The following is a 104,926-nucleotide window of genomic DNA, read 5'->3' as shown; positions in this document are numbered from 1 at the left end:
CCTTTATTCCACTCTGGATTCTCATCAGTCTTTGTTCACTTTACAATAAAAAAAAAAAAGAAAAAAAAAACAAATCAAAAGAAATAGTTGTGAAAACTTCGGCATTTATTCTTTGGCTGATTGTTGTGTCAACTGTCATGGTTGAAAGCCGGAGAAGGATGGACCTGCTTGAATTCACAGCCAAAACTTTATCTTCTCCTTATTTTCACAGACCTCCATGGACCCGGTCAGGATAGACCGGGTCCATGGAGGTCTGTGAAAATAAGGAGAAAATAAAGTCTATCTGGAGCGGGTCCCTGGAGGAGGCAGCCTCTGAAATCGAACACACCATGTGTTTTAAAATCCTCCCATCTGAAGGCCTATCAGGGCCATTTTCTACTGCTCTTCTAGACCTGCAGCTCTATGGACCTTCAGCAGTGGCTCTTTTATAACTGTAGCTTAAAATTATAAAGAACCAGTCATTGTTTCTGAATATAAATATAATGAACGCTGCAGGTTACAAAGTGTGTTGAATTATTGTATGAAAATGACACTAAACGTCTTAGTTTTTAGATCTATTTCTCTAAGGTTGTAAATTCTGTAGATAAACTGAAAGCCGCTTTTCATAAAGAAAATGGTGCTCCCTTAGAAGGGACCTTTTTAAGTTAATTTTTATCCCAAACAGTTCATTTTTCCAATAATATTTGTAACCTTTGACGCTCTAAAGATGTTTTGTTTAGCTGGACTGAAGTTAATAAGGCTGCAGACACCTGTTCTAGGTTTTACACGTTGGTTTATTGTAGAGGAAACAAGCTCCCACAGATGGATGGAAAGCATCTGTCAGGACTTTGACTGGACCACTCTGACATATGGATCCCTGATGCTAGAAAGTAAACCTCTGCCTCTTTATTATAGGACCATGATGAAAATACGATTCTTAATTGTTGATGGAATCTGAAGGTACTTTAGATGCAGTGACAGTGGGGAGGAAAAACTCCCTTTGAACAGGAAGACTTTAAGTAGACAGAAGATATGAACTCAGAAACTCTGATCCCAGTCAGGGGCAGATTTAGGAAATTTGGGGCCCTAGACAAAGACAGGCAGGGGGCCCTCTGAACTGAGAAGACAACACATAAACAGCCCCATTCTCCAGATAGAGAAATGTTAATAGAATAGACATCCATTATCCGTTCTAGGTTGTGTCCCTCTCTTCTTGTCCCTTTTCTTCTTGTTTTCCTCTCTATGTTTTGTACTCAGCTGACTTTTCATGCTGTCTCTAAAGGAATGAAAGATTTTTTCCAAGCACTAAGCTCACTTAGCTGATTGCTCCTTCCTGTGTTTCCAAAAAGGCCAAAGTAAATAACCCAGTCCTTCTTTTCACTGTAGACAAGCCATGATCTGCTTATCTGTTCTCCATTTTTCATTTGGATGAAATAATAGCTGCATGAATCATGACAGCAGACAAGATAGAGGAGAGCAGGAGGCGGGGTTACCAATCTACTCGCTCTGGAGAGCAGAGTTCGCTGCTTTTAGATGTTGTCTCCAAAGTCTCCAGTAGCAGAAAAAAGTCTCTAGATTTGGCGCTAGGAGCTTTTTAGAAATCAAAGTGCTAGAGGGGTCTGAAAAGTGGCTAAATATAGCGACTAAAGCGCTAAGTTGGCAACACTGCTCTTTGCATGGTTTGTTTTCAAATGGTTTGCTGCTGTCTGTTTGGACCTTTCTGAACATGTGCAGCAAATGGACTGATCCAATATGGTGGACACTGAAGGGGGGGGCTGAGACACACTTAATATTATGATGGCATTTTAGCAAAAGGATTTTAATCAAAAACATAATTAATGTACAAAAAAAAGGCATTGTTGTATTAACCATACATGTAAAAAGACATTTATGGGCCCCCAGGAACTTTGGGCCCTAGGCATCTGCCTAGTATTGCCTAATGGTAAACCCCCCCCCCCCCCCCCCCCCCCCCCCGATCCCAGTGAACCTTTTCTGTGGTTAGCTGCAGCAGTAGCTCCTGTGATGGTTTCAGAGGAGAAGCAGGTCAGCTCTGCTCCAGTGTGTTCAGGGTTATTATCGGTCACATTTAGCATTTCGGCAAGAAGGTTTAAAATATAATTTTACTTTCACTCAAATTTCTTCTTTGTAAAAATAGACCACAAGTGTGAAAGCAAATATAAACCCCCTTCATTGACGTCCTATTTCCTCCTCCTCCTCCTCCTCCCATGGCCGTGTTCCTGCAGCACAGACGTCTGGGAGCGCCACCCTCCGCTGCTCTTTATTTATCTTTGTACATGATGAGTTGGCATAGGATCTCTGACATCACACCGTGCCTCGAGGTCAGGGTGGAGAGGGTTGCCATGGCAACGCCGAGGAATGAAAAGCACCCATCTCTGGCAGACTGTGTGTGATTCATCAGCAGGCCTTGATGCAGAGCTGCTCCTCTTCCTGAAGATTTTCTGACCAACTCCCCTTTGCTTCATCACCACATCGTGAGGTTTGCAAAGAAAAACGGCAAAGAGCACAAGCACTGTCCTGTGCACATATAAAACATTTAAAAATGCACCATCCCAGTCAGTGGGGCCTCATCTGAAAAGCTATAAAAGCTACACTAAGATATTTTATGCAGATTTGGGGCCATAGCTGGTTTCCAAAGTTATTCTCCAGTTTGACGGTCCATGTGATGCAATAAAGCAGGTATCAAAGGTAATAAAATAGAAATTATAACTCTGGTAAAAGTCAACATCACTTTGTGGCAATCAGTAGCAGCCATTCAAAATTTCCCCACCTTCCTTGGCTGTTCCTTTTCCTTTCCTTTTTAAACATCAATATTTCTACTAAAATATTATTTCTATCATGATTTGTGGACATTTAGATCTAAGGAGAAGCGCCATCTCCTGGTCAGACCCTGTAATTCAGTGAAAGGATGGAGTCAGAGTAAGAAAATATGAATGAGAAAACCAGTGGCTGGAAGTTGGAGGGGATTCTGGGAGTTGCAGGGAAGTGGGCTGCCATTCGGCTGGCGTTTGACTGGGAAGGGCCATTTTGAAAAGCTGCTACTGTAGAAGCATCTTGATAAGTTTGATAAGGAGAAATTTGGTTCAATCTACATTTGGTATGTTGGTGGGTCGGGCTCTGGTTTCCATGGCTGCATAACATCCAGTGGTACGTCTGCCATAGTTTGGGAATTATAGCAAATGTTAATATCTCAGTCTAAAACTGAGTTGGTTTGATTGTGAAGCAGCAGTAGATAATGAATACACAGATTCATCTAAACACAAAAAATTCACTGTTGGGTTTTAACTCTTACTAATCGAGTCTCTTTATTTCAGCCTACTAGCCCTCTCATGCATGAATTATGATAAACTCAGTCAGGAAGTGTTTTCAAGTTTCAAGTTTTCAAGTTGTAATATGACATTCTGTTGAAATGGTGGTTCCTCTACCTGTAGAAACGGAAATAGCCGAAGTGTTTGGTCTTTTTCTCTGTATGTCAGCCATCTTGGTTTCATTTTTTTTTTTTCCATTGCAATGATCAAGAAATAAGATTTTTTTCTTTATGGGTTGATGCAATACCTTCCACTATATTGTACTATATATATATATTTATATATATATATATATATATATTTATATATATATATATATATATTTATATATATATCTATATATATATATATATATATATATATATATATATATATATATATATAGAACACAGGAAAAAGAACACTTTCAAACATCTTTACACTGTAGTGATCACTTTGCATGAAACAGTTAGTTAAAATCTGCATGGCTGCCTATAAGTTATCTGACTTTTCAGATCTTTACCAAATAATTACATGATGTATAAACCTGTTTATGTGCTTCCTAATCTGCAGCTTTCATTGTCTGTAGAAATATAATTCTCAGCTATTAAACTATCTGTCAGGAAATAATCCTATTCTTAGGTTTTTAAAGGAGGAAAAGTCAAACTTTAACCAACAGATTTATCACATTTGATAAGAAGCAAAATAGAAAAAAATAAAGAAGATAAAGCAGCAATGTGGGGCTGAGGAAAATATTTGATTAACCCATCATCATTCTATTCAGTTTATTTCTATAGCTCCAATTCACATCATGTCATCTCAGGTCACTTTCCAGTTCACCAGATCATCCAGTCAGATTGATTCAAAGTTTTCTATCTAAGGAAAACCAGCTGATTGCATCGACTCATTGACTCTTCAGCAATCCCTCACACTAAGCATGCTTGTAGCGACAGTGGAGAGGAAAAACTCCCTTTGAACAGGAAGAAACCTCCAGCAGAACCAGGCTCAGTGTGAGCGGCCATCTGCTGAGGCCCACTGGGGTTCAAGGAGACAGAGATCATGAGTTTGTCGCTTTTTTAAAAGAAGTCCAGGATTTTATTGTTTGTTGTTTCTGAGCATAAAGATGTGAGTTCAAGTAAGGCAAAGCAAGAAGAAAAGACAACAGCAGGTATATAAGACAAACAAAGGCTAACCCCAATTCTTCTGGGCAAAAAAGTCCAGTCAGACATGTTTAGGGGAATAAATGTAAAAGTTTGTTGCAGAAAAATAGGTTTAAATTCTTTGAAAGGGAAGGGAAAAGCTCCCAGCAAAGAGAACAACATTCAGTAAACTTAAAAAAAAAAAAAAAACTTGACATCACTGGAAGATGAAAAAAAAATACCTTCCACAAATATTACTGATCACAGCTCTTAAATGTGTCACAGTTAAATGGTTGAAGGCCGACCCGCCAGCGTAGAAAATGTGGATTGAAAAGGTCTGAGAAATCTACCATATGGAACAAATAACTTATTGCCTGAGGCTTCAAAAAAGATGTTAATAGTTGGAAACTGACCATGACCATACTAATGCAGTAATTTCTCTTTTCTCTTGTATATATCTTATAGTTCTCCCTTATCTTTATTTATGTATATATATTTATTAATTCTTATTTCACTCATTTATATCCATTTGTGCTGCTTATTAATTTACAAACTATATATAAATATATATATATATATATATATATATATATATATATATATATATATATATATATATATATATGTTACTCATGTTTAATCATGTAACCTGCTTGACTCGTAAGTTTAACCTGATGTTTATACTTTCAAAATTGTTTCAAGAATATTGTAAGTGAAAATTAGTTTTTTATTCCAGAGTTTATGGATTTTAGTGTGATAGATATTTCTCAGTTAGATGAAGAGCTTTGCTGTGAAGGATGAAGCTGTGACCATTATGAGAGTTTTCCATCACTGCTGTTAGTTCTGATACACAGCTTACTGCTGCCATCTAGTGTCAACAGCAATAAGGCTGTGGGGAAGCATCAGACGCAGACAGAAACACATCAGCATGAAGTAGTGAAGGTTTGAGAATAACTCCTGTCAGTGCATCTTCACACCCAGCAGTACTTTACAGGCAGCAAAGAACGAACGGATACCCAGAAGAGACCCAACTAAGAATGAATCTCTCTTTTGGATAGAAAATTACTTTCCATCTAAACTGATGGACTGTCTCAATCTTTAAGGTTTTTATACATCTTTCAGAAAAAACTAACCTGACTGTAGCTGAATTTTACCAGCAAAATGCATTAATTAATTATAAAGTGGGAGGAGGTTCTTTTTATATAATCTTTAAAAATCTAGACCTAGAAACTTCAGTATTGGGGTCTGATTTGTTACTTTGACACAAAGCGGAGCAATGAGGAGCTTTTCTCACAGGCTCTATCCAGGCCGGTCGCTTCAGCTGCAGAGCCGTGTTTAACTAACGTGTTGTCGGAAAATTTAGATTTCTCTTATTTCATATATAGATCTATGCTATTTACTCACTATAAAAGTTTTTTACTCAGTCTGTTTCACTTGCAAGGCCACAACATTCCCCTGCGTGAGGGTGTTTGTAGACAATGCATACTTATTCCCACAACAAGCCAGATTCTTTTTCAAGGTTTATTCATAACATGTTACTGTTTAACCAAAGTTTCTGTATTTTGTTTCGACTCTGACTACTTTCCATCATTGTAAGTAAGGAGGAACGAACGCTGCCCAGATCAGAACGGGGCTCATTACCCTGCAGTAAGGGCACGGTATGAAAGAACCCTTTGTACAGCAAGAACAGCATATTTCTCCTCATTAATAGGGCAGAATAAAAATAATCCTAGATTTCTTTTTAATCCAGTTGCCAAACTCACCCAGAGCCATAGCTCTGTTGAACCGTCCAGGGGCGTTGCTAGGCACAAAGCTTTACTGGGGCACTGGCCCCCTACCGCATATGCCCCTCCTGCCATACAGAAATATAGACAAGCACACTGCCCCACCCTGATAAATTCCTACCAAAATTACCAGTTGAGATATTAATGAGTGTAAGAGCATATTTGTTTTAACAAACATGAAAATTTTCAACATTGCAGCTATAAAAAATAAAACATAACCAACTTTAAAAATAAAAAATTTCCTTATACACTTTCTGAAGTAATCATTAATTTCTAGGTTTCAGAGTTTTAGCTCAGGGGAAAGTTTAACTCAACCTGAACTAAGTTTTTCTTTTATTTTTTGAGCATTAAAGTGTACCTCCTATTTTTCATTTTTGCAAAGCGGTCAATCACTAGACTGTGACTCAGCTAAGAAAGTTCTTCCTTTTCAACTGATAAAATAGCAAGATGATGGAGCCTGTCTTGTCCCATTGTGCACCTCAGCCAAGTGTGGATCCTTCTCAACACACTGAATGACCTTTCACAACTCCAGCTGATGATTGTGATTGGGAGGGAGATCTGGATGACCTGCGTTAGTGTGGGGAACATGGTATTATCAAGCAAGTTGAAAACACACTGCATATCCTTGATGACAATTCTTTCTTTTTTAACCATAAAAAGCTTTCGAACCATTTTTAATTAAATGAACGTTTTTTACTCCAAATTTGTCCTGGGGATGGTGGGACAACTTCACTTGTTTAGGACCACCATGCTTTCCCCCTAAGTCACTAATGTCCCCTTCTTGTTTGTGGAAGCTGGTTGTTGCTCCCTCATCACCTTCATGGTCCTGTCTCTCCTGTCTCTCACCTGTCTCTTGCCTGTCAGTCTCACCTCCTCCTCCCTTTCCTAATCCAGCACCTTCATTCTCATTCTCTACAGCAAACATTAAAAAACGTAAATTTATAATTATGTAAATATCTATCATATTGCTTATAACGTTTTAATGTAACTAGTTTGCTTAAAGCTACAGTGTGTAATTTTCAGCGACATCTAGCGGTCAGACTACAGACCGCAGCAACATGAACATCTCCCCCCCACCGCTTCTCCCCCCCAACAGTACGGCGAGCGTTACGGGACAAAATTTCTTCTACGACGTCCACATCACCTACCCTCTCAAGTGATGAGGTTTGTTTACATAGATAATTTTACAGATAGTATTTCATTAGTCTGTGTAGGGTATAGATTTCATGTAGACTTAAGATAATAAATATACCCGTTATTTTTTCTACATCGTTGTGACGTTTTGGTGAGCTGCTTTGCATGGTGATATAAACAGACGAAGTAATTGTAGTCATTAGTTTAACAGCGAGATTGTGTTCGCTGGAAGAATATATATTCCCCGTTTACAGAGTCCAAGTCATTTTGGTGGCACGGGGGTTACAACGCGAGGAAGAGGGAGAGGAAGAGGGCAGAGAGGCCGGGGTGAGCGTGCAGCTGGGGCCAGGCGAGAGAGGGGAGCCAGCGGGGTGAGAGCAGAGGAGGAAAGGCTTGAAGATCTCCAAAGGAGCCGGAGAGAAGTAACCGAGGTATATATCCAGAAAATTATTTTACAGAAAATTACTGTATCATTACCTGTGAAACGTCAGGGACGTTGCTGAATAAGTATACTGGAGAGTAACAGCATCATCACGCAGCATGTTATTGTTTTAGACAGGTCTGAGCATCCTGTACTCCAAAAACTGCAGTGATATTAGACAATTGTGTGTGTAGGATTAATTACCTGTCCAACAGAAAACTGGCAACTTGAGCGTCACTTTGAAAACCTTTTTCCTCCATCAGTGACTTCCATCGTGTAAATGCCGTGCCAATGTTGATCCGTGTTTTTTGTCGTTTCTTGTCACGCTTGCTTTTATTCTCGTCGTGTTTCCGCTTCTTAGATGACGGGGGTTTGGTGTCCGCCGCTTTTCGTTGTGATACAGAGTAGGCATGATCCTCCATTCGTCTGATGTTTGGCCACACAGTGCCAAACAGTTTGCAAAGTCACTCACGCCTGCCGCCTTGTTCACCTTTCTTGTTACTGAGGCGCAGTATACCTGCTTCTTCTTCTTCTTTGGTTTCAGGCAGACTAAACGCTTCTCAGGCATAATACTGCCATCTACTGTTCAGTACCGTCTCAGTTAATCTCTCTCAACTTGCCGTAGTTATTTTTGAGCGTCATGGGAGATCTCGCAATCGCTAGTTTGTTGCCTCTGCGCTGCCGTAGCGCAAAGATGTCAGCCTCCATGGCTGCGAGACCCGCTCCTATGTAATTATAAATAACGAATTCTAAGGCAACGCAAATATTATGGTTAAAAGGCTGAGCTCATAGGTGATGATAAATAACATAGTTATGTATAATATATTAAATTTCTGACTTTATATGCCTGTAATTATTACACACTGTAGCTTTAAATCACTAATTCATCACGGGACCTTACCTCCCTCTCTCTCATCTTGTTTTACTGCTTCCCTGTCTCTGCTTCGTGTGAGGAATTTCCTGATATCCATCTACAAACCAATGCAGTCATTTTCAGTTAGTAGCCTATAAATCATGTGGTTTCACTGGGAAAGTAATAAAATTGACAGGTAAGAAACGTCCCCAGAACTAAAAATACATCGCGGCGGCACAGTGTCCCATCCGACTCAGTTGAGAGCAGCGCATTAATTTACCGGCAGTTCATGCAGTGACATGCGCTGACGTGGGGGCGCTAATACATCCTCAATTTGGAGTTAACAGCACACTTGCTACGCATTTGAGTAGAAATATACGTCTCCTCCCGTTGGAATTATCTAAATTGATGCATTAAAAAATGTATCACTGTTGCATGAGATTTATACTGGGGCACAGCTCATTTATACTGGGGCACGTGCCCCAGTATAAATGGGGTCTGGCGACGCCGATGGAACCGTCCATTCCACCTGCTCTTAGCAGGAATGATTTTATGGGAATCTTTATAAATTAGATTGACCTCATTAAAAATAAGATAATTAGCGATCCTCTATCTACGATTGGTTTGTCTCTGGAGGGTGGGGCAGCATCTGAGGTAGTCATGGAATCTGAACCGGGTTTAGACTGCTTTGATCTGTTGGGAGCTGGAGAAAATCCCATCTTTCTCCAGCAGAGTCCGCCGTGGATCCTCTGAGGGAGCCTCCTGCACAGCTGCAGCTCATCTAGATCATCAGAGGATCCACTATATAAGCTGTCTTCAGACCTTGCCTCAACGCCGCAGTGTTGTTCCAGTTGGTCAGCGCTAAAGCCTAGATCCTTGTGTAAATCTCTATGACTCTGAATCCTGGTTGGATCTTAACCACTGTCTCTGTGTTTCCAGGAAACTCGTGTCTCCTCCGAGAAAGCTCAAGAAGAGCTAACCTGCCGAGCCGACCCTCTGAGCCAAACCCTGAAGATTCTCTGAGAACCACCAAACAGCTCTGGACTAGAGCTGGGAAACCAAAGCCAAGGTCTGTTCAAGCTAGACGTGAGACGCTGAAGCAGCTAACGGACTCTGCTACTAAATCCTTCTCCAGAACCAACAGTGACTCTCCCAAAGAGAACCTCCAGAACCCTCAAGGTACAATCAGAGCTCCTTTGGAAATCAAATCCTGTCTTCAGTCCATAACTGCTCTGTCTCTCACGCAGACTCCGGTGAAACCAGAACCCAGGCCCGAACCAGTCATCTGTACATTCTGTGTGTGTGCAAATAAACTTGTTAAACTTTTCATCCTCGTGTCCGTCAGTGGTGTTCTGCATACTTGGGTCTCCATTTGAGAACCCATCATGACAGAACACTGCGGCCAAACTCAAGGCCCAGCAGATCACCTCACCCGTCGTTTGGAGGAACAGGATGTTCAACTACAAGGACAAACCCAAACGCTTCGTGAGTTATACCATCTAGTTGAAACTCATAACCAAATGCTACAGAGTTGTGCTAACTTCCTGAATAGCGCTAATGCTGCATCTGTACAGCAACCATTTCCGGGTCCAGTCCCTCCCCCGAGGTCACAACCCGTGACGTCATCAGAATTCCGTCCGTGTCTCCCTGAAAGATTCTCCGGTAACATGAAAGATTGCAAAGGATTTTTATTTCAGTGCCGGTTGATCTTTCAGAATGCTCCTGGCAGTTTTTCCTCAGATCACAAGAAGATAACGCTCATTCTTTCTCAGTTAACAGGAAGAGCTTTGGAATGGGCTCAGGCAAGATTTGCTACTGACGACAGTTTAGATTGCCGTTTTTCTGACTTCATTGCTGAATTTACCCAGGTTTTCAACCAGGAAACTGACCAAACTATTGATTCCAGAATTCTTTTCGGTCTTAAACAGGGAAATTCTTCGGTGGCAGATTTTTCTATTAACTTCCGGGTTAAAGCAGCAGCTTCCGGATGGAACCAAAGCGCCTTGAAGGGAGCATTCTTCATGGCATTAAACGAACAGATTAAAGATGAACTCGCAACCCTCGACGAACCAGCCTCCCTCGAGGATTTAATCCGCCTCTCCATCAGACTAGATAACAGAATTCGAGCCAGAAACAGTTCTAAGAAGCAGAGTAATTTTTCTCCTGCCTCACCTAATGTGACTGTTTGTTCTCCCTCTACAGAGCAGATGCCCACTCAAAGGTCTAAGTCCCTGTCTCTACCATTGCCTGTGCAGGCTTCACATTCGGGGGAGGGGAATTTTGAACCAATGCAGGTGGGACACACTAGGCTCTCTCCTGAGGAGAGACAGAGGCGCTTCCTAGGTAAATTATGTATCTACTGTGGCGAGAGTGGACACTTCATCGCCACCTGCCCGGCAAAATCAAAAGCTGGGGCCCGCCAGAGGATCTGAGGAGTCTGGCGGGCCAAATAAACACAACAAAATCTCCTCGATTGTTGCTGCCTGCTACACTCTTCTATGACAACCAAAGTCTCTCTTTCTCCGCCTTCATCGACTCAGGCTGTGAGTGTAACCTAATCGACTCTAACCTCGTCCAGCAACTCCAGATCAAGACCGTTCCTCTCTCTCAGCCTCTCAGTGTGTCCGCCATAGACGGGAAAAGACTCCACCGGGTTACCCACCAAACCCAGCCCCTCGAGCTACTCCTGTCAGGTAACCACCGAGAGACAATAACTTTCTTTGTGTTTCCCTCTGCATGTTCCCCGCTGTTCCTCGGCTTCGAGTGGTTGGAGAAGCATAACCCTCACATTAACTGGACTAAGCGTCTCCTGGAATCATGGTCTACTACGTGCCACGAAACATGCCTTCGTTCAGCTGCCCCCATGGTGGGGTCTCCTAGAGGTGGGGGGGAGATGGACTCTCCTGACCTTTCTTCAGTTCCCTCTGAGTACCATGATTTAGCCCCTGTCTTCAGTAAGGTCAGTGCGACGTCCCTACCTCCACACAGACCATACGATTGCGCCATTGAACTGTTACCTGGAGCTCCTCTTCCTAGCAGCAGATTGTATAACATTTCCAAGCCTGAAAGAGAAACTATGGAAAAATACATCAACGAATCATTAGCTGCTGGAATAATCCGTCCTTCATCATCTCCTTTGGGCGCCGGTTTCTTCTTCGTGGGCAAAAAAGATGGTTCCCTGAGACCTTGTATTGATTATCGAGGTTTGAACTAGATCACTATTAAAAATAAATACCCACTGCCTCTTCTCGCCTCTGCTTTTGAACCTGTACAGGGTGCAACAGTGTTTTCCAAGCTGGACTTAAGAAACGCCTATCCTCTCCTTAGGATACGAGAGGGCGATGAATGGAAAACTGCTTTTAAGACTCCCTTGGGTCAATTCGAATACCTGGTGATGCCCTTCGGTTTAACAAACGCTCCTGTCTGTTTTCAAGCCCTAGTCAATGATGTTCTCAGAGATTTCCTCAACGTGTTTGTTTTTGTGTACATCGATGACATTCTCATTTATTCCAAGGACCTCCAAGAACACAAGAGACATGTCCGTCTTGTCTTACAGAGACTTCTGGAGAATAAGCTGTTCGTGAAAGCCGAGAAGTGTGAATTCCATCAATCTTCAGTCACCTTTTTGGGGTTTGTGCTCGAGGGCGGCCAGGTAAGACCTTCCGAAGACAAGATCAAAGCAGTCTTAGACTGGCCAGTTCCTGAGAACCGAAAACAACTACAGAGGTTTTTAGGGTTCGCTAACTTCTATCGTCGTTTCATAAGAAACTACAGTCAGACAGCCCTTCCATTAACCTCGCTTACTTCCACTAAACGAACTTTTCTGTGGACTCCCGAGGCCCAGGCAGCGTTTGAAAAACTAAAATCCTTGTTTTCCAGAGCACCTGTCCTAATTCAACCAGATCCAGCTAAACAGTTCATCCTAGAGGTGGATGCTTCAGATTCCGGGGTTGGAGCGGTTCTCTCCCAAAGGCTCGACTCAGATCAAAAAATACACCCATGTGCTTTCTTCTCCCGTAGACTTTCTTCAGCTGAACAAAACTATGATGTGGGTGACCGTGAGCTCCTGGCTATAAAACTGGCGTTGGAAGAATGGAGGCATTGGCTGGAGGGAGCTGAGCATCCGGTTCTTGTGTGGACAGACCACAAAAACCTGGCTTACATCCAGTCAACAAAGCAGGCAAACCCTCGCCAATCCAGGTGGTCAATCTTCTTCTCTCGATTCAACCTAATCATTTCCTACAGACCCGGATCCAAGAACGTGAAGCCCGATTCTCTCTCTCGTCTCTACTCCGTCGAACATCCAGAGACACCTGAACCAGTCCTCCCTGCTTCATGTACCATAGGAGTGGTCAACTGGGAGATAACTGACCTCATCAATTCCGCCCTAGCCACTGAACCAGATCCAGGTACCGGTCCGCCTAACCGTACATATGTCCCATCTTCTGTCAGGTCCCGTCTTATCCAGTGGATGCATGCCGCCAAATTCACCGATCATCCAGGTGTGAGTAGGACAGTTGCTCTCATCTCCAGGCGTTTCTGGTGGCCCACACTCCACAGAGACGTAAAGGAGTATGTGTTGGCTTGCCCCACATGTGCCCGCAACAAGGCCTCACACCAACCTCCCTCAGGCCTGCTTCAACCACTTCCTGTTCCATCGCGCCCATGGTCCCATATAGCCATTGATTTCGTCACCGGTCTCCCTGTCTCCCGAGGTATGTCCACCATACTAACCATTGTTGATCGTTTCTCGAAGTCCTGTCATCTAATTCCCCTCAGGAAACTTCCCACGGCCTTTCAGACAGCCCAGTTGCTAATTAAACATGTTTTCCGGCTTCATGGCATCCCTCAGGAAATCCTCTCGGACAGAGGTCCACAATTCATCTCACAGGTATGGAAGGCTTTCTGTTCTGCTCTCGGCTGCCAACCTTCTCTCACTTCAGGTTACCACCCGCAATCTAACGGCCAGACAGAACGAATGAACCAGCAACTGGAATCCACCCTCCGCTGTCTCACTTCCAATAACCCCGTGGATTGGAGTCAATACCTCCCGTGGATAGAATATGCTCACAACTCCCTCCGTTCTGCATCCAGTGGACAGTCCCCATTCCAGGTCAGTCTCGGATACCAACCACCTCTTTTTCCTGCAGATGAGAGAGAGATATCGGTGCTGTCCGTAAATCAACACATCCGTCGCTGCCAGAGGATTTGGAGGGAGACCATCGCCACACTCAACCAGTCATCCGAATCAGTCAAACGTTTCGCCGACGCCAAGAGACGACCTGCCCCCGAGTATTCTGTGGGCCAGGAGGTGTGGCTCTCCACTCGAGACATCCCCCTCAAGGGGATGTCTCGAAAACTCTCCCCGAGATTCATAGGACCCTTCAAGATCTCACGCATCATCAATCCTTCTGCTGTCCGTCTACAACTTCCCCAGTCCCTACGAATCCACCCTACTTTCCACGTCTCCCAGATCAAGCCTGTTTCCTCGAGCCCTCTGTGCCCACCGTCCGACTCCCCACCACCCACCCTGGAGGTCGATGGCCATCCGGCCTTCACAGTGCGCCGCATCCTAGACTCCCGTCGACGAGGTCGCGGATGGCAGTACCTCGTCGACTGGGAGGGCTACGGACCGGAGGATCGTCAGTGGGTCCCTGGCTCGTACATCCTCGACCCTGCGCTCATCGAGGAGTACGAGCGTTCCTGCCCATCTACCTCTTCCGGACCGCCAAGGGGCGGTCGTTGAGGGGGGGGTACTGTTGGGAGCTGGAGAAAATCCCATCTTTCTCCTGCAGAGTCCGCCGTGGATCCTCTGAGGGAGCCTCCTGCACAGCTGCAGCTCATCTAGATCATCAGAGGATCCACTATATAAGCTGTCTTCAGACCTTGCCTCAACGCCGCAGTGTTGTTCCAGTTGGTCAGCGCTAAAGCCTAGATCTTTGTGTAAATCCCTATGACTCTGAATCCTGGTTGGATGTTAATCACTGTCTCTGTGTTTCCAGGAAACTCGTGTCTCCTCCGTGAAAGCTCAAGAAGAGCTAACCTGCCGAGCCGACCCTCTGAGCCAAACCCTGAAGATTCTCTGAGAACCACCAAGCAGCTCAGGACTAGAGCTGGGAAACCAAAGCCAAGGTCTGTTCAAGCTAGACGTGAGACGCTGAAGCAGCAAACGGACTCTGCTGAAAAACCCTTCTCCAGAACCAACAGTGACTCTCCCAAAGAGAACCTCCAGAACCCTCAAGGTACAATCAGAGCTCCTTTGGAAATCAAATCCTGTCTGCAGTCCATAACTGATCTGTCTCTCACGCAGACTCCGGTGAAACCAGAACCCAGGCCCGAACCAGTCATCTGTACATTCTGTGTGTGTGCAAATAAACTTGTTAAACTTTTCATCCTCGTGTCCGTCAGTGGTGTTCTGCATACTTGGGTCTCCATTTGAGAACCCATCATGACATGATCCAGTTGAACTTTCAGAGTTAGCAAAACTATTGTCTTCATCTAAGCCTTCAACTTGGATGTTAGATCCAAGAATAGAATTTAAAATCCTCCTTCTCACATATAAAGCCTTAAATGGCCAAGCTCCATCTGATATCAGAGATCTGATTGTTCCTTATGTTCCTAACAGAGCACTTCGCTCTCAATCTGAAGGTTTACTAGTGGTTCCTAGAATTTCTAAAAGTAGAATGGGAGGCAGATCTTTTAGTTCTCAGGCTCCTCTCCTGTGGAACCAACTACCAGTTTTAGTCCGTGAGGCAGACACCCTGTCTACTTTTAAGGCTAGGCTTAAAACTTTCCTTTTTGATAAAGCTTCTAGTTAGAGTGGCTCAGGTTATCCTGAGCTATCTCTATAGTTCTGCTGCTATAGGCTTAGACTGCTGGAGGACATAGGGACCCCTTTTTCATCATTCTGCTTCATTCTATCTCTATTCTCCCACTCTGCAGAATCTGTTAGTTCAATCTCTAACGTTCTGCTCTCTCTGCTTTTTCTCATAGTAGCTTCATCTGGTCTGTTCCTGTTTGGCTGTGACTCCATCCTGGAGAGAAATATCAGCTGTGCTGCTGCCATCAACACCTTTGTTTCTAGATGTTGGAGCTTGGCCTGTTTTCCAGTGTAGTCCTGTTTCTCTGACTGTGACTAACTGGATGTGCTCTCTTCATCCTCTGACATGGGAGCTGGCTCGGAGCTCGTCTGCCTGGCTGTGTGTTTCCTGGACGGGGCCGCCTGTGGAGCTGGTTGACAGTTGCCTTTTGTATCTATGCTTCTTTTTCTATGTCTGCTTCTGTCTCCTTGAACCCCAGTGGGCCTCAGCAGATGGCGGCTCACACTGAGCCTGGTTCTGCTGGAGGTTTCTTCCTGTTCAAAGGGAGTTTTTCCTCTCCACTGTCGCTACAAGCATGCTTAGTGTGAGGGATTGCTGAAGAGTCAATGAGTCGATGCAATCAGCTGGTTTTCCTTAGATAGAAAACTTTGAATCAATCTGACTGGATGATCTGGTGAACTGGAAAGTGACCTGAGATGACATGATGTGAATTGGAGCTATAGAAATAAACTGAATAGAATTGTATGATGAACTGTTCTTTCTTTGAAAGATACAGGTGCTGGTCATAAAATTAGAATATCATGAAAAAGTAGATTGATTTCAGTAATTCCATTTAAAAAGTGAAACTTGTATATTATATTCATACATTACATACAAACTCATATATTTCAGATGTTTATTTTGTTTAATTTTGATGATTACAAATGACAACAAATGAAAATCTCAAATTCATCATATCAGAAAATTAGAATATTGTGAAAAGGTTCAAAATTGATGGCCCCTGGTGCCACACTCTAATCAGCTAATTAACTCAAACCACCTGCAAAAGCCTTTAAATGGTCTTTCAGTCTAGTTCTATAGGCTACACAATCATGGGGAAGACTGCTGACTTGACAGTTGTCCAAAAGACGACCATCGACACCTTGCACAAGGAGGGCAAGACACAAAAGGTCATCGCTAAAGAGGCTGGCTGTTCACAGAGCTCAGTGTCCAAGCACATTAATAGAGAGGCGAAGGGAAGGAAAAGATGTGGTCGAAAAAAGTGTACAAGCAAGAGAGATAACCGCACCCTGGAGAGGATTGTGAAACAAAACCCATTCAAAAATGTGGGGGAGATTCACAAAGAGTGGACTGCAGCTGGAGTGAGTGCTTCAAGAACCACCACACACAGACGTATGAAAGACATGGGTTTCTGCTGTCGCATTCCTTGTGTCAAGCCACTCTTGAACCACAGACAGCGTCAGAAGCGTCTTGCCTGGGCTAAAGAGAAACAGGACTGGACTGCTGGTGAGTGGTCCAAAGTCATGTTCTCTGATGAAAGTAAATTTTGCATTTCCTTTGGAAATCAAGGTCCCAGAGTCTGGAGGAAAAGAAGAGAGGCACTTCATCCACGTTGCTTGAAGTCCAGTGTAAAGTTTCCACAGTCAGTGATGGTTTGGGGTGCCATGTCATCTGCTGGTGTTGGTCCATTGTGTTTTCTGAGGTCCAGGGTCAACGCAGCCACATACCAGGAAGTTTTAGAGCACTTCATGCTTCCTGCAGCTGACCAACTTTTTGGAGATGCAGATTTCATTTTCCAACAGGACTTGGCACCTGCACACAGTGCCAAAGCTACCAGTACCTGGTTGAAGGACCATGGTATCCCTGTTCTTAATTGGCCAGCAAACTCTCCTGACCTTAACCCCATAGAAAATCTATGGGGTATTGTGAAGAAGAAGATGCAATACACCAGACCCAACAATTCAGAAGAGCTAAAAGCCACTATTAAAGCAACCTGGGCTATCATAACAACTGAGCAGTGCCACAGACTGATCGACTCCATGCCACGCCGCATTGCTGCAGTAATACAGGCCAAAGGAGGCCCAACTAAATACTGAGTGCTGTACATGCTCATACTTTTCATGTTCATACTTTTCAGTTGGCCAACATTTCTATAAATCCTTTGTTTTTATTGGTCTTCAGTAATATTCTAATTTTCTGATATGATGAATTTGAGATTTTCATTTGTTGTCATTTGTAATCATCAAAATTAAACAAAATAAACATCTGAAATATATGAGTTTGTATGTAATGTATGAATATAATATACAAGTTTCACTTTTTAAATGGAATTACTGAAATCAATCTACTTTTTCATGATATTCTAATTTTATGACCAGCACCTGTAAACTAAAGTGCCCACTGAGTGAAATCCATCGATATCCGCTTATTTAACTGGGGTGAATAGTTGAATACTTTTTTCCATGACAAACCCCAATGGAAATTCACTGTAAGCAATAACAGTCATTAAGTACTGAGCAGGTTTGGAAGTTGAAAATACTGTTGATTGTTTTTAATGTGATCCTCATTTTATTCTTATATCTTATTTTAAACTGTTTATATGGGAGGGGTGTAATTTAATATTTTTTTTTTCTATATTATTATATGTAATTTTTCTTACAATTTTTCCCCTTCTGTAAAGGGGAAAAAAATAATTTCAAGAAAAAAATAATCCCTTGCAAGAAAATAATTTCCTGCAAGGGATTAATAAAATGATTCCGGTACGTGGGCTGCTCAGTGTCTCAGTGGGAAGCACTGCTGCCTTGCAGGAAGAAGGTTCTGGGTTCAATTCCCGGCATGGGGTCTTTCTGCATGGAGTTAGCATGTGTGGGTTCTCTCTGGGTACTCCGACTTCCTCCTGCAGTCCAAAAACATGACTGTCAGGTTAATTGGCTTCTAAATGGTTGTTTGTCTCTGTGTTGCCCTGTGATGGAATGGGGACCTGTCCAGGGTTGACCCTGCCTCTCACCCACTGACCCCAGTAGGGATAAATATTCCAGAAAAATAGATGGATGGATCTGATACTGGAGTTACACCCAACAAAGGTGGAGCCATCACTCTACTGTGTATAAATATAGTGTAATTATTTTTATTTGAATGTTTCATTCTATTTCATTAACCTAAAATCTGTAGTCTAGCAAACATTAATTCTATATTTTTAAACAAGTTTTGAGGACTTATACTTGTTTTTATTTCTTTTTATATTCTTCACTGTAAAATTCTCATCGTTGTGTTTTTAGGTTTGGACAATTTAATATCTGTCCAGGACAACAGATGAAAAATAGCCTTTTGGTTAATTCTGGTGCATTTGCAGGAAAATGTATTAATGTGCACTGTCCCTGTCAAAGAAATAAATTCATTAAATTAAACTTATGCAGGGCTCAGACCTCACAGACTTAGGTTATAGAAAAAAGAAGAAGATAAAAGCACATCAAGATTATTTTCTCATTTTCACTCAGATCTTTATTTGTAAAACAAATGTCAACTTCACAATTATAATCAGCTTTTTGTTTGTCACGTAAAATCCAACAAAATTCACTAAAGGTGATGATTGTAATGTGACCAAATAGAAATATTAGTTTTTTCCATTATAGGATGTTAAACATTAAGTACAGAGAGTCTCTGCAGACGGATGATATGTTTTCCAATCCAAACTTCTAGTTTTGGAACAAAACATACAATGAATGGTTTATTTAAAAGGTTATTTTTCCTGAAAATAAAGAGCATCCAGTGATGGAGATAATTTTATTGAGCAAAAACCTCAAACACAAATCAAAAGTTAGACCAAGAGTTTTTAATCCCCACTCCTTACAGATCCTAGTGTAGAATCGCTGCAGCGTTTTTCTTTTGTTGGAAATAGTTTGTTTGTGAGACGCTGCTGTGCAGCTGGTCTAGTTGTAGAAGCCTCTCCAGTACCAGCAGGTGCAGTTAAGGCCGGAGGCTATGAGCAGGATGACCAGCAGGGTGATCAGCAGGCCGGCGCCCAGGATGGTGGCAATGATGGCCCAGACCAGCGTCCGCTTGGACGTGTCGATCAGGGGAGACCGGAGGGCCATGTGGGCCCGCCTCGCCCGCCGGCGGTCCTGAGGAGGATAGCGTGCCAGGTTGACGCTCTCCATGTTCAGCGAGCGGATCAGGCAAGCTCTCTGGTGACTCAGCTGGTCAAAGGTGTGTTTGCCATGGTAACGACCCATGCCGCTCTGACCTGGAGGGGTCACAAGCAAGACTCTGTTCACATCAATAATGCAGTTCTAGGCAGAAACCGGGGGGGGGGGGGGGGGGGGGGGGGGGATTTACCATCAGGCAATACTAGGCAGGTGCCCAGGGCCCCAAGTTCCTGGGGGCCCCATAAGACTCTGCTTACATGTATGGTTAATGCCAATCATTTTTCCAGCCAATATTGTTACTGGAATCAGGACAAGACCTTATTACCTTTGTAACATTTAAAAATTATGGATATTTTGATGGTTAAAAATTTATGTCAATGTAATAACAAGAAACGCCAACTAGCCTGAATGTATTAAGAAAAATAACAAATGTGCTTCTAGAAGAAATTCATGAAAAAAACTCTGAGAGTGAATGAAACACATTTTTTTGGTCTAACATAATCTTAGAGGCATTAATGCTGATACTGGAACTGACATTCTGCTCCGTTTGTAAGGGGTATGCAGGTGATCAAGAAGGCTAACTTGCCCTATAAAGGGTTAACAAGCTTTATAAATAAAGCTCAGTGACTCTTTTCTACTTTTTTACTCTAACTTGAGACTTTGAACGTCTCTTTTTTTATCAGGTTATGATTACTATTCTCACCGACGCCCCCAAATGGCAGCGAGTTGAGCGTGTAGTGCATCATGACATCGTTAACCGTCACTCCTCCGCTGGTGGTCTCCTCAATCATCCGTTTTATTGCCTTGGTCAGAGAGGGAGGGAGGAGAAAACATTAGAAGGAGAAAACGCTGAAGATCTGCTCCCTGCTGGCTGAGCCCCACCTTCTTATCTGAGCAGAAGATGTAGAGAGCCAAGGGTTTGTCCCTCTCATTGATGAAGCTGATGGCATCATCCATGTCACTCACTGTGACTATCGGCAGGACGGGACCGAAGATCTCCTCCTGCATCAGCCTGGAGTGGGGGGGCACGTCCTTCAGCACCGTGGGGGCTGTGAACGTCAGGCCGCAGCTCAACAAACCAGGATGAAACAATAAAACATCAACAGCGTGTTAAAATGCCTCCGCTCACAGATGTAGCACTGGGAGGAGTCGCTCTGACCCCCCACTACAGGCGTGTATCCCTCCATCAGACTCATGACTCTGTGGAAGTGCCGCTGGTTGATGATTCGGCCGTAATCAGGCGAGCATTTGGGATCAGCGCCATAGAATTCCTGTTAGAGGTTAAATAAGCAGCCATGTTAAAGCAGGTCCTCCTTAAAGGAGCAGCAGGTCCCGGCGGAGGCCTTACTGACCAGCAGAGTCTGCCGGATGCATTCAACCACGCGGCCCTGGATGCAGGGCTCACACAGGATGTAGTCTGGAGCGATGCACGTCTGGCCGCAGTTCACAAACTTTCCCCAAGTGATGCGGCTGCAGACGAAACAGACATGACAACCATCCTCAGTGAGCGTTTCAGAGTAAACCAGCAGAACCTGAAGAATGTCAGAGCGGTTACAGAAACTTCATTTCCTCATTGGCTGAAGCTGCTGTGTTCGGAAAACAGCTAATTTATGTTCAAACGTCTGCCTGGCTGTGTGTTTCCTGGACGGGGCCGCCTGTGGAGCTGGTTGACAGTTGCCTTTTGTATCTATGCTTCTTTTTCTATGTCTGCTTCTGTCTCCTTGAACCCCAGTGGGCCTCAGCAGATGGCCGCTCACACTGAGCCTGGTTCTCCTGGAGGTTTCTTCCTGTTCAAAGGGAGTTTTTCCTCTCCACTGTCGCTACAGGCATGCTTAGTGTGAGGGATTGCTGAAGAGTCAATGAGTCGATGCAATCAGCTGGTTTTCCTTAGATAGAAAACTTTGAATCAATCTGACTGGATGATCTGGTGAACTGAGATGACGTGTTGTGAGTTGAAGCTATAGAAATAAACTGAATTGAAAATTGAATTAAAAAGGTTTACCGCTTAAATGTTTATTCCTAAAGTGGCTGCAGAGGCTGATCTGCTGCACTTTTTATCTAATCAGCCATTTTCTGCCAATAATAGTACAGTATTTCTTGACACCTTGTCTGAGCCAGTGCAGCTCATCGTTTGCGTATAAGCAGGGGCGCCGCCAGGAATATGGGACCCAATGAAAGACATTCATATTCAAATTATCGTAACACAAAAAGTTAAATATGCAACAACTTTGTGTCAGGGCTCCTGTCTGTGTGTTTGTTTTTGTCTTTGTCTCCCTTCCACCAGCAGGAGGCGCCTGGTTCTGGTCCGCCTCCTCACACACCTGCTGACGGTTACCTCAGTAACGGATCGCTCTTACGCTGCTGACTGCCACTACCTCGACGCCAGAGTGTTTGCTAGTTTTGGGTACTCTAGCCAGGCTGAGTTTGGCTGAGTATGACTGAGTTCTTGTCAACCTGAGTTTTAACTTTGTTTTTGTCTTTGCCTCTCGACAGGAAGTCATCCTGCAAACTGGATCTTTCGGACCCTAACTCCCTGGAGGGATCAACTGAGCCTCAAACTGAGCTGGGGATTCAAACTGGAGGTTTGGGTAAACCCTGTACCGCCCTCCACCGAATCAGACTAACACTGGAAAACAGCACACAGATTGGAGTCAAGGATTCTACTACTTCTCTGGAGACGTGAGTCAACAACCAGATCCTCTTCTCCTAATCCATGAATAAAATTTCCCACTGAGCCTGAACTAATCGTTTTGTCTTCCCCTCACCTTCCAGTTCCGGCTGATCAGAGTACTGAGCAACTCTGCACAGTACTTTATCTCTTCATTAAAACCTGTTAAACCTTTCCCCTGGTCTCTCTGAATTGGTTTGCCTACGTTTGGGTCTCATCTTTAGAAAATTATGACACTTTGAAACTCTAAATTAAAAATCACCTTCTCAAAAAAAAAACAGCTTTAAGCAAAAAACAGAAGTGTATCTATGTACAATGAAAATAAAATAGGTTTAGGATGTTGAAAATATTGTCCTGTAAGTTTTCACTATAACTTTAGACATTAATTCAATTTTTAACAGATTTATTTTTAAGACAAAGCTAAAGTAAAGTACCGCCTTCGTTCTTCTTCTGAGATTCAGTTCTTACATTTTTATATTATTGCATTTTATTTTGGATGACGATTCCAAAAAGGAGTTACCCTGTGGGATCAGCTAATAGGGCTGCTCAGTGTTGCAGTGGGTAACTTTGCTGCCTTGCAGTAATAAGGTTCCGGGTTTGATTCCCCGCCTAGGATCTTTCTGCATGGAGTTTGCATGTTCTCCCTGAGCATGTGTGGGTTCTCTCCGGGTACTCCATCTTCCTTCCACAGTCCAAAAACATGACTGTTAGGTTAATTGGCTTCTCTAAATTCTCCTTAGGTGTGAGTGAATGGTTGTTTGTCTCTGTGTCTCCCTGCGATGGACTGGAGACCTGTCCAGGGTGGACTCCTCCTCTCACACATTGACAGCTGGGTGAGAGGCTGTGCTGAGGCTCATGCATACTGAGATGCTCTGTGATTATTTATTTTTTAGATAACTTGTGTTTTAAATCTTAGATTTTCTGTAAAATTCCAAGTATTTTAAATTAAATAGGTTTAATTCATTGGTGTAAAAGTGCCCCTCCCCCACTGGAAGGTAGGTCTCCACCAGGCCCCAGTAACTCAGAGGTTAAAGGTGTGGAAAATGACTGGCGGACTGATAAGACGAAGCAGCAGTCCTCTGAAAGCTGCTCCCAATGCTCCCATTATAAACCACAGCCTTCTGGTTACCAACCATCCACCGGCCTCAGAGGTTCTGAGTTTTTCCCCCTCAGAGGATCTTCTAGTGATGGGAGCGTTACCGGCAGGCCGTCCTGACATCACAGTCCTTGTCAATGTAGCAGGGGCTCTTCCCCCCCAGCTCCAGGGTCACAGGGGTGAGGTGGCGGGCCGCGGCCTCCATCACCAGTTTGCCAGCTGTGCTGCTGCCGGTGTAGAAGATGTGGTCGAACCTGAGCCTCAGCAGCTGCTGGGTCTCTGCCGCTCCGCCCGTCACCACCGGGTAGAGATCCTGCAGGCAAACCAGCAGAAACTATGAATCTGAGTGAGCAGCTGTGCCACGTGGAAGTTAAACAGCCTCTTTGTCCTCAGATAGCTTATCAACAACAGTGGTGGGTGTTCAGACCTTGTCCAGATAGCGCGGCAGCAGCGCGCGGAGCAGGAGGGACGAGCATTCGCTCAGCTCTGACGGTTTCACCACGGCTGCATTGCCTGTGAATGGGATGACATCACTGAGTGACGCAGAGCAGGAGGAGGAGGAGGAGGATGGGGATGAAAGGGATTTATATGTCATGACCTTTATCTTCATCAAGTGACGGAACATGTAGGGTCTACAGCATCTCTACAAATAAGAACTGAAGGTTTAACATTAGTCTGACGTCACCAAAAGATCCTTCAGCAGACTCCTCAGATCAGGCAAGCGGGTCCCTGAGGGCCGCTGTCCTGAGGGCCGCTGTCCCTGAGGGCCGCTGTCCTGAGGGCCGCTGTCCCTGAGGGCCGCTGTCCTGCAGCTTTTGGAGGTTTGCTGCTTCTGTACGGCTGATTTTAATTGAAAGCTGATTAACAGGCTTTTGCTGAGCTGTAATCATCAGAATCAGCTGAGCTAAAGCTGAGAATCCTCTAAAACTTGCAGGACAGCGGCCCCCCAGGACCGACTTTGGGGATGCCTGGCTTAGAGAGTCAGCCTGAGGGTAACATTCTGTCTGGGAGGTTTGCTAGAGAGCATCATGGAAGAAACAGAAGCATGAAGACCGAGAAACACAGCAGACAGATCTGGGAGAAAGATGGTGAGAAGTGAATAAGGCTCTATTCAGACAGACCTACTAGGACAAAGACATCCACCTAGACTGAAGGCGGACGCCCATGTACCGCGGTTGCTCCTAGACTGACTAAATAATGAGTAAATGGATCAAAGAAGAAGCCAAAAGTTTGATTATCTTTCTAAGAAAAACTGCAGAAATCTTCAGCTCAGGAGAGTTTCTGAACTCTATAAAATCTAACTCTGATGGAACTGCTGCAAAGAAAAAAGTGTTGAAAGACAACCAGCAGAACCCTGCTTGCAGTCCGCCATGAGTGATGAAGACGATGCAAGAAAGATGAGGAAGAAGGAGATTCTACGGTTTAGCAGACATGCTAAAGGCTAAACGAAGCTAAGCCCTGGAGCGGTTACAATGACTCCGCCCACATCCGTTAGAGGATCAACGATCCAACCACTTCCAAGAGAAATTTAAACTTCAGTGACATCATCGTCTTTTAGACGTTCCTTTATTTTGAAATTCTTTAAGGAACAAGACCATAGTGAAAAGGTGAACTTTTATTCATTGAAGGATGCTGTTTACGGTGATGATGCCTGTCATCCAGGTCAGTCATTCCAAAAAAGTTCAAATCAATCCACTGGACTTTGTTTCAAAGTTTGAAGAAGTTTCTCTTCCATCCAGGCTAGAGGCTGAGGTCATATATCTGATCTGTTTTTTAGTTGATATCAATTTTAAGTATTGTGTTAGATTAGCTCATCAGATCCCATCATCTTGATGCCAGACTGGTCAAACAAAATGAAAGGAAATCTCATCCTGATGGACTCTGTGACATCATCATCCAAACACGTGGATGTAACCTTGCATCGCAATAAAGCTAATGGTAGCATGTCGCTCTAATGCTACCATCATCTCCACTCTAAAGCACGGAAGTGGCATTATCATTCTGCAGGGAGGCTTTTCTTCTGGTCGGAAGTGATGGGATGGAGCAAAATGCAGGGCTATGCTGGAAGACTACGGAGGGATTGTCGTATTAATGTTTACATTTTGAAAAAATTAGAAATTGAGTAACGTTGAAAAAAAGATTGCTGTTGTTTTCTTACTTCCATTTTTGTCTCAAATTTATTTTCATAATTTCCTTTTTTATTGCATTCTTTTAATTACTTTTTTCATACTTTATACATTTTTTTAAATCAAATTACTCTTTTCAGTTTGAGTTTTACGACCTGCATTCTTTTAAAACAGCCTTGATGACGAGCAATAAAATGTTATTCCTGCATGTCGTCCATGCAGACCAATAGGATCGCATCTCTGCGCCTCACTCTAGAGTAAGGCCCGCCCCCAAAGTGAAGAGAACATGATCTCGAAAACACAATTACAAAAGAATGTAATTTATAAAATTCAATTTGAAAATCATAAAAAGACATTAAAATTTGTAAAAAAAAAAATAAAATAAAGAAAATTATACATTTAAAAATATCAACTTTAAAAATGTAAAATGGATAAGAAAATGTAGAAATAAATTAAATAATCAAATTTGAAAATATCCAATTTGAGGAAAAAAATAATATTGAAAAAACAAGATGCTAGAAAAGGTTTAAGTTATTCTTCAAACCTTTTTTGTTTAGAATTTTTTAAAGTTTCATTTCTGGATTGCTTCTTCTTTCAAATTTCAATTGATAAAAATACGTTTCCTCAGTTTTCCATTTTTTAAAGGTGTATTTTTCTTGCACCAAACATTCCCTCCATAAAGACCTCCTGCACAGCAGCAGAGCAAACCTAAACATGCAACCAGAGCTGCATTTAGAGCAAAGAACGCTCCAGTCGAGGACCAGACCTCCATCCATTGAGGGGGGACGGGTCTCTGCTGCTCTACGGTTCAGCAGATGTTTGCTTCCTGACCTCTGAACAACAACAAGAACCTAAAGGACCTCCTACCAGCAGCAATGGCCCCAATCAGGGGGAGAAGGGTGAGGGCCCAGGGGTAATTCCAGGCTCCGATGATGAGAACCACTCCCAGAGGCTCCGGCTGAATGTAGACCTCATCAGAGATGGTGAGGAGGTTCTTCTCCACGGGCCGAGGAGCCGCCCACTGCGCTAGCTTCTTTATGGCCAGCTTCACTTCGTTCTCGATGCCGATCAGCTCTAAGAGCGGAGTGTCATACTGGCTCTGTGGAATAAAACCAAACAGGTGAGCAATCAGGATTAAAAAGGACATTTCGCTGTGTTTCCTCCCATCCTGACCCCACCCACCCTGTTAATGTCCTGCTTGAGAGCAGTGGCGATCTCTGCTTCCTTTTCTGTGATCATCCCCTGCAGGGCGTGGAGCTGTTGGAGTCTGAACTCCAGCGGTCGAGCCCTGCCACTGAGGAAGGCCTCCCTGGCCCGCTGCACCGACTGCCTCTCCATCAGCGACCTGCTCAACCACAACACAGGCTCCATCAGCCCCTTTACTGCACCAACATGAGCAGCGCGGTCCTCCACTGCTCCCATATGCTCAGCAGTTTATGGACCAGCAGGAAAACACAGAGCCTGCATCAGCAGAAGGTTTATATGGATGCGAAGCAAAGACACAATAAGCAGCAGGCAGGCTGCAGGCAGGGAATTTAAACAAAAACATTCTTCTGCAATGCATCAGTCCCACCAGAGCACAGCCTCATTAAACAGTTCATTCAATAATCTCACATTTAAATTTTACAAGTAAACAGGAACATTTTAAATAGTTCAAACCAAAACAGAATTAAATTGCATTGGTGCACCACCATCCATCTTCTGTCACGTTTATTCCTGCTGGGGTGGTGAGGGGTGCCTATCTCCAGCTGTCAGTGGGTGAGAGGAGGGGTCCACCCTGGACAGAGAGGGGGGGTCTCAGGTCCATCACAGGGCAACACAGAGACAAACAACCATTCACACTCACACCTAAGGAGGATTTAGAGAAGCCAATTAACCTAACAGTCATGTTTTAGGACTGTGGGAGGAAGATGGAGTACCTGGAGAGAACCCACACATGAACAGGGAGAACATACAAACTCCATGCAGAAAGACCCTGGGCCAGGAATTGAACCTGGAACCTTCTGGCTGCAAGGCAGCAGTGCTACCCACTGCGTCACTGAGTTGCTGGTGCAGCACCAGTTTCATAAAAAAAAAAAAGAAAAGAACAAGAGCTTTCTGAAAAAAAAATGATATACAGGAATAAACAAAATAAAATAACTTTAACCTCTCAACATCCACCTCATTTCTGGGATATTGGCCTATTCTGCATACCCAAATGAAAAAGCAAATAACTGAGGAACTATAAGCCCAGATTACATGTGTGATGCATTATTTAAAAGGTAACACCTTCTAGTTTCTGAATATATACATGAAAGTTAGGTGAGTAAAACACCAAAGCTGCATCAGTTCAAACAAGACTCAAAGATGTTTTGTTTTTTTTATTATCAAAAATATAAGCCTTTTTTGAACAGCAGTAATGAAGACATGCTTGCTTGTTGTGGCTGCTTTGTCAGGCTACATTTCGACATGCTGCTTTAAGTGTTTGAATTGTGGAGAATCTAAGCTTCCCAACGACGTTTAACATCTATAATGGTAAACATTTTACCAGTGTAATGTTCATTCTGAGTTATTATTCCTAAACGCTTTAAAACGGAGGGTTTTGAGAGGCTGAACAATGTTTTCAAAATACTGTCAGTAAATCTAAGAAAAGAGAAAAATATACTTCAAATTAACAGACTCTAATGGAGTTGATTTAGTCATAGATATTATTCCCTGATTTAAAGGGATCTAACTCTATGCAGTTAGAATAAGTAGGTCTCTGAATTTGCAAATTTAGGTAAATAAACTTAAAAATTAGTTCCTTGTTTTCAACTTCCCCGTTTCACATCCTGCAAGCTAAAGACTGAGGTCCTACTTTTAGGAGTTTACAGGATTCCTACCTGAGCTGCAGCTTTTTGGTGTCATTTAGGCCACTGAGGGTTTAGTGGAACATCAGCAGATCTCTCCTTCTGTAAACTTTGTGGAAATAATCAAGGAAGCTTCTGTTTGAGGAGAACTCAGACACCAGCAGGTTGGCTTTAGGACAGACAGCTGTAAACATCAGAGTTTTCCTATTTCCTAACCTAACACACCAATCATTGTCCTTTCATGCTTCACAGCATCAGTCCTTCATCCTAATCACACTCTTCCTCTTTTCTAGTTCCTTCTGTTCTGGAAACACTAAGATCATCTCAGCATGCTTCACTAACTATGGCTCTCTTAGAAATCACTTTCTAATTATGTCAATTAAGTGGGGGGATTTACCATAGGCAGCTGCCTAGGGCCCAAAGTTCATGGGGGCCCCATAAAACTCTTTTTAAATGTATGGTTAATACAACTATTCCTTATTTCTGCACATTAATTATGTCTTAATTAAAATGCCATCAGAACGCTGATAATATTAAGTGTGTCTCAGCCCCCCCCTTCAGTGTCCACCATATTGGATCAGTCCATTTGCTGCACATGTTCAGAAAGGTCCAAACAGACAGCAGCAAACCATTTGAAAACAAACCATGCAAAGAGCAGTGTTGCCAACTTAGCGCTTTAGTCGCTATATTTAGCCACTTTTCAGACCCCTCTAGCACTTTGATTTCTAAAAAGCTCCTAGCGCCAAATCTAGAGACTTTTTTCTGCTACTGGAGACTTTGGAGACAACATCTAAAAGCAGCGAACTCTGCTCTCCAGAGCGAGTAGATTGGTAGCCCCGCCTCCTGCTCTCCTCTATCTTGTCTGCTGTCATGATTCATGCAGCTATTATTTCATCCAAATGAAAAATGGAGAACAGATAAGCAGATCATGGCTTGTCTACAGTGAAAAGAAGGACTGGGTTATTTACTTTGGCCTTTTTGGAAACACAGGAAGGAGCAATCAGCTAAGTGAGCTTAGTGTTATGGTTCCTATTTGTTGTTTCTCTGAGTTTTCTGGTATCAGTTGTTTTGTTTTTATTTTCCATTATCTTCAAGCATTCTTTAGTTACTCTCTGTTGCCCCCTTGTGATTGTTTTCTTTTCCCTTGGATTCCCTCTTGCCAGTTCCACCCACACCTGCTCCCCATTCAGCTCGTTAGTCCATCCTTTGTTTGGTTGTCCTTAAATACTCCACCTCTGCAGTCACTCAGTGCTGGTTCCTTCTTGTTGCTGTGTTGTCTACTGGGCTCGTCTCTACCCTGATGTCTCCATGATTTGCTGCTTTTTGTTCTTCAATTAAACCTTTCAGAACACATCCCTGCTTCTCTTGTCTCTGCATCTGGGTCCTCAAGCAACCTCACCACCCACTGTTGACAGAAGGAACCAGCCAACATGGACCCAGCAGAGTCAAATTTGGCAGGAAGCATGACACACTTCCTGGAGAACTGTCGGTTCACTCTGGACAGGATTGCCACTCTCAGCCCTCCCTGGAGACGGGTATGTGCTGCAGCCGACCTAAAAAAGATTTTAACCCCCCAAACAAATCTCCTGTCATCCCTAGGATTTCTGGACATTTTAGAAGAGGTGGAGTGGAACCACAAGGCGGCTTTAGCCCAGCTATTAAATAAACCTCCTCAACCACAATCACCTGCAGCAGCTGCCTGTTCAACCTCTGTTTCTCCCCTGCCAACTGCTCCCTCCAGGCGTAAGCGTCGCCGGGGGAAGAAGTCCACTCCCTCTCCGGCGGGTCAGCCTGACGCCTCCTCTCCCTCTCCGGCGGGTCAGCCTGACGCCTCCACTCCCTCTCCGGCGGGTCAGCCTGACGCCTCCACTCCCTCTCCGGCGGGTCAGCCTGACGCCTCCACTCCCTTTGGTCAGCCAGCTGCTAGCCTTAGCTTCCCCCATAACCAGGTCAGTGTCTCCCATAGTCTCAGTCGTCACCTCTATGACAAACAGCTAGTCCCATCTTCTAAAAAACTCAAACCAGGTCCACGTATTACACCCCCTGCAGTTAGAGCTCCCCATATTGAAGAGTCTCAGTTAAGGCACTACTTTTATGGGGAGAGGGAAGATCTTTTTCCTTTCCTGCCACCTCCATCAGCTCCTAGCCAGCCAGATCCCCTAGCTCCAGAACCCATTAGCGGTCCAGTTTTCCTAGCTCCAGAACCCATTAGCGGTCCGGTTTCCCTAGCTCCAGAACCCATTAGCGGTCCGGTTTCCCTAGCTCCAGAACCCATTAGCGGTCCAGTTTTCCTAGCTCCAGAACCCATTAGCGGTCCGGTTTCCCTAGCTCCAGAACCCATTAGCGGACCGGTTTCCCTAGCTCCAGAACCCATTAGCGGTCCAGTTTTCCTAGCTCCAGAACCCATTAGCGGTCCGGTTTCCCTAGCTCCAGAACCCATTAGCGGACCGGTTTCCCTAGCTCCAGAACCCATTAGCGGTCCAGTTTTCCTAGCTCCAGAACCCATTAGCGGTCCAGTTTCCCTAGCTCCAGAACCCATTAGCGGACCGGTTTCCCTAGCTCCAGAACCCATTAGCGGTCCGGTTTCCCTAGCTCCAGAACCCATTAGCGGACCGGTTTCCCTAGCTCCAGAACCCATTAGCGGACCGGTTTCCCTAGCTCCAAAAACCCATTAGCGGTCCGGTTTCCCTAGCTCCAGAACCCATTAGCGGACCGGTTTCCCTAGCTCCAGAACCCATTAGCGGTCCAGTTTTCCTAGCTCCAGAACCCATTAGCGGTCCGGTTTCCATAGCTCCAGAACCCATTAGCGGTCCGGTTTCCCTAGCTCCAGAACCCATTAGCGGACCGGTTTCCCTAGCTCCAGAACCCATTAGCAGTCCAGTTTTCCTAGCTCCAGAACCCATTAGCGGTCCGGTTTCCCTAGCTCCAAAAACCCATTAGCGGACCGGTTTCCCTAGCTCCAGAACCCATTAGCGGTCCTGTTTCCCTAGCTCCAGTCCCCATTAGCGGTCCTGTTTCCCTAGCTCCAGTCCCCATTAGCGGACCGGTTTCCCTAGCTCCAGAACCCATTAGTGGTCCGGTTTCCCTAGCTCCAGTCCCCATTAGCGGTCCGGTTTCCCTAGCTCCAGTCCTCCTTAGTGGGGCAGCTCCCCCAGTGCCTGAGCCCATTAGCGGGGCAGCTCCCCCAGTGCCTGAGCCCATTAGCGGGGCAGCTCCCCCAGTGCCTGAGCCCATTAGCGGGGCAGCTCCCCCAGTGCCTGAGCCCATTAGCGGGGCAGCTCCCCCAGTGCCTGAGCCCATTAGCGGGCCGTTAGGCCTAGCGCCAGAGACTCCTGAGCCCATTAGCGGGCCGTTAGGCCTAGCGCCAGAGACTCCTGAGCCCATTAGCGGGCCGTTAGGCCTAGCGCCAGAGACTCCTGAGCCCATTAGCGGGCCGTTTAGCTTAGCGCCTGGCACCCCTGAGCCCGCTCAGAGTCATCCTGATATCCCTGAGCTCACTATTAAAAGGCTCTCTAAAGTAAGGCTCAGCGGACACTCCAAGCCTCCACGGCCCCTCAGCGGGCGCTCCAAGCCTCCACGGCCCCTCAGCGGGCGCTCCAAGCCTCCACGGCCCCTCAGCGGGCGCTCCAAGCCTCCTCTGAGGCTGTTCCTGTGCCGCAGTCGGCGGCCCCCTCTGAGGCTGTTCCTGTGCCGCAGTCGGCGGCCCCCTCTGAGGCTGTTCCTGTGCCGCAGTCGGCGGCCCCCTCTGAGGCTGTTCCTGTGCCGCAGTCGGCGGCCCCCTCTGAGGCTGTTCCTGTGCCGCAGACGGCGTCCCCCAAGGTTCCTGCAGAGTCTGCGTCTGAGACGGCGTTCCACAAGGTTCCTGCAGAGTCTGCGTCTGAGACGGCGTCCCCCAAGGTTCCTGCAGAGTCTGAGTTTGAGACGGCATCCCTCTCCAAAGGTTCCCCTTCTTCAGAGACAGTGTCGCCGGTGTCCTCCAGAGGCCCACCTCCGTCCTCCAGAGGCCCACCTCCGTCCTCCAGAGGCCCACCTCCGTCCTCCAGAGGCCCACCTCCGGCCTCCAGAGACTCTGTCACCTCGCCTCCGGCCCCACGGCCGGCCTCCAGAGGCTCTGTCACCTCTCCTCCGGCCCCACGGCCGGCCTCCAGAGGCTCTGTCACCTCGCCTCCGGCCCCACGGCCGGCCTCCAGAGGCTCTGTCACCTCTCCTCCGGCCCCACGGCCGGCCTCCAGAGGCTCTGTCACCTCTCCTCCGGCCCCACGGCCGGCCTCCAGAGGCTCTGTCACCTCGCCTCCGGCCCCACGGCCGGCCTCCAGAGGCTCTGTCACCTCGCCTCTAGGTTGCCCTCGCCCACCTTTTGTGGGTTGTTTTGTGTTTCTTGCCCTCCTTCCTGGTTTCCCCCTCCGCCCACCCTGGGTGGGTTGTTTTGTGTTTGGGCTCCAAGAGCGTCTGGTATCCGCCCTTGAGGGGGGGGTACTGTTATGGTTCCTATTTGTTGTTACTCTGAGTTTTCTGGTATCAGTTGTTTTGTTTTTATTTTCCATTATCTTCAAGCATTCTTTAGTTACTCTCTGTTGCCCCCTTGTGATTGTTTTCTTTCCCCTTGGATTCCCTCTTGCCAGTTCCACCCACACCTGCTCCCCATTCAGCTCGTTAGTCCATCCTTTGTTTGGTTGTCCTTAAATACTCCACCTCTGCAGTCACTCAGTGCTGGTTCCTTCTTGTTGCTGTGTTGTCTACTCGGCTCGTCTCTACCCTGATGTCTCCATGATTTTGGTTTGTTTCATATTTTGAGTTGGATTTCTGGATTTCTGCCTCGGCTGCTTTTTGGTCTTCAATTAAACCTTTCAGAACACATCCCTGCTTCTCTTGTCTCTGCATCTGGGTCCTCAAAGCAACCTCACCACCCACTGTTGACACTTAGTGCTTGGAAAAAATCTTTTATTCCTTTAGAGACAGCATGAAAAGTCAGCTGAGTACAAAACATAGAGAGGAAAACAAGAAGAAAAGGAACAAGAAGAGAGGGACACAACCTAGAACAGATAATGGATGTCTATTCTATTAACATTTCTCTATCTGGTGAATGGGGCTGTTTGATGTGTTGTCTTCTTCACCTTCATGCTTCCTCAGGGTATCTCCCTCACCTCTCTTCCTCCTTTCTTTCATCTCTTTTCTCTTCCTAAAAAAACTTCCAGCAGCTAATAAATGAGAATCTGGGATCAGAAAATCCTCACAAACTGCTGGATTATTTATTCTGGTTATATCATGAAAACAATCCTTGTTTATTGGGCTAAAGAGACGAGAAGAATTATGTTTTGTTTTTCCCCTGTTCCTTATTATTATTATTATTTTGATCTGTTCCCCAGTTTGACTGGTTAGAGATTGGAACTAGATCCGTCCATCATTCTTTATAGATCCTCTTATTTAAAACTAAAATTAGAGGACCGAGTTTCACAGGATGGATGGAAGAAGAAAAAGTGAAAAAAGGTTTTTTAATGACTTTGCAGAACCTATTTTTTAGCCAGTCCTAATTAAGTTCAAAATCCAGACTTTAACCAAAGTGGTGATAAAGTCAGAGAAGCTGAAATCATTTTTTTAAATTTCTGCACAGGTTTAATCTCCTCCTGTCCTGCTTCAGCTGGAAAGGAACCATCTAGGACTTTCCCAGAGTGTCTGGTAATTTAATCAGATTATCATTGAAGTTGTAATTAAAACAAATCAAGTATGTTTATTGAGCATGAACATAAATTCATCTAAAGTTTATTTTTCTTAATTTCCTGTCTGATTATCCTGAACGTGTTATGATTTAAAATGTCTTTTAATTGAATTAAAGTATGATCTGTTTGGGAACCAGCAGCTCTGGGAGCCTTTAGGTCAGAATTCATCATCGAACCAGAACCGGTTCGGATCAAAACTCTCAGCTTTAGGATCCTTCAGGATATCGAGATGTTTACAGTTTATTCCTCTAAGAAAGTAAATCTAAACATACTTTGCAAAACTTTCACAGTTAAGTATTTTAATCGGTTTTAAGTGAGTTTTTGTCTAGAATTTGTATTGTTTTCTATGCAGAGGCTCTTATTCTAACCGGCAGGTTTGGAAAATAGATTTTATTTTTTTAATCCAGTTAAAGTCAGCAGAACTTACCGCAGCCGGATCCGTCAGACCTGCAGGTTCTGTTGGGGCTGATCTCAGATGACAGTCCTGCTGCTCACCAGCTGACCCCTCTGCGCTGCTCTGGGATCAGTTTACCAACCCACCGCCCCCATCATCATCACCATCATCCTCACTAGAGCTTACTGCATCGTTATGGGGGCTGAACACTGAAGGCAGTCAGCCATAAATAACCACAACATTAGAAGGAACACGAGGAGGAAAACAGAATAAATTAAAGAGAAAACTGGAGAAGGTTTCAATGTTTGCTTTATTAACAGATAGAGAAATGTTACTAGAATAGACATCCATTATCTGTTCTAGGTTGTGTCCCTCTCTTCTTGTCCCTTTTCTTCTTGTTTTCCTCTCTATGTTTTGTACTCAGCTGACTTTTCATGCTGTCTCTAAAGGAATGAAAGATTTTCTCCAAGCACTAAGCTCACTTAGCTGATTGCTCCTTCCTGTGTTTCCAAAAAGGCCAAAGTAAATAACCCAGTCCTTCTTTTCACTGTAGACAAGCCATGATCTGCTTATCTGTTCTCCATTTTTCATTTGGATGAAATAATAGCTGCATGAATCATGACAGCAGACAAGATAGAGGAGAGCAGGAGGCGGGGTTACCAATCTACTCGCTCTGGAGAGCAGAGTTCGCTGCTTTTAGATGTTGTCTCCAAAGTCTCCAGTAGCAGAAAAAAGTCTCTAGATTTGGCGCTAGGAGCTTTTTAGAAATCAAAGTGCTAGAGGGGTCTGAAAAGTGGCTAAATATAGCGACTAAAGCGCTAAGTTGGCAACACTGCTCTTTGCATGGTTTGTTTTCAAATGGTTTGCTGCTGTCTGTTTGGACCTTTCTGAACATGTGCAGCAAATGGACTGATCCAATATGGTGGACACTGAAGGGGGGGGCTGAGACACACTTAATATTATCAACGTTCTGATGGAATATTAGCCAAATGATTACTATTTAATGAGCACAAAGAAGGAATAGTTGTACTAAACATACATTGAAACAGAACTTGGGGCCCTAGGCAGCTGCCTAGTATTGCCTAACAGTAAATCACCCCTGACAGGATTAATATGAATATTGATAAGGATCCACATGTTAACATTATGTTTATGAACAAATCCCAAACTCTGAGAGAGAGAGAGGTTAAAAAAAAAAAAAAATCTTCTTTAATTAAAACAGATCTAGATTTATTCTGAAGAGCCATTTATTCAGTAGATTAGTTTAAAGGTGAAATGCTGCGGACCAGAGTCTCCTCAGTCATCCAGGATGGGGTCCAGAACCAGCAGGAACCGCTGGGATTCAGCGCAGGAACCTCTGCGAAACAAAACAGACAGCTGAGCTGGTTCACATGAACGCAACAAACATGGCATCATTGCTGGGGCTGACCCAAACAAAGGGGCCTTTAACTGGGGGGGGGGGGGGGGGGGGGGGGGCGGCTAATTAAGGGGAGGGTATTTGAGGGGGCATTTTGTGGGTGGGTTTCCTGGACAACAGCTCATTGTCCCGTAGAGACAAAGCCATTGTTGTGTGAGGGGACAGGGCTGTGCGTAACCAAACATGCAGCAGGATTCAAAGCAGTGAAGCACTGAGCAGAAATGATCAGAGCCATAAAATAATGAGGTTATATTAGACAGATGTTTAATAAACGACATCGCTGATGACATCCAGAGGATTCAACAAACAAACTAAAAATACTTTGTTACTTATAAGTAGAAATGTTGTCTATACTTAACTGCAGTAATTATTCTTTAGAAAACGTTTTCCTTCTACTTTTTACATTTTCAAAATAGACTTGTTAGTTTTGTTTAATTGAAGCTAATTTTCATTATGGCCTTTTGGTATTTAAAAAAAATAAAAACAATCAAACTAATTAGTTTCATGCAGACAATTATTTCTTTGTGGTTGGACTCGGTGCTGCCCAACCTGTTGCTCACCACAAACCAAAATAAATCGTTTTTGAAGATGATGCAACCTTTAGTTATATAACTAAGAAAATGAAGTCTAAGGAAGTTATCATCCAGAATGATAGAAAATGTTCCTTTAATAGAGTAGAGCAGTAAAGCTTCTGGCCTTAACAGTTTTACCTTCACTACATTTATTTTTATACTTTAAGTAGTTTTAAAAATTTTACTTTTATACTTTTACTGGAGTAAAAAGCTGAAGTTGATCCTCTAACTTCTATAAAAGTGTTTTTAAACAGCAGGATTTATACTGGAGAAATAAACATGAATACTTTGGACGCCTCTGCTGACATCTAGTGGTTGTTCACCAGTAAGCGATGTTTGTGATGGAAGATCTCACTATTAATTATCACCGAACAAAAAGAGCAAAGATGGAAACCACAGCTGATCACAACTGGCCCATTTTCTAACTGATCTGCTTGATGAAGGAGATCATGGTGGACTTCAGGAAGAAGCGGCCTAACCACGCTCCACTGCTCATCAACAGCTCAGCTGTAGAGGTGGTCAGCAGCACCACATTCATCACAGACACCCTCACCTGGACTGGGAGGAGAGCCTACCTGCCCCCCCCCATCCTCCCCACCTTCTCCAGAAGCACCATAGAGAGCGTTCTGAGCAGCTGTCTCACTGTGTGGTGTGGAGGCTGCAGCGCCTCAGACTGGAAGAAGGTGAGAACAGCAGAGAGGATCATGGGGGCTCCTCTTCCCTCCATTAAAGACATTTCATCCCAGCGCTGCGTGTCCCGAGCCCGTGACATCATCAATGACCCCTCACCCCCCCACCATGGACTGTTCTCCCTGCTGCCCTCTGGGAAGAGGCTTCACAGCATTCAATGCAGGACCAGCAGGTTCTGCAGCAGCTTCTTCCCCATCGCCATCACACTGATGAATGTTATGTTGAATTGTTTTTTTGTTTTTTTTATAAAAAAAAAATGTTAAAATTGTAAATATACAGTCATATGTTTAAATTACTTTTTTATGTATTTATTACTGCTTTAAAGGCTGCACTCAAAAAAATTTAATTGTCTAGAGCTGGTTTAAAACTAAATTTCTTTTAGTTTACTCTTGTGTAGACAAAATGAATGAATCTGTCTAAGTCTAAGACATACGACAGCAAGCTAAATAAAACAATATAAACATTGTAGTTTAAAGACCATTATTCTAAATAAAGATGTAATTCTGCTCTATCTGGTCTTTCATAAGACAAAGCCTAAGCTTAAATCTAAAGTGATTGATGCTTAAATTCAGACCCTTTCTGGAGTTTTTTGGTTCTGTTAAAGTTTTCAGTTACACTTTGAGTTATGCCATTCTGTGTTTTCTGGCTCCCTGCTTTTTTCTCTATTTTGTGTTTTTCTAGTTGTTTTCTAGTTATATTTAAGCAGTGTTGTATTTTTTTTAGTTACACTCTGTCGCCCCCTTGTGCCAGTCTATTTTCCCATAGCTCCCTTCTAGTTGCTTCTATCCATACCTACTCCCTATCAGCTAATTGGCCCATTCTTTGTTCTGTCTCCCATTTATACACCTCCTGTGCAGTTAGTTCCTAATCCCTGGATTCTCTTCATTACTTCGGTTTATTTTCCCCCCAGGCGTCTCTTAGTTTTTGGTTCCTGAGTTTCTTGTTGATCGGTTCTGGATTATGGCTTCTGTGTTTTTATTTCTTCATTAAATTTTGTAAGAAATCATCTCTGCCTCTCCATCAACAAGTATCCACTGATCCTGACAGTTTGACATTTCTCAGGGCATCATTCTCACATCTGGCCAAAGACTATGGACGAAGGTTCTGCCATATTTAACAGTCGTACTGTTGTGTTGAAATGCACTTTACTTCAACAATAAATGACATTAAATAATATTTCTGCAAGCATGTAAGGCCGCATGATCGCTCTTTACAGAAAAAGGTCCTTGTTGTAGAACAGCAGTACCTCAGACGGCTGCTCCAAACGTTGTTTTTCCAACAATGTCTGAAACTAAATGAAACCACAAGATTTCCCGAGGAGCCTTATCCAGAAGTCATTACAAATACCTTTCATGCTGGATAATAATCGGATTTTATAAACAACTGCAATTTACATGGTTTTCACCTAGCACAGCTTCATCGGTTTGATGTTTTATTCTTAAATGTTATATTTTTACTGGCTGTAAACAGAAGATCATCAAAAGACTGGAAGGAACCAATCTGTATAATGTGAATCTATGTAATGTGTTTTAGTTATTGAAAGAAATGAATATTTGAGTAATTTTAACATTAATTAAATATTACTGTACATATAGATCTCGGCTTTAGAGAAAAAAGCTTTTTTTTCCTTGCCTTTTCATCTTAGTAGCTATAAAGCAGTTCAGTAGTTCATCTAAACCAAGTTTAACAAACAGCTGAGAACATTGTGGAGACGATTTCAATATCTTAAGAGCTAAATATACAACTGTATTTTTATCATACGTGGAAAACTTCAGCCAGAAAATAGATATGAAAATTTAACAGTATCTAGAAAAAAGTGGGCCAATAAAGAGGCCCTGAGGAACACCCACATTTATTTAAAGGAACAATCCGCTCATATTCAGAATTCAAACTTCTGAAAGTTCTTTAAATCTGAAATGATTCCATCCTGTTCAATAAATGATCAGTGTTTTTAATTCAGAGTAATTTTCATGTGAATGTGCTTTACTGGAGGCATCCATGTTTGTCAAAGAACACTACTGCCACCTACTGGTTTGTGACGTCACGGTGCGGTATCGGCTGTTGATCAAGTCCCAGTGCTGTATCTGGTGTTTGTCACAACGCGCTATTATCCAAGTCATCTTGAAAACATTCTTCTTCCAAATGTTGGCTACATATTACGGGTTTTTTCTCTGGCCAGAAGTTCGATGGCAAATCCTCCCTCTTCAAGTTGGCGATCCAACGACCAACCCGTCCGTGGAGGATCAGGAATCAGAAAGGTGGAATAACTCTTTTTTTCACTTTTACCCGATGTATTCCAGCATCCAGCTGCCATGCACGTGGGCATTGTCAGTTTCACTATAGCTCTGGTGAATTTCAATGGTGAAGTCCTCTGGAAATCTTCAATAATTGTTGTTGATTGCAGATGTGTCTAGTAGTTCCCATTGATTTAGCTTGGAAAGCGGGGAGAATGGCGCTAGGCTTACCGCACCGTGACGTCACTGCTGGAAGATGGCAGGAGGGAAACGTATTAGTTTTAGGTATAAATATTGATCCATTGATTATTCCTCGCTGACCGGACTTTTCTTTTAAATTCTGACCATCATTTGGAAAATTCCCTTTAAATTCCTGTTTAACTTGTTTTAAATAATCACAATGATAATATAAAAATAGTCATTAACAATATTAATTGACACAGTCTGACTGGTGTAACTGGTGGGTGACAGCAGACAAGCGGCAAACCAGGAATTAAACTAGAACTCCATTTCCTGGTCTGGATTCCAAGTCATGGAAACGGCATTGATGTTGGATTCCCATTAGTATGGAAACGGAAAGCAGCTGTAAGTTGTTCGCTTAAAATAAACAACAGCATTGCATGATGGGAAATATGGTGACATGTTATCTGATTAGGAGAAGCATGGCAGCGTTCCTTTACCTGAACCACAAACGCAGCAAGGCCGGCCAGCATCGCCAGCACCACCAACGCCCCCATACTGCGCAGCCTCTGCACATTAACGTGCGAGAGCACGAAGCGGCGGGCCCAGCCGAGCTTCTTCGCACTGAGGGGGGGGTATCTCATGCTGTTGAGTCCCTCCATCTTCAGCTGCTTGATCATGCAGCTGCGTAGGTTGCTGAGTTGGTCAAAGGTGTGGCGGCCGCGGTAGCGCCCCATACCGCTGTGACCTGAAGAGCCAGAAATTCAAAGCCAGAGTCAGAAGCTCCTCATAGAACCATAAATCTAGATGACCTGCACTCACCAACCCCCCCAAACGGCAGGGCGCTGTCCAGGAAGTGAACAATACAATCGTTGGCCACCAGCGCTCCACTAGATGTCTCAGCTATCACTTTTTTGATCAGCTGTTTCAAATAAAGCACTTTAATGAAAGAAGGGAAAAAAAGGTCGGTCTGGAGCTAAAGCTCTTACCTTATCATCATGGGAAAACACGTAGATGACTAACGGCTTCTCTCTCTTATTCATAAAGTGGATGGCCTCATCCACACCATCCACTGTGATGATGGGCAGCAGTGGTCCAAAGATCTCCTCCTGCATCACTTTGGATTCAGCCGTTACATCCTGTAACACAGTGGGGCCTGAGAAACACAGGGAGCAGTTAGAAGATGTGAAAAAGAGGCATAGTGAATGTGATCAACGTGTGGAGGAACATCACATGATCTCTATCTAACCAACGACCAAAAGCAACTCAACTCGCCTGGTTTCCAGCTTTACTTACACATCTAACAGTGGATGTGAAACATCATTAATGTGCACAAATAAGGAACAGTTGTATTAACCATATATGTAAACCAAGGGCGTAGGTTTGATCTCAACCATGGTAGGGACACTATTGGTCTTAAGTTGGTTTGATGTCATTGGTCCTACGCTTTATGCATACTCCTATTTTTTTTTATGCTTGACGTGAGCATCAGGGCACATTTCGTTTAAAGAAAAAACAGGATTTTTTACTACATTTATACATATTTTATAAGCACTACACACAAGATGCTGTTTAACAACGTTTGAACTTAACACTTTGAAAAGGGTTACATCTGAAGGTAAATACGTGCCTTTTTAGCCAAATATAGTCTAAATATGTCTGTTGTATGTGTATTTATCCGATGTTTTCTTTTGAAGAAATAGAACTGTGCAGACGTAAACAGAGGTAAAACCCACACTTATTATTTTTATCTGATATGCTGATATTCTCGGAATTGTAAAACAAAGCAAAATAACATATTCAAGGGACTGCAAATAGATTTATTGTATTTACATGGGTGCGGGAACTATAAGAGGAACTGACACTGAGCATTTTCAATATTAACTTCAATAGTTGTGAAAAAAGAGGCGACTGCTGCAACCACACTACAGTTTACAGTATTGTAAACTATAAACATGTTATTCAAATAGAATTATTGGTATGGACAAGTAGGTTGGTGCCTAAATGTTGGTAGAGACATGTCCCTATGGTCCCTATGCAAACCTACGCCCATGATGTAAACAGAGTTTTTTGGGGTAACCAGGAACTTGGGGCCCTAGGCACCTGCCTAGTATTTCCTGATGGTAAACCCCCCCTGATCACAGCCCTCTGAGCTGAGCCTTGGAGGAGTAACAGAAACAGCTTCCACATCAAGTCTGTTCCACCAAACCTCAAGAGTTTTTCCACTGGAGCTGATGGAACTGGGTCCATTATCCGCCTCGCTGTATTTCAGAGACATTGGAGGCTGTTTAGGGTCTGCTCTATGTTGATAATAGGGTGCATCAGTTACCTATGTAGCCCTGGGATTCATCAGCATCTCCACCAAACGCAACGGTGCACCCGTCCATGAGACCCATGATCCTCCTGAACTGCCGCTGACTGACAATGCGGCCATAGTCGTCACTGGTCTTTGGGCTGTCGGCGTAAAACTCCTGCAGAGGCCCCCAGGGACCCCACGGAGGAAAGTTAGAGACAAACAGAAGAATCCAAATCATTGTCAAACATTTACAGATTTCATTGTGTTTTTGTTGTAAACAAAGCAACAGAATGGAACCTCCTTACATATTGGTTTGCTAGGACAGTTTTTGATACAGATAGTTTTAAATCAAGGTGTAAAGGTGCGCGCAGTCAAGGCTTCATTTGAACAACAGAGTTCGGTGTGGAATATCTTCTGACCTTTGGACAATTCATTTTACCAGATGTACTTGAATGTATCATAAGAAACACGCTCTCACAGGAATAAAAACTGACCGAGAACATATTTCCCACATGTCTGAAAAAGAAGTGATCCAGAATAGGGCTGAAACAATTAATCAGATTAATCAATTATTTAATTTAGTATTAAATTCATGGTTAACTGGAGTATAGAGACTGTAAAACATGCCTTTAGCTGACAGAGAAACGTTAGCCTCGTGAGACCATCCTGATCTCGCGAGCTTTCAAAGTTTCACTCACAGATCAGTCCGGAGACTCTCCGTTAAAGAAAATTTGGAGCCGTTCACCAAACGAACGTCCAATCAGCGTTGGCTTTGAGGCGGGTTGAGGTGTGACGCAACGAGAAGCGCGACAGTTCAGTCTAAAGAACATGGCGGCTTCAGCCGATGAAACTAGCGTTAGCGTGGCTATCGAGCAAGTTTTATCGGAATTACAGAGTATTTCTTCACTGAAAGAAGAGCAAAACACTGCTCTGGAGGCTTTTCTCAGAGGAAAAGATGTTTTTGCTCTTCTCCCGACTGGTTTCGGCAAGAGTTTGATCTATCAATTGGCTCCTCTTCGTCGTCGCTCTGTTAGTACGTCATATGCTTCGTTGATCTGATTGGTTTATTTGGCCCGTCTATCACCAACATAGGCCAATCAGCTAACCAGTATTTTCGCCCCTTCCCAAAATTACTTCAACGGAAGGTTTCCAGATGGATATGCGGAGCAAATCCATCTGGCGGAGTCAGGTTAAGAGAAACCCAGCAGAAATTACATAAAAATTAAATATAATAACAAATATATATAAACTTTTTGTATTTAAGTTAAAAAACATTTTCATCTGTCAATATTTTAAATCCAGGACTCCTCAGTTGGAACCATTTTAGTTTCACCTGATTTAATTTAGTTAGAAATCTTCTTTAAGGAACATTTGGCTTATTTCCCATTATTCATTGAAAAAATTATTGACAGAACAATTTCTTTACTAAATTAAATTAGTTGCAGCCCTAATCCAGACGCCATCTTGGTAGGTAAGCGCAGCGCTAGGCAGGAATGATCGCCACGGCTTCAAGACAAATACTGCTGACCTAAAAACAACATATTTATAAAATGGCTGCTGTTGGGATCAAAATGCATGAGGCAGAGAACTGAAAAACATGGCAGTCAAACTGCTGCCGTTATCTCACTTATCAACAGATTACATTCACACACAGACATTTTAGTTATTGGTAATATTCAATAATGATAAGAATTAAAGGAAAGTCTTGTATTATTGCCATCTATGTGTAAAAAAATCTATACCAGATGAGTGTGATGCAAGAGATGCAACTTTTCCACCATATTCTAAGATTTTTTTTTCCCAGTACAAACAAACCCAATATATAGACTTCTGGTGTATCTTTTGAATAATTTGCATAATTACTGATGTGGAATATTTGCAAACCTTTTGTGAAGTCCAGGCACTGTTTGGATTATGTAAGAATGCCTGAACCCAACCAGTGTTTTTTCGTAAATGATGAGGAAGATGAAATAATTTCATTTACTCTCCTTTTTTTTCATGACAGTAACAAAAACTGACGAGCTAAACATGGATCTTTGATGACTAAAACATGCCTAGTCATGGGTTTGAGTTTTCGTCAACAAGACTAAATCAAAATGAGCGGGTGGTCGCTCAGATGTTTAAAATGCATCACTGTGCTGTAATCTGCTGAGCAATATAAGCCATGCAGCTGCGTGCTGGTTGATCCACCTGCCCCGCAGCGTTGCACATGCTGCAGGACCGCAGATGGATCATGGCAGCGGTAGCAGGGGAAAAAATAACCCGGAATGATCCGGTACTGCGCGCTGAACTCTGACCAACTCTCCTCTTCCAGCTGTGCTTGTGCAGAAATGCGTCTTTGCGTAGCTTAGCTCAGAGTCTGTACTTCACGCTCCACTGATGGTTCGCTCTCAGCAGTACGGCTCCTCCTGCTCTCGCTACTTAATAAACTAGATGTGGCTGATCATCCTCTGCCAAGCCTAAAAAATCCCTTTGTCTAACTATCAAGATTTTATTTCTTCCAGCTCACAAGATGCTAAACATTCTTTAATTTCTAACAAAAGGAATCCCTAAATTATATCCAAAGCAAATAATTCATTGCATTCTGTTTATTTCTGGATAAAGATCCCGATGAAAAGGTCCATAAATCTTTGAATAGCTCTCACTCATTGTTCTCATTTCTATTTCAATATGTTGTAAATGTTTCCTTAAAAATTTAAACATCTTAGTATCATATTCATTAAATTTAGGTCTTGGTTGCCATGGCGTTAAAAGGCAAGGATGTAGGTTCTCTCTGTATTTTTTTAATAATGTGAATTTAAATCTACTTTGACCCCTGAGCAGCAGGAACCGAGGGGGAAATTCTACGAAATAAAACCAAAATCACCAAAGTAGAAAGAAGAATGTTTTTGTTCTTTGCTTTTTTGGAGTAATGCAGATTTTATTGATCTGTGTTTAATGCAGAATTCATAGTAGATCAGGAAGTGTTTGCTTTGGGATGGAAACCTTGGATGTCTAAAAACATTCCTTTATTGGACATTTTCTTAGCTTGTCTGTCTGCTATATTAACCCAATAGGATGTGTTGAATTAGATCGTCTATTTTCACAGCTTTTGTGAGACACGTTTTTATAAAGTAGGGCATTAATTCATTTAAAACGTTTATTTGAATTTAATAAATCAAAGTTTTCTGTCCAACATCAATGATGATCTGCACGGTAGCAATCTATACCCAGCTATTGCAGCATCTAGGATAGAGCTGTCAGTCTGGGAAAGAATCTGGTTGTTATTCCAAATTTTAAAGGTTAACTTTTTTTGCAACATAAAGCTGACTAAAACCTTTTTAATGCTTTAGTCGACTAAACCGACTAAAACTATCACATATAGCAATGACTAAAATGTGACTAAGACTAGTAATATTTAAATAATGTTTAAATAAATTGTAAACTTGTTTTAATTTTCCTTTTTTTAAATGTAGCACTTAGAGATTTGAAGTCAAATGTAAAGTGTGTTACAAATAAAATTCATTATTATTATCATTATTAATATAATAGTAATAACACTGAACCCAACGAACCTTAATGCACTTCTTGATCGCTTCCACTACTCTGCTTTGGACAGAAGGTTCACACAGAATAAAATCTGGAGCAATGCAGGTCTGACCACAGTTTATGAACTTGGCCCACGTGATGCGGCTGTGGAAAAAAGATCAGAAATAAAAGCAGTGTTAGACATTCAAGTCATAAACGCTCCATTTATTAACCAAAGGGAAACTAAAGGTTTTAAAAGTCTTTTTCATATTTATTCATAGACGTTGATGACTGCAGGCAGGAAGGATGGTCTGTATCTGCTCGTCTTACTGACTCAGGCTTCTATTGAAGCCTCTGACTGAAGACGCTGCTGTTGTTTAACAGCCTGATGAAAGGATTCTCACTGTGGTCCATAATGTTCTTCATTTCATCAGGAATTCTTTTTCACAGCTAAAGCTTCACAGTTGCGTCTCCAGTCCAGTCTGTAGTACAGATGAACTCTGAGGTCTTATTACTCCACCCCCACTTCTTCTGCCATGATGCTAAGAGGGATGAACCACAGAAGGACTCAGCATCTATGCGCTCTAGCGAATCCCAGATGGTCGTTGGCCGCTACGTCATCACCAGCTTTCATTCATCCACACCATTGAGCTACTGTTTCTCATCCTGTCCAGCAGGTGGCAGTAATGCTCCTTTAAGCTGAATGCCAGCTGGTTGAGTCTTCCAAGGACTCGGTCTACCTGGACCGGGTCCTTCCAGGTCTGTGAAAATAAGGAGACTGGAAGAGTTTAGGCCGTGGATTCAAACAGGTCCAGCCTTCTCCGGCTGTTACCGTCCGTACGTTCTGTTGCCTAGCAACTGTTACAGTTGACACCAATAGCAGGCAAAGAATGGATGCTGATCTTCTCACTACTGTTCTGGGTGCTAATAACATTTCTGACCGTCTTCTTCATACCGTCGTGGTATCAGATATCAGATTTATAGTCCCCATTCTGCAGAGATATTGGAATCTGTGCTTCAATGTCAGCCAAACCCATTTACACAGGGTTAGATAAAACCTTTAGATAAATCAAACATTACCGCCACGAATCTAAATCAATAACCATTAAAACAACAATTTTTATTCCTTTTAAGACGGAAATATTCACAGACTTGGATTATATATTAACTGAACTTCCAACATTCACCACTGTTCGGCGCCATTTTTCCTCTAAGCACAGAGCAGCCAGCTAGTTTAGACTCGCAATGAATCATGGGAAACCCAAGGCTACAGAGGGTACAGCGGACCCGTCCTTCATTTGTTGGCCGCATAACGAGGAGTCTTCCAATCCAAAGCGGCCTTGGCACAGCGCTATGACATAATCAGCCAACGAATCTGGCCTTTGGAGGAAGCACCCGCTGGATTAGAACTCAGCAAAAGGTTATCAAAAGGAGTGGAGTGTTTTTTTATTCCTCAGCACCTATCCATGTACTGACTGTTGGGGGACAAAGTCTAAAGTCCTGTTTGGTTCCAATCCATGGTTGAACCTGTTCCTGTTTCTTCTAAAATCTACAGTCACCTCCCTGGTTTCAACATTCAGGATGAGACATAAAGCGCTTCATCTGTCCTCAGCTTCTGCTCCATCTTTGATGCTCCCAATGACTGCAGAGTCATCCCAGTATTCCTGCTGATGACAGGACTCTGTCTGGTCCTGGAAGTCAGAGGTGAACAGAAGAAAAAAGGAATGGAGAGAGTACCGTCCCCTGTGGTGCTCCTGTGCTGCTGGATCAGACAGCTGAGCCTTCAGTCTAACAACCTGTGGTCTGTCTGTCAGGTAGTCGTTGATCCAGGTGGTTGTTGATGCCTCCACCTGGGTCTGCTAGAGTTTCCCTCTAAAGTCAGTCAGACTGAATGGTGTTAAATATTCTAGAGAAATCAAAGATCCTCACAGTCAGTGGCGCCCCCAGAAATGTTTCACAGAGGGGCACAGTATAATTTCAGGGTTTGAATCTATGATGTTAAACCTGCCTGTAGAAATCATAAAGACTTCAGTATTTTGTGATTTTTAATGTTACCAGTGGGTTGGCCAATGGGGTGGCCAATGGGGTGGCCAGTGGGGTGGCCAGTGGGGTGGCCAGTGGGGTGGCCAATGGGGTGGCCAGTGGGGTGGCCAGTGGGGTGGCCAATGGGGTGGCCAGAGGGGGAGCCAGTGGGGTGGCCAATGGGGTGGCCAGTGGGGTGGCCAGAGGGGTGGCCAATGGGGTGGCCAATGGGGTGGCCAGTGGGGTGGCCAGAGGGGTGGCCAATGGGGTGGCCAGAGGGGGAGCCAGTGGGGTGGCCAATGGGGTGGCCAGTGGGGTGGCCAATGGGGTGGCCAGAGGGGGAGCCAGTGGGGTGGCCAATGGGGTGGCCAGTGGGGTGGCCAGAGGGGTGGCCAATGGGGTGGCCAATAGGGTGGCCAATGGGGTGGCCAGTGGGGTGGCCAGTGGGGTGGCCAATAGGGTGGCCAATGGGGTGGCCAGTGGGGTGGCCAGTGGGGTGGCCAATGGGGTGGCCTGTGGGGTGGCCATTGGGGTGGCCAATTGGGTGGCCAGTGGGGTGGCCAATGGGGTGGCCAGTGGGGTGGCCAATGGGGCGGCCAGTGGGGTGGCCAATGGGGCGGCCAGTGGGGTGGCCAGTGGGGTGGCCAATGGGGTGGCCAGAGGGGGAGCCAGTGGGTTGGCCAATGGGGTGGCCAGTGGGGTGGTCAGAGGGGGGGCCAGTGGGGTAGCCAGTGGGGTGGCCAGAGGGGGGGCCAGTGGGGTAGCCAGTGGGGTGGCCAGAGGGGTGGCCAATGAGGTGGCCAATAGGGTGGCCAATGGGGTGGCCAGTGGGGTGGCCAATAGGGTGGCCAATGGGGTGGCCAGTGGGGTAGCCAGTGGGGTGGCCAGAGGGGGGGCCAGTGGGGTAGCCAGTGGGGTGGGCAGAGGGGTGGCCAATGGGGTGGCCAATAGGGTGGCCAATGGGGTGGCCAGTGGGGTGGCCAATGGGGTGGCCAGTGGGGTGGCCAATGGGGTGGCCAATAGGGTGGCCAGTGGGGTGGCCAATGGGGTGGCCAGTGGGGTGGCCAATGGGGCGGCCAGTGGGGTGGCCAGTGGGGTGGCCAATGGGGTGGCCAGAGGGGGAGCCAGTGGGTTGGCCAATGGGGTGGCCAGTGGGGTGGTCAGAGGGGGGGCCAGTGGGGTAGCCAGTGGGGTGGCCAGAGGGGGGGCCAGTGGGGTAGCCAGTGGGTTGGCCAATGGGGTGGCCAGTGGGGTGGCCAGTGGGGTGGCCAGAGGGGTAGCCAGTGGGGTGGCCAGAGGGGTGGCCAGTGGGGTGGCCAGTGGGGTGGCCAGAGGGGGGGCCAGTGGGGTAGCCAGTGGGTTGGCCAATGGGGTGGCCAGTGGGGTGGCCAGTGGGGTGGCCAGAGGGGGAGCCAGTGGGGTGGCCAATGGGGTGGCCAATGGGGTGGCCAGTGGGGTGGCCAGTGGGGTGGCCAATAGGGTGGCCAATGGGGTGGCCAGTGGGGTGGCCAATAGGGTGGCCAATGGGGTGGCCAGTGGGGTGGCCAGTGGGGTGGCCAATGGGGTGGCCAGTGGGGTGGCCAATGGGGTGGCCAATAGGGTGGCCAGTGGGGTGGCCAATGGGGTGGCCAGTGGGGTGGCCAGTGGGGTGGCCAGTGGGGTGGCCAGTGGGGTGGCCATTGGGGTGGCCAGTGGGGTGGCCAATGGGGTGGCCAATAGGGTGGCCAGTGGGGTGGCCAATGGGGTGGCCAATGGGGCGGCCAGTGGGGTGGCCAGTGGGGTGGCCAATGGGGTGGCCAGAGGGGGAGCCAGTGGGGTGGCCAATGGGGTGGCCAGTGGGGTGGCCAGTGGGGTGGCCAATGGGGTGGCCAGAGGGGGAGCCAGTGGGGTGGCCAATGGGGTGGCCAGTGGGGTGGCCAGAGGGGTGGCCAATGGGGTGGCCAGAGGGGTGGCCAATGGGGTGGCCAGTGGGGTGGCCAGTGGGGTGGCCAGTGGGGTGGCCAATGGGGTGGCCAGAGGGGGAGCCAGTGGGGTGGCCAATGGGGTGGCCAGTGGGGTGGCCAGAGGGGTGGCCAATGGGGTGGCCAATAGGGTGGCCAATGGGGTGGCCAGTGGGGTGGCCAGTGGGGTGGCCAATAGGGTGGCCAATGGGGTGGCCAGTGGGGTGGCCAATAGGGTGGCCAATGGGGTGGCCAGTGGGGTGGCCAGTGGGGTGGCCAATGGGGTGGCCAGTGGGGGGGCCAATGGGGTGGCCAATAGGGTGGCCAGTGGGGTGGCCAATGGGGCGGCCAGTGGGGTGGCCAGTGGGGTGGCCAATGGGGTGGCCAGAGGGGGAGCCAGTGGGTTGGCCAATGGGGTGGCCAGTGGGGTGGTCAGAGGGGGGGCCAGTGGGGTAGCCAGTGGGTTGGCCAATGGGGTGGCCAGTGGGGTGGCCAGAGGGGGGGCCAGTGGGGTAGCCAGTGGGTTGGCCAATGGGGTGGCCAGTGGGGTGGCCAGTGGGGTGGCCAGAGGGGGAGCCAGTGGGGTGGCCAATGGGGTGGCCAATGGGGTGGCCAGTGGGGTGGCCAGTGGGGTGGCCAATAGGGTGGCCAATGGGGTGGCCAGTGGGGTGGCCAATAGGGTGGCCAATGGGGTGGCCAGTGGGGTGGCCAGTGGGGTGGCCAATGGGGTGGCCAGTGGGGTGGCCAATGGGGTGGCCAATAGGGTGGCCAGTGGGGTGGCCAATGGGGTGGCCAGTGGGGTGGCCAGTGGGGTGGCCAGTGGGGTGGCCAGTGGGGTGGCCAATGGGGTGGCCAGTGGGGTGGCCAATGGGGTGGCCAATAGGGTGGCCAGTGGGGTGGCCAATGGGGTGGCCAATGGGGCGGCCAGTGGGGTGGCCAGTGGGGTGGCCAATGGGGTGGCCAGAGGGGGAGCCAGTGGGGTGGCCAATGGGGTGGCCAGTGGGGTGGCCAGTGGGGTGGCCAATGGGGTGGCCAGAGGGGGGGCCCGTGGGGTGGCCAATGGGGTGGCCAGTGGGGTGGCCAGAGGGGTGGCCAATGGGGTGGCCAGAGGGGTGGCCAATGGGGTGGCCAGTGGGGTGGCCAGTGGGGTGGCCAGTGGGGTGGCCAATGGGGTGGCCAGAGGGGGAGCCAGTGGGGTGGCCAATGGGGTGGCCAGTGGGGTGGCCAGAGGGGTGGCCAATGGGGTGGCCAATAGGGTGGCCAATGGGGTGGCCAGTGGGGTGGCCAGTGGGGTGGCCAATAGGGTGGCCAATGGGGTGGCCAGTGGGGTGGCCAATAGGGTGGCCAATGGGGTGGCCAGTGGGGTGGCCAGTGGGGTGGCCAATGGGGTGGCCAATAGGGTGGCCAGTGGGGTGGCCAATGGGGTGGCCAGTGGGGTGGCCAATGGGGCGGCCAGTGGGGTGGCCAGTGGGGTGGCCAATGGGGTGGCCAGAGGGGGAGCCAGTGGGGTGGCCAGTGGGGTAGCCAGTGGGGTGGCCAGTGGGGTGGCCAATAGGGTGGCCAATGGGGTGGCCAGTGGGGTGGCCAGAGGGGGGGCCAATGGGGTGGCCAGTGGGGTGGCCAATGGGGTGGCCAGTGGGGTGGCCAGTGGGGTGGCCAATGGGGTGGCCAATGGGGTGGCCAATGGGGTGGCCAGTGGGGTGGCCAATGGGGTGGCCAGTGGGGTGGCCAGTGGGGTGGCCAATGGGGTGGCCAATGGGGTGGCCAGTGGGGTGGCCAGTGGGGTGGCCAGTGGGGTGGCCAATGGGGTGGCCAGAGGGGGAGCCAGTGGGTTGGCAAATGGGGTGGCCAGTGGGGTGGCCAGTGGGGTGGCCAATGGGGTGGCCAGAGGGGGAGCCAGTGGGTTGGCAAATGGGGTGGCCAGTGGGGTGGCCAGAGGGGGGGCCAGTGGGGTAGCCAGTGGGTTGGCCAATGGGGTGGCCAGTGGGGTGGCCAGTGGGGTGGCCAGAGGGGGAGCCAGTGGGGTGGCCAATGGGGTGGCCAGTGGGGTGGCCAATGGGGTGGCCAGTGGGGTGGCCAGTGGGGTGGCCAATGGGGTGGCCAGAGGGGGAGCCAGTGGGTTGGCAAATGGGGTGGCCAGTGGGGTGGCCAGAGGGGGGGGCCAGTGGGGTAGCCAGTGGGTTGGCCAATGGGGTGGCCAGTGGGGTGGCCAGTGGGGTGGCCAGAGGGGGAGCCAGTGGGGTGGCCAATGGGGTGGCCAGTGGGATGGCCAGAGGGGGAGCCAGTGGGGTGGCCAGTGGGGTGCCCAATGGTGTGTTCAGAGGGGGAGCCAGTGGGGTGGCCAATGGGGTGGCCAGTGGGGTGGCCAGAGGGGTGGCCAATGGGGTGGCCAATGGGGTGGCCAGTGGGGTGGCCAGTGGGGTGGCCAATAGGGTGGCCAATGGGGTGGCCAGTGGGGTGGCCAGTGGGGTGGCCAATGGGGTGGCCAGTGGGGTGGCCAATGGGGTGGCCAATAGGGTGGCCAATGGGGTGGCCAGTGGGGTGGCCAGTGGGGTGGCCAATAGGGTGGCCAATGGGGTGGCCAGTGGGGTGGCCAATGGGGTGGCCAATAGGGTGGCCAATGGGGTGGCCAGTGGGGTGGCCAATGGGGTGGCCAATAGGGTGGCCAGTGGGGTGGCCAATGGGGTGGCCAGTGGGGTGGCCAATGGGGGTGGCCAATGGGGTGGCCAGTGGGGTGGCCAATGGGGTGGCCAGTGGGGTGGCCAATGGGGCGGCCAGTGGGGTGGCCAGTAGGGTGGCCAATGGGGTGGCCAGTGGGGTGGCCAGTAGGGTGGCCAATGGGGTGGCCAGTGGGGTGGCCAGAGGGGGGGCCAGTGGGGTGGCCAATGGAGAGGCCAGTGGGGTGGCCAGCAGTGGCGGATCTAGGGGGCGGCTACTTGGGCTACAGCCCCTCATGTTTCCCCCAGAGCTGATCTGAGTAAAATGTGCAGTACTAGAATTCACCAGAGAGTGGCATCATGCACAGGAAACCAGTCTGTAGCATTTCTATGCCGAAGAAGAAGTGTTTCCCTCTCATCACTGAAAGGTGTATATCGATATATTATATCAGGGGGCTAAAATATTTGATTTCCATCTCATAACTTTGACAAATAATGATCTTCCCATGTTATGAAGGGGGAACGGATTATTTCAGGCAGCTAAAATATTCCAATCTCTCCTACCATATCTTTGTGAAATAAAGAGCAACTATTTCAAAATTCTCAAAAATTGTTACGTGTGAGCATATGTGAGCATGTAGAAAACTAGAAATGTCCTTAATCCCGTCATATTTTACATTAGAACAGGATTTACCAGAAAGTCTACACTCTCATCTTCACCCTCAGGGCTGAGCCCCTGATCTCCTACAATCCTAGATCCGCCCCTGGTGGCCAGGGCATTGCACATGGTGGCCATGGCCTCCCCTGGTGGCACCAATGCTCACAGTGCTGTCTGCCTTGTCTAAATGATGGAGGGTTTGTTGAAGCAGGTGGATGATGACATCATCCACTCCATCTCCATGGCGATAAGCAAACTGCAGGGGTCCTAAAAGCTGCAGCTGTAGTCTGATCATCCTGTGATCTTCTTCATCCCTGACATCGTTCTTCTGGAGCTCGTTTTCCTGCATGCCTCCATTCTCCATTCAGCAATTCCCTCTCTTTTTTCCTTGTTAGTTTTTTCAGGGTTTGTTAGGGATCATTAGTGACCTGAGGAACTGCTAAACAGCACAAATGTCTTTCAGTGATGCATGTGTTGTGTTCTATATTTGACAAAAAGACACTGACCGACATGCAATTTTAATATCACAGTTCTTGTCTATGAAACAGGGACTCTTCCCTCCCAGCTCCAGCGTCACAGGAGTGAGGTGGCGAGCTGCGGCCTCCATCACCAGTTGGCCTACTGAGGTACTGCCTGTGTAGAAGATGTGATCAAATCTCTGCTTCAGCAGCTCCTGGGTTTCTGGGACACCACCTTGCACCACTGGGTATAAATCCTAAACACAGCGTGTCTTAGTTACACACAAACCCAACACGTTTGTAGGAATTTATGAGACAAACTAAACACTCTGCAGAGGTACAAAGCAGAAAGCAAACCTGGTCTAAGTAGAGGGGAAGAAGTTCAGCCATGACCTTTGAGGAGTTGGAGCTGATCTCAGAGGGTTTAACTATTGCTGCATCACCTGCGGAAATAAAACTTTTATGACAGAGACAGAATAATATCTACAGCAGACAACTAATGATCAGGAGTTCCCAGATGCAAACAGATCTCACCCGGGGTCACATTACAAATATCAAATATGGACGCCAGCCCTAAATCTGCTGAGGCCCACTGGGGTTCAAGGAGACAGAAGCAGACATAGAAAAAGAAGCATAGATACAAAAGGCAACTGTCAACCAGCTCCACAGGCGGCCCCGTCCAGGAAACACACAGCCAGGCAGACGAGCTCCGAGCCAGCTCCCATGTCAGAGGATGAAGAGAGCACATCCAGTTAGTCACAGTCAGAGAAACAGGACTACACTGGAAAACAGGCCAAGCTCCAACATCTAGAAACAAAGGTGTTGATGGCAGCAGCACAGCTGATATTTCTCTCCAGGATGGAGTCACAGCCAAACAGGAACAGACCAGATGAAGCTACTATGAGAAAAAGCAGAGAGAGCAGAACGTTAGAGATTGAACTAACAGATTCTGCAGAGTGGGAGAATAGAGATAGAATGAAGCAGAATGATGAAAAAGGTAAGGTTAAAAAATAAAGTTCTACAGTTGATTACTCTGTCAACTACTGCTAAACCCTTGAACTGTTTAACTAAAGTAGATGGTGTGAGATGTGAATTGAATCAAGTTATTTTCATTGATCTCAGTAGAAAAATAACCAGACTCATCAACATGCAGATTCTCCTCATTCATTTCTCTATCAGTGCTGAGTCGAGGTTTATTAGCTGAATTCTGGCGTTCACTCATTAGAGGCTGAAAACAATGCCTACCTGCTGCTATAGCTCCCACTAGTGGCAGCAGTGTGAGAGACCAGGGATAGTTCCAGGGTCCAATGATCAGAACCACTCCCAGGGGCTCTGGTTTGACGTAGACATCATCCGATAGCGTGAAGATGTTCTTCTCCACGGGCCGAGGAGCTGCCCACTCTGCCAGCCTCGTCACTGAAAGGTGGATCTCTGCCTCCACTAGCAGCATTTCATACAGCTCAGTGGAATACTCGCTCTGGTGGGGAAAGATTTCCAGTTCTGGATGTTAGGAACCAGATATTTCAGTCAAAGATGCACCTGTTGCCCACCTTGCCGAGGTCCTTCTGCAGAGCACATTTAATGTCCCTCTGTCTCTCCTGGAAGCAGCTCTGCAGCCTCTTCAGCTGCTGGATTCTGAACTCCAGAGGTTTGGTTCTGCCTGTCTGGAAGGAGCGCCTGGCCCGCTGCACAGCCAGCTGTTCCCGGGACATCTGGGTTCAGGCAGGCAAGTTAAGACAAGACTTTCAGCAACACGACAAGTATAGCACTTGTGAATAACACCCAGCTCATGGATAATATGCTCATCAGAAACAGTCAATTTAAACAGTTTTAAACTAAGAATAAATAAGTTTATAAAAACCATAGCTGACAGAAACTAATCCCCCCTAATAGTAAAATACATGTGGAGAAACTTAGCATAGCTGCTTAAAAACAATACCACAGAATAAGCTTATTTCAGTAGAAAAGCGTCTAAAGGCCAGTTACCGTCAATAATCCTGCTCCCTCTGAGCTCGTCTACCTCTCTAACCTGCAGCAGTTTGCTAAAATTAACACAATCAGGAACTGTTGCCTGAAGCTGCCATTAGTCCATGAAACTGTCAACAAAGAAGGAGCCAATCAGCACATTCATCCATTTCTGGTTCCTTATGAATCCTTCAACATTCCTCAGTTGCAACAGTTTCAGTGAAGAACTGAGATTACAGACGCTGTGTCGCTGGAAGTATCCAAGCTGCTGATGCCTGTCTGCACCAAACAAGCTGCACATAAAGAGCTGCAGCCTTTAGAACTTTAAAACAGAAAAACAGATCCACGTCTGTATTCCTCTGGTGCTCTGTGAAAATAAATCAAACAAACTCTGAACCATAAAGCAGGAAGCTCCAAACACTCTGAAAGCAAAGTTTAAAGCAGTGATAATAATCTTGTTCTGAAGCTGGAGGCGTTATCAGGGATGTAACTGTTGATCTGCTTGCAGATATTGAAACAGTCATGAACTCGGGGATCATGGTGGTTTTACTGGTTTCCTTTTGCTAAACAACGTCTCTAATCAACCCAGAAAAATGAAAAACAATCCACTGTTCTTTGTTTCCATGTCTGAAGACGTTTCTCTTCCATCCAGGAAGATTTTTCAATTCCAAATGTCAGAAATAGCGTTTAGTTCCAGGTTTTATCCAGCAGCCCAACAAAGCCTGGATTTAGTTTAGAAAACATGCAAATAGAAACGGATGAACGGGTCCCCCCCTTTGGAATGGGGTGGAATTAAAAAAGCTTCCTGGATGTGAAGAGAAAAGTCTTTAATCTTGGAAACCAAGTCCAGTGGATTGTTTTTATTTATTCTTTGAATCACCATGACGTGGATGACTGAGAACCTTCACCAGCAACGTCTCTAATAGTAACTATGTTTATTAGAGAAACACTCGTTCCTTGTGGCCCTATTTTAGAATATAATCTGCCTGATGTGAGCCTCCACTCCTTCTGTCTCCTCCATGGTATCCTCAGGCGAGGCACTTCACTAGCCTTATCTGATGTCGGGGGTCAGAGGCTACAGTTCTCTGGAGCCTTGCTCCGGTCAGTCTACTGTACGGCATCTGTGACTATAGCAGGGGTGGAGAACTCTTGGTGTTCTTGGTCCAACACACCTGGATAAAGTATTTAGATGATTAATAGGACTGCAGAAACTGGCTGTGTTTGATTTCAGAGGCTGCATCCTTCAAGGACTCGGTCTACCTGAACTGAGTCCTTGGAGGTCAGTGAAAATGAGGCCGGGAGAGTTTTGGCTGTGGATTCAAACAGGTCCAGCCTTCTCCGGCTTTGTTTTTCACAGCTAAAGCTTCACAGTTGCGTCTCCAGTCCAGTCTGTAGTACAGGTGAACTCTGAGGTCTTATTACTCCACCCCCTCTTCTTCTGCCATGATGCTAAGAGGGATGAACCACAGAAGGACTCAGCATCTATGCGCTGTAGAGAATCACAGATGGTCGTTGGCCGCCACGTCATCACCACCTTTCATTCATCCACGCCACTGAGCTACTGTTTCTCATCCTGTCCAGCAGGTGGCAGTAATGCTCCTTTAAGGTGAATGCCAGCTGGTTGAGTCTTCCAAGGACTCGGTCTACCTGGACCAGGTCCTTCCAGGTCTGTGAAAATAAGGAGACTGGAAGAGTTTAGGCCGTGGATTCAAACAGGTCCAGCCTTCTCTGGCTGTTACTGCCCGTACGCTCTGTCGCCTAGCAACTGTTACAGTTGACACCAAAAGCAGGCAAAGAATGGATGCTGATCTTCTCACTACTGTTCTGGGTGCTAATAACATTTCTGAATGTCTTCATACTGTCGTAGTATCAGATATCAGATTTATTGTCTCCACCCTGCAGAGATATTAAAATCTCTGTAATGATCTTGGCACTGATGCTGGGCTGATCACTCATACACCTGCTCAGCTCCACCCTTTCTGCATCATCTCACCAGCTTCACCAGTTTCCCTCATTATATAACCATCAAACCAGTCGTCAGGGCCAGATTAACTCTAACTTACCTGCTAAGATTGATCCATCGTCATCTAGTTTTCCTGCCTGCCTGTTAACTGACCCACTGTGTCTTCTGATTCGAGCCTGCCTGATCCCGATCTCGCTCTGTCAGCCTGCCTGGATATGCTTTCTAATATGCTTCTGAATAAACTGTGTTCAAACATCACTGACCTGTCATGGTTGTAATGGGGTCCATCCTCAGCTTAAATGTCAGCCATGTCATTCATTTCAGATGGTGCACATCACAGACACCCTCACCTGGACTGGAAACACCACCTCACTGGTCCAAAGGGCCCAGAAGCGCTTGGACTTCCTGCCCCCCCATCCTCCCCTCCTTCTCCAGCAGCACCATAGAGAGCGTTCTGAGCAGCTGTCTCACTGTGTGGTGTGGAGGCTGCAGCGCCTCAGACTGGAAGAAGGTGAGAACAGCAGAGAGGATCATGGGGGCTCCTCTTCCCTCCATTAAAGACATTTCATCCCAGCGCTGCGTGTCCCGAGCCCGTGACATCATCAATGACCCCTCACCCCCCCACCATGGACTGTTCTCCCTGCTGCCCTCTGGGAAGAGGCTTCACAGCATTCAATGCAGGACCAGCAGGTTCTGCAGCAGCTTCTTCCCCACCGCCATCACACTGATGACACCAAACCAACAATACTGCAGATTTGCACCATTTATATTAATTCTCTGAACTTCAACATCAATGCATTTTTTGCTCCATGTTTTTTCTTTTCATTTGATCACTGCTGCACTTTATGGAATGGAAATGTCATGAGAGATGTACAAAATGAAAGTTTGTTTCATATACACTTTGTGTATACAAAATGACAATAAAAGATAAAAGAGACATCCTGAAACATGACGACCTCATTCACTCCCTTCCTTCTTATTAGTTCTCCAATTATGTTCTCTAAAATGAGAACACCATCGTTGTTCGATGCTGTAGCACACATATGTTTTACATTGTGACCAGTCTAATTAGGGAGTACCAATATGGTGGCCGGTGGCTTCACAGCACCGTGTGCTACCAACGGCCTATTAGCAATCCAGGGAATAGAGATCAGCAGGAAGAACAGGTCATCTAAAAAGGTCAAATCTGGAGGTGAAGGTAGTTCATGTTTTCAAATACAGCTTTTGTATATAGTTATAAACGTTTACATCATTTTAATAATTAATTGTTGAATGTATTTTCCACCTGGGTTCAGGGAATTTATTTCCATTATTTAATAACATGCCAGATTTTACCATTTGATTTAATCATGTCTGTTATTCTACAATTTATTTTAATCCATCAAAGCTCTTTTATTACTTTTAGTGCAGCAAATGATTAGTTAATGATCTGATCATTGCTTTCACTGGCAGGAAAAAAAAAAAAATCAGATTTCTCTGAAGGCCCCATGGAGGCCCCTGGGGGCCCTCGCTGTTGTCTGGATCCACCTTACAACCTTAACCTTTCCAGTTCTCGCTCGCTACATTTCAGGGACAAACCAACAGCTGCAGCAGTCGGTGCCAGAGGCCCTCTGACCTCCAGCAGGAAAGGAAGGTTAGAGTCCTGCTCAAGGACACAAAGGCAGAGACTGACAGGATGGGGTTCCTGAGTTCACCAGCAGGGGTCAGTGTAACAGGTTGGTTTGATCAGCTTTACTTTCCCTTCAGCAAAGCCAGGTCATCATGTTCCTTCTAGGGGCCTGTGTCAGACGGAAGAGGATCAGGGCCACTGAAAAAATAAAGTCAACTCATTTTTAAATTTTAGTCAGAATTCTGACTCTCCCCATATTAAACTGAAATAAAATTAAAATTTTTTTTAACTTTTTGTTCCCCCAGTGGCCCCAATCCTCTTTTGTGATGTCACAATCTTTCAAAATTAAATAAATTTCCTCATTTGATCCAATCTCTAAATGCCCACTTTACTGCCAGTCATTTATTCTGGCTCTCTTTTTTTCTCACATGCATTATTTCACATCATGTCATCTCAGGGCACTTTCCAGTTCACCAGATCATCTAATTATTTCTATATAAAGAAAACCAGCTGATTGCATCGACTCATTGACTCTTCAGCAATCCCTCACACTAAGCATGCTTGTAGCGACAGTGGAGAGGAAAAACTCCCTTTGAACAGGAAGAAACCTCCAGCAGAACCAGGCTCAGTGTGAGCGGCCATCTGCTGAGGCCCACTGGGGTTCAAGGAGACAGAAGCAGACATAGAAAAAGAAGCATAGATACAAAAGGCAACTGTCAACCAGCTCCACAGGCGGCCCCGTCCAGGAAACACACAGCCAGGCAGACGAGCTCCGAGCCAGCTCCCATGTCAGAGGATGAAGAGAGCACATCCAGTTAGTCACAGTCAGAGAAACGGGACTACACTGGAAAACAGGCCAAGCTCCAACATCTAGAAACAAAGGTGTTGATGGCAGCAGTACAGCTGATATTTCTCTAATCAAAGTATAGCTGCAGCTATCAGCACTAAAAACTGTTGGTCGTCAGAAAACAGTGATTACAGGAAGAGATGAGCAGCTTCACAATGATGAGCCTTAAAGCTCTGGATTATTCAAACATGGCTGCAAAACGTCAGCATGAGGAGCCTGCAGAGAAATAAGGACTCAAAGCTTGATTCTTTCTTTTAATAACAATGAGTGTATTTGATTTCCATCAATAACAACAGGAGACCCCCACCCCCCCCGGGAATCAAACAAGAACGTTAACATTTCACTTTGTAAAATCGGTGCTCGGAGAGAGAATAAGGTTGTGGCTCCTCGGTATGCATTCAGTTCAGGCTGGGGAGGAGCAAACATCAGGGTTCATACATTCAACATTCCAGACGCTTGGTTCTCATGCTTCATTTAAAACTCTTTTTGTTTTATTACAGTCAAAAATCACACCATTTAAAAAAGCTTTTTTATTATCCTGCTGGATCCCCTTTCAGTTTGTGTGCAATAAAAAGGCTTCATGTTGATCAGAGCTCACAGCAAAGGAGGGAGAAAAAACTAAACTCAGATATGTTTAGAAAATAAAACAGTACATCAGAAGCGGGCCCTGAAACCCATTTTCTTTTTACACAGAAACCTGTTCACACCTGTACAGAGGAGGAACATGTCTGCCTGCTGCTGACCTTAATGCACACCTGGAAACGGACGTACAGTACAGAGTGTAGAGACCAAAGCACGACTCGGAGGGACTGATCGGACCGGCGAGGCGGATCAGGATGTAGAACCAGGGCTGCACTGCAAATAACAGCTAAAAATAAGTCAGAATTTCTTAAATTAAGCGTATTTACCTTTAATTTGAGTTGGTAAATAAGATGCTTTGCAGATGGCATGAGCTTTTTACAATTAAAATAAGATAATTAAATAATATGCACTTGAAATAAGACAATGCAATTGTTTTTTCCTCTCTTAAAAGTTAAATGTTTCTTGTTCCGTTGGCTAAGTGTCTCACTGACATCAATTCCAGAAAAAATACACTTAATTTCAGAAAAAAAAGGCTTATTTAGATTCCATTTGTTTGCAGTGTGGGGGGGCGGTAGAAAGATGGAGGCTGCTTCACGGGGCCCAATGATGGATTTTCTTATCAAACAAATAAAACCAATAGAAAGTCATTATTTACATATAAAGATTTGTGCTCTTTGACTGACAGGCAGAGGCAGCACCCCCTCCCACAGAAAAAAAAAAAAAAATTTAGAAAAGCAGGATCCTCACATGCAGCTCATTCAAATATGTACAAGTTTGCAAACATCAACTTTAAATCTTTAAAAAGAAGCTACAGTTCTGATAAAAAAAAAAGCTGCATCTGATTCGATTTTCTATGAAAAGGAATCTTATTGTAGGAACTTGGAGTCATGTGACGGATCGTTTCCTCCAGCAGCAGGAGGTCCTGCTTTCACTCCCTCCTCTAGATGAGCTCAGGAAGTCACGCTTAGCTAGAATCCAACCGACCAATCAGCTCCACCCTCAACAGGTCCAAGTGAAGCCTGTGAAATATCGGCATGGAAAAAGACACGTTGGATGAGCCGTTTACCGTCCAACTTTTATTCCCACCTACACAGGTCTGCACTGCAAAAAAAACTTTTCATAAAATAAGTGCATTTTTTCTTGAATTGAGGTAAATGAGACACTTTGCCAATGGAACCAAACAATTTACATTTAACAACAGTCTCTTATTTCAAGTGTATATTATCCAATGATCTTATTTTAGGACTAAGCATACTGGTTCCATTGGCAGATCATCTTATTTACCTGCTGAAATTAAGAGCAAATACAATTATTTTAAGAATTCTTACTTATTTTAAAGGAAAACTCCGGTCAGCGAGGAATAATCAATGGATCATTATACTTAAAACTAATAAGTTTGCTGGATTTAAATTAATTTAGCGTTAATCAGTAAAAAAAAAATAAAAAATTCTCATCTGGGAGCGGCCATTTTTGCCCAAATATAGTAGCCCCTCCCTCCTGCCATCTTCCAGCAGTGACGTCACGGTGCGGTAAGCCTAGCGCCATTCTCCCCGCTTTCCAAGCTAAATCAATGGGAACTACTAGACACATCTGCAATCAACAACAATTATTGAAGATTTCCAGAGGACTTCACCATTGAAATTCACCAGAGCTATAGTGAAACTGACAATGCCCACGTGCATGGCAGCTGGATGCTGGAATACATCGGGTAAAAGTGAAAAAAAGAGTTATTCCACCTTTCTGATTCCTGATCCTCCACGGACGGGTTGGTCGTTGGATCGCCAACTTGAAGAGGGAGGATTTGCCATCGAACTTCTGGCCAGAGAAAAAACCCGTAATATGTAGCCAACATTTGGAAGAAGAATGTTTTCAAGATGACTTGGATAATAGCGCGTTGTGACAAACACCAGATACAGCACTGGGACTTGATCAACAGCCGATACCGCACCGTGACAATGTCACTAACCAGTAGGTGGCAGTAGTGTTCTTTGACAAACATGGATGCCTCCAGTAAAGCACATTCACATGAAAATTACTCTGAATTAAAAACACTGATCATTTATTGAACAGGATGGAATCATTTCAGATTTAAAGAACTTTCAGAAGTTTGGATTCTGAATATGAGCGGATTGTTCCTTTAAAATATTTGCATTTGTTCTTGAATTGAGGTGGTAAGTGAGACACTTTGCCAATGAAACAAAATAATTTACATTTAAAATAAGAGAAAAAAACGTATTTTTTTTCAAGTGCATAATATCTAATTATCTTATTTTAAACTAAGCATACTCGTTGCATTGGCAGATCATCTTATTTACCTGCTGAAATTAAGAGTAAATGCAATTATTTTAAGAGTTGACTCAAGTTATTTTTTGCAGTGTGCAGAGTAAAGGAGTCGACCACATCTTCACATTTTCTCTTCCATCCGTTCCAAAATAAAGTGCTTGAGTTTAAACAGAAAAAGTCCAAACAAAGTGATTCCTTTGCTTATGGCTGTCTGCTTGATGTAACAGCAGCTTGTTGGTGGGTTAAAAAGTCCAAGTCCACACAGGCAGCTGGAAGCCGTCGCTTTCCAACCTTTTCCTTCAACTGCAATACTTGAGGTTTACATGAAAGGCAGAATAGTCTGTGTTGGTCTAGAAAATAAATACACAAACACTGAAACTAGAAGTGCAGGACCACTGATCAAATCTTAGCCCAATGTCTTTTTAGAGTCCACAGCACTGTCTCACAGCCCTGTGAATCCTCCTTTTTCCAGCTGAAACCGGAATGCTAACATGATGGGATCCTCCCACCCTCAGATTTTAAAAGAATCTTTAAAAGAAGGCTTTAATGTCCACATCTTCTTCTAGATTTATTGTTTCCTCTCTGATCCGTTGTCATCTTTGGTTGGAAATGTGTGCACCGCTGCAGTAGTACAACAAACGGATGACAAACGCAGATTAAAACAAACAAATGAAAGTGCTGAGCTGCTACAGGAGGGAGAGGTCTGTTTTTTAGGTCCTGGTCCCTCAGTGGTTTGGGGTGCAGCTGCTACTCGTACAGCCTGACCGTGCAGTAGCACAGAGACGAGATCCTGCGCTCCACGCTGGCTTTATCTGCAACAGACAGTCACCACGCTTCAATTAGAATAAATTCATCAGCTCTTGTGTGTAATGACATACCAGTGGGTAATATTTGAAATTCTTTAAATTTAAAGTTATAATTCAAATAAACCACCAACTTTAACTGCAAAAAAATAGCTTCTTTAAAAGGATGCTTTAATGTCCACATCTGCTTCTAGATTTATTTTTTTAGACAGATTTTTTTTTGTCATTTTGTATACAGGTGTAGACAAAAATAAATTTAGTTTAAAACAGCTATAGCCAATTTAGTTTTTTAAAGTGCAGCCTTGAAAACAGGTCAAATTTATGTGCATATTATCCAATGATCTTATTTGGCAGATCGTCTTATTTACCTGCTGAAATTAAGGGTAAATACACTTAATTTAAGACATTTTTACTCATTTTTAGATCGTTTTTGCAGCGTGAAACAGTTAATAGTGAAAGAAATAACTCAAACTTATTGTAATCAGATTGGGGAATAAACTTACATCCTTTGGAACTGTCCAGTGCTGAATCCATTTTGGAAAGGGATTCAGACAAAATTAAAAGAATACCTGATTTTATGTTAAAAAGATTAAAATTATTGATTAAGCGTTTGCCTCCAACCCTTTAACAATGTTTATATAATGGAGAGGATAGCAGCATAAGTACATGTGAAAATGGACATAATCCTGGGAGAGCGGGCCCCAGCTATCACCGGATAGAGAACGCCATAGGTTAAAAAAACAAACAAAATGGTGTCAGCCCCCATTGCATTCATCTCTCCCCTTTTATGGTAGATGTGTTCATCAATTTGATTTGTGTTTATTTGACTGTGCTCATTATTATTCCACTAAATGAAAAAAGTAAGAATTTATTATCTAGAAACTATTAATAACAGGAGGTGAAAAGCAGCTCCAGACTAGCTTTGAATGTGGTGATGTCATCAGTACGCTGCTGTTCTAATTGATCCAGATTTATTCTGCGTGCTCCGGTTCTCCCAGAGTCCAGACTTTCCTGGGTTTGTCTATGTGAGCCCACCAGGATCCTGCTGAAAGACACCTGAATGTTTGCTGAACCCCACCCACTTTTATTATCTTACTTAAATAAATTATTATTATTATTTTAAATGTAAATTGTCTTGTTCCACTGGCAAAGAGTCTCACTTGCCTCCTTAATTCAAGAAAAAATAAACTTATGTTGAGAAAAAATGACTTTTCAATTTCCAGTGTTTGAGTTAAACTTTAAAGAAGCGACTTTAAGGAAACGCGGTCCTACTTCTACGCTCTCCTCTCCTTCTCCTACGTCTTAAATTAAGTGTATTTACCCTTAATTGAGCAGGTAAATGAGATAAATTGCCAATGGAATGAGTATTTTTACTCTTAAAATAAGATAATTAGATAATTTACACTTGAAATAAACCAATAGATCATGTTTTCTATTTTAAGTGTAAATAGTCTTGTTCCGGTGGCAAAATGTCTCTTTTACCTCCCCAAACCAAGAACAAATGCACTTATTTTAAGAAAAAAATGACTCATCTAGATTTAGATTTTTTTCCAGTGTAGCACCAGGTAACCAATGAAATGCCTCCTCACATTTGAGCACGTTGTCGGCGTCGGCAGGATCCTGCAGGATCTTGGAGAGGCCATCCAGCAGCATGGCAGCCTTGCTGTAGCGATACGCGATGTCCTCCGTTTGCTTAAACATCTCATCCAGAGCTGCAGACTGAACCTGGAGCACACATCATGGAAGCATGGAGCGTTAGCCGCGTTAGCTCGTCACGCCTCAAGTCCTGAACACACAGACTTTTAATCTTCAATCATATTTTCTTTCATGTCACACTGACTGCGTATAGAGAGACTCCGACTAGACAGGGTGAGCAGATCATTCTCTGTGCTGTACACACATTAACACTATTTCCCACATTTGACTGGAACAGATTATGAGTTATTAAAATAAAAACCAGTGGTTCATTCTATAAAGCAAAGCTCTACTTAACGAGTCTGTGCAGCATCTAGAACCAGAACAAAAACATAATGAGATCTATGTCTAAAGAAAAGAAAATGGCAGCAATAAACTCTGTGGGACGGTTTCCATGGTGACTGAGGCAGAGAGGTGATCCTCAGAGAGATCTGGGAAGTTTTTCTTTCTTGTTTCCACAAAGAGGTGAGAGAGATACGCTGCGCTGACCTGCTCTGTCTGCTCCTCCTTATTCTGGTTTCTGTGAGGCTCAAAGAGGATCACTGCTTTATCCGTTTCTGTCCTCCTGAACTCCCATCATGGGGAAAGTTTCTATTTTAATGTTTCATTCATCGTTGGCAGTCTGTCCTGCTAACTATAAACGCGATGGGCGACTCCAAACTGACTCTTTCTCAGTGAGATTAACAGATTTTATTGTGGATTTTCCCTCAAAGCGGATGTGTTTTACTTTGAAATTGCGTCTCTCTTCCTGTCAGACCCATGAAATTGCTGCTGAATTGCTGCATAGTCCGACTAACATAGACCTGGGCTCTATCAGTTGGAGCTACGCTGCCCCCTGCAGGAAATCATCCCCATTGACTTTCAAAGAGCGCTAAACGCCACGACCTCTGAGGGACGATTTTCTATCGGACTGGACGTAAAATCGGATTGGGTGAGTTCTGGCCTTCAGATCATGGCGTCTGTGTTTAAGAACTCACAATCTCCACGGCGTGGTTGTAGATGAGCTTCTCGGCCGTGACGCTGTTGATCTCATCCACAAAGCGCTGCTTGTCGGAGAAGAAGTGGTTGAGTTTGTCCGTCAGGTGGCGACAGAAGGCGATGCAGCTTTTGTAGCGCTCGTTCAAACCCTTGACCACTAGAAAAAACCAGGAGAAACGTTTAGGTGGAAAATAATTTGATGCTGCAGCATAAGGAGCTGATTCTCACTGCCATCAGGTCTGTAGCCAGGAGGCAGATTAAATGATTGAATATTAAATGGTAGAGCTACTGGGTTTAAACTGGTTTCCACTTTAGCTGAGTTCCATTGGAGACCCTGATGGAGGCGAGATGGCGACCCCACCCCCCCCCCCCCCCGTCTGAACTAGGAAGATGCCCCTACCTTGCTTGACTGCAGTTGAAGGATTCAACTTAGCAGATTTGATCTGAGCCTTTGCCAGATGGAGGGAGGAAGCGAGGAGCTGAGCTGCCTTCATGTAGAGCACCAGCTGCTCCACCTGCCTGTAGGGGGCAGCAGAGTCACAGCATGTTAGAGGCTGAAGAGCCTTCTCACAGTGACCGGACATCCAGACGCTTACCCCCACTCTTTACTGAGCTGGCTGATCTGGTCCACCACCACGCTGTCCTGGGGGGGGTAGAGGGAGGCGGCGGACATCCCGAGCTCCGCCCCCCCGGCTCGGAGCGCTGCCATCTCCAGGATGCAGTCGGTGAAGGAGAGCATCATCCGGAGGTGCATCAGGGTGTCGGTGTGCTCACGCTGAGCCGGGACATAGAAAAACAAAGAAAATTAAAATCCACCTGATGAGGCAGGAAGTTCAGACGGGGGGGGGGCCCTATCTCACCTCCATCAGGGTCTCCTCTGGCAGCTCCGGGGCTTCAAAGGTGATGAACCCCTCCATGCTAGGAGGGGAGGTCCCATAAGGAAGGTAGCGCAGGCTGCTGGGCCCTCCATCAGCACAATGGCCAGCTCCTAAACTGCCTGGAGGAGACGATCCGATGGTCATGCCTGGGGGGGAACCCACGCACACCCGACCGCTGGTGGAGCACAAGGAACCGGCCGAGCTGTTGGAACCCACTGAGGACGGAGCAGTTAGAGAGAGAGGACATGATCACTACGGACCAAACGGCGAGACGGACGGCGGCGGAGCTGGACGGCTTTTACCAGAGGTGGTCCGAGGCCGGGCTCCCAGGTGGCTGCATGTGGGAGGGGTGCTGCTGCTGGGCGGGGAGCCCACCGTGAACAGGACGGTGCGGGGGCTCGCCGATCTTCCTGGAGCCACGCTGGGGGCTGCAGAGAACACAAACATTTCTGTCATTGAGGGGATCATATCCCCAAAGGTTTTCTAAACCAAACCCCTCAACGGACCCCCGCAGCATGACGCCCCCATTACCATGCTTCACTGGTTTGCTGGGAAACCAGACTTATTGTATTAAAACCCCAACAGAGCTGAGAAAGTCTACCTTTCAGAAGATTAAAGGTATAATGGAGGATTTTCAGGAATTTTGTAAAGACCCCCACTCTCTCCACATGCAATAAAAACGCACATGCACAACCCAGTACCTGCTCCTGAGAGGGAACGCCTATCGAACGTGTGCAACAGCGTGCACAAGCTAATTTCTCCTCATGCACGCTTTGTTTAAAAGCTGCTGTTTGCTCATTAGAATGCGACCTATTAATCCAAGATTTATTTGATGATTTCAGATCCTTTTCTAAATCTGTGGCTTCAGGCTGAAGCGGCTGCTGCGTCCGTGTACCTGTGTCCATGGGCCGCTCAGTGTTCAGACTGTCGGTGCTGCCCTGGTAGGCTTGTCCTCCCAGAGTGATTCTGATCGGTTGTTCAGACAGACGGCCGGTACTGACGGACCTATGCGGAAACCACAGAGGTCAGTAGAGACACAGACATGGCATTGTGAAAATGAACGGAAGCGGCATGTTGTTGGGGATCTACTGAAAGGCAGCGTGGGGCTGAGTGTGACATCATCCAGGCTACAGAGCGAACCTCAGAGGTCGACTACCTTCCAAAGGTCCTGCTGGCCTCCGGGGCAGCAGCCCGTCCCGTCAGGTAGGGGCTGCAATGGTGGCTGCACATGTCCCGACAGTCTGCGAGCGTCTTGTTGGGAAGCGGGCTGTCTGCCAGCGCCATCAGGTTGCAGGACGCCTGAGTTTTAGGGATCTTGAACGGGGCAGAAATTGTCTGAAGAGAAATGGGTTAATTAGAGATTTAGTTAATTAGCAGCGACGGCGTCTGCTAAAGCTGGTTAGAGCGCCCACCTTGGTGGGGGAACCGATGATCGTTGGCAGCGGCGACTTCTGAAGCCAGTCAGACATGCGTGGCGACGACCCCAGCAGCTTGGTGGGGGAGGAGCCCAGGTTGGCTGGGCGGCCGAGCTGAGGGGAGTGACTGCAGGAGGAGCAGGACGGCTGCACGGGGTCAGACAGCTGCTTGTGGAGCTTCTGCCGGGTCTGGTAGAAATCCGTCAGCGTCGGAGCGCTTGGGAGCCGAGCGCCCAGAAGCTGAGAGGAGGGAACCGGAGAACCTGGGAGGGAGAGATGGCTGGATGATAAACCAGGAAACATTCAGCTGATGTTTTTACACACAGACAGCTTCAGTCTGTCACCTTCTGTGGAGTTGTGATGGTGCATGTGAAACCAAACAACAAATGGTCTGGGAATTCTTTCTTTTATATTCTACTGGACTGGATTTCACTTTTTGCTGTGATTTGGCATTGGTTGACTATTCGGTTGCACAAATTTAGTTGACTCATTTTGTCATTTCTTGCTTCTTTGGTTTACTGTGAATGAATATACTTCTCATTTGAGTTGCCAGGTGCTGGGAGGCTGCCATGTGGGCGTGGCCAGTAAAGGAAAGGAGGCCCCAGCTGTTAAAGATCTCCTCAATGACATGGAGGCCTGGTTGGACTCTTCCACTTACCTTTAGAAGGGGTGATGGAAGGGTTTAGGTTTTTTCATTTGGTTTTGTTTTCTGTTTTAAATTTGGGAAGTTAAATCCTCTTCCTCATAGGTTGCCGATTTAGTATTCTACTGATTAGTTTGGTCTTTTCTTTTTAGTTTTGTTTAGGTGAAAGTATGTTATGTTCCCCTGTTGTGTCAAAATGATCTGATCAACCTGTGCATATAGCCGTTTCTCAAGAGCACGAGTACAGACTCGTGTCCTCGTCGAGTCCCTTCTTGAGAAGAACCCAGGAAAGTCTGGACTCGGGGAGAACGGGAGAACGCAGAATAAATCTGGGTCAACTGGAACCAAAGCGTACTGATGACATCACCACATTCAAAGCTAGTCTGGAGCTGCATTTCACCTCCTGTTATTAATAGTTTCTAGATAATAAATTCTCACTTTTTTCATTTAGTGGAGAAATAATAATGAGCACAGTCAGATTAACACAAATCAAATTGAACATTTAGCCATATAAAACCAAATTATCTCCATCAGAGCCAGCGGTACTTCACACACGGCTATGCAGAGAGAGGGCTGCTGCATACGGGCCAACGTAAGCCCTGGCCCGCTGCAGACGGGCCAACGTTAGCCCTGGCCCGCTGCAGACGGGCCAACGTTAGCCCTGGCCCGCTGCAGACGGGCCAACGTTAGCCCTGGCACGCTGCAGACGGGCCAACGTTAGCCCTGGCACGCTGCAGACGGGCCAACGTTAGCCCTGGCACGCTGCAGACGGGCCAACGTTAGCCCTGGCACGCTGCAGACGGGCCAACGTTAGCCCTGGCACGCTGCAGACGGGCCAACGTTAGCCCTGGCACGCTGCAGACGGGCCAACGTTAGCCCTGGCACGCTGCAGACGGGCCAACGTTAGCCCTGGGTGCTATTACCCTCAGAGCTCCGCTGGTTGCCGAGTCCCTCTCAAGAAAAATTATTTTCTAAATTCCGCACTAAGTCAGTAAATGTTCCATATAGTGAAGCTTAAAGTATAATATTCTCGCCTCAAATGATCTTAAAACGTACTTTTATAGAACAACGGCAACAGAAAAGAGAACTTTTAACTTAACACTCTGAGATCTGTGAGCGCTAACCTGGAAGCTGCCGCAGTGCATGCTGGGACAGCTGTCATTCTGGAGAACGGACAGGTCTGCTCTGATGCATGCTGGGTAAAGAGGGAGGAGCCAGAACAGCAACAACTTGGTCTGCTGTCCTAGTGAACTGGAACAGTTTTAGTGTTACTAGAACGCACAAGTACACATAGTGAGAAACGACCTCCGTTTCCCTGATGTCAGTTTGGAGAGGTCTGTTCCTGTGTCAGGTTTGGATTATGTTGATTTTTTCTTTTGTTTTCCTTTATGGGTCCAGTTTGTTAGGAGCTTGAATTCTTTTTGGTAAATAAATTTGTTCCCATTTTTTCCTGTGCTTCTCGGTTCATCACAGGAGGTTTGTTTTGTTCCACAGAGAACCGGGACTTGTTTTAACCACCACACTCCTCAGCTTTAACAATGACCATAAAGAATAACCTCAGATCCCAGCAGCTTCTTATTACAGGAACAATGGAATCCAAAGTCGATGACTCAGGTGTTTGTCTGCTATCTTTAGCTCTAAAGCTGCTTTTACACTGAAACCAGAAGACTGCTTTCCTGCGGTTTAATGTTTGCCGTTATGAAGCGTTCAGGACGTTTAGGTGCAAACTGACCTCCTGCAGAGCAGCGGATGCGATGATCCTGGTTCTGCATCTGGCAGCAGCAGTGGCCCAGCTGCTCAGGGATGGTTCCCACTGCAAAACAAAACACCAGCATGAAGTCTGGGCCTCACACAGGGCCGCTGGGTAAGAACCGCAGCTCACCGAGAGGCGAGGGCGAGTAGGGCCGGGAGCTGCCCGTGGAGAGGCGCCGGCACGCTGGCTGGGGGGCATCAGCTGAACTGGGAGACCCGCAGCCCGCCTTTGGAAAGCCCATAGGACTGGTGTTGGAGCGCCTGACGGTTCCTGACCTGGGAAACAAACCGTCAACCAGAGAAAAAGATTTTCCTTCAGCTTTCAGACATATTTACAGGATCAAATCGTCTCACTGAGCTCATGGTTAACAGAACCCGCTGCAGCCGAGGACAGACATTACAGCCCGCCCTGCAAAATCAACCCACAAATGAGCAAAAAGTTTTCATTTTTCTATTTCTTAAAATAAGATAATTTACACTAAATATAAGACACTGAAATTATGTTTTTTTTATTTTAAATTGTCTTATTCCATTGGCAAAGTGTCGCACTTCCACAATTTAAGAAAAAAAAACACTTTTACGAAAAATGGACTGAATTTAGATTTACATTTTTTTGCAGTGTGTTTAACACGTTCAGTGTTTCATTATCCCAGAGGAATCTTATGAGCTGCGTTCAGCAGCTTGGTTCTGATGCAATAACAGAGTCTTTTCATGTGTGAACGAGTCTCTTAGACAGCGATACTCTCAGATCGTCAACGTTACATCCCCCCCCCCCACACACAGGTGAAAGGGCGGGTTTACCTGGGGGAGCTGTAGACAGCAGAACTTGGGCTGCTGGACAGGTTCTGCTTGATCCGCTGGTAGTTGCGCACCTGGGTGGGAACAGGAATGGGGGTGGTTTCCGCCCGCGGGGAGACCATGGCCGCCTGTCCCTGGGGGGGCTGCGGCTGCCTGGGAGAGAAGAAAGGAGGCTTCAGGCTGTAGATCCCACCTGGAGAACTTTGTCATGGCCGCTCAGACCCATAATTTAAAACTCTGCTAACAGCACAACACATCTGTCTGCTCTAGTTCTGCGATCGTTGGGTCTTTGTTTGAGCTGCTGAAGTCAGAAAGTGAGAGAAAACAAAGAGGCTGGACTTCCATGTAAACACAGAGAGCCCACCAATCAGCTCTGAGCACACTGGGCTGGGGGCGGGGCTACAGTTGGACCAGAGCGCAGTGCTATCAAACAGGCGGGGGTGGGGGGTGTTGTTCTGAAGAGGACATGGTGTTCCTCAGCAGCAGCCGTGACCCAGTGACCCAACAGGGGGCCTTTGTCACACAGACGGCAGGGGAGGAGCTTCTCCAGACACTGGGAGGTTCTACGGGTCATGTGACGGGAGGACTAGTCCAGACAAAGAACCACGGAGCAAAGAGCTGCACTCTGACATGTCTGCACCAAACACCCCACCCCCCCCTCCACCTTCCTCCTGTCATCCATAAACACACGGGAGGCTTCGGCGTCAGACGAAGGAGGGAAGGAAACATGGAAACCAGTTTACAGCGAGTAGAAGAGCAGGACAGGACTCAGCAGCAGGGCGGCCATTCTCTGATAATCACTTCCTGTTTAGAGGAATCCACACTCTGCTTCCCTTCATCACCGACTGCAGCCAAGAAACACTTTTACAAATCAGGAGCTTCAGTCTTAATGCCATCAATAAAGAGGAAACTCCGGGATCATCAGGAAAGTTTCTTCCAGGGTTTAAATCATTTATGCAACAGTTTCAGATAAACAGGAAGCAGTGAGAGGAACGGGAGACGAATGTCCAGAGGATGCAGATGGAGAAGACTGAAAAAACGCTGCCACTTGCAGAAGTAACCAGATCAGAGACATTCTTCCACATTTCCACCTCCATGGATGTTAAAGCTGTGAAAGGTTTTATTCTACGTCTTCACTCCGACGAACCTTAGAAAGCCAGAGTTCCCCACTGTAGCTCTGAAAACACCCAGGAATGTGTCCCTGACCGGCAGGCTGTTCAAAATGTGAGGCCTTTACAGAAGTTTGAATTATGAAGCAAACAGAAGCAGCCAAGAGGCGCTTTGAGACTCTGGGGGAGATGCAACCACCAGAGCTCAGCTGTTAGCTGCGATCCCCACAAATCTGACCTCTATGGAAGAGTGGAAACAATTACTGATGACAACTAGAACAGATATACTGAGAGGCACAATATATTAGAGAACTTAGTGGAGGATGCTGGAGATCCTTTAAGACAACAAAAAAAAAAAAGAGCAAAACTGGTGGAGGGCAGCGAGCAATGAGGAGATTCAGTGTTGGTGTTACCAGAGTTTAGGAAAGCAAGGGGATTATTATCGCTACGCTGAGGAGATGCAAGGAGAGGAAAAGAGAAAGGACCTTCTCTGTTCATCTAAAACATCACTTTAAGACGCAACCATGGGAAACCGCTTCTGCAGCCTGGATGGTTCCACCAGATGCAACCGTGAAAGGTGGAGGTTTCCACGTCTGGGAGCAAAGTCACTCAAACCTCCACTGATCATACAAAATCCACACATCTACCCACATTTATCTTTTATTACAAATATTCATTTATTATTTAAAAAACAGAAAACTGTGGGATTCCAGCAGAAGAAAGAGAAAAAAAAAAAATTTGTGAATTCTGCAGAACAGCTGAACAGAAAACGACCCAAACTCTTCATTTCTTACCGGCAGCGGGAGCCGCAACGTTTGCCGCAGAGCCAAGATATTTATCGGATCACTTTTTAAAGCCCTTCCTGCAAAGTTGATCCGCTTTGCAAATGTTTTAAAACATGCAAACCTTGAGTAGATCTGAGTCCAAGCAGAGCAGAAACCTGACAATGCAGATCAGGGTGAAGGTAGCATTTCCAGCATAGAACATGACAGCAGAGGGACCAAACAGTCAGGACGCTTTTCTCAGCAAGGAAAGAAAGCCGGACAGTTTCACTATTAGCAGGACAAACCTTTAAGCAACATCCAGCCTGAAATCCAGTGGAACGGTTTGATGAAAGCGCGGCCATGGGCTAAAGCAGCTCAGCATCAGACCCACAATGATAGAAAAATCATTTATCTTTATAGATGTCATCCATCCAACCTGGAGGACAAACCCCAAAATAAAAACCTTATAAACCATTTAGCTTCCTTCCTCCTTTTAATGTTGGACAAAGATGCGTTAAAATTTAGGGTTGGAACGTTAAAAGTTATGAGGCATTAATACTTTTACAAGAGGAGATGTGTTTGTTTGAATCTAGGAAGAAATGAATAAAATGATCTGTTCCAGTTCCCCATTAAAAGCTCACGGTTAAATCAGCATAACAGTGACTGTGGTGGTGTGAAGCTATTCTTATCATCGCACCACTTTGGCTTTTCTGACTCATCCAGCAACAGGGTGACATTTCTCACCATGCAGTGAGGAGCCTGTTTTCCTTCTAATGACGCAACAGACAGACTAAAGACGACTCGCTGACCCAGGAATAAACAATACGCTGCTAATCCCACCAAGAAACGCCTCCAAAATGAGCTCATCAGTCATTTTAAAAAGCAGCATCACGGCTTTGCAGCTCATTTGGAAAAGGAGGAAAACATCTATGATTAGCAGAGACAGAAAATCCTGACAGTAGAATTTATATATAGAAGTTGATCCTTAATGTTTGTCGAACATTTGAGATAAACTTAGAGTTAAAATGACATTTAGTAAGTTTTTACTGAAAAACAGCTTTTTTTTATTTGACCCTTTATCATTTTTAATTCTATTCAGTTTATTTCTATAGCTCATGTCATCTCAGGTCACTTTATAGATCCAGATCAACCAGATCATCCAGTCAGATTGATTCAAAGTTTTCTATCTAAGGAAAACCAGCTGATTGCATCGACTCATTGACTCTTCAGCAATCCCTCACACTAAGCATGCTTGTAGCGACAGTGGAGAGGAAAAACTCCCTTTGAACAGGAAGAAACCTCCAGCAGAACCAGGCTCAGTGTGAGCGGCCATCTGCTGAGGCCCACTGGGGTTCAAGGAGACAGAAGCAGACATAGAAAAAGAAGCATAGATACAAAAGGCAACTGTCAACCAGCTCCACAGGCGGCCCCGTCCAGGAAACACACAGCCAGGCAGAATAAAACACGTTTTAAATGATGCCACAGTAGTTCAGCACGATGCATCTTTCAGCCTATTTTCAGGTCAGAAGTTCCTGCGCTGGTCTGCGGTTTTAACCCATGTTAGATGGGTCAAACCCAGCAAACTATCCAAGTGTTACATGCAAGTTGGCTTCTGTGGACAATTAGAAGCGACTGACATCCAGATCAGCTCAGATCCCAATGGAAACTCCAGGAAAGTTGGAAAAAGGAAAGCTGGAACAAGGCAATGAGCAGTACTGTTTTTTGGCAACAGGTGGCAGCATCATTAGAAAACAGCCATTAAAACCTGCATTTCAGAAAACTAGTCTAAATGCTTTAAAGTCTCAGTGGCAGCCTAACGCGTCGCTCAGTGGCCATCTTTAATGCCTGCTTAGCCTTATGATGCTATGATAGTAACAGACGCATTGAGAAAGGAGTTTCTGAGCATCACAAAGACGCTGCATTAGGTGGTTACTCACCCTCCACACATGAAAAGGTCAGTGGACGGGCGGCAGCCGGCTCCTGCTGGGTGGTCGTCTGTGGAGGAGGACAAAACAGACAAGTATGAGGACTATGATGGTACAGAACGCAGAGTTCAGCTGGACGGATAGAAGCAGGTCCTGACAGACTTCAGGACCATCACCTGCGAGCGGCTACACAGCGGTTGATTTTATTAGCCATGAAGGTTAGCGTGTGGCCTGTTGTAGCATAGAGGCAGTGTTTAAACTGATGGACCTCCTGTCTGCTGTTTATTCCCTTCCTAAAGGTGGCTGCTGAGAATAAAAATAGCCAGTTTAGTGTGACTGGGACCAGCTGAGCAGATAAAGAACAGCAGCACCAGGTCGGAGCTGGACCTGCTGCTTAAAGGGTTAAACGCAGCGAGCTCAGGATTCACAGCACCGATAAACCCTGACCTGTTAGCAGTCAGTACGTCTGAAGATTAGAGATGCATCAAGTTTAACCTGCAGACAGAAACCTGTTGATTTTCAGCCTGATCAGTCCTGAGTGACGATGGGAGCAGCTGGAAACTCAAAGATCTGCTCACTGAAAGCCTCCAACTAAACGCTCTCACAGGACTCTGAGCTGCTGCAGCTATTGGCCGAGTCTCCTTCACTCATCTTTGACCTGTTAGCAGCATTTCAGAGCAACATGCTGCAGATCCTGGAGCATAAGATGCTAAAACTCACAGCAAAGGAGAGATGCATTGTAAAAAAAAAAAAAGAAAAATGTAATAAATGTGTAATAATATTGGATAATAGGGCTGGGTAATTAATTGCATTTGCAATAAAATCACTAAGTAATGAAATGAAATTTTAAAATCACAGAGGCACTCGATGTTAGTCGGTTACACTTGGATTAATACTCAAGATTTCACACTGCAGCTTTAGGTAGCAGTAAAACACTTAAAGGGGGTTTGCAGCCACAGAAAGTCAGAGAGAGCTGCCGTTACCATGCAGATCCATGCATGCAAGTAGAAGGAAGCACTTTTTTACACAAGCGTTACACTAAAATCAAGCAACAATGGCCTCCTTTCCAGCAGGCCTTCGATGAAACATCTATAAGCTTCCAGTTATATGCAACCCGTCTGCCACAGAACATGATGGGTTAGGAGATGTTGGATCTATACCAAGGGCGTAGGTTTGATATCAACTTTGGTAGGGACACTATTGGTCTTTAGTTTCATTGGTCTGATGTCAGTGGTCCTGTACAAAAATATGCACGCTCTTTTTTTATGCTTGACGTGAGCATCAGGGTACAGTTAGTTTAAAGCTACATTTATACAAATGTTATAACACTACACACACTAGATGCTGTTTCTCAATGTTTGAAGCATCAACAGGTCTGATGAATTGAGACTTTTTCCACTCTGAAAAGGGTTGCATTGGAGTTCATCAGCGACTAAGAAGAAGTTAAACACAGCAGGTACCAGGTAGCCGGAGGTTTCGTACCAGGCAGCAAAGTTGTGAGAGGAAAAGAAGTAACTGCTGTAACAACGTTGTGTTGTAAATTATAAACATGTTATTCACATTTAATCATTGGTAGGGACAGGTCCCTATGTTCCCTATGCAAACCTACGCCCATGGGATCTACATCCACTAAAACTAGGATTTTGAAATCAAATTATCAACAATTTATAGGGATGCACGATATTGGGATTTTGGCCGATATCCGATATGCCGATATTTTAAAACTCATGTAGCTGATAACCGATACCGATGTTAAAGCTGGACAAAAATAAGTAGTCATTGAAAATAGCAGTTTTGTTATCCATTTCTGACACTTTCAAAAATAATATACTGAAATATATTTTCATATGCTGATATCAAATAGATTTTTAAAAACACGGTATCGATCTATTTTACTTTCAAAATCTGGTGAAATTTCATCGTTCTGTTAAAAACTCTCGTAATATTTGGAAATTCTTGTGAGATTTTGTTAGTAAAATAGATCGATACCGCGTCAATATATCAACATATAAAAATATGGCAACATTTGGTGAATTTTCGGGGGATTTCGTAGCATAACGATGACATATAGCAATATTTCATTAGTAAAAGAGATTGATATGGTGTTTTTAAATGGCAATATATCAGCATATGAAGATATTGGGATATTTTAATGTATCAATATTTTTTCCCTCGTCTTTAGAAGTTTTTAAGTCTGTAAAAAAGAGGAAGAAGAAGTAGTATTTTGTTTTTTTTTAGACTTTAGAAACTTTAAATATCGGTGGGGTGACCGATGTCCGATATTCAGTTTTAAGGACGATAATGATAGGGGGCCAATTATATCGTGCATCCCTACAATTTATCTGTATTTATCAGCAGAAAGCATTTATTAATCTAAGTAGTAGTAGTTCTATCAAGGCTCAGGCCTTAAATAACTTTGCTTTGGATGCTTACAGCTCTCAGTTGAGAAGTTAGGAACCAGAACAAAATCATCTGTGTCACAGGAGGAGTTCTTGCTGCTGGTGCTTCCTGCAGACTCTTTGGACAGCTGCAGGAAGTTGGGCGGACCCATCGGAGGAGATGACAGACCGTCCTCAGTCAGAGTCTGCATGTCTGGAAGAGACTGTGTTCAGATGGAGAGAAGAATGAGAGGTTAGGCCGTTGGAAGCCTTTGGTTAAATAACGGCTCTGTGTTCACAATGGGCGAGAAGAAGAGGCCCACAGCACCATGGAACAATAACCCATCAGACTCACAGGAGGGCAGCTGTAGCGGATGGATGGAGAGGAGCTGCAGGAACCTTCTGCGGCAACGCTGGGGACGGGTACTGGACACGCTGAGGGAGACGTGCTGCCGTTAGTTAACATTTTACTGCAGCGAGGATTCCCCAGAGAAAAACCTTTCAACTCACATTTTTTAATTGTGGACGATGGTTCCAAGAAAGGATGGCTGAAAAACGTGTCTGCAGAGAGAGGAAGGTCAAAGGTCAGAGCATGAAAGCTTCTAAACATGCCTGAAGGCTGCAGAGCCCCAATTCAGAGGCCACACCCACCAAAGTCCATCCGCTCCTTCTGATTCCTCTGCAGCAGGCCGAGCAGCAGGTCACCGAGCTGAGGAGACGTCTCCCGCGGGATTCTGCACAACCAGAACATCAACACCAGCGTTAAACAACCAACAGTTAAATGGGAGCAGAGACGTTTAAACCGTTACAGTTCAGAGAAGAGAGCAGCTGGATGATCTAAGAGCAGCTAAACTTCCTCTGGGCTGTTAGTTCCTGGTTAAATCTGTTAAAGAGTGATAGAATGATTCTATAGGGTATCTGGTCCTTCAGGTCTCTAATAGGGTGATAGAATGATTCTATAGGGTATCTGGTCCTTCAGGTCTCTAATAGGGCGATAGAATGATTCTATAGGGTATCTGGTCCTTCAGGTCTCTAATAGGGTGATAGAATGATTCTATAGGGTATCTGGTCCTTCAGGTCTCTAATAGGGTGATAGAATGATTCTATAGGGTATCTGGTCTTTCAGGTCTCTAATAGGGTGATAGAATGATTCTATAGGGTATCTGGTCCTTCAGGTCTCTAATAGGGTGATAGAATGATTCTATAGGGTATCTGGTCCTTCAGGTCTCTAATAGGGTGATAGAATGATTCTATAGGGTATCTGGTCCTTCAGGTCTCTAATAGGGTGATAGAATGATTCTATAGGGTATCTGGTCCTTCAGGTCTCTAATAGGGTGATAGAATGATTCTATAGGGTATCTGGTCCTTCAGGTCTCTAATAGGGTGATAGAATGATTCTATAGGGTATCTGGTCCTTCAGGTCTCTAATAGGGTGATAGAATGATTCTATAGGGTATCTGGTCCTTCAGGTCTCTAATAGGGTGATAGAATGATTCTATAGGGTATCTGGTCCTTCAGGTCTCTAATAGGGTGATAGAATGATTCTATAGGGTATCTGGTCCTTCAGGTCTCTAATAGGGTGATAGAATGATTCTATAGGGTATCTGGTCCTTCAGGTCTCTAATAGGGTGATAGAATGATTCTATAGGGTATCTGGTCCTTCAGGTCTCTAATAGGGTGATAGAATGATTCTATAGGGTATCTGGTCCTTCAGGTCTCTAATAGGGTGATAGAATGATTCTATAGGGTATCTGGTCCTTCAGGTCTCTAATAGGGTGATAGAATGATTCTATAGGGTATCTGGTCCTTCAGGTCTCTAATAGGGTGATAGAATGATTCTATAGGGTATCTGGTCCTTCAGGTCTCTAATAGGGTGATAGAATGATTCTATAGGGTATCTGGTCCTTCAGGTCTCTAATAGGGTGATAGAATGATTCTATAGGGTATCTGGTCCTTCAGGTCTCTAATAGGGTGATAGAATGATTCTATAGGGTATCTGGTCCTTCAGGTCTCTAATAGGGTGATAGAATGATTCTATAGGGTATCTGGTCCTTCAGGTCTCTAATAGGGTGATAGAATGATTCTATAGGGTATCTGGTCCTTCAGGTCTCTAATAGGGTGATAGAATGATTCTATAGGGTATCTGGTCCTTCAGGTCTCTAATAGGGTGATAGAATGATTCTATAGGGTATCTGGTCCTTCAGGTCTCTAATAGGGTGATAGAATGATTCTATAGGGTATCTGGTCCTTCAGGTCTCTAATAGGGTGATAGAATGATTCTATAGGGTATCTGGTCCTTCAGGTCTCTAATAGGGTGATAGAATGATTCTATAGGGTATCTGGTCCTTCAGGTCTCTAATAGGGTGATAGAATGATTCTATAGGGTATCTGGTCCTTCAGGTCTCTAATAGGGTGATAGAATGATTCTATAGGGTATCTGGTCCTTCAGGTCTCTAATAGGGCGATAGAATGATTCTATAGGGTATCTGGTCCTTCAGGTCTCTAATAGGGTGATAGAATGATTCTATAGGGTATCTGGTCCTTCAGGTCTCTAATAGGGTGATAGAATGATTCTATAGGGTATCTGGTCCTTCAGGTCTCTAATAGGGTGATAGAATGATTCTATAGGGTATCTGGTCCTTCAGGTCTCTAATAGGGTGATAGAATGATTCTATAGGGTATCTGGTCCTTCAGGTCTCTAATAGGGTGATAGAATGATTCTATAGGGTATCTGGTCCTTCAGGTCTCTAATAGGGTGATAGAATGATTCTATAGGGTATCTGGTCCTTCAGGTCTCTAATAGGGTGATAGAATGATTCTATAGGGTATCTGGTCCTTCAGGTCTCTAATAGGGTGATAGAATGATTCTATAGGGTATCTGGTCCTTCAGGTCTCTAATAGGGTGATAGAATGATTCTATAGGGTATCTGGTCCTTCAGGTCTCTAATAGGGTGATAGAATGATTCTATAGGGTATCTGGTCCTTCAGGTCTCTAATAGGGTGATAGAATGATTCTATAGGGTATCTGGTCCTTCAGGTCTCTAATAGGGTGATAGAATGATTCTATAGGGTATCTGGTCCTTCAGGTCTCTAATAGGGTGATAGAATGATTCTATAGGGTATCTGGTCCTTCAGGTCTCTAATAGGGTGATAGAATGATTCTATAGGGTATCTGGTCCTTCAGGTCTCTAATAGGGTGATAGAATGATTCTATAGGGTATCTGGTCCTTCAGGTCTCTAATAGGGTGATAGAATGATTCTATAGGGTATCTGGTCCTTCAGGTCTCTAATAGGGTGATAGAATGATTCTATAGGGTATCTGGTCCTTCAGGTCTCTAATAGGGTGATAGAATGATTCTATAGGGTATCTGGTCCTTCAGGTCTCTAATAGGGTGATAGAATGATTCTATAGGGTATCTGGTCCTTCAGGTCTCTAATAGGGTGATAGAATGATTCTATAGGGTATCTGGTCCTTCAGGTCTCTAATAGGGTGATAGAATGATTCTATAGGGTATCTGGTCCTTCAGGTCTCTAATAGGGTGATAGAATGATTCTATAGGGTATCTGGTCCTTCAGGTCTCTAATAGGGTGATAGAATGATTCTATAGGGTATCTGGTCCTTCAGGTCTCTAATAGGGTGATAGAATGATTCTATAGGGTATCTGGTCCTTCAGGTCTCTAATAGGGTGATAGAATGATTCTATAGGGTATCTGGTCCTTCAGGTCTCTAATAGGGTGATAGAATGATTCTATAGGGTATCTGGTCCTTCAGGTCTCTAATAGGGTGATAGAATGATTCTATAGGGTATCTGGTCCTTCAGGTCTCTAATAGGGTGATAGAATGATTCTATAGGGTATCTGGTCCTTCAGGTCTCTAATAGGGTGATAGAATGATTCTATAGGGTATCTGGTCCTTCAGGTCTCTAATAGGGTGATAGAATGATTCTATAGGGTATCTGGTCCTTCAGGTCTCTAATAGGGTGATAGAATGATTCTATAGGGTATCTGGTCCTTCAGGTCTCTAATAGGGTGATAGAATGATTCTATAGGGTATCTGGTCCTTCAGGTCTCTAATAGGGTGATAGAATGATTCTATAGGGTATCTGGTCCTTCAGGTCTCTAATAGGGTGATAGAATGATTCTATAGGGTATCTGGTCCTTCAGGTCTCTAATAGGGTGATAGAATGATTCTATAGGGTATCTGGTCCTTCAGGTCTCTAATAGGGTGATAGAATGATTCTATAGGGTATCTGGTCCTTCAGGTCTCTAATAGGGTGATAGAATGATTCTATAGGGTATCTGGTCCTTCAGGTCTCTAATAGGGTGATAGAATGATTCTATAGGGTATCTGGTCCTTCAGGTCTCTAATAGGGTGATAGAATGATTCTATAGGGTATCTGGTCCTTCAGGTCTCTAATAGGGTGATAGAATGATTCTATAGGGTATCTGGTCCTTCAGGTCTCTAATAGGGTGATAGAATGATTCTATAGGGTATCTGGTCCTTCAGGTCTCTAATAGGGTGATAGAATGATTCTATAGGGTATCTGGTCCTTCAGGTCTCTAATAGGGTGATAGAATGATTCTATAGGGTATCTGGTCCTTCAGGTCTCTAATAGGGTGATAGAATGATTCTATAGGGTATCTGGTCCTTCAGGTCTCTAATAGGGTGATAGAATGATTCTATAGGGTATCTGGTCCTTCAGGTCTCTAATAGGGTGATAGAATGATTCTATAGGGTATCTGGTCCTTCAGGTCTCTAATAGGGTGATAGAATGATTCTATAGGGTATCTGGTCCTTCAGGTCTCTAATAGGGTGATAGAATGATTCTATAGGGTATCTGGTCCTTCAGGTCTCTAATAGGGTGATAGAATGATTCTATAGGGTATCTGGTCCTTCAGGTCTCTAATAGGGTGATAGAATGATTCTATAGGGTATCTGGTCCTTCAGGTCTCTAATAGGGTGATAGAATGATTCTATAGGGTATCTGGTCCTTCAGGTCTCTAATAGGGTGATAGAATGATTCTATAGGGTATCTGGTCCTTCAGGTCTCTAATAGGGTGATAGAATGATTCTATAGGGTATCTGGTCCTTCAGGTCTCTAATAGGGTGATAGAATGATTCTATAGGGTATCTGGTCCTTCAGGTCTCTAATAGGGTGATAGAATGATTCTATAGGGTATCTGGTCCTTCAGGTCTCTAATAGGGTGATAGAATGATTCTATAGGGTATCTGGTCCTTCAGGTCTCTAATAGGGTGATAGAATGATTCTATAGGGTATCTGGTCCTTCAGGTCTCTAATAGGGTGATAGAATGATTCTATAGGGTATCTGGTCCTTCAGGTCTCTAATAGGGTGATAGAATGATTCTATAGGGTATCTGGTCCTTCAGGTCTCTAATAGGGTGATAGAATGATTCTATAGGGTATCTGGTCCTTCAGGTCTCTAATAGGGTGATAGAATGATTCTATAGGGTATCTGGTCCTTCAGGTCTCTAATAGGGTGATAGAATGATTCTATAGGGTATCTGGTCCTTCAGGTCTCTAATAGGGTGATAGAATGATTCTATAGGGTATCTGGTCCTTCAGGTCTCTAATAGGGTGATAGAATGATTCTATAGGGTATCTGGTCCTTCAGGTCTCTAATAGGGTGATAGAATGATTCTATAGGGTATCTGGTCCTTCAGGTCTCTAATAGGGTGATAGAATGATTCTATAGGGTATCTGGTCCTTCAGGTCTCTAATAGGGTGATAGAATGATTCTATAGGGTATCTGGTCCTTCAGGTCTCTAATAGGGTGATAGAATGATTCTATAGGGTATCTGGTCCTTCAGGTCTCTAATAGGGTGATAGAATGATTCTATAGGGTATCTGGTCCTTCAGGTCTCTAATAGGGTGATAGAATGATTCTATAGGGTATCTGGTCCTTCAGGTCTCTAATAGGGTGATAGAATGATTCTATAGGGTATCTGGTCCTTCAGGTCTCTAATAGGGTGATAGAATGATTCTATAGGGTATCTGGTCCTTCAGGTCTCTAATAGGGTGATAGAATGATTCTATAGGGTATCTGGTCCTTCAGGTCTCTAATAGGGTGATAGAATGATTCTATAGGGTATCTGGTCCTTCAGGTCTCTAATAGGGTGATAGAATGATTCTATAGGGTATCTGGTCCTTCGGGTCTCTAATAGGGTGATAGAATGATTCTATAGGGTATCTGGTCCTTCAGGTCTCTAATAGGGTGATAGAATGATTCTATAGGGTATCTGGTCCTTCAGGTCTCTAATAGGGTGATAGAATGATTCTATAGGGTATCTGGTCCTTCAGGTCTCTAATAGGGTGATAGAATGATTCTATAGGGTATCTGGTCCTTCAGGTCTCTAATAGGGTGATAGAATGATTCTATAGGGTATCTGGTCCTTCAGGTCTCTAATAGGGTGATAGAATGATTCTATAGGGTATCTGGTCCTTCAGGTCTCTAATAGGGTGATAGAATGATTCTATAGGGTATCTGGTCCTTCAGGTCTCTAATAGGGTGATAGAATGATTCTATAGGGTATCTGGTCCTTCAGGTCTCTAATAGGGTGATAGAATGATTCTATAGGGTATCTGGTCCTTCAGGTCTCTAATAGGGTGATAGAATGATTCTATAGGGTATCTGGTCCTTCAGGTCTCTAATAGGGTGATAGAATGATTCTATAGGGTATCTGGTCCTTCAGGTCTCTAATAGGGTGATAGAATGATTCTATAGGGTATCTGGTCCTTCAGGTCTCTAATAGGGTGATAGAATGATTCTATAGGGTATCTGGTCCTTCAGGTCTCTAATAGGGTGATAGAATGATTCTATAGGGTATCTGGTCCTTCAGGTCTCTAATAGGGTGATAGAATGATTCTATAGGGTATCTGGTCCTTCAGGTCTCTAATAGGGTGATAGAATGATTCTATAGGGTATCTGGTCCTTCAGGTCTCTAATAGGGTGATAGAATGATTCTATAGGGTATCTGGTCCTTCAGGTCTCTAATAGGGTGATAGAATGATTCTATAGGGTATCTGGTCCTTCAGGTCTCTAATAGGGTGATAGAATGATTCTATAGGGTATCTGGTCCTTCAGGTCTCTAATAGGGTGATAGAATGATTCTATAGGGTATCTGGTCCTTCAGGTCTCTAATAGGGTGATAGAATGATTCTATAGGGTATCTGGTCCTTCAGGTCTCTAATAGGGTGATAGAATGATTCTATAGGGTATCTGGTCCTTCAGGTCTCTAATAGGGTGATAGAATGATTCTATAGGGTATCTGGTCCTTCAGGTCTCTAATAGGGTGATAGAATGATTCTATAGGGTATCTGGTCCTTCAGGTCTCTAATAGGGTGATAGAATGATTCTATAGGGTATCTGGTCCTTCAGGTCTCTAATAGGGTGATAGAATGATTCTATAGGGTATCTGGTCCTTCAGGTCTCTAATAGGGTGATAGAATGATTCTATAGGGTATCTGGTCCTTCAGGTCTCTAATAGGGTGATAGAATGATTCTATAGGGTATCTGGTCCTTCAGGTCTCTAATAGGGTGATAGAATGATTCTATAGGGTATCTGGTCCTTCAGGTCTCTAATAGGGTGATAGAATGATTCTATAGGGTATCTGGTCCTTCAGGTCTCTAATAGGGTGATAGAATGATTCTATAGGGTATCTGGTCCTTCAGGTCTCTAATAGGGTGATAGAATGATTCTATAGGGTATCTGGTCCTTCAGGTCTCTAATAGGGTGATAGAATGATTCTATAGGGTATCTGGTCCTTCAGGTCTCTAATAGGGTGATAGAATGATTCTATAGGGTATCTGGTCCTTCAGGTCTCTAATAGGGTGATAGAATGATTCTATAGGGTATCTGGTCCTTCAGGTCTCTAATAGGGTGATAGAATGATTCTATAGGGTATCTGGTCCTTCAGGTCTCTAATAGGGTGATAGAATGATTCTATAGGGTATCTGGTCCTTCAGGTCTCTAATAGGGTGATAGAATGATTCTATAGGGTATCTGGTCCTTCAGGTCTCTAATAGGGTGATAGAATGATTCTATAGGGTATCTGGTCCTTCAGGTCTCTAATAGGGTGATAGAATGATTCTATAGGGTATCTGGTCCTTCAGGTCTCTAATAGGGTGATAGAATGATTCTATAGGGTATCTGGTCCTTCAGGTCTCTAATAGGGTGATAGAATGATTCTATAGGGTATCTGGTCCTTCAGGTCTCTAATAGGGTGATAGAATGATTCTATAGGGTATCTGGTCCTTCAGGTCTCTAATAGGGTGATAGAATGATTCTATAGGGTATCTGGTCCTTCAGGTCTCTAATAGGGTGATAGAATGATTCTATAGGGTATCTGGTCCTTCAGGTCTCTAATAGGGTGATAGAATGATTCTATAGGGTATCTGGTCCTTCAGGTCTCTAATAGGGTGTGTAACATTGGTTGGGCTGAAAATGGCATATTAGCTGTTCTATGAGCCCTAATGCAGCCTGGTTAAAAGCCCTAGAATGAAACCACAGGTTTTCTTCCTTTTATGGTTTGATCATGAATATTTAGATGAGCTGTGCTCTGATTGGTTGGTTTACAACGAGCCAAGCTGCTGAGCAAAGACGCAGACATGTCCTACTTTTCATGCCTAAAAAAATGTCTGGTGGAATTTAGAAATCGTCCGAGATTCAGATCGACTACAGTGCAGCAGAACCGAGCCGTCAGCTCCAGGGCTGGTCAGGGAACCCCGGCGGACAGGGGCAGGGAGCCAGTGGGGGACGGAGCAACTGAACCCGACCCGGTGATGGTAGCCTGGAAACAGGCGGCCCCATGCTTCCCCCCCGCCTGCCTTACCGGCCCCCAGCCCCCCTCCTCCAGTCAGCGGCCAGGCAGTCCACACTTCATACCTGACACCCCCCCCCTCCTTTGGGCCAGTGAACCAGTGGGCTGGTCTGTATGTCAATTTCGGGGCGTGACAACTCTGCTTCGTTTGAATTCACCTGTTTTATGGTGGAAGTTTAGAATAGTGAGATTTGCAGAGAAAGGAGGAGTTGATGGGGTTTGAACGTCTCTGTTCATCCATTTCACCCACTGAACTATCCTTATTCATCTACAATGGAATCTAGGTTTTGCATTCTATGTCCCTTTACAAGTCAGAGCTAATTTTACTGCTGGGAACCAGAGGAAAGAAACGGACCCAAAACTGGTAGAAGAGGCATTTGATAACCGTTCTGAACAGCCTGGATGTAATTTCATGTTTTATAGCATAATGAGGTGGATAGAGGAACAAACTGACCCCGAACCAACGGACAGCAGATGATGACATCATAGAGGCGAGAGGACGTTGCAAAGGACGGGACTTACACAGGCTGGAGGTTCTTGTTCTTCTCATAAAGCATCCTCAGATCCTGCGGACTGTTGGCCTGAAGACGGGAGAGAAACAGAACCGATGACACACACTTCCCTGCAGCTACTTATCAGGTAAGGAGCTCCTTGTGCTCCGTACAGACCTGGAACGGAGGCTTCCCGACCAGACACTGGTAGATAACCGTCCCGATGCTCCACAGGTCAGCCTTGGCGTCATAGTTCTGGGACATGATGACCTCTGGGGCCTGAAACAGAATGAAGAACCGGATCAGGGAGGTTTCTGGAGCAATCTGCTGATCAAGGAAGCCTGAATGTTTGGTAACCCATAATATAAACACTGAAACAAACACGTTTAAAGCCACTGACCATGTACATGGGGGAGCCACAGAGTGTGGCGGCCATCATGTTGTTCTGGAGGTACCGAGCAAACCCAAAGTCAGCTGTAGGACAGAGAAGCAGAACAAAACAGTGACTACAGGCGTCATGAGAAACCCGTCATTCCATAAACCCTCACATGGATCTTCTCAGCAGAATACAAAGGTTGTGTTTTCATTTAGACATCTAACATCTGACCACAAAAACAAAAACAGCTGATTTCTTCTTTTACCGATTTTGATGCGGATGGCGCTGATGTTGGACTTCCTGCGGCCCATGTATGACAGCAGGATGTTCTGGGGCTTCAGGTCACGGTGGATGATTCCTTTGCTGTGGAGAATGCGCATGGCGGCGGCCATCTGCTGGAGGAAGACCCTCAGTGTGTCCTCTCTCAGAGTCCCTTTGGCTTAGAGAAGAGAGAAAGGAGCCGTATATGAGCTTTGGTGGAAGGTCAGAGTCCGAGCTGAACTATCCGAGGCACCAAAAGGTTTTTCACTCTACAGATTTAGAGGCTGTTCGTGAGGAAATAGGAACGGTCTGGTTAGCCTTCAGACCAGCAGCTGCTGCCATCAACACCTTTGTTTCTAGATGTTGGAGCTTGGCCTGTTTTCCAGTGTAGTCCTGTTTCTCTGACTGTGACTAACTGGATGTGCTCTCTTCATCCTCTGACATGGGAGCTGGCTCGGAGCTCGTCTGCCTGGCTGTGTGTTTCCTGGACGGGGCCGCCTGTGGAGCTGGTTGACAGTTGCCTTTTGTATCTATGCTTCTTTTTCTATGTCTGCTTCTGTCTCCTTGAACCCCAGTGGGCCTCAGCAGATGGCCGCTCACACTGAGCCTGGTTCTGCTGGAGGTTTCATCCTGTTCAAAGGGAGTTTTTTCTCTCCACTGTCGCTACAAGCATGCTTAGTGTGAGGGATTGCTGAAGAGTCAATGAGTCGATGCAATCAGCTGGTTTTCCTTAGATAGAAAAAATTGAATCAATCTGACTGGATGATCTGGTGAACTGGAAAGTGACCTGAGATGACATGATGTGAATTGGAGCTATAGAAATAAACTGAATAGAATAGAATTAAAAACGGAGCTGTTCCGTCCACACGGTCAACTGCACCGCAGAAACCCCCTGTGATTTAACAATCTGACACTGAGGAGCTGTGACTAAACCAAGGCCTGGGACCTAAACCAGGAGAGTCAACATGTGACGCCCACATTTCACCTAAAACCTAACCTTGTTTCATTCAGAGATTACCTAGAAAAGGTCATTTACACACAGACCTGAAACATCAATAACACCTTTATTGTGGAACTCCTGGATAAAAACGGTATGATAAGCAAGGCTGAAGCTGGTTTCCTGCTCTGCCTGTAGGAGGGCTGAACCATTGAGCCAAAAATATAAATTACGATTATTTTCAACCAACATTGCGATTTTATTGCGATAATCCTTCGCACCAAGCACAGTGTTTTACTCCAGGGTTTCAGTTTTTCCATGATCCTAAAAGGCTGCTTGTCCAGAGTCCTGCAGTGCTGGACTTTACTGTTAAACAAGTTCTTACTTCCTCTATAAAGCATAGATCTAGGTGCTAGCTGCACCTCTGTCCTCCTTTCTGTGCGGCTCATACCAACTTTAATCGTATTACTGCCACCTAAAGGGCTGGAGGGAGAAATTTAGTGTCTTACTCTTGTTAAATGTATTAGGATTAAAAACTTTGTGCCTCTGCGATTCAAAAATTTTGATTTTATAGCAAATGCAGTTGATTGCCCCACCCTAATCTGTAGTCAGGAATGTTTTTGTTTTTATTCTATTATCTGTAATATTTAGACATAGAAAAAAATCAGTTTTTATAAAGTAAATTCACAAAGTTAAGACAGGATGGTTTGTTTTTTACCTTAGCATTAAGTTTGGTTTAAAACTGAGAACTTGGAGGACTTATAGGCTAAGTTCATAAACTGAGTGATTTCAGAGCGAGTCCATGATGCTGTTTATTTTCAACCATGACAAATAAAGGTTAAAAAACGTAAGAAAATCTGAGTTAAAATGTCATCTGAACATAAAACTAAATTGAAATAATCTTAATATAAATAAAATCTATATTTCACTCTCATCACTAAATGTAACATTTAAAACATCAATTAAATACATTTTTATCATTTTCTGTTATGAAAAAATAAATAAATTAGAGACATCAGCATATCTAATACCGGCGTAATTTAAATCTAAGCAATGAGCCGAAATATGACTAATTTCAGACATTTTTCTAACAGTCCATCTAATTTTTTCACTGGAAACCGATCACAGCAGCTTCTTTATTCCAGCTCAGCCAACCGATAAACTCTAATCATAGATCTATGGGATGTAGATGTGCAGCTCTTTTAACTTCTAGTTTTTGTTTTGTTTTTTTAATAATCCAACTTATTTCCAACAAGCAAAGCAAAAATCTAGCCGCCTCCTCTCTGTGCAGCAACACATGGGGGAGGGGCAGTGTTCCATGTTTTTGACGTTTTAAAGCCTGGCTGCTTTAATCAGGGTAACAAACCTGAGTCAATGTGCAGGTTCTGCTCTGTGCGGTGAAACTAGTCACTGCTTTGAACATCATTGTAGAGTTTAGCAGCTGTTTCTCTCCTCCATAAAAAAACAAACAGGCTCTTAAACATGCAGCTTTCCCTCCTCTGCAGCATCCCTAACTTTGTTTTGATCCATGATAATCTGTGTGTCAGGCACACAGATTAGCAGAAGCTTACCTTGCAGATAGTCGGCAAGATCCCCTCCGTTGCAGTACTGTGAGGAGAAAAATCCCATCAGGAGACATGAACAACCTTCCTCTCATTCAACAGCAGGGAGAAAGAACAGGAGAAAAGCGAGGATGAAAGCTGCAGAGCCGCCTGCAGGTTGAAGGTGAAGGATGAGGATGATCAACTATTCAATAACAGGTTTTAATGGTAGCGGCTCATTGATGAGGACAGGAAACACGTGAAGCAGAAAACACAGGAAGTGGACAGAGAGCAGGAACGAGCGGACAGAGGGATGCATCAAGTAAGACATTGAACCAACTTATGATACAAATTAAAAAGACTGGATGGGTCACAGAACCAAGCTACTCTGACTGGATGCCAAAGAGGAAAGAAAAAGCGTAAACATCCAGAGCCGAGTTTCTAAACTTACTTCCATGACCAGGAAAACGGAGCTGGGAGTTTCCTGGAAGAGAGGAGACAGAGAATCAGTAAGAGGAGCCATTTGTCCTCAAGCACCTGTCCTCTTCGCCGTGGAAACAGAAATAAAGCAGACGGTACCGACACAGCGCTGAGAGCCTTTTAGTAATGCTCAGGTTTCTCTACATCTACGTCCAGCAGTTTGATGCCCTTAAGATACAGACCTCAATAGCGACATAAACTACAGCAGCAGCTCTGCAGCTTTCCAAGCTGCCAGGATCTAGTTTTTTATCCAGACACATAAAAAACCACATGCAGGAATGGACTCGGTTCTAGTTCCTTATATCTATTGGGTCAGTTTGATAGAAATGATTTGGCTTAAAACACTTCAGATGACTTTTTTCCTCAGACACACAGGAATCCATTTTGGATCTATTGGCTTAGTTCTTCTCAGACCAGAATCTGGTGGAAATAGAAACTAGTTAGCAGCTCTAAGAGCACATAGATTCGGTCCAATCAGAAGCCACCTCTATGTACATGGAGCTGCTCCATGTTTCCCAATCAATCAGGGGATTTCTCCATCTGCTGCTGCTGGGGGGTGGGTTGTATGTGTCCAATAGGGCTAAAGGCAGATTGCATAATGGTTATGGCTGTCAGAACCACGCTGCTCTACATCCCAGCATTAATCTATCCTCTGATCCTCTGCTGGAGTAAAGCGAAGCCAGCAGAGGAAGCAGTTCACAGGACGCCCTTTGTTCGCCGTTAGAGGAAGCAGCAGTTAAACGTTATGAAATGATAACCAGGCGCCGTGTTTTCTGGGGGTTTTTTGGCTACAGATGGCGAGCCGCCAGCTGAGGGCGGGGCCCAGAAACGAGCGTGAAATCCTCCAAAACAGCCACCTGTCCTCGGAGCACGCTCACGGTCACACAGTGGTTTCACAAGCAGCTCAGAGCAACAGGCTGAGTTATTGTGTCACAGTCCAACAGGAGCAGCTGAGGGTTATGCAACGGCGTGTGGGAAAGCAAACGCTGCAGCCAGGAGATGTTTGTGTACAACTGGCAGCAGCTAGTGAGCAGTGTGCAGCAGAAGCCTGTTGATGTCACACCAACGTCACCCCGTGTTCTGAACAGCTGACAGCGGTGACCGTCAGAGCGAACAGGAAAACACGGCCAGAGATGGTCTCCTCTAAACCCTCTGGAAACCCAACCTCTGGAGGAACACAAACAGAGCCAGGCTTTCTAGGAAAGCTTAGCTGCTCCCAGTTCCACTAACCAGAAACATTCGTCCCATTTCCAGTTCTTCTCCCCTCAGCTGAGCCACATTATGCAACCAGCAGGGACTGGGCCGTAAACACAGCGCTCACTGCTCAGCTGCCGCTGACAGAAGGAACGCTGACTGCGTCTGCTGGACTGTTTACATCTTTCTGTATCCTGTGATTTGGATGAGGGTTGGGGGGGGGCACGGCGAAAGAATACAAAGAAATACTAACACTGGTGGCCAGTCTGTCATTTAGGGAGAACCTTTCACTGTCATTTAGGGCCATCATTAAGGGGGAACCATAGCCGTCATTTAGGCCCATCATGTAGGCCCATCATTTAGGCGGAGCCGGCGCCATCGTTTAGGCGGAACCGTCGCCGTCGTTTAGGCGGAGCCGTCGCCATAATTTCGGCCCATCATTTAGGCGGAGCCGTCGCCGTCGTTTAGGCGGAGCCGTCGCCATAATTTAGGCCCATCATTTAGGCGGAGCCGTCGCCGTCGTTTAGGCGGAGCCGTCGCCATAATTTAGGCCCATCATTTAGGCGGAGCCGTCGCCGTCGTTTAGGCGGAGCCGTCGCCATAATTTAGGCCCATCATTTAGGCGGAGCCGTCGCCGTCGTTTAGGCGGAGCCGTCGCCATAATTTAGGCCCATCATTTAGGCGGAGCCGTCGCCGTCGTTTAGGCAGAGCCGTTGCGTTGCCATAATTTAGGCCCATCATTTAGGCGGAGCCGTCGCCGTCGTTTAGGCGGAGCCGTCGCCATAATTTAGGCCCATCATTTAGGCGGAGCCGGCGCCGTCGTTTAGGCCCATCATTTAGGCGTAGCCATAGCCGTCGTTTAGGCGGAGCCGTCGCCGTCGTTTAGGCGGAGCCGTCGCCATAATTTAGGCCCATCATTTAGGCGGAGCCGTCGCCGTCGTTTAGGCGGAGCCGTCGCCATAATTTAGGCCCATCATTTAGGCGGAGCCGTCGCCGTCGTTTAGGCGGAGCCGTTGCCATAATTTAGGCCCATCATTTAGGCGGAGCCGTCGCCGTCGTTTAGGCGGAGCCGTCGCCATAATTTAGGCCCATCATTTAGGCGGAGCCGTCGCCGTCATTTAGGCCCATCTTGTAGGCCCATCATTTAGGCGGAGCCGGCGCCATGGTTTAGGCGGAGCCGTCGCCGTCGTTTAGGCGGAGCCGTCGCCATAATTTAGGCGGTGTTTTTAATTGTTTTCCATGTGGTTTTTAAACGGATAATCTTTGTTTATCACTTAGTCTTGAAAATGTAGCCTAATATTAAAATAAAATCATTTTACTGTCAAGTTCTAGACCATTTTATGCTCCATTGCAAGATACATTTAAAAAATACATATTCATCTTTACTATTTTTTCAGAACTGGAGGCATATTCATTTTTAAAGGTATATCAGATCCCCTGATATACATCATCAAATCAACATCAGAAATAATTATTAGGTTTTTAAAGCACATCTTGTCTGTTCTTATAGATTTAATCCATTTTTCTCCTGGTTTTCCTTAGATAGAAAACTTTGAATCAATCTGACTGGATGATCTGGTGAACTGGAAAGTGACCTGAGATGACATGATGTGAATTGGAGCTATAGAAATAAACTGAATAGAAATAAACTGAATAGAATAGAATTCATAAAAGGTTCAAATAAGAAAAGCGGTTTTTCAGTAAAAACTTACTAAATGTAATTTTAACTCCGGTTAGTTTATCTCAAATGTTCATGTTGTGAATTGCAGCTATAGAAATAAACTGAATAGAATTGTAAAAATCCTTAGAGGATTTGAGAACATTTCTAAAATCAGAACACCTGAAGGTCACATGATGGAGTCACAACTAGGTTAGGATCAAAGTCTGCTGATAGGGACATTCACTGTGCTTTATTATGCTCTGCTTCAGGGAATTATAAAGCTGAAAACCACACTGAGCTCAGGACACACTGTATGATATTTTCAAATTAAATGACTCCAATAACAACCCGATGAGTATTACAATAAAACAACATTTTATAAACAATGATGTCATGAAATCCCATATCAAAGAGGTTTCTAGAGGCTGGCAGCTAAGATGGTGGGGAAATGAACTACAGCAGAGTCTGAGGAAAACCAAACTATCCAGATTTAAACCGACAACCTCTGCTTGTCCAGAATGAAATGGCTCACGAATAACTAGAGAAAAGTTTCAAAGACAAACTGGGGGACAGCTGCTGATGAAGTGAATCTGGAGAAATACCAGTAGATGGCTAGAGACCAGTTAGCCATGTTTAACTGGAAAGTGGACTATGAACGCACCGGCTTCTGGCTTCAGATGCTGTACGGAGCAGAGTGTCTTTCTGAGGGGGGGTGGGGGGTGGGGGTTGTAGGGGGGGCAAGGTTGGATAACCAGTACTAACTACTAAACCCACTAACTGACCAGGATTATGACCAAAGAGAAAACAACTGGTCCGAGGACAGGAGGAACGGATCAGATCTGGTTCCAGACCGTAGGAAACGCGGCATGCTAAGTGCTACCAGGCTAACAATAAATCATGTCACCAGTGGAAGTTTTTCCATAGATACAAAACCAGAGTGATGCAGAACTAAAGTATTTATTTTGCTGGGAGAAATAAATTAAGTATATAAATAATTGTGTAATGAATTTTGAACAGGAACCAATGGGAATAAAAGGTTGAAATCATGTGGAACAGGGAAACCGTTTCTCTGCAAAACATTTCTCATATTCAAGATCAAAAACAAAACAAACTAAATTAAAACTAACGAGGTAAAGGGACGCGTCGGTAATGACTTATTTAGGCTAAACGATTGCTAATAGGTAGCATCAGCGGACCTTGAAGCCATCTGGCAAACGGTAAAAGCAGGTCAGGGCGCCACCTCCTGGATGGGAGGAGCTGTAGCTATCAGAGCTTCTAAAGAAGCACATCGTTTGGAAAGTCTCCTAGTTAAGGGAAGATCTAAAAGGCCTAGATATAAAGCTGGTTTAGTCATGTTAGCACTCAGCCAACATCAGATCAAATGGGAATAAAAATTTCTCCTCTGCTCTCACCCCGAAATCCCACATCCTCCGTCACCGCCACGTCCAGCCACGCTCCGCCCCGCAGCGCTACAGATTGCCTGCGCAAAGCAAAGCCTACAGCCTCCGCTGTTCCTACCATCCTGCTCCGCTCCGACTTCCTCTGAGCTGGAGGAGAACATGCACTATATTACGGTAATATTACATTTATAGGAGCAAAACATGCGGAAATGAACGCTTAATTTAATATGACAGCTTAAAAAATTCCCAATCTGCATCCAGCATATAAACAGTTTCTGCGCAAATATTTTCTTTTTGTTGTGGATTTTTGTAAGATGGAAAACAAGGATCATCCATGGTTTGGATGAACTATGTTTGTTCTCTACTTCCAATTGATTAAACTTTTAAGCCCCTCGGTATAAAATCAAATTTTTGATGGAGATGAGAAATCTGCTTCCTGGTCTGTTGAAGAACCAATAGTTTGCATCCAATCATCTAATGAAACGTTCTTTGATTTTGGGAATATAGAAGAATTATGCTCCAATTTGTAATTACCGATCTGTAGTTACTGTATTTTAACAAACAAGATCTCCTTGCTGCTCTTTTTCCTGTTTGGTGCGACTGGAATTGCGGATCTTGACCTGGCCGGACCGGAGCGGAGATAAAAATAGTTCAGCTCTGGATTTTGACGGACGGAGACGAGTGGAGGAGCGGTGGATGTGGAACAGCTCTCACTGATTAACATGACAGACAGGTACTCTGCAGTGGGGCGGAGCGCCGACGCAGTGTGTGGAATCGAGGCGTCAGACTACAGACCACTCCCTCATGGCAGGAAGCTGGTGGTAAATCTTCTGATCTTGCAATGACTTTAAACTGATTGAAATCATCAGAACCCCTAAAGTTTTACTGAGCTAATTCGTCACTCATGGAAATCAGCTTCAAGCCCCTCCCACCCACCCCGAGTCTTTACACTTACCTGAACGTCATAAAGAGCCACGATGTTTTCATGCTGCAGTTCCTGAGTAAACAGAGCAGAGAGAGAAAGGTCAGCTTCCATGACCCAGGTCACCATCAGGTCACCATCAGGTCACCATCAGGTCATCAGCCACCCCCCTCACCTTCAGGATTTTGATTTCCTTGCCCAGGAGGATCTGGGACTTGGACAGGTTCTTCTTATTGATGCTCTTGATGGCCACCTCCCAGTCAGTTTTCTTCCCAGCACAGAGGAGAAAACAGGTTAGAGGACATCCTCATCCGTCTCCAGACCACAGCTTACAGGATCATTTATCAAAGACTCCATTTGTTCCACTGTTTCCTGCGTGTCTGAACTTTTCAAATGGTTTTTTTCAGACTAGAGCAACATAACCTCCCTGCTGGGCGCCTCAAGCATCAGCCCTAATCCAGGAGAGGCCTCCTGGTTGATGGTGCTGCTGAACGATGCCTGGAAGGTGGAAGGAAACGCTTAGCATCAGGTCACTTGGCTTTGCGCCTTCTGAGGCGCAGAATGAAGAGGCAGAACAGGCGTCTTACTACTGACCCTATTTTTTGTAAAAAAAAAAAAATAGACACTAAACTACCTCAACGAGCGTGTAATTTAATTACTCACTTTTTGGTGTTTTTTGAAGCGTATGGTGATCTGACTTTAAATTTTATTTTCTACATGACTAAAGGGATACACGCCCGTTGAGGTAGTTTAAAGTTTATTTTTTCGTAGAGAACTAAATGGATAAACACAAATGACGTCTTGCTCATGGGTATTGACTATAGGTATGCTGGTCTGACAGAACGCCTCCATATGCAGAAACCAGCTCAGAACCTCTGAAAAAAACGATCTGGAAATGTTGATCAGAGCAGGAACATAGAGAGAAGAGGCAGCCTGCAGCAGAATCTAGGTTAATAGGAGATGTTCCTGCTGATGCTGAAGTCAGCCTGGAGGCGGGCAAAGGACCCAGCATGCAACGGACACACGCTGGGTTATTATGGTCTGCAGAGTCATCCTGGAAAAAAAAAAGAAGCAGCAGCCAGCTCCCACTTCCAGAATAACCGATGACCTCATTCATGAATCACAGCTGATGATGGTTGGATGAGCATCAATAGGGAGGAAGAAACGGCAGAAACCAGACAAGACACTGGGAAAAATTGATAAGAATATCATTAACAACATCTGGAGGATTCAGAGATATTTTAAGATGCTAATAAAATGCAATAAAAGATGGGAGCCTTTATCCATTCTGCATTCAGTTTGACAATGTAGGCGTGAGAGGAAAGGTTTCCATGTGGAAGAAATGACCCAGCCTCAGTGGAACCATGACCGATTCCTCCATTCACAAATGACAGGAGGACGGCCAATCACAGCACATTTTCAGACCTTCATATCTGGTGAGTTTCTGCAGCAGCGCGGCCTGAGCGGCTTTAGGTCCATTACTTTAACCCTTTATAGGCCGCTCAGGGAAATACTCTAAAAATTAAACATTTTCAGCCAATAGTGTTATTAGAATCCAGCACAAGACCTTATTACCTTTGGAACATTAAAAAAATATGGATATTCTGATGGTAAAAATGAATGTCAATGTAAAAACAAGAAACGCCAACTTGCCCGAATGAATTAAGAAAAATAACAACAGTGCTTCTAGAAGAAATTCATGAAAAAAACTCCTGAGAGTGAAATAAGCTTACAGGCATTAATGCTAATACTGGCACTGACATTTTTAGTTTAGAAATAATAATAAATAAGAAATAATAATATAATATAATTGTTAAGTAGGCTTATTAATTTTCCAATTAACTTTTTACCTTTTTTTCTTGACTTGTTAACTTTTTTTTTCTCCAGTAGGTAATATATCATTGAAGGGCTCATCTAATGTGTCAAATATCAAAATCAGATGTACAGCCATGTAGCAGGATCTTTGCTGAATGTCTGGATATAGATCTTGTGCTTCTAGATCTCACTGAGGGACGGGGGGGATGGAAAACGCTTAACTTGCCCTATAAAGGGTAAAGAGCGTTTAAACCACAGGCAGTCATAAAGCAGGACAGAGGGATCAACTTCTGCTTCATTCATTGATAAACCAGATCTATGGGGTGAAAATTAGTCCTTCCTGAACCTTAAAGCCTTTGTGGTTTTATATGACCTCCAAACTGGATAAACTTTCATCCTGCAGCCCCCCAGGGACCCTGATCCCTCCTCATTTAAACCAAGAGGCTTTTTTCCTGCTATATTTGGATGAAATATGGATCAATCCGTCCTTCAATGGTCAGGATCTTTAAAACCACCTCCCAAAAACTTCTAGATCTTTATAAAGATTATGCTGTGGTTTTATGGCTTTAAAGATTTTGGATTCCTAAATTATTTTATTTACATTTAGCAGTTTTTCATTATAAAAAAAAAAAAAAAAAACTCCAAATACACCACCCTACCTTCTAATCCCTTTTGTTGATAAAATCAAAACAACACCCAACAGCTTGTTGTTCATTAAAGTATTTCCTAATCAGTGCAGGGCTGCAGAGGACACGCTGCACGTCTCCTGCATGAATCTGGGTGCAGGTCGCCCTCCAGTCCATCAGAAAAACAGGAGGATTTAAGAGAACGAAGTGGATGCAGACAGGCTCCAGTAAGGACTTAAACCTGGGATTTTCTATCACACCAATGGCTGCAAAATGCTTAGATTGCACTGAAAAAGTCAGAACTTCCTGCCTAAACAAGTTTTCTGTCCTTTTAGGTTAATTTACAGGTGCTGGTCATAAAATTAGAATATCATGAAAAAGTAGATTGATTTCAGTAATTCCATTTAAAAAGTGAAACTTGTATATTATATTCATACATTACATACAAACTCATATATTTCAGATGTTTATTTTGTTTAATTTTGATGATTACAAATGACAACAAATGAAAATCTCAAATTCATCATATCAGAAAATTAGAATATTGTGAAAAGGTTCAAAATTGATGGCCCCTGGTGCCACACTCTAATCAGCTAATTAACTCAAACCACCTGCAAAAGCCTTTAAATGGTCTTTCAGTCTAGTTCTATAGGCTACACAATCATGGGGAAGACTGCTGACTTGACAGTTGTCCAAAAGACGACCATCGACACCTTGCACAAGGAGGGCAAGACACAAAAGGTCATCGCTAAAGAGGCTGGCTGTTCACAGAGCTCAGTGTCCAAGCACATTAATAGAGAGGCGAAGGGAAGGAAAAGATGTGGTCGAAAAAAGTGTACAAGCAAGAGAGATAACCGCACCCTGGAGAGGATTGTGAAACAAAACCCATTCAAAAATGTGGGGGAGATTCACAAAGAGTGGACTGCAGCTGGAGTGAGTGCTTCAAGAACCACCACACACAGACGTATGAAAGACATGGGTTTCTGCTGTCGCATTCCTTGTGTCAAGCCACTCTTGAACCACAGACAGCGTCAGAAGCGTCTTGCCTGGGCTAAAGAGAAACAGGACTGGACTGCTGGTGAGTGGTCCAAAGTCATGTTCTCTGATGAAAGTAAATTTTGCATTTCCTTTGGAAATCAAGGTCCCAGAGTCTGGAGGAAAAGAAGAGAGGCACTTCATCCACGTTGCTTGAAGTCCAGTGTAAAGTTTCCACAGTCAGTGATGGTTTGGGGTGCCATGTCATCTGCTGGTGTTGGTCCATTGTGTTTTCTGAGGTCCAGGGTCAACGCAGCCACATACCAGGAAGTTTTAGAGCACTTCATGCTTCCTGCAGCTGACCAACTTTTTGGAGATGCAGATTTCATTTTCCAACAGGACTTGGCACCTGCACACAGTGCCAAAGCTACCAGTACCTGGTTGAAGGACCATGGTATCCCTGTTCTTAATTGGCCAGCAAACTCTCCTGACCTTAACCCCATAGAAAATCTATGGGGTATTGTGAAGAAGAAGATGCAATACACCAGACCCAACAATTCAGAAGAGCTAAAAGCCACTATTAGAGCAACCTGGGCTATCATAACACCTGAGCAGTGCCACAGACTGATCGACTCCATGCCACGCCGCATTGCTGCAGTAATACAGGCCAAAGGAGGCCCAACTAAATACTGAGTGCTGTACATGCTCATACTTTTCATGTTCATACTTTTCAGTTGGCCAACATTTCTATAAATCCTTTGTTTTTATTGGTCTTCAGTAATATTCTAATTTTCTGATATGATGAATTTGAGATTTTCATTTGTTGTCATTTGTAATCATCAAAATTAAACAAAATAAACATCTGAAATATATGAGTTTGTATGTAATGTATGAATATAATATACAAGTTTCACTTTTTAAATGGAATTACTGAAATCAATATACTTTTTCATGATATTCTAATTTTATGACCAGCACCTGTAGAGTGGCTGCATAGTGGTTAGAGCGCAGACCTGGAATCCTGAGGTTCTGAGTTCGAGCCCCGCTCCTTAGAGCATGTTTTCTACTCTATTTAGTAAAATTCACTTTATCTGCTGCTAAATGCTGTGATAAATGTTGGAGTGATGGCCTAGTAGTTAGAGCACTAGTGGTAACAGCTCTGAACAGTTTGCAAGTACCCGGTTTGATCCTGCAGCCTGCACTCTAGGTCCTTAAACCCCACACTGCTCCCTGAGTGCCGCACCATGGCAGCCCACTGCTCCCCAAGGGGAGGGGTTAAATGCAGAGAGGGAATTTCTCCACTGTGGATCAATAAAGTTCAATTATTATTGTTTTCCCTTATGGGCCTGTGTGTCATGTCTGGTCAGTAGTTCTGCCTCCATATCTTCACACACAGAGAAAACCATTAGAAAGTCTAAATAATGTGTGAAAGAAGCAACGGATCACAGCTCATTAAAACTCAACATCCTGAGAAAGGAGGCAGTCAGGAGGTCAGGACCTTTATGGAGAGCCTGCTGCAAATAGGTTGGACTGCATCATTCAGGTGTTATTACATAAAACCACAGAGGCCAACATGGCGGCCTGCCTGCATCTATGCATGGCTTCTAGCAACAGGAGCATCTGAGATGCCTGATGATGGAGACCCTGATCATTCTGTGCATGCACTGGTGGTGTGCATGCACTGGTGGTGTGTGCATGCACTGGTGGTGTGTGCATGCACATTTACTCTGCTGCATCACAGATGCATCTCCTCAGTACTGCAATGCTTCACGGGGGTCAGGTTTATTTTCCAACTCATCATCTGATCCTGTTTTTAGGTGAAGCATGAATGAACTCTGAGCAGCTGTTATATAAGCTGGGCCTGGATGGTGAACGAGGAAGCTCCTCCCACCTCTGCACGTCACTCCCTGCTGCCTGACTCATCCATTTCATGAATTAACTAATTATATAAATAATCGATTACAGCCAACAAAGTAAATGGAATGAAAAAAGAGCAACCAGCTGTTAGCATCTGGATCTTTGGCTGAGAGGATCCGATTATTTTATTTAATATTCTCTCCTCTTTACCTTCCTGTGTCTCCCCTTGAACACCACCGCGAAGGCTCCATGTCCAACCAGGTCCTTCCTGCTGTACTCAAAGTCTCCCACCGTTTCCATGGTGACAGGGCGGGGAGACCCGACCCTGGATCTGCTCTCCTCACAGGAGGAGGAAGGAGTCCGCTCCTTGCCTCACTGATGGGTCATGGCAGCTGATCCGATGTTTCCTTCAGGTGTGAATCAGAGATGAGCGGCGGGATGTCCTACATCAGCCGATCGGTTAGCATCGGTGCTTAGCTTAGCCGCGTCCGTCCGTCTGTCTGTCTGTGACCCAGATGCTCAGCGGATGATTGTCTACATGATGTGGACCTGATCCTGGATCAGCTGCAGAGCGCTGCCTTAGCGGCTACAGCTAGCCTCATAGCTGCTCTCCACAGCTAACAATAACATGAGCCCAACAGGCCACCGTCCCTCTGAAACACCAACAGAAACCACAAACATCAGCGAGCAGGTTGCAGTTCAACACTCGGCTTAAACATCCCAACAATAAAACGTTTAAACGTCAACATTGGGCGCGTGCGCGGAGCATCTTCCCTCCGCTGTAGAACAAAACTGAATCTTTCCTCTGAGCGACAGCTTCAATAATTCATCACTTCATGTCCCAAACTGCTCATTAAAGCAGCGATGATAAACCGCGAGGCTCTAGGATGTCCTTCTGTCCCTCTGTCCCACTGTCCACCTGTCCTCCTCTCAGTCAAACAACAATAGCCAGAAATAGAGCCATGTTCAGGTTTTATACGCTGCCCGCCGCGGAACACGCGTGATGTCCTTCCGCCGCAACATCTAGTCCCTACAGAAGCAAGATGAAATTCGGCTAAATCACAAATCAGATATTTATCATCTCAGCTGCTCTACTTTATAACGCGTAATTTACTGTTTATAAGAAAGCCTACACGCTGTGACTCATGAATGAAGGTATACAGCCATGTTGCTCAAGTCAATTTAAAGGCTTATTTATAAAAAAAAAAGGCTTGGGAAATATGAATATATATATATAATAAAATGTAAACAGTCCTACAGAGATGCAACATGGCACACTTTGTAAAACAATTTATCTTAAACAACAGCAACAAAAATGATAAAACAGAGGAACAGAATTAAGGTTTGGCGACCTCTAGTGGCAGAAAATAAAAGTGTCAAAATGTTCAGTGAGTTTAAGAGTTTGCCTTGTAAAGTGTCCCAAGAGGAAACACTTTGGATGCTTTATTACTCTATAGAATGTTTTTCTAGACTGGATACAGAGGAAGGATTTTAGGTTGGATCTATGCCGCTGAGCTCATCGACCTTTAGTGAAGAAAAGTTGAAACATTCTGTAATAAGGGGATAAATGGGAAAAATGGCTCAAATGTCCATTCTTCAGTCATGACTGACGCATCACCTGACATGAAGCCCTGGATCATCAGTTGCTATGGAAACGTGTTGCTCTTCCCAAGGCAGAGATATTAACTCAGTGGGATGGTAACGGACACATGATCCAGGATCACCTCTTTCGGATTCGGATTTCTTGCAGGCACCTAAAGGTCAAAGCATCCAAAGTTTGGATGAAGCTTCTTTTTAACACATCTGAACCACTTTTGTTTTTTCTGTTAAGCTTTTTGCATCCCTAATGCAATGACTCTCAGATAGCTTCTCCCTGTTTGCTCAGGAAAAAAGAATATTTGTCAGGATTAGTGATCTAATGAGGAGCTATTGTTTCATCCAAATGAAAAATGGAGAATAGATAAGCAGATCATGGCTTGTCTACAGTGAAAAGAAGGACTGGGTTATTCACTTTGGCCTTTTTGGAAACACAGGAAGGAGCAATCAGCTAAGTGAGCTTAGTGCTTGGAAAAAATCTTTCATTCCTTTAGAGACAGCATGAAAAGTCAGCTGAGTACAAAACATAGAGAGGAAAACAAGAAGAAAAGGGACAAGAAGAGAGGGACACAACCTAGAACAGATAATGGATGTCTATTCTATTAACATTTCTCTATCTGGAGAATGGGGCTGTTCTGCGTTGTCTTGTCCATTCAGAGGGCCCCCTGCCTTTCTTTGCCTAGGGCCCCACATTCCCTAAATCCACCCCTGGAAACACGCAGAAAAACAACCCAAAATACCAATTGTATTACCTCTATAGCTAGAACACAGCTCACTCCATCAGCTCTGACCAATGCAGAGTCACATGTGGTTCTGGAGGTCACTGCTGGTCTGGTGTCAGTCCCAGGATATTTTTGCTTCAAAGCTAGACATTAAGCGAGTAGAATATGTTTACACAGTTTGGACCAGAGAAACATGAAGATGAACCTAGGACAACAAAAGAATACACATCCAATGATCAGCACAGGGAGACCTGACTGAAGACTCAGGGTCACACAACTGAAGGAAATCAATAAAAGAGAACAGCAGGACAGAGAAACTGCCTCAGAACAAGAAGAAAATGACAGATCATAAAACAAAAACAACCAAAGTTCCTCCAGCTCAGTAAATAATTCCTCTGAGTGTTTTTAGGAGTCATCCACAAAGCTGGAACCTTCTGCAGATAAACAAACCAGGATTACGTAATATCTGAGGGACCCAGTGGTGCAGTTTTTATCAGGAGGTTCAGCTGCCAGTCACAGGAGCAACACCACTGATTTTCCTCATTTCACTCTTCTTTTAGGATCACTGATGGTTTCCAGAGCTCCAGTCTGGTGACAGTGAAGCTCTCTGGCAGCAGCGGGATACGAACTCACAAGAATTGATTTTTTAGATCTTTGGTTTGGGTAAAGGCTGCTCAGTGGGTCGCACTGCTGCCTCACAGCAAGAAGGTTCTGGGTTTGATTCCTGGACCGGGGTCTTTCTGCATGGAGTTTGCATGTTCTCCCTCAGCATGCGTAGGTTCTCTCTGGGTACTCCAGCTTCCTCCCACAGTCCAAAAACATGACTGTTAGGTTAATCGGCTTGTCTAAATCCTCCTTAGGTGTGAGTGAATGGTTGTTTGTCTCTGTGTTGCCCTGCAATGGACTGGTCACCTTTCCAGGGTCGACCCCGCGTCTCGCCCATAGACAGGGGGGGTGGGGGGTTAGACAGTGACCGTGCAGGAGAAGATGGATGGTTTTTGTCCCTGGCTTCTGTGTCACTGTGGGGGGGGGGTCGTTCAGATCATATTTTCAATGGAAAGGGGGTTTGCTTCATGGCACATTGTTTTACATCTCAGTAAACTTGAATATTTGATCTGATAAAGGCTCTTTTTTCAGAGTAAGAGTAAAATAAAAACCCTTTAGCAGCTAAAGGCTGCAAATTGTGCTTTTATTTGTTTGATGGAATACTCAAATAATTAATGAAAACCTTAATTGTCAGAAAGGCAAAAGAAAAAATCTAACTGTATGTAATTATTAAATATGTTTGAACTTGTGACTATAGTTACTAAATTAACATTATCTGTATGTTAGTATCACTGTCATCAAGTCCAAGGACCCCAAAGCTCTCCACGCCTCACACTCATTCATTCACTCATTCATTCATTCATCATGTGATGGGGTGAACTTCTCTTTAGCTACAGACAGATGGAAGCCAAACCATCGGCACCAGTGGGCCAGCAGGCAAGGCATCATAACCACTGAGACAGGATTGAAACCAGCAACCCGACGGATACAGGCTGAACCAACATGGCTGCCTCTATGAACTAATCTCCAAATTAGCTTTAATTTCCATAAAGTTTATTATGAACTGAAGTGAAAAATGTATTTTTAATGAATGTAATCAGCAGCTGTTATTTTAGCAAACTGAGTCTGTGTTCATCTGACTCAGACTGAACTTAATAAGTCTCCTAACATTTGATCTCACTAAATGCTGCACATATTTAGCTCCTCCTCTGCCTCCTAACCTCTCGATTCAGAATATCACTGATATCTATTGATGTTTT

At 44.9% G+C, this 104,926-nt stretch overlaps 3 protein-coding genes across 3 annotated transcripts; all 3 read right to left on the bottom strand.

Annotated features, from left to right (window-relative positions):
* Positions 1–18,937: 18,937 nt before the first annotated feature.
* LOC119796157 (aldehyde dehydrogenase, dimeric NADP-preferring-like) lies at positions 18,938–34,589 on the bottom strand. The gene is made up of 10 exons (XM_038304581.1): positions 34,444–34,589; positions 26,654–26,816; positions 26,339–26,570; positions 23,773–23,858; positions 23,450–23,658; positions 20,934–21,051; positions 20,711–20,852; positions 20,464–20,630; positions 20,285–20,384; positions 18,938–19,679 (listed from the first exon to the last, which is right to left on the bottom strand). The coding sequence occupies exons 2-10, from the start codon at positions 26,807–26,809 to the stop codon at positions 19,366–19,368; spliced, it is 1,524 nt and encodes a 507-aa protein (XP_038160509.1). The 5' UTR covers positions 26,810–26,816; positions 34,444–34,589; the 3' UTR covers positions 18,938–19,365.
* A 1,029-nt stretch (positions 34,590–35,618) lies between these two features.
* On the bottom strand, positions 35,619–55,311 carry LOC119796160 (aldehyde dehydrogenase family 3 member A2-like). The gene is made up of 11 exons (XM_038304585.1): positions 55,028–55,311; positions 54,592–54,753; positions 54,287–54,518; positions 53,399–53,484; positions 53,090–53,298; positions 45,354–45,471; positions 41,833–41,974; positions 40,493–40,659; positions 40,326–40,425; positions 40,004–40,251; positions 35,619–35,767 (listed from the first exon to the last, which is right to left on the bottom strand). The coding sequence occupies exons 2-11, from the start codon at positions 54,751–54,753 to the stop codon at positions 35,753–35,755; spliced, it is 1,479 nt and encodes a 492-aa protein (XP_038160513.1). The 5' UTR covers positions 55,028–55,311; the 3' UTR covers positions 35,619–35,752.
* A 7,692-nt stretch (positions 55,312–63,003) lies between these two features.
* Positions 63,004–101,706, bottom strand: ulk2 (unc-51 like autophagy activating kinase 2). Its single transcript, XM_038304607.1, has 27 exons — positions 101,014–101,706; positions 95,706–95,798; positions 95,564–95,605; positions 90,326–90,358; positions 89,905–89,941; positions 87,401–87,574; positions 87,160–87,233; positions 86,937–87,038; positions 86,791–86,849; positions 78,080–78,162; positions 77,939–77,989; positions 77,784–77,863; positions 77,484–77,652; positions 75,063–75,120; positions 71,256–71,405; positions 70,585–70,730; positions 70,435–70,515; positions 68,057–68,322; positions 67,801–67,979; positions 67,540–67,649; positions 66,947–67,072; positions 66,627–66,859; positions 66,363–66,541; positions 66,167–66,285; positions 65,766–65,923; positions 64,683–64,818; positions 63,004–63,102 (listed from the first exon to the last, which is right to left on the bottom strand). The coding sequence occupies exons 1-27, from the start codon at positions 101,101–101,103 to the stop codon at positions 63,038–63,040; spliced, it is 3,093 nt and encodes a 1,030-aa protein (XP_038160535.1). The 5' UTR covers positions 101,104–101,706; the 3' UTR covers positions 63,004–63,037.
* Between the last annotated feature and the right edge of the window lie 3,220 nt (positions 101,707–104,926).

The sequence above is a fragment of the Cyprinodon tularosa genome, unplaced genomic scaffold (genome assembly GCF_016077235.1).
Source record: "Cyprinodon tularosa strain WSP-4 unplaced genomic scaffold, ASM1607723v1 ctg539, whole genome shotgun sequence".
Lineage (NCBI taxonomy): Eukaryota > Metazoa > Chordata > Actinopteri > Cyprinodontiformes > Cyprinodontidae > Cyprinodon > Cyprinodon tularosa.
The sequence above is the reverse complement of the archived record's forward strand: the minus strand, read 5'-3'. Positions and strand labels throughout refer to the sequence as shown.

Excerpts from the sequence above, each read along its gene's own strand:
- LOC119796157 (XM_038304581.1), bottom strand. The coding sequence starts at position 26,809 with ATGGAGAGGCAGTCGGTGCAGCGGGCCAGGGAGGCCTTCCTCAGTGGC. Across the intron at positions 23,659-23,772 it reads TGCCGCGCTATCTGGACAAG|GATCTCTACCCGGTGGTGAC; the intron begins GTCTGAACACCC and ends GTTTGCCTGCAG. Across the intron at positions 20,385-20,463 it reads TCTTCTGCTCAGATAAGAAG|GCAATAAAACGGATGATTGA; the intron begins GTGGGGCTCAGC and ends TCTCTGACCAAG.
- LOC119796160 (XM_038304585.1), bottom strand. The coding sequence starts at position 54,753 with ATGTCCCGGGAACAGCTGGCTGTGCAGCGGGCCAGGCGCTCCTTCCAG. Across the intron at positions 53,485-54,286 it reads AGTGGGAGCTATAGCAGCAG|GTGATGCAGCAATAGTTAAA; the intron begins GTAGGCATTGTT and ends TTATTTCCGCAG. Across the intron at positions 45,472-53,089 it reads GATATTAAAATTGCATGTCG|CCGCATCACGTGGGCCAAGT; the intron begins GTCAGTGTCTTT and ends TTTTTTCCACAG.
- ulk2 (XM_038304607.1), bottom strand. The coding sequence starts at position 101,103 with ATGGAAACGGTGGGAGACTTTGAGTACAGCAGGAAGGACCTGGTTGGA. Across the intron at positions 95,799-101,013 it reads TCAAGGGGAGACACAGGAAG|AAAACTGACTGGGAGGTGGC; the intron begins GTAAAGAGGAGA and ends TGTGCTGGGAAG. Across the intron at positions 63,103-64,682 it reads CGCCGACAACGTGCTCAAAT|ATAAAGCCAGCGTGGAGCGC; the intron begins GTGAGGAGGCAT and ends TGTCTGTTGCAG.